At 49.6% G+C, this 143,226-nt stretch overlaps 3 protein-coding genes across 17 annotated transcripts in view; all 3 read right to left on the bottom strand.

The window, feature by feature from the left end:
• Positions 1-2,343, bottom strand: part of MAPT (microtubule associated protein tau) — a 129,745-nt gene extending 127,402 nt beyond the window's left edge. For all 15 annotated transcript variants that reach the window (XM_049861625.1, XM_049861628.1, XM_049861630.1 and 12 more), the window contains exon 1: positions 2,221-2,343. The gene's annotated coding sequence lies outside the window, so the exon portion shown is untranslated. The remainder of the gene's footprint in view (positions 1-2,220) is intronic.
• A 36,926-nt stretch (positions 2,344-39,269) lies between these two features.
• SPPL2C (signal peptide peptidase like 2C) lies at positions 39,270-41,336 on the bottom strand. The gene has a single exon (XM_049861423.1). The coding sequence runs from the start codon at positions 41,334-41,336 to the stop codon at positions 39,270-39,272; it is 2,067 nt and encodes a 688-aa protein (XP_049717380.1).
• Positions 41,337-57,650: 16,314 nt separating this feature from the next.
• CRHR1 (corticotropin releasing hormone receptor 1) lies at positions 57,651-103,930 on the bottom strand. The gene is made up of 13 exons (XM_049859869.1): positions 103,858-103,930; positions 83,632-83,719; positions 75,258-75,377; positions 70,152-70,237; positions 64,405-64,511; positions 62,983-63,103; positions 62,586-62,739; positions 62,329-62,389; positions 59,123-59,195; positions 58,765-58,850; positions 58,468-58,603; positions 58,254-58,295; positions 57,651-57,791 (listed from the first exon to the last, which is right to left on the bottom strand). The coding sequence occupies exons 1-13, from the start codon at positions 103,888-103,890 to the stop codon at positions 57,651-57,653; spliced, it is 1,248 nt and encodes a 415-aa protein (XP_049715826.1). The 5' UTR covers positions 103,891-103,930.
• Positions 103,931-143,226: the final 39,296 nt, after the last annotated feature.

Below are 143,226 nucleotides of genomic sequence, written 5' to 3'. Positions count from 1 at the left end.
CTGTGCCCCAGGCCAGTTTGCAGAGACAGAACCAACCAGAAACCGGGCAGGCCCGCCTCATCGCACGTGTAATCACTACGAGGGCGAGGCTGGGACTTGCTCGCAAGGGGTCCCCCGTCCCTGGTTTCAAGGGCACCAGTGAACCAGGGCTTTTATGCGAAAATCCCGCACGTTTCTAAAACGATAGTCACCAGAACGGCCATAATAATAATAAAAAGACTACAGGGACGCCTCTCTGGGTGGCTGAGGCCGCCAGTGGCCAATAAGGAAGAGCCGTGGACCCCACCGCGCCATCAAAGGGATGGGGGGCGTGGCCCCGGCCTCCCCAGATCCTCAATCTTCGCGGGTAAGGGGCGGAGAACGCCCCATGGCCCCTTCCCGGGTCGCGTGTGGTTTCCATGGCAACCCCCACGTAGCTCCCCACAGTCCACTCGGAAAAGATGGATGTGGCCGCAGCACCCCAGAGAACCTCAAGCTCCCCCCCCCACACACATCTGCTCCGGGAGAAGCAACAGGGAGTAGAGTGGAGACAGCCCCTGCCTGCGAGCCCCTGCATCCCGGGGGATGGGGTCGCCCGCACCTCTCACTGTGCAGCCTTTTGGGGAGCGAGCCCCGGGACGCTCCGGGTCTGGGGAGCGTGGTCCCCCTGTGGCCACTGGCGGGGTGCGCCAACACCTCGAATTCCACCTCCTCAGCTCAGCGGATGCCTCTGGGGCTTGGCTGGGCTCCGGGAGGGGGCCGCGCGAGGACATGCCCGTTTCATGCGTGCCCCTGAGGCTGTGACTCGGGTTCACCGATCCCGGCAGACACCGAGATTCAACAAATGGCTCTGAAATGCAGGGGCGAAAAAAAAAGAGGCAGGGAGGCCAGGGGACTTGGCGAAACACCCCCCATAAACTAAAAGTCTAAAATCCAGGGCTGGGAGCGCAGATCACGTAATCCCTCCAAACAAAGCAGCGAGACCCCGAGAAAGGTCCTGGGTGATCGCCCCCAGTGCTCACGCCCGCAGCGGATAAATGCCAAAATGTCAGCGCCGACTGCCTGCCCCCCCTTTAAATAGCAGTCTCCGCCCTGCTCCTCCGAGGCCCAGCCACCCAGCCTGGCTTGGTACCGTACGTGGTACGCCGCAAAAAGATGGCACCTCGCGTTCTGAGGGGAAAAAAGCGGGGGGTGGGTAGGAGGAGGCACAACCCACCCTCCTCCTCCTCTCCCACCCGGATCCACACCCTCTGCCGCAGTGAGGGGCGAACCCTGCGCGCCAGCCCAGCGCCTCCGGCAGGGAGCGCACACGCCAGCCGCCCCGCGCAGAGCGCAGAGAAAGGGGCCCGCCCCGAAATGCACCTGCAGCCCCCGCGCCCGGCTGCGCGCGGCTGCGGCTGTGCGCGCCCGCGGCTGCGCGCGCCCAGGAGCAGGGACCCGAGGCCGCCGAGTTTGTCCAATCGCAAAGCCGGGTGACCCCTGCCTTTCCGAGCCTCCACACTGAGATCCGCGAAGCTGCTCTTGTGTCGGTGCCAGGAGTGCACAGGGGGAAGGGCAGCTAAAGTGACAGCTCCTGGACCCCTCCCCATCTCTCCGATTCCACTCCCAGCCCCCAAATGTCCCCTGCGGTTTCTGAAGGAAGAAAAGGGGGAGGGGGCGGGCCTCCGCCTTAAATCAGGGGCAGAGAAACCCCATTGGAATCGCTTCTGGGGAGACGCAGGGAGGGGTAGTCAGGGAGTCATCTTTTCTAGAACCAGACCTGTACCTTCCTTAGGGCTGCTGGCAAACGGGAGCAGAGAAATCAGATTACAGGTTCGGTTTCGGGGGTCGTCATTGGATCCCCACCTCCACATACACAGACATACGCCCATTGCGGCAAAAGGTGGCGTTCAAGAGTGTAGAGCAGCCCCCTCCCCAGGCCACCGCCATCCGCGCCCCACCCTGCGGGCACAGCCTCGGCCCCCGCCCGCGTGAAGCCGGACGTGCGGACCCCTCCCTCCTCAGCGCACACACACACACACACACGCAGTCACACGCGCGCGTGCATCCTTTGCACGAGTTCCTTTCCAAGCCGCCCTAGCCCCAGCTCCAGAGCGCAGAGGGCTCAGGGAGGGGCCCCACCTCTGTCAACCACTGGTGCCCAGTGCACGAAGCCCATCTCTGCAGCGGAGGGCGAGGGGCGGCCGCGGGGGGATGCTGCGGGGCCGAGGGGTAGGCAGATTTCGGAGCCTCGGCGCTTACCTGCTGGTCGACAGAGGTCGAGGACCGGAGAGAAGGAGAAGGTGGCTGTGGTGGTGCTGCTGGTGCGGGAGTCAGTGGGTGGCGGTGACTGCGAGTGCGCGCGCGCGCCGGCGAGAGGGCGCGCTCCCGAGGCCGGCGGGCAGCGCAGGCGCGAGCAGCGGGAACGCGAGCTTCCCCAGGGGAGGGGCGGGCAGCTAGGCCTCTGCCGGCGTCTTTTCCTCCGGCCACTAGCGGGCGCGCGCCAGCGCCCCACCGCTCGGTCTTTCCCGGCCTCCTTGCTCAATCCTTAGGCGGCTTCCTTCCCCGGTCCTCGCCGTCGGCATGCCTAGGGCCGCGGCACTGACAGCCACGCGCACGCGCGCTCGGTGGCGCACGCGCACTCCCGGCCTCCCGCCGCTGGAGCCTTTGTCTTTTCTGACGGGTCTCGTCCCTCGGGCAGGAGGCTCGGCGACCCTTTTCGGTCGCTGCAAGGCGGGCTGCTGCGGGCCCAGACCTACTGCCGCCTTTCTTCCCGTCATCCCGGGGCGGTGTCCCATCTCAGTGGATGTCCCCATGGCTGGCTCCCCATTGAGTCCACTCCGGACCCCTCTCCAAGGCTTCCTCCAGGCTCGCCCTACTTGTCCCTGACCTGGTGATCCCGACCCTTCTTCCCGGGGTCTCCCGAAATGATCCCCTTGTCGGAGCTCAGTTTCCCTGGGCCCGTTTCCTCTCTGCTTGCTTTCCACCTTTTTTCTTATTGACCAAGTGAATATTTTCCCTTAACAAATCTTACTGGCTAATTCAGCATTACAGTTTTTTTTTTTTTAAATAATGAATTTATTGTGTATAAATTGACCCTAGAAAAAAATCTTAATTTAGACGACATTCGAATGGTGCTTATAACATTGCAGAGCCTTTTTTTATTTGTTGAAACACCCGTGTACTGTAAGTAGAGTTGAGATCTGAATTTCTAAGTACCTGTTGGAGATTCTCACCTGGATACACACATTCTCCCGGTAACCCAGGCCCCAGGCCCTAGCCTCTGACCTTACTTGGATTCCTTATCCCCTAAAATGTAATTAAGCCCTGGCAGTGAGAGACTTTCTATGTAGGGGGTCAGGGACAGCCATCTCCTCCTAGGGGGGTGGGAACTTATCTTGAAACTTTATTTGCATAGCTTACATTCTTTAAAAAAAAAAAAAATGTGTATCATAGATTAATATAAAAAGCAAGTCACTGAAAATGCTTTATTAACTCGGATTTAATTTTTCCAGTTGCTGTCGAGTCGATTCTTACTCATGGCAACTCCGTGTTTGTTAGAATAGAACTGTGGTCCTCAGGGTTTTCAATAGCTTATTTTTCAGAAGTAAATCACCAGGCCTTTCTTCCGTGGACTCTAACCTCCAACATTCAGTTAGCAGCTGAGCAGTAACCTTTGGCAGCACCCAGGGGCTCCATAGGTTTGATTAACATATTATTGGCAGCAATGGGGGATGATGATAGGTACAAGAGGCTAATTCCATAAGTCTTTGTAAGTGACGTTATTGCTGTTCTCCCACCATCCGAGCTGTTCTGGACATACAATTTGTTGTTGTTGTTAGGTGCCATTGAGTCAGTTCCAACTCACAGGAACCCTATGTACAACAGGACGAAACTGCCTGACCCTGCGCCATCTTCGCAATCCTTGCTATTTTTGAGCCCATTGTTGCAACCACTGTGTCAATCCATCTCTTTGAGGGTCTGCCTCTTTTTTGCTGACCCTCTACCAAGCATGATGTCCTTCTCCAGGGACTGGTCCCTCCTCATAACATGTCCTTCAAACCCTAGCTCATAGTTTACTAAATCCATCCCTAATGACCCCAACTGGAGGGGATAGTTCCAGCTTCTGGAAGGAGTTTATCAGAGTTACTCATCTCTCTGGAAGTGTCAGGAGGGGTAAAGGGGGGTGACTAATATCTATCAGATTAAGATTTTATTATTGTCCCCAATTGTTTCTTCTTTTGTAGGGGTTATACATCCCCAGCCATGACTGCATGATCTGCCTTGCCCCAGCTCTCAGCTCCTCTGTTGATACTTGGCTTGGCCCCGAGGTGGTCTTCGGCAACTACAACTAGTAGATGTGAGATACACATGATATATACTTATCCCCTCCGTCACTACAGTGGCATGAACCCTTAGGATTACTTCTTCAGCCTAGGTTCCAGAATGAAAACACGCCAGAAAGCGCGTATTACATGAACAAGAAATAAACATTTGTTGTGTAAGCTGCTGAGATTTTAGGCAGGTCTTCAAACCAGTTTGTTCCAGTTCAAACCCCTGCTGAGAATTTACATTTCCACCCCAGATATACTGAATCAGAATCTGCATTTAACAAGATCCCTGGGTGATTCTTACGTATAATAAATTTTGAGAACCACTGCTCTACTAGTGGTTCTCAGAATCAGTCCCTAACCAGCAACATTAGCATTGCCTGGGAACTTGTTAGAAATGCAAATTTTCAGCAGGGGTTCAAACTGGAATGAACCAGTTTGAAGCTTGATTTTTAGGTTTGTTTATTACACCAGCAAAGCTGACCAACTCAGGGATTAAATGAGATAATTATAGATATCTTGTTTCTTGTGGGCTTTCATTAAATGATAAATAGTAGTTATTATTTCATCATCATTATCAATGCTTTTGCTACACATTACTTCATTTCTTTACGTAAAATAAATGGTAGCAGCCAAATATTCCTCCCCATTCAAATTTCTCATTTTCTTTCCTCTAAAATTTAGTATAATTGAAAACTGACAGAGACCTGTGACATTGTGGTCCCCTGATACTGAATGATCACATTTGCCTAATACTAAATTGAGATAATGGATGCTAGAAACAATCTTAAGCAGATCTGTCATCTGTTTGTAATGTGGAGTTGAGTGTTGCTTGCAGATAATTTAATCACTGTTGGTAGCTAATGCTTCACTAATTCAGGCCAAGAAAACGCATCCATACTCTCAACCCTCTCCCTTGCTGAAATAGAAATCTCCTGGCCACATGGAGCACACCCTGCCCGCATATAGAGAGCCATGGAAGGCAGAATGGCGTAGAGGAAAGAGAACTGGATTAGGTCTCAGGAGAGTTGGATCCTAATCTTAGCCATTTTGTCTGACCTTCGACAAATTCATTAACTTTTCTGGGCTTCAGTGTTTTATGTAATGGTGTCCTAGGTGGGGTTAGATCTGAGATACAGATACCTGTAGAATTAGGAAACTCTGCCATCAGATCTAATCGCATACTACATTAGTCACAGTAAACTAAGCTATTGTAACAAATAGACTCCAGAATGTAATGGCTCACTCAGGTAACAGATATCACTGGGCTAAAATCAACTGGGATTGTTAAGGGACAGGTACGTCAATCCTAGCCTGAGAATGTATATTAGTTTTATCACTGATATGAAAAATTACCACAAACTTTATGGCTTAAAACAATGCAAATGTACAGTTCTGGAGACCAGAGGTCCAAAATGAGTCTTATGGGACTAAAACATGGCATGTTGACAGAACTTTATTCTTTCTAGAGGCTCCAGGGGAGAATCCATGTCCTTGCCTTTTCCAGCCTCTAGGGGCTACCTGTATTCCTTGGTGTGCGGCTTCCAGCCAGCAATCGAATTATTCAGACCTCAGCTTCTGTCCTCAAATCTCTTTCTTGGACTCTCTTCTCTCCTTTCACCCATAGGGACTCTCGTGATTACATTGGACCCACCTGGATAATCCAGGGTAATCACTCCATCTCAAGATCCTGAATTTAATCACTTTGGCAAAGTCCGTTTGCCATGTAAAATAGCATATGCATAGGTTCCACGGATTGGGATGTGTGGACATCTTGGTGGGGAGGGCATTATTCTGCCTACCACAGAAGGACATGGTGATCATAACCAGAACTGAGATCCCCCAGAGAAGATGGCCTGGGTCATGCTGTCAGGTAAGCCCTTAGACCAGTAGAGGTGAAAGCTGAGGGTGAGAAGAACCTGGAATGGATAATAGGGGAGAGAGATGATGAGTATCAGTGATGGTCCCAAGACCTGTTACAGCTGTGGGGGTCAAAGGTTAATAAGGAGAACAAATTGTCCTCTTCTAAGGTTCCCCCAAGAAGAGAGGCCCACTGAAATCCTGAAAAATCTGATTCCTGAATGTGTATGCAAAAGTGGATCTGAGCAGTGCAAGGGGTGGGCTGTGATAGATATGAAGATATACCACCTAGAGGCCCCTTTAAGGAAGGACTTTTTGCCCCAGCTCCTGGTTGTGCCTTCAGCTGTCATAGCCTTCAAAAATTGCCTCAGCTGCAGAGTACCCCACATCTAGTGACTGACCTGGTGGGGTTATACAGGCTTAATATGGGACAACTCTGATGGCCCATTTTGGCTCCAGAGAATCCTGTGGGGTCAACAGAGGCTGCTGTTGGGCCTGAGTCCAGCTTGACTTCTCCTTCTTCCCAATTCTGCCTTTTTTCCCCCTCCACGTGTATTGATCCCAAGGGCACTCCCTAATAAATATCCTACAAGCTAAACTCTGTCCCAAAATCTGCTTCCCAGAGAACCCAGACTGCTCTTTCATTAATGCATTAAATAACAAAATCTAAAAGCGGGTTAATAACGTTTTTACTTTCAAAGTGGCAGGAATCATAGCTGATATTTTGAGATATCTGTAACACATGTACTATGATATGAAAATATGTATTGATGACAAAGTCACAGGTATGTACTGTTACTATTACATTCATCACTGAAATACTAAATTCTAATAGAGGTTGTAAAGATAAAGATGAGTGTTTTCCTCTCTAAGTTCGTGGACCCTCAACCTTAGAACCCTTAGGTTTTGTTTTCCCTGTATGATGGGGGCTTCGTAAATCTATTTAAGCGAACTAAATAAAGGCTACAATGACTCGAAATGAGCATTTCCTTAATGACTGGATCAATTCATCTTTGCTTGACCAAAAAAAAAAAAGCAATCCAGTACTGGTTTAAACAAGACAAAATTTTATTTCTCTCTCAAGGGCTATTATGGAAACTCCAAGACCATCAGGGAGTCTTTCTCTGTTTGTTTTTTCTACCATCCTTAACAAGCTGCATCATAGTCCAAAATGGCTGCTTGAGCTCCAGACATCACATCTGCATTTATCCCCAGAAAAGAGGAAGAGATGAAGAAGGGAGCATCCTTGCCCTTGAGGGACACTTCCTGGAAATCATATGTGACATTCTTGCTAACATCATATTGGTCTGAAATTACACAGAGAGGCTGGGACATGTAGTTTTTATTACAGATGGCCTCGTGACCAGCTAAATACCAACAAGAGGGGAAAAGAGAGAGTTGGGAAACAGCCACAACAATGCTAAGAAATTATCTCACTTGGTAATTCCTCCTAGCTATGAATACAAAAAAACCCAAAACAAAACACACTGCTATTGAGTCGATTCTGACTCATAGCTGCCCCATAGGGTTTCTGAGGCTGTAAATCTCCCTGAAAGCAGACTGCCCCATCTTTCTCCTGCAGAGCCGCTTGGTGGTTTTGAACTGCTGACCTCTCAGTTCAGTTAGCAGTTGGTAGCTTTAACCATTGTACCACCAGAGCTCCTTTAGCTGAATAGCCACCCATTATTCTGCATTGAAGTAGTTTCCTGAAAATATTTTTCATAAAAAGACATTTTCTTCTTCGACAGTTGACAGCCTTCAATACCAGCATTCCTTTATTTTCAGCTGTAAATTCAGAGATCCAAATTCAGGGCATATTTAGACAACTTAAAATATATATTTCTTCTGCCTAATTGTCTGCTAGGTAGGGTGCTTCAATAAGATGCCTAAATATCCTTTCTTAAAAAGTCAACATAGGAAAATATTGATATAAAATACAGCTCAGTTGTTGTTAGTTGTCATCGAGTTGGTTCTGACTCATGGCGACTCCATGCAGGCAAAGTAGGATCACTTCACAGGGTTTCTGAGGCTGAGTTTTGGAAGTGGATTGCCAAGACTTTCTTCCAAGGCACCTCTGGGTGGGTTTGAACTGCCAACTTTCCGACTTGTAGTTGAGCACTAAACTACTTGTGCCACCTACAGCTGAATTAAATCTTGTTGCAATCGAGTTGATTCCGACTCATAGTGATCCTATAGGACGGAGCAGAACTGCCCCACAGGGTTTCCAAGGCTGTAATCTTTATGGAGGAGCCCTGGTCACACAGTGGTTAACAGCCCAGCCGCTAACCAAAAGGTCACCAGTTTGAATCCATCAGCTGCTCTTTGGAAACCCTATGGGACAGTTCTACTCGTCCTGTAGGTTCCCTACGAATCGGAATCAACTTGACGGACTCTTTACAGAAGCTGACCACCACATTGTTCTCTGGTGGAGCTGCTGGTGGTGGGTTTGAACCGCTGACCTTTTGGCTAGCAGTAGAGCTTTTAACCACTTTGCCAGCAGGTCTCTTTACAGCTAAATTAAAACAAAAAACAAAAACACCCCACTGCTGTCGAGTTCATTCCGACTCATAGCGACCCAATAAGACATAGTAGAACTGCCCCATAGGGTTTTCAAGGAGCACCTGGTGGACTTGAACTGCTGAGCTTTTGGTTAGCAGCCAAACTCTTAACCACTATACCACCAGGGTTTCATAGCTAAATTAGAATGTGATTATTAACTTTACAAACAAATGATTCACTATACAAAAAGAACCATTAACAGATTCCTCTAAATGTCAGTTTTCCTGTTGCAATTGAAATCTGAATGGATTTACCTGCAAATTTATAAACACCTCGATTATATAAAGTGAGGCAGAGCCACGCTTTAACTTCCCTGGACTCACCTCTCACTGATTATTGGTTAAGCTCTTTTTTTTTTTTTCCTGTCTGTCCATTTCCTAAATGCTTCTTACCACCCCCATCCGCCTCTCCTCCATTGCCCTCCCAAAGCCATTGCCCCTTCTCTGGATTTCCCAGGTTCCTGGCAAGAAGCAGACTGAACTGCAGACGAGAGTTTAGGTTACGAATGATTCAGCAGCATAGCTCTATTGTCAAAAAAGCAAGCATGATTCTAGGTACCAGAAATAGGGACCAGGCATAACATATCCATGAGGTCACCCTCTAGTTATATTCAGCTTTGCCCAGGCACTGTATAATCCCAGCCTTGGGGAAGTTCAGACAATCTGGGGAGTGCTCAGACAGGAGTCCCACATACAAAACTTAGAAAAGATGAGCATATCCCCTTTTCACTTAAAGCATGTTAAACCAAAAAAATCCAAACCCGCTGCTGTGGAGTAGATTCGGACTCATATTGACCCTATAGGACAGGGTAGAACTGCCCCGTAGAGTTTCCAAGGAGCACCTGGTGGATTTCAACTGCTGACATTTTGGTTAGCAGCTGCAGCACTTAACCACTACGCCACCAGCGTTTCCTAAGGCATGTTACCCCACGCCGTCGAGTCGATTCCGACTCATAGCGACTCTTTAGGAGAGAGTAGAACTGCCCCATAGAGTTTCCGAGGAGCACCTGGCGGATGCGAACTGCCGACCCTTTGATTAGCGGCTGTAGCACTTCACCACTAGGCCACCAGGGTTTCCAAATTTCAAAATGTAAAATTTCAGTTCACATGAAGGCATGTTAGCAGCTGCAAAATCCCACTCTATGGAAGATGAAGTCGGAATTCTAAACGTTACCAAAATCTTAAGACGTGAATCAAATCTCATGACTACATTCTGTCACGTACACTTCATTTTTCCCAAACTGTCCTTTATTCAGGACAAAAACAATTAGTATCTCTTTTTCTAAGTAATATTAAGTTCTAAGTACTATCACTGACTGTTAGAGATTAGTGTTCTGAGTTTGTTTTTGTTGTTTGCTTTTTGTTTTTTAATCCAAGAAGCAGGTTATTCACCCCGTTTGTCCTTTCAACAAACCTTTCTTTATTCTTTCCTCTGTGTGTGTGTGTGTGTGCGCGCGCACTGGTGGGGAGTGCAATGAGTAAGACCTCAAGTTACTTACACTGCAGTGATTAGCAGGTGACCTGTTAGTATGAATCGACCTTAAAAATTTGAAGTTAGCCGTTACCTAAGCAGCTCCACGTGATCGGTTTCAAACTATTGCGTGTAGCGTCCATTCTTTAAAAATCAAATTCCAAGTAGTGAATTATACGCTTCAATGATAAAAAAAAGTCTCTGCTGAATTCAGTGGTTCAGCGAGGAGATTATACTCTAAGAGAATTTTGTTCTATAACATTTTTTTTCTGCATAACAGATTATGTGTGTTTTTAAATATTAACAAAAACTTATTGGTCCCATGTCTAGCAACTCAAATAAATACAATGAAACCTGTGAGAGGTGGAACGCAATGGGACTGCCTCCGTTTTCCGGGTCTTGCAAGTTTTCCACCTTTGACAGGGTGCAGGCAACATTTTTCTATTGCTCGTTTTAGTGATAAATATTTGAGTTTTTGTTTCCGGCTTTTGCAAGTTTTACCATAATTGCCCTGGAAGGGTCCCTAGGATTTAGCAGCTCAGGGAGTTTGTCACTGAATCCTAGGCAGTTTTGAAGCCCTAGGCTACCTAGACCCTTCTTTTACCATATTGCTGCGTGAAGTGAGCTGCGTTTCTGTCAGCTACTGCCCAAGACACAGTGATTTTCTGATGCTCTGCGACAGACGAATACAGACAGTGTTGATGCCGACAGGCCTGCAGAGCAGAGAAACCCTCCGGGGCCCTGAGGCTTTTCCTTTGCTGCAGTTGGAAATCGTTCCCTCAGTTGAGTCTGGCTTCTATCGCATCAGGGAATGAGCTGGAAGCCATCTTCTGGCAGGCCATTCTTAGAAGGACACAGGATCCTAAACACTGCGTTGGTGTAATATGGCTTTACACGGGCCCCCTATCTTTAGTCGTAAATTAATAACCCAGTTGCCATGGAGCTGACTCCAACTTATGGCGACCCCGTGTGTGTCAGAGTAGAACTGTGCTCCATAGGGTTTTCAATGGCTGAATTTTTAGACGTATATCACCAGGCCCTCCTTCTGAGACACCTATGGGTGGACTTAAACTTCCAATCTTTCAGTTAGCAGCCAAGTGCACCACCCACAGTATCCCTTAAATTAATTAAAAACAAAAAACCAAATCCATTGCCATTGAGTCGATTTCAATTCATGGCGACCCCATGTGTTTCAGAGTAGAACTGCACTCTATAAGGTTTTCAATGACTGTAATCTTACAGTAGATCACCAGGCCTTTCTTCTGCAGTACTACTGGGTGGATTAGAACTACCAACCTTACAGTTAATAGTTAAGCACAAACTATTTAGATACCTCTAAATTCACTCATGCCTTTATTACAGAAAACCAGTATGATAGAATCAAAATATTCTAGTGAACATAGTGGTCACCGGCAGCCCTGAGAATTTAGGGATTTATATCTGTGTTTAAAATAGTTCAGAATTAAAGTCCCAGCACGGAGATCCTTGGCTCAGCAGATGAAGCCTTGGTCAGCCAGCCTGGGCTTATTCCTTACCATCTTGCCATCGCATACCATTATCCTAGCCACTTTGTGCTCCTTCAATTCAACAACTGATCAAACATTCTCTTGCTTTTTGCCTTTTGCAGGCCGAAATCATTCTTTCATCGCTGTCTGATTAACTTCTATTTGTCCTTCAATATTCAGCTCTGGCACCTCCTTCTCAGGGGCCTGTCCTGACCTTGTAGGGCCAGGTGTCACTCCCTGGGTGTCCCACTACCGCACTGGGGTGTGTACGCGCATCTGAGTGTGACAACCCCAGAAGACCTGGACTGTACTCACCTTTGTCTCCTTGGCCCATGACACAGTATTTGACACATAGTAGGTACTTCACATACAGCTGCTGAATGACTGGTGGACTCAATGGATAAAAAAACAACTAGATGAAAGATTTCTGGGCAACAGGTACTGACTGTGGAACCTAGCATGGCCTGGGAAAGCAGGCTATTAGCAACCCAGGAAAATGTTAATGTGGCTGGAAAAAATGAAACAAAACAAAGACAAAGAAAAGATATACATAAACCCTTTTTTAGGGGACCTAGAGCTTGGCTGCTAACCAAAAAGTCAGCAGTTTGAATCCACCAGCCACTCCTTGGAAACCCTATGGGGCAGTCTATTCTGTCCTATAGGTTTGCTCTGAGTCGGAATCCACTCGATGGCAACAAGTTTTTTGGTAGTATGGAAAGAAGGAGCCCTGGTGGGGCAATGGTTTAGCATTCGGCTGCTAACTGAAAGGTCACCATTTCGAACCCACCCCAACTCCACTGGAAAAGACCTGGCTATCGGCTCCCCTAAAGATTACAGCTCTAAGAAACCCTACGGGGCAGTTCTACTCTGTCCTGTAGGGTCACTATGAGTTGGAATCGACTTGATGACACATGACAATAACAGAGTGGAAAGGACCCTTCCAGCTGTCTGTTCGGGCTTTCAAAAAGTCCTCAATCATTGTTTAGACTGAATGGTCTTTTATTAAATACCACTCAATCCGTTTCAAGTTCACTGTCAAGCTTTACTGGATTCTGAGATGGACCAGGAGGAAATGTGGATGATGGGGGACAGGGAGCATCTCTTTCTTTCCTCTTTGAGCCCCTATCTTTTGACTACAGTGAAACAAGAGCCCAGCGGCCAATAAGAGATGAGAAAATCTAATAATCCATGGTAATGATTTTTTTTTTTTTAATTTTTAAGTTTACAGGCTGATTCAAGCTGAACTGAAGCAGTTCAATCCCTCTTGCCGACAGCAAGGATATAGCAGAGCCTCACACATAAAATGATGCCCACCTTTCTTGGGTCCATTGCTCTTTTTTTCTCTGTGTACATTGTTTGCTGTTTATTCTCTTAACTTCTGTTCAAACCCTTTACCAACTCCCTGTCTGTCTCTTCTTATTCCTTAGGTCACTTGATGGCTTTGTAGCAGTCCCTGGTTGGTTCAGATGGTTAAGCTCTCAGCTGATAATTGAAAGGTTGGTGGTTTGAGTCCACCCAGAGGCACCTCTGAAGAAATGCCCGATGAGCTATTTCACAAAAAACCAGCCATTGAAAACCCTGTGGAGCACAGTTCTATTCTGACACACATGGGTTGCTGGGAGTCTGAATTAACTTCACAGCAACTGGTTTGGTTTTTTCGGTATGTTGGTTTTATAGTAGGGAGGCACCAGGTCAGCCCAGAAATGCCTGTCGTGCGTCCATGCGTGACCTCGCTGCCAGTGCCTTTCCCTGCTCCTCTTCACCTGCCGCCCGCCCTCGGTGCTCTGTGATCCCCTCACCACCCCCTTCTGTCATCTGGGCTGTCTTCTGTGCGGCTGAAATCCTCTGTCATTTTTCCCCCCAGGGGCTGTGAATGAAGTGGTGTCAGAATTAAAGATTGGAGAACCTGAGCCGTAGAGCCTTAGAAGCTCCGAGACAAGCGACTGTAGGAATTGTCCTGTCCTAGCCTCTCATTTTACAGATAGGGAAACTGACACCCAAGGAAGGGGGCAATGAGTGAATTAGCGGCAGAGCAGGGATTTAAACTCAGGCCTCGTAGTTCCCGGGAGTCCCTGGGTGGTGCAAATGGCTAAGCACTCAACTACTAACTGAAAGGTCGGCAGTTCGAACCCCCCCAGAGGCGCCTCAGAAGAAAGGCCTAGCGATCTGCTTCTGAAAGGCTACAGCCTTGAAAACCTTACGGAGCACTTCTACGGTGACACACGCGGGGCCGCCATGAGTTGGAATCGACTCAACAGCACAGGTTTTATAGTCCCCAGTCTGTTCCTCGGCTGCACCACTGAAATATGCTCTTGGCAAACTTGAAGGTTCTGTTAGAGCAGGGCTCTCAACTCGGGGAGACTTTGGCCCCCGGGGAGATTGGGTAATCTCTAGAGACGTTATTGGTTGTCACAGGGGGCTTGGGGTGCTACCACCATTTGGAGAATAAAGGCCACTTGTAGCTAGTTATCAGAGGTGGTTCCTGGTTATTCACCCTATCCAGGGCCTAGCAATAGCTCAGCACTTGGGCACTCCTGTATGATATTTACGACTGGAGCTGCAACCTAACTGCTGACCTGCGTGCAGCTGTGGCGCTCAAGGCAGCATTTTTGTTTGGTTTGGTTTGGAGACTTGTTTTCTTAATGTGCAGCTTGTATTACTCTAATAGGGGTTTTCTTAATCTTGGCACTATCGACATTCAGGACCAGATAAGTTTTTGATATGGGGCTGTCCTGTGCATTGTAGGATATGTAGCAACATCACTGGCCTGTACCCACCAGATGCCACCAGCATGACTCTGATTTTGGTTACATGCCTACATTTGCTGTTGTTGCTAGCTGCCAGTAAGTCGGCCCCAACTCATGGGGACCCCATGCACAATGGAACTTAATGCTGCCCAGTCCTGCGCCATTCCCACGCTGGGTTGTAGATCGAACCATTGTGATCCACAGGGTTTTCACTGGCTGATTTTTGGAAGTAGATTGCCAGGCCTTTCTTCCTAGGCCATCTTAGTCTGGATGCTCCGCTGAAACCTGTTCAGCATCCTGGCAACACACAAGCTTCTATAGGCACACAGGCTTGACGACAGATGGCGGCTATGCGTGAGGTGAATGGGCTGGGTACGGAACCCAGGGCTCTTGTGTGGATGGCAAGAGTTCTACCACTGGACCACTACTGCCCTCTCTTATCCCTTTTTCTTCAGTCCTGTCCAGGGCCTTGCACGTAATTGGTACTTAAACCTTCGAGTAATTGGCTCCCCTCAGAGATGCTTTTACTTAGACTCATTATGACGAGGGGATTCTTGCAAGCAGTGATGTGTATGTGCTCAGGCCTGTACTGGTCAGTAGGGCTGGCCTCCTTCTCTGCCGAGCACAGGGAACACCGAACTTCCTGGCCTCTTGTGGTGAGTTGGGGTCACGTGACTAGTTCAGGCCAATGAGCTGTGAAAGGGAATGACAGGAGTCACTTCCGGCCTGGAGCACTTAATTGCTTGTGCGCGTCCCTGGCGAGTCCTCGCCGTTGGCTGAGGTGATTGTGGAAGTAAACTTTGAGACGCAGCCTCCTTCAGCCAGGGTCCCTGAGGGATTACACGAAGCACCACACTCCCTACTGACCCTCACAGGACACATTATTGTTGTTAGGTGCTCTCAAGTTGATTTCAACTCATCGTGACCCCAAGTGACAGAGTAGAACTACCACATAGGATTTTCTTGGCTGTAACCTTTACAGAAGCAGGCCAACAGGTCATTCTCCCATGGAGCTGCCAGGCGGATTCAAACCATTTAGCAGACCAGTGCTTAACTATTTTGTCACCAGAGCTCCTTATGGGACAGGTAGCATGAGCGAAAAACCAACTTGTATTTTGTCAAGCCGTTGAGACTTGGGTGTTGTTTTTTACTGCGCCATCATCTAGCCCATCCTGATTATTATAAGGCACATACACAGAAATTGGCCCACGTTCAAAGAAACCAGCCAATCACAAACCAGTGCGTGGAGTCTATTCAAATGCAGAGATAATATGGGGTTAAAAAACAAAAACAAACTCATGAAGTTAATTAATATTTTATTGAGTTAAGAACATGAGGGAGCTAAGAAAAAAACAACTTGTTTGTGTTATGTTTCAGTTGTTTACAAATTCAAGGGGTGAGCGAGAACATGAGTACAGTGTGTGCCATTTTCCTTGTGCTGAATGATGTGGGAGGGCCCACTCTCACAGAGTCACAAAGGGGCTTTGTTTCCAACAAGAGCATCTCAGGACCCGCGTGCCTTGCTTGTTCACCCACAACAATATCTTCCTCTTGAAAGTCAGTGCCAGTGACTTTGGAAACAAAATTATGAACAGATCAAAGGAGAAAAAAAAGTACCAAACAATTATAAATTGTTGTTGTTGTTGGGTGCTGTCGAGTCAACTTCAACTCATAGCAACCCCATGTGATAGAGTAGAACTACCTCATGGGGTTTTCTAGGCTGTCATCTTTATGGGATCAGATGGACGGGTCTTTCTCCTGCAGAGCCACTGGTGGGTTTGAACTGCCGACCTTTCAGTCAGCAGCTGAGCCCTTAACTGTTGTGCCAGTTATAAGGGTGTATTTCTCTTTAAGGAAGGCAAGTGTGAAAATCCAAACTCGAAAAGCCAGGGAGAGTGACCCTTGGAATTACTAAAGTAACTCTTTTAGAACGAATTCCTCTGGTGCCATGAAGTGTTGGCTTACCCGGCCCTGAACGCCTGACATATGGCTGAAGGTCAGAAAAACATAAAGCTAAGAGTCATTGCTTTCTGAACATCAGTGACTTGTAAAGATAAAGTATTTTGTATAAAAACCAAAAAAACCCAACCCATTGCTGTCGAGTTGATTCTGACTTATAGCGACCCTATAGGACAGAGTAGAACTGCCCCATAGGGTTTCCAAGGAGTGCCTGGTGAATTCGAACTGCCGACCTTTTGGTTAGCAGTTGTAGCTCTTCACCACTATGCCGCCAGGGATTAGATTTAATTTTCATGAGTTAAAAAAAAAAATCTACGTCAAAAAATGTTGCTATGAGTCGGAATCGACTTGACGGCACTAGGTTGTTTTTTTTATGTCAAAAAATGTGTGGCACACTTGTCCAGGATAATTTTTCTTCACCACATTTTTCTTAAAAAGTTTGCAAATATCAGATGGAAACCCCAAGTGCAGATGATTTTTAGGATTCTCTTATGCCAATGCTACTAACCAGCTGGTAAAATTGGGCAAAATGCTCAACCTCTCTGTGCCTATTTTCTTGTTTGTAAAATAAGAGGGCTAGAAGAGAAAACCTCTAGGGCATCTCTGGAGTCCCTGGATGGTACAACAGTTAACGCATTTGACTACTAAATAAAAGGTTGGCGGTTCGAGTCCACCCAGAAGCACCTCCGAAGAAAAGCCTAGCAAGCTACAAAAAGTAGCCAATGAAAACTCTATGGAATCGCAACAGTATACTTTCTGATATAACACTGGAAGATGAGCCCAAACATACCAATGGTCATGAAGATGGCACAGGACTGGGCAACACTTTATTCTGTTGTACCTAAAGTTGCTATGAGTCAGAATCAACTCAATGGCAACTATCCGCAACAGACGTGGATCTCTTCTTCTCTAGGAGAAGAACCCCTTTTGTCCATTTAAACTGTATGATTGTTGGGGTCCCCTATTATGGGGTCTGCCTCTTTGCCCGTGCACGTGAACACATGATCCAAGCTGTGCCACCCCCTAGGATTTTTCTGGTTGGAACTAGAGGAAGAGGCTTCCTTCCTGTATGGTGGCCAAGCTGGGAAGATATGAGTCCTCACCTCACTGGAGGCCCAGGTTTTAGCCTTGTGGAGAAAGCTCAGCAGACAGAAAGAGAAACAAGAGGAAGACAGGCCAGACAGCCTTTTGTCCCTGGATGAAGTTTTCCCCGCCCTCCCTGCAGCCTGTTCTCACCAACAACTTCCCCTCTCTACCCAAGTGAGTTGCAGTTGACATTTGCAGCCAGTGGCTATTAAGCCTATGGCTGGATTATGGAAAGGAAGGAAGAGGGAAGAAGTTCTGGAAACTTTTCTGGGAGTCCAGCCTTAAAAAGGTGAGCAGACGCAACATGATGAAGTCGTGGCCAGGAATAGAGGCCACTCAAGAGAGGTGAAAACAAACTTCTCCTAGAAAGGGGATTTAGAAAAGGGGTCAAAATCTTAGGGAAAAGAAGGTGACGGGGAAAAAAAAAAAAGGTTGAAAGAGATAGAGAGGCAAAAAGGGTAAAAGAGGGATGGAATGATGTGCTGTTGTGTTGAGAGACATTTTTGAGAATAAATTTGGGTTTCAATGATAATAAAATCCTTGACAACTTCAACCTTTTCTCTGTTTATCGTGTTGTTGCTTATTGATCCCGTTGTGAGGATTTTTGTTTTCTTTATGTTGAGGTGCAATCTGTACTGAAGGCTGTTGTCTTTGATATTCATCAGTTACTGCTCCAAGCCCTCTTCACTTTCAGCAAGCAAGGTTGTGTCATCTGCATACGGCAGGTTGTTAACGAATCCTTCTCCAATCCTGATGCCGCCTTCTTCTTGATATAGTCCAGCTTCTCGGAGCGTACAGATTGAAGAGGTATGGTGAAAGGATGCAACGCTTAGGTGCACCTTTCCGGATTTCAAGCCACGCAGGATCCCCTTGTCCTGTTTGAACAACTGCCTCTTGATCTATGCACAGGTTCCTCATGAGCATAATTGAGTGTTCCGGAATTCCCATTCTTCGCAATGTTATCCATAATTTGTTATAATCCACACAAATACCTTTGCATAGTCAATAAGACACAGGTAAAAACCTTTCTGATATTCTCTGCTTTCAGCCAAGATCCATCTGACATCAGCAGTGATATCCCTCGTTCCACATCCTCTTCTGAATCCGCCTTGAACTTCTGGCAGTTCCCTTTGGATGTAAAGCTAGAGCCACTTTGGAATGATCTTGAGCAAAATTTTACTTGTGTGTGATATTAATGATATTGTTTGATAATCTCCATGTTCTATTGGATCACCTTTCTTTGGAACGGGCACAAAAAAGGATCTCTTCCAGTTAGCTGGCCAGGAAACTGTCTTCTAAATTTCTTGGCATAGATGAGCGAGCACCTGCAGCGCTGCATCCATTTATTGAAACATCTCAATTGGTATTCTGTCAATTCCTGGAGCCTTGTTTTTTGCCATTCCCTTCAGTGCAGCTTGGACCTCTTCAACGCCATTGGTTCTCGATTGTATGCTACCTCTTGAAATGGTTGAATGTAGATCCATTCTTTTTGGTACAGTGACTCTATGTATTCCTTCTATCTTCTCTTGATGCTTCCTGCATCATTCAGTATTTTCCCTGTAGATTCCTTCAATGTTGCAACTTGAGTCTGAATTTTTTCTTCATTTCCTTCAGCTTGAGAAATGCCAAGCGTGTTCTTCCCTTTTGGTTTTCTATCTCCAGGTATTTGCACATATCATTGTAATAGTTTATTTGTCTTCTCGAGCTGCCCTTTGAAATCTTCTGTTCAGCTCTTTTACTTTATCATTTCTTTCATTCGCTTTAGCTACTCTACATTCAAGTGCAAGTTTCAGAGTCTTTTCTGACATCTATTTTTTTTTTCTTTTCTGTCTCTTTAATGAGCTTTTGCTTTCTTCGTGTATGATGTCCTTGATGTCATTCCACAACTCGTCTGGCCTTTTGTCATTAGTGTTCAACACGTCAAATCTATTCTTGAGATGGTTTCTAAATTCAGGTGGGATAAACTGAAGGTCATATTTTGGCTCTCCCCTGGCCTTGTTCTGACTGATGATACTGAGCTTTTCCATCGTCTCTTTCCACAGATGTAGTTGATTTGATTCCTGTGTGTATATAGTTGCCATGTATGCTGTTGAAAAAAAGGCTTTTGCAATGAAAATGCCAGTCTTGCAAAATTCTGTCGTGCGATATCTGGCTTCTTTCTACACCCAGTGTCATATTTTCCAACGACCAATCCTTCTTTGCTTCCTACTTTTGCATTCCAATCACCAGTACTTATCAATGCTTCTTGTTTGCATGTTTGATCAATTTGAGACTGCAGAAGTTGGTAAAAATCTTCAATTTCTTTATCTTTGGCCTTAGTGGTTGGCGCATAAATTTGAATAATAGTATTAACTAGCCTTCCTTGTAGGCATGTTGACATTATCCTATCACTGACAGCATTGTACTTCAGGATAGATCTTGAAATGTTCTTTTTGATGATGAGTGCAACACCATTCCTCTTCAATTTGTGATTCCTGGTATAGAAGACCATATGATTGTTCGATTCAAAATGACCAATACCAGTCCATTTCAGCTCACTAATGCCTAGGATATCAATGTTTATACATTTTGTTTTTGACGACTTCCAATTTTCCTGGACTCATGCTTTGTACATTCCATGCTTCGATTATTAATGGATGTTTGCAGCTGTTTCTTATTATTTTGAGTTGGGTCACATCAGCAAATGAAGGTCCTGAAAGCTTTACTCCATCCATGTCATTAAGGTCAACTCTACTTTGAGGAGGCATCTCTTCCCCAGCCATCTTTTGAGTGCCTTCCAAACTGAGGGGCTCGTCTTCCAGCACTATACCAGACAATATTCTGCAGCTATTAATAAAGTTTTCGCTGGCCAATTTTTCCAGAAGTAGACTGCCAGGCCCTTCTTCCTAGTTTGTCTTATCTTAAAGACAGGAAACTGAAGGTTAGAGAAGGTTAGCACTTATAAAATTTTTTTTTAAATATATTTTATCATATTTAAAATTTTATTTATTTGTTTATTTGGCATTAACAAACAGAAATTTATTTTCTCACAGTTTAGGAGGCTAGAAGTCCAAATTCAGGGTGCCAACTCTACGGGCAGGCTTTCTCTCTCTGTTGTGTCTGGGGGAAGGTCTTTGTCTCTTTTCAGCTTCTATTCCTTGGCTCATTGGTGACCTTCATGTGGCATGGCATCTATCTTCCCCCACCTGTGTTCAATTGCTTGTTTAATCTCTTTTATATCTCAAAAGCAATTGATTTAAGACATACCCTACGCGGTCTCATTAACACAACAATGAAAACCCATTGCCAAATGGGATTATAGCCACAGGTATGGGGTTAGGATTTACAACAAGTATTTTTAGGAGGCACAATCCAATCCATAACAGTAGAAGTGCTTGCAAAGACCCCGTGGAGAAAGGATACTACTCCTAACCTTACTCCACCGCCTTTCCATGCCTTCCAGGAAAACCAATACATATATGTAGCTGATTGAGATATTTTGAACAATTGTAAGGTTGTGTAGAACTAAAACCCAAAACCTGTTGCCGTCCAGCCCATTCCAACTCATGGCAACCCCTTATGTTACAGAATAGAACTGAGCTCGATAGGTTTTTCTTGACTGTGATCTTTAAGGAATTAGATTGCCAGGTCTCTCTTTCATGGCACCACTGGGTGGGTTCCAACTGCCAACTTTTAGGTTTGTACCACCTGGGGACTGTGTAGAACTGTTGTTGCTATTGTTGTCATCACTGTCAGTCAGCTCCGACTCATGGTGACCTCATGTGTACAGAGCAGACCTGCTCCATAGGATTTTCGAGGCTGTGAACTTTTAGAAGATCGGCAGGCCTCTCTTCCAAGGTAGTCTGGGAGGGTTTGAACTGACAACCTTTAGGCTAGAAGTCGAGTGCTTAGCCACTTGTACCACCAGGTATCATTCTGTTGTTGATGGTGGTACTGATGGGTCTTGTAAACACATTGCAAGGTAAGTGGACCAAGTAGATCTGTGCATTGGAAATTCAAACATTGCTTTGATTTCATTGTTGCTCAATTTTTGTGAAAAGGAAGAAACCATTTATTTGTTTTTCAGTAATTTGAACCACAAACCCGTTAGTCACTTATACCCACTGCTGAAGCCACTGCCGTCAAGTCGATTCCAACTCATAGCAACCCCACAGGTTTCCAAGGCTGTAATAAATCTTTTTTTTTTTTTTTAACCTTATTGTGCTTTAGGTGAAAGTTTACTGCTCACGTTAGTTTCTCATTCAAAAATTTATACACATATTGTTTTGTGACATTGGTTGCAATCCCCACAATGTGACAGCACTCTCCCCTTTCCACCCTGGGTTCCCAGTGTGTCCATTTGTCCAGTTCTTGTCCATTACTGCTTTCTCGTCTTGCTTTGGGGCAGCAGTTGCCCATTTGGTCTCGTATATTTGATAGAACTAAGAAGTGCATTTCTAACATGTGTTATTATTTGTTTTATAGGCTTGTCTAATCTTTGGGTGAAAGGTGGACTTTGGGAGTTGTTTCAGTTCTGAGTTAGCGGGGTGTCTGGGGGCCACAGTCTCGGGGGTTCCTCCAGTTTCTGTCAGACCAGTAAGTTTGTTTTTTTTTAATTTGAATTTTTTCTACATTTTTCTCCCACTCTTTCTGGAATCCTCTATCGTGATCCCTGTCAGAGCAGTTGGTGATGATAACCAGGCACCATCTATTTGTTCTGGGCTCAGGCTGGTGGAGCTGTGGTACTTGTGATACATTAGTCCTTTGAACTAATATTCCCCTTGCGTCTTCGGTTTTCTTCATTCTCCTTTGCTCTGAACGTGATGTGACCAATAGATGTATTTTAGATGGCTGCTCAAAAGCTTTTAAGACCCAGGTACTACTCAACAAAGTAGGATGTAGAACGTTTTCTTTTTGAACTATGTTATGCCAATTGACCTAGATGTCCCCCGAGACCATGTTCCCCAGCCTTCAGTCCCATTAGTTCAGTCCCTCAGAGTGTTTGGATATGTCTAGGAAGCTTCTATGGCTTTGCCTTGGTCAAGTTGTGTTGATCTCCCCTATATTGGGTGCTGTCTTTCTTCTCACCAAAGTTAAATCAAAACCAAACCAAACCCATTGCCATCGAGTCTATCCTAACTCACAGCGATCCTATATGACAGAGTAGAGCTGCCCCATAGGGTTTTCAAGGAGCAGCTGGTGGATTCGAACTGCCAACCTTTTGGTAGGCAGCCAAGGTCTTCACCACTGCACCACCAGGGCTCCTCACCAAAGTTAGCGCTTGTCTTTTATCTAGTTAGTGATTTTTCCCTCCCTACCCCTCCCCTCCCTCGTAATTTTCTGAGTGTAAACCTTTTCTTGGGTTCTTATAATAGTGGTCTCATACAATATTTGTTCTTTTGTGATTGACTTATTTCACTCAGCATAATGCCCTCCAGATTCATCCATGTTGTGAGATGTTTCACAGATTCTTGTTCTTTATCATTGTATAATATTCCATTGTATGTACCACAATTTGTCCATTCTTCTGTTAATGGGTGCTTAGGTTGTTTCTATCTTTTTGCTATTGTGAATAATGCCGCAATGAACATGGGTGTGCTTATGTCTATTCGTATGATGGCCTTTATTTCCCTAGGATATATATCAAGGTGTGCGTCAAGGTTGTATTCTTTTGCCATACCTACTCAATCTGTATGCTAAGCAAATAATGTGAGAAGCTGGACTATATGAAGAAGAACAGGGCATCAGGATTGGAGGAAGACGACACAACCTTGCTTGCTGAAAGTGTTATGCAGACGACACAACCTTGCTTGCTGAAAGTGAAAAGGACTTGAAGCACTTACTAATGAAGGTCAAGGACCACAGCTTTCAGTATGGATTGCATCTTAACATAGAGAAAACAAAAACCCTCGCAACTGGACCAATGAGCAACATCATGATAAATGGAGAAAAGACTGAAGTTGTCAAGGATTTCATTTTACTTGGATCCACAATCATCACCCATGGAAGCACCAGTTAAAAAATCAAAAGATGCATTGCATTGGGTAAATCTGCTGCAAAGGACCTCTGTAAAATGTTGAAGAGCAAAGATATCACCTTGAAGATTAAGGTGCACCTGACCCAAGCCATGGTATTTTCAATCACATCATATGCATGTGAAAGCTGGACAATGAATAAGGAGACCAAAGAAGAATTGATGCCTTTGAATTGTGGTGTTGGCGAAGAATATTGAATATACCGTGGACTGCCAAAAGAATGAACAAATCTGTCTTAGAAGAAGTACAACCAGAATGCTCCTTAGAAGCAAGGATGGTGAGGCTGTGTCTTACATACTTTGGACATGTTGTCAGGAGGAATCAGTCCCTGGAGAAGGACATCATGCTTGGCAGAGTACAGGGTCAGTGGAAAAGAGGAAGACCCTCAATGAGGTGGATTGACACAGTGGCTGCAACAATGAACTCAAGCGTAACAACGATTGTAAGGATGGCGCAGGACCGGGTGGTGTTTTGTTCTGTTGTGCATAGGGTCACTATGATTCGGAACTGACTCGACGGCACCTGACAACAACAACAATAGTCCTCGGAGTAGGATTGCTGGATCATATGGTATTTATATTTCTAACTTTTTAAGGAGGAGCCATATCATTTTCCATAGTGGTTGTACCATTTTACCTTCCTACCAGCAGTGCATAAGAGTTCCAACGGTGAAAATATACACAGCAGGTCATACACCCATTAACAATTTCTACACGTACAGTTCAATGACATTGGTAACATTCTTCATGTTGTGTCGTCATTCTTGTATCTCTTCCCATATTGTTTCACCACCACTGATCCAGGCTCACTGCCCTATAAACTACTCATCTATGTTTTACAGTTACTGTTATTAATTTTATCTGATATATATGATTCTTTAAAAGAATGCAAAACTCAAGACGAACATTCTTTACTACTTCAGCTAAACTGTTGTTTAGTTTGAAAATGACTTCATGTTATAGTTTTGGTTCAGGGCTCAAAAGTTTTCTCAGGGCAACAGATTTGGTGGTTCCTCCAGCCTCAATGAGTCTAATAAGTCTGAATTCTATATGAAATTTGAAATTCCATTTCACATTTTCCCCTTTTGGTCAGGATTCATCTATTGAGTCCCTGGTCAAAACATTCAGTAATGGTAGGTATGCACCATCCAGTTCTTTTGGTCTCATGGAAAAGGAGGAAGTAGTTCATGGAGGCAACTAGACCTTCAGTCTAGTTCCTTCTCCAATTCCTAGATCTCATTCTTCCTCTGCTGCTCCAGGTGAATAGAGACCAATTATTGTATTTCTGACAAAGTTTTATTTTTAAAACCTGCTCAAGTAATACATGAAAGCCTCAATGACAAAAATTCAAAGAACATAGAAATAGTGAAAGTCCCCCATGTCACCACCCAGCCTCACCCTTCCCCACTCCAATCCCACATCACTCTCCAGACGGGACTGTGGTTAGTCCAGAGGGTATCTTTCCCAACATTTGGTCTGTGTCTTATGCTGGGTTCTCTAGAGAAGCAAAACCAGTGAAGTGTATAAATATACATATAGAGAGATTTATATCAAGGAAATGGCTCACATGGTTGTAGAGGCTGAATGTCCCAAGTCTGAGGGTCAGACTGAAGGCTCTCCTGATTCATGTAGCTTCAGGGGCTGACAAACCCAAGATGGACAAGTCAGACAGCAGGGCTGTGGCCCACAGGCTGCAAAGACCAACGAGTCCCAAGATCAGCAGGCAAGATGGCAGGTGAGCTGCTAGCTCAAGTCTCAAGAAATGGAGGCCAGACAAACAGAAGCCAGCTACAGGATCCAGAGCAAGCAAAAGCCAGCAAGCCTTGCCAGAAAGCCCACCTATATTAGATGCAGGCCACACCCCCAAGAAAGCTCCCTTTCAACTGATTGGCTATTCACAGCAAATCCCATCATGAATTTCATTGTGGAGGTGATTACATCATTACATAGCTGCCAAACTACGTACTGCCAGACCACTGAGAATTTCACCACCCAGCCAAGTTGACACACAACCTTAACCACCATGGCCTGCATATACATTTGTATATGTGTATACATTTATAAAAGCAATTTTTTTTGTGTGCTTTTACATAAATAATATACCATACATATTGTTTTGCACCTTGCTTTTTTGTTTTGGAAATCTTACCATTTTTGTTCATGTGGGTATATTGCATTTTCTTTACCTGCTGCATCATATCTTGTGGCTAGATACACTATATCATTTAGCCTTTCCTCTGTTGACGGTCCTTTAGGTTGCCCCTGGTCTTATATTACTACAAACAGAGCTATGGTGAACACCTTTGGGCATGCCTGTTTGATTGCAAGTACCAGGATTTTAGAAAATACCAAGCAATGGAATTCCTGGGTCAAAAGGCATGTACAGTTAAATTGCAATCGATATTGCCAAAGTACTCTCCAAAAAAGCAGCATGAAATTACTATCCCACCAACAATGTAGGAGACTGCCAGTCTTCCTTCACAATACTGGATTTTATTGATCTTCATAATTTTTGCCACTCTCCTGGGTAAACAGTGATAGCTCATTGTTGCTCTTTGTTATCATTGTTATAGTAGTTGTTCATATTTTTATTTGGAAATAATTTTAGACGTGCAGAAAAGTTGTGAAAACACAGAGTTCTCATATACCCTGCACGCAGCTTCTCCTGATGTTAAATCTTACTGAACCATAATACCAAACTCAAACCTCTTGCTGTCAAGTTGATTCTGACTCATAGAGACCCTGTAGGACAGAGTAGAGCTGCCCCATAGGGTTTCCAAGGCTGTAATCTTGGAAACCTTGGGGTGCTACATCTTTCTCCCATGGAGCAGCTGGTGGGTTCACAGCACCAATCTTTCAGTTAGCAGCTGAGTGCTTAACCGCTGCACCATCAGGGCTCATTACATAACCATAATGCAATGATCAAAATAAGAAATAACTTTGGTATGATACTATTAACTAAACTACAGGCTTTTATTTGGATGTCACCAATTCTTCCATTAATGTTCTGGCTCTTTTAAATTTCATTTCCCTGACTACTAAAGAGGTTGATCATCTTTTCATATGGCTTTGGCCATCTGTATTTCTTCTATAAAATACCTGTTCCAATTCTTCGCCCATTTTTTTCCCTTTCTTGGATTGTTTGTCTTTCCCTAATGATGTGTAGGCGTTCTTTCTTTATGAACTCTTCCAAGTTCACACAGCTCATCAGTGGCGGGCTGGGAAGAGAATCCTCATCTAACCTAACTGCCTATTTCCGCTACAAAGGCCCTGCCCTCAGTTCTCCTTTCTCTTGGTGGCTTCCCCTCTCCCTTCATCCTTGTGCAGTAGTCCCAGCTGACAGAGATGGTGTCCTCATCAGCACTCCGAGGGCCAGGGCTGCTCATTGATCGTTTTACCCATCATCACTGGGCTAATGCCATTAGAGGAGTACGTTTAGGGTGCAAATGTTTAACATGTTCGCTAACCGAAAGGTCAGCTGTTTAAACCCACAAGTCCTTCACAGGAGAAAAGACCTGGAGATCTACTCCCAGAAAGATTATTGTTGTGTGCCATCCAGTTGATTCTGACTCATAGTGACCCCACGTGACAGAGTAGAACTGCCCCATAGGGTTTCCTAGGCTGTAATCTTTACCGGAGCAGATCACCAGGTCTTTTCTCCTGTGAAGGACTTTTAGGTTTGAACCGCCAACCTTTCAGTTAGCAGCCACGAGCTTAACCATTGTGCCATCAGGGCTCCTTCCGTAACGATCACAGCCTAGTAAACCCATAGGGCAGTTCTACTCTGTCACGTAGGGTCGCTATGAGTTGGAATAGACTCCACAGTGCACAACAACAACAAATTGGTGGTGCGAATGGTTAACTTGCTCGGCTTCTAACCAAAAGGTTGGAGGCTTCAGTCTACCCAGGAGCACCTTGGAAGAAAGGCCTGGCAATCTACTTCAGAAAAATCAGCCACTGAAATTCCTATGGTGCACAGCTCTACTCTGACACACATGGGTCACCATGAGTCAGAATCAACTCCACGGCAACAGGTTTGGTAGTTTTTTAGGCTGGCCTTGTCTGGGCACCAGCTCATTTTCTGGTAAGTCTCATCTTCTTTGGCTCTGAGACAGGCCACACAAAACACATCATTTGGCTGATGGTCCTCGCCTTAATTGCCGTCCTGGCAGCTCTTAAAATCTCCTGACTGGCAGACCGGAAGCTGCCGAAAGGAAGGCATGCTCATCTCAGGAGCTCTAGGAGCCCAGAAATTCCCAGAACACCATCTAAGAGGCTCCAACTCCTCACTTGGGCATTATCACTCTCTGGCCACAGTTCCGGAATGGACGGGAGATGGTGGGCAGCAGTGAGTGCTGCCCCACACATGCCCGTGCACGAAGGTACCACGCTCGGCTGCCCTGGTCACACTCAGCTGTCAGCTCCTTGAGACAGCAGCCATGCCTTAACTCCTTGATATTCTTCTCCCTCTAGCTCTATTGCTGAGTAACAAATTATTATAAGCCTAAAGAGCTCTGGTGGTGCAAAGATTAAGTGCCAGGCTACTAATCAAAAGGTTGGCGCTTCGAACACACCCCGTAGCTCCTCAGGAGAAAGATGTGGCAGTCTGCTTCCATTAAGATTACAGCCAAGAACCCTATGAGCAGTTTGACTCTGTAACACATGAGGTCGCTATGAGTAGGAATCAATTCGACAGCACCCAACAGCAAGAAGTGGCTTAAAACAACTCACACATTTATCTCAAGGTTCCATGGATCAGGAGTCTGGGGTGGGGAGGGCCTTACTGGGTTCTCTGCTCAGGGTCTCACCAGGCTGCAATCAGGGTGTTGCCTGCGGCTGCCCCCTCATCTGAGGCTTCTAGAGGAGGCTTCCATCTTCCAAACTCATTTGGGTTTTTGGATGAATTCTGTTCCTTGTGGCTGTTGATCCTCATTTGCTTGCTGGCTGTTGGATAGGGTCACTCTCAGCTCCTGAAGTCATTTCAACTGGCTCCCTCCAACAACAACAAAACAACAGTTGCAGTCAAGTCAACCCTGACTCGTGGTGACCTTACGGGAGTCAGAGTAAAACTGTGCTCCATACAGTTTTCAGTGGCTGATTTTTTGGAAATAGATTGCCAGCCCTTTCTTCCGAGGCATTTCTGGATGGACTCCAACCTCCAACCTTTTGGTTAGCAACCCAAAATGTTAATCATTTGCACCACCCAGGGACACCACAGGCCCATATAGGGTGACATCCACCGGTTCCAGGGAGTAGGATGTGGATATCTTCTGAGGGACCATTATTCAATTTACCACAGCTGACTTTAAGGCTTAAGTAATGTAGGCTGAGGCCAGACTTGCCCTTGGCTCACACTCTCGTGCCTCTGCAGGGTCGGGGGTATGCTCTGACGGGGGGACCACCTGGTCTGTGATGGGTAGGGATTCTCAGACCCCAGCCTCACCTGCTCAGTTTACTTCAGTGTCTGGGTCAGAAAGCGCAGGCAGTGGAAGGCTCCACTCAGGGTGTCACGAGGGCCTCAGGACCCAGGGGTCTCCTGCTTTAAGAGGACCAAGTATGAGGGGGCAACTGGGACCTCATGAAACAATCCCTGAAAAGCAACTACTGGCATTCTAGAAAGGGTCTCCCGTTTACAAGTTCTTGGTTGCCTTGTCACTGGCTTGCTGTGTGACCTTGGGCAGGTTGCTTTCCTTCTCTGACCTCAGTTCTGGAGGGCTGTAGAGGCCCTGCCAACACCATCATTCAGACCTCACACACTGCACCCCTCATCTTTTCTTCTCCGCCATTCACGTCATTAAGAGGTTGGTGGGAGCTGCTTAAATGCATTTCTCAGAACAAATCCAAATTCTGGCAGCCGAGGGCTCTCCCAGCAGACATCTCAGCTGCCCTGCTTCCCTTTCCAGCCATCCCTTCTCCAGCGTCTTTCTGAGATCATTTCCCATCATCTCAGGCGGGCGCAGAGCGTGAGGTGTGAGACCTGGATTCAGACTTACTTACCTGGAGGAGCTCTAGATGCATGTCCTAGAATCTGAACACTGGATTTTGGGAAGAGCTATAGTTATAGGCAGTCCCCAGGTTACCAACCAGATCTGTTCCTGAATCTGTCTTTAAGTCGAATTTGTAAGTAAGTCGGAGCAGGTACATATGGTTCTTATTTAGCATCAGTTAGTCAAATATTTATCTTAGTAAATAGCATATATTTCACCTTTCTATGCATATAAAACAGTTAAGAAACACTCCTAAACCACACAATGTTTTCATGAGCATCACAGAGTAGTGCACACACTCTTTATTGCAAACCATTGTGTTTAACTCCAGTTTTTAATATAATAGGCTTTATGGCAGTCTGGTCTTAAGTAGTTGTCCTTAAATTGAATGTTCTTAATCAGGGACTGCCTGAACTCTCAAAGGTAAAACTAAGCATTTGAAATGTAAACCAGTGGGTGGACAGGATTTTGTTTACAAACAGAAAGAATTAATCACTGCTGTGTTTGTAGGACCTATTTGGTAGGTACCTGGGTGGCCCAAATGGTTTACCCTTGACTTTTTTTCTTTTTTTTCTAACTGAAAAAGAGGTCCTGGAGACACAGTGGTTAAGAGGTTGGCTGATATCCGAAAGGTTGGTGGTTCGAAACCACCAGCCCCTCCATAAGAGAACAATGTGGCAATCTGCTTTCGTAAAGATTCCCGCCTTGGAAGCCCCATGTGGCGGTTCTTCTCTGTCCAGTAGGGTTGCTAAGAGTCAGAACTGACCCGATGTCAACAGATACTAACTGAAATGTCGGTAGAACCCACCCTGTGGCACTGTGGAAGAAAGGTCTGGAGACCTGCTTCCATTAAGGTTACAGCCGAGGACCGTGGTCTCAGGGGACGTCTAGATCAACTGGCATAACATAGTTCATAAAAAGAATGTTACGCATTCTACTTCGGTGAGTAGCGTCTGAGGTCTTAAAAGCTTGCCAGTGGCCATCTAAGATACATCTATTGGACTCATCATGTTCAGAACAAAGGAGAATGAAGAAAACTAAAGACACAAGGAAAATATTACTCCAAAGGACTAATGGACAACAAGTACCACAGTCTCCACCAGCCTGAACTCAGAAGAACTAGATGGTGCCTGTCTACCTACCACTCTGATGGGGATCACAATAGAGGGTCCCAGACAGAGCTGGAGAAAAACGTAGAATGAAATTCTAACTCACAAAAAAAGACCAGACTTACTGGCTTGACAGACTGGAGAAACTCTGAGAGTATGGCCCCAGACACCCTTTTAGCTTGGTAATGAAGTCACTCCAGAGATTTACACTTCATCCAAGGATTAGACAGGCCCATAAAACAAAACGAGACTAAAAGGGCACACCAGCCCAGGGGCAAGGACTAGAAGGCAGGAGGGGACAGGAAAGATGGTAATAAGGAACTCAAGGTCGAGAAGGGAGTGTTGACATGTCATGGGGTTGTTAACCAATGTCATAAAACAATACGTGTAGTAACTGTTTAGTGAGAAGAGCTGTTTGTAAACCATCATCTAAAGAAGAAAAGAAACAAAATGTTCCACACCTGACTTTGGTGAGTAGCATCTAGGGTCTTGAAAGTTTGCGAGTGGCATCTAAGGTGCATCTACTAGTCCCATCCCACCCGGAGCAAAAGAGAATGAAGAAAACCAGAGACTCATGGGAAATGTTAGTCCAAAGGACTAACGGACCACAAGTACCACAGTTTTCACCAGCCTGAGCCCAGAACAACCAAATGGTTCCTGGCTACCACTTCTGACCACTCTGAAAGGGATCACAATAGAGGGTCCCAGACAGAATGGGGAAAAAAATGTAGAACAAAATTCAAATTCACACACACAAAAAAAGACCAATCTTACTGGTCTGACAGAGACTGGAGGAAGCCCTGAGACTATGGACCCCAAACACTCTTTTAACTCAGAACTGAAGTCACTCCTGCAGTTCACCCTGCAGTCAAAGATTAGACAGTTCTATAAAACAAACAACAACCCATGTGAGGAACGTGCTTCTTAGTTTAATTAAGTATATGAGACCAAATGGGCAACACCTGCTCGAAAGTAAAGCCGAGAAGGCAGAAAGGGACAGGAAAGCTGGACAAATGGACATGGAGAACCCAGGGTGGAGAAGGGGAGAGTGTTGATACATCGTGTGGATTGCAACTGCTATCACAAAATAATTTGTGTATAAATCGTTGAACGATAAACTAATTTGCTCTGTAAAGTTTCACTTAAAGCACACACACACACACACACACACACACACACACAAATCCAGACATACTGGACCCACTGAGACTAGAGGAATCTCTGAGGCTATTGCCTGGGATACTCTTTAAACATTGAACAGAAACTATTCCCTGAAGTAACCTTTTAACTAAATAGCAGGTTAGCTCAAAAAGTAAAGAATGTCACCCTTGAGTACTGGACTCTTTTGAACAATTATCTACATGAGACCTAACAGGCAACACCATCCATCCAAAGCATAAATGAGAAGAGTGGGGGGCAGTGAGATTAAGTTAATGGGAACAAACAACTAGAAAGAAAATGATGAGAATACTGACACAATGTGAAGGATGTAATAATGTCACTGGACAATACGTGTAGAGATTGCTGAATGGAAACCTGTTTTTTGCTGTGTATATTTTCACCCAAAACACAATAAAATATTTTTTTTAATTAAAAAAAAAAGTAAACTAGCATGGAGTTTTAGCCTTAAAATCCTCACAACTGGACCAATAAGCAACATCATGATAAATGGAGAAGAGACGGAAGTTGTCAAGGATTTCATTTTACTCGGATCCACAATCCCATGGAGGCAGCAGTCAAGAAATCAAACAACACATCGCATTGGGCAAATCTGCTGCAAAAGACTTCTTAAAGTGTTAAAAAAGGAAAGATGTCACTTTAAGGACTCACTCAAGTCATGGTGTTTTCAATCGCCTCATATGCATGTGAAAGCTGGACAATGAATAAGGAGACCGAAGAAGAATTGAAACCTTTGAATTATGGTGTTAGTGAAGAATATCGAATATACCATAAACTGCCAAAAGAATGAACAAATCCGTCTTGGAAGAAATATGCCGGAATGCTCCTTAGAAGCAAGGATGGTGAGACTTCATCTCACATATTTTGGACATATTATCAGGAGGGATCAGTCCCTGGAGAAGGACAACATGCTTGGTAGAAGGTCATCGAAAATGGGGGAAGACCCTCAACAAGATGGGCTCTAACGTAACGATTGTAAGGATGGTGCAGGACTGGGCAGTGTTTTATTCCGTTGTACATAGGGTCACTATGAGCCACAACCAACTTCATGCCACCTAACAACAACAGGTATATTGATACATGTAAGCTGGGCTTAGGAAAAAGTTTTTGTTGTTATAACTAACTACAGGGATATTTTTACGAAAAATAATAAATCTCTGCTGAAATGCTACAATAAATAAACAAAAGAGTACAGCCAAGAAAATCCAGTGGAGCTCAGTTCTGCGCTGTAACACGTGTGGTTGCCATGAACTGGAGTCAACGCCATGGCAACAGATTTGTTTTTTAAATTATTTGGTGTATGCGAAAGTGCACCTGCAGAAGGAAGGTACTGGGCCTGGGCCTGGGCCTTGGGGTGGGAGGAGGGGCATGAGAATTCTCCCTGTTTCAGGAATTGACCAGGTGCTGGGGGGCTCTGAGACCACTTATTCAGGAAGCCTGATTCTCAGGGATAGGGTAAGCATCGGGGACAGGGTCACTTTCAGGCATTAAGGATATTCAGATGCCCTGTGGTGCTATTTCATTTCATAAAATTTCAAAATTCTTTCAGACCCTCCTCCAGGACACCTCCACCTCCTCAGAACCCAGCTTCTAAAGGGTTAATCCTAGGCCTAGTGAAGCCTCCACAAGCCCCCTCATTGATTTTTTTTTCCTTTAGGCTATTTTAAATATCACGCCTGATTACCATTAGTTAAGTTTTGCGGGCCCTGGTGGCGCGGTGGTTAAAGTGCTTGGGTGCTAACCAAAAGGGCGGCGGTTAGAACTCACCAGACACTCCGGGGGAGACAGATGTGGCAGTCTGCTCCCGTAAAGATTTACAACCTTGGAAGCCCTATGGGACAGTTCTACTCTGTCCTATAGGGTCGCTGTGAGTGGGAATTCAACTCCAGAGCAGTGGGTTTGTGGGTTTGCCTGCTCTTATTGTACTGACCAGCAGGTGGCAGCATAGGAGCACTCAAAGCTCTGCGTTGTGGAACCAGCACAACACCTTCAGCCTTTCAGTCAACTGCAGAGCGACGCGTCACCTGGCTGTGTTGTGGCAGTGTGCCTGCTCACCGCTAGGCACCCACCCCTACGCATCACACCGCACTGGACATGGACAAGGGAGACCAAAAGAGAATGATTCCACCTCCGGGAGCTCCACCCCGAGGAATTGGAAGCTGATTTGGGAAAGATGGCTTTGGGGGGCTTACCGTACTTGTCCTGGGTGCTTTGACTCTCAGACCTGGGAGTCATGTAATGAGAAAATGTGCATACCTGATATGACGTAGTTAGGGCTCAGCAAATGTTAGCTGTTTATTCACATACTTCACCTCATTTGGTCCTTACAACAAACCCACAAGGTAAGTCTTCTTAGCAGCCTCATCTTATAGAAGAGGACATTGAGACGCAGAGGGTGGCCTCACTTGTCCAGGTCACATGGCAAGTGAATAGCAATGCTAGGCTTTGAACCCAGGTCTGAGTGACTCAGAGTCCAGCCTGTCTGCCCTGGGAGGTGCTCAATGCTGAATCACGAATGCTTCTTTACCAAGCAACACACACCCATACTTCTCCATGAAGAAGGAGGGCTGAACCTACAGAGGGGCACAGAGCAAAGGAGTGGGTAGACCCCGAGTGTTCCTGGGAGAGGCATGCTTTCAGCTAGCTCTTAAATGGATTCAGAGGAGCGTGGTTTGGAGACGAGAGTGTGGAGCGGAAGGGGGTTTAGGACGGGAGCTTGCCCCTGCAACTGGGCTGGGAGGTGGGAGACCAGAGCTTTGTTCTATTCCTGCTACGCACTCGCTGTGTGACCTTTGTAGGTCTTGCACCTCTCTGGGTCTTCCTCACCTCATCTGTGGATTAAACAGCCTCAAAGGTCCTTGCTGGTTCTCACCGTGCAGGGAATCCAGAAAACCCCGTTCCAAGCCCTTTCATTAACTGTGCTGTGATAATCTAGCTCATGGGTTTCTTGCCAGGATTAAATGAGGCCACAAAGAAATGCTGGGTAGCTGGAGTGAAGCACAGCCCCAGTGCTGAGCTGGGCCCACTGGGGAGGGGACTGGCAGAGTGGGGAAAGGCCCGCAGCTGAGACGGGACCCTGGCTCTGGTTTGAGGGCAGGAGCAGAAGATACTGGACCATGGAAGAACAGCAGCAGCGGCACTGCGGTTCCTGGACCCTGACTCTGCACCAGGCAGTAGGCTCCGCTCCTGACCTGGATGGTTTGTTTAATACTGACCACAGCCCTGAGGTAGGTGGTATCATTATCCCAGTTTTATAGATAGGGAGGAAACCCTTGGTGGTGAAGAGCTATGGCTGCTAACCAAAAAGTCAGCAGTTCAAATCCACCAGGCGCTCCTTGGAAACTCTACGGGGCAGTTCTACTCTGTCCTATAGGGTCGCTGTGAGTTGGAATCAACTCGATGGCAATGGGTTTGGTTTTCTTGGTTTATAAATAGGGAAACTGTGGCTCAGCAGCATCAAGTTTCTTCTTCAAGGCCACACAGCTAGTAAGGAGGACGTTCACCTATCCGTTAATTCGACAGATTGAGCCCCTACTATGTGCTGGGAATACAGTGATGAACAAAACAAGACAGAGTCATTCTAGAGTGGGCAGAGTTGTTTCCTCCTGCCCCAGGCCAGGAGCCGCCTGGGGAGCGGGCTGGAGGCTAAGCCTCCAGGTGCTGTCAGGTGGGGGCCTAGGGCCTGCGGAGAGGAACTGGTCAGGGCCCGGGGCTGAATGTGTGTCTGGGTGGAGGGAGGAGCTGCTCTGGATTCCAATTTAAGTCCAGGTGTCTCTCCTTCTCCTCACACTCCTCCTGGCCTAGTAGAGACAGGAGACTGCAGGTTAGACTCTAGAGGTGTTCAGCCTGGGGCAGGGCGGCAGGGGGTGGGGAAGGATAAGGGTTCCTAAAACTCCAGACACTGGCTGTACTTAGACCTACTGAATCAGAATACCTGGGGCCGGGGGCCCAGGAATCTGTATTGTCAGCAGGTGCCCTGTGATCCTGACACACAGCCATGCCTGGTACCATTGCCTCGACACCTGCTTCAGGGAGGTCTTGGAAGGGAAAGACAGTCCTGGCTCCTCTCCTGCCCTCCAGCTCTCTCCCTGCACTCCTTTCCCTGAGTAGGGTACCTCTGTGGGGAGTATGGGAGTACGGGTAGGAGCCAGGGACTCCGGACACCTTCCCCAAGTCCCTGAGTCTTAGCTTGGGCTCTGGGGGCGGGGCGGGGGGGGGGTGCTGGGCCAGTGTTCTTGGGGAAACACCTGTGAGGGAATGAGGGGTGACGATCATTTGTGGGAGACACTGCCCACAGGGTGGTTACCTGAGGCCTCAGTAACCCATGTACTGCTCTGGAGCTGGGGTGCCCTTCAGAATTGTTCCCCACGTTAGCCAGCCCTGGGCACAGACCACCCTGTGAGGGAGTAACCTTGGGCAGCAGGTGATTTCTCAGTGAGGAGCACAGCTGAGGCCATGTGTGTGGGGAGGTACAGGGAGGGCACCCAGTATTCACCACACCTGGGCAGCCGTCCGCCCCAGGCCTGGTCTCAGGACCCCCATGGGTACTCTGTTCCTGTTGCCCAAACACCATAGGCCCAATTGTGGGGGACAGCAAGGGCGGGGGCTTCAAGGCAGCAAATCTGGGTCCTCTCAGCACCTCCCTCCCCATCAGGAGAACAGGCGCCTGGATGGATCGGGACAGGGAGGCTTCCCTTGAGCCTTCCTCCTCAGATCCTCCCTCAAGAAGGCAGATGCCCTTGGACGCAGGCACCGCCCCCATCACAAGGAGCTCAGCTCCAGCATCCTCAGAGCCAGCCTGACCACAATTCCTCAGAGAGAGGCATTCCCTTGTCCTGACCTCCTAATCTGGGGGGCGAGGGGGCCCTGCCCAGCCCTCCCCCTTGGGCATGGCTGAGGGATATAACCGCCCCTGGCAGGCCTAGTGACGCAGGTCAGCAGTGGGAAGGCCTCCTGGGCTGGGGGCGAGCCAAGGCCAGCAGAGGCCCCTCTGTCCAGGCCAGATGGCTGCTGGCTCTGGTGGGAGGGCTGCCAGTGTCCGGCTGGGCTCTTTACTGCCTTTGTCCAGCCTGAGCTTTCAGAGCTGTTTACTGAGGGGGCTGCGCTTCTTCCCCAGCGAGTGGGAGTTTGAGATGCTCCTTACGTGCACCCACCCCCTCCAGCCCCCTTATCCCTCACCCCTGGGGCCTCACCAAACCCCTCAGAGTCTGGTGTCCACACTGATCGAAGCCCTGCAGGAACTCAGTAAGGTGGCCTGGACAGCGGGCCTTCCCTCATGGTATCCCCTTTTCTTCTGAAGCTCACTCTGGACCAACCCTTCGTTTATTCATTCTTACACTTACCAGCAAACATAACTCAAACACCTACAACAGACCGGGTCCTGTTCTCAGCCCTGGAACTGCACTGATAAACAAGATAGACAAGGGCCCTGCCCTCCTGAAGCTGACACTCCACTCAGGCGGACAAGAACACTGACCAGAGGGGAGTATGGAGATTTGATTGAGGCTGAGGCACCTCAGAAAGTGCTCTGAAGGAAAGCCTCCCTGAGGAGGGGACATCTGAGCTGAGTCTGGAAAGTTAAGGAGCCAGCCAGGCGAATTCCAGGGGGAACATGGGAAGGGCAGACGGAAAGTTCTAAGGGGAGGAACCAGCAAGTGGGAGGGCCCTGTGGTGGGGAAAATGGGGTGTGGCGGGGCCTGGTGTGTTCTTCCGGTGATGGGAGACAAAAGGGCTGGCTGTGGAGGAGAGGAAGAGGAGTGGTTGGGGCCAGACCATGAAGGCCTCGTAGAAGCCAGATTTGCCTCTGAAAGGCTTTCGAGAAGGGGAGTAATATAAAAACGGTCAATATTCACATAGCGCTTCCTTCCTTGTTTGCTGCTGTGGGGTCAGTTCCAACTCATGGCAACTCCACGTGTGCAGAGGAGAACACTGACCATTTGGAAGCAGATGCAGCTCGCCAGGCCTGTCTTTTGTGGCACCTTGGCATAGGTTCAAACCGCCAACCTTTCAGCAAGTAGTCGAGTGCCTAACTGTTTGCGCCACCCAGAGACTCTAGCTCTTCTTTACATAAACCAATTCATTCAAATCTCTCAATAACACCATGGCAGGTCCTATTATCCCATTTTGCAGTTGAGGAAACTGAGGTACTTAAGTCACTTGCTTAATGACACACTACAGGTCAGCGTTAGAGCCAATTTCCTGGAGGGCAGCCTGGCTCTAGAGCTCTAACCACTGTACCACACTAACTCTCAGGTACAGTTCCCTTGCCTGCAACATAGCCTCCTCTAGGAAGAGTTTGTTTGCTTTGCTTGAACACTGTAAAACACACCATATGGCCTAAAAAACTGTGGGGTCCTCAAGAGGTCATCTTGTTCATGCCCCTGGCTCTAGGTGGTTGTGGTATTATGAGTCCCATTTTGCAGATGAGACTACAGAGGCCCAAAGAGGCTAAGAGGCTTGTCTGTTATCCAGAATTGGTGAGGCAAGCATGAGAACTAGAGCTGGGTGTCCTGAATTCTTCTGCCCTGGCCCCAATCTCTCCAGCCCGTTTGGAGAAAATTCTTGGATTTTTTCTTGTCAGTTCTCTACTCCTGACCTTCCCCTAGCTAGACAACAGCCTCCCATGGTGCCCACCACAGGGTGGTGCACACAGCAGGTGCACACTCACTGTCTGTAGATGGAACACACTGGGCTGGGTGCTGGTGTCTGAGAAGCCTTGAGCACAGATGTTTAGTAGAAAGAATGTGAGCTGAGGCTTCAAGGATGCTTAGGAATTTTCTAGTGAGCCAGGGAGCCAGCTATTTCTGTCTGGGATGGGAAGGGCATTACAGCCAAAGGGAACAGCATGTACAAAGAGAAGGGAGACCACATGGCATATTCAAGGAACAGCAGTGGTTCCGTTGGACCCAAGCATTGGTGAAAGATGGGCCCTGAGGCTGGGGTGCGGTGGCAGGGACATGATGGAGGCTGTCTGCCAGGCTAAGGAGCTGAGACTCTGGCTTGGGAAGGGAGAGTAGGCTGGCAGGGAAGAGGGGAAGCAGCTTCTCAGTGTACCCTGGGGGCAAGCCCTGATCTTGCTGAGTGCCTTCATGCAAGTCATATGCCCTCAGTTTCCCCCTCTGTACAGCCTAGGGGTGGTTGTTGCCGTTGAATCAATTCCTACTCATAGGATTTTCAAGGCTGCGACCTTTCAGCAGATCACCAGCCCTGTCTTCTAGAGGTACCACTGGGTGGGTTTGAATCACCAACCTTTTTGCTAGTAGTCGAGCAATTAACTGTTTGCACCACCCAGGGACTCCAATTTGGAGATGGTACTAGCCAATTCCTAATGAATATCCAGGCCCTGTGTGGACATATTCCCTGGTCACTGCTTCCTTACAGCCCTAACAAAGGACTTGGCTCCATTGGGTAGATATGGAATCTCTTTAATGCCCTGATTTCTTGTTGCCATACGTGGCTTTCTTTGCTCTGCGATATTCTGCCAACACATGCCTCGGTGGCTCGGGTTCACAAGGAGGCCTGGGTCGATACGCTCTTCTTCACCTTGAAGCCCTTCCTCTTGTGCAGTCCTGTCCAGGGCAGACTGGCCTCATGGGCCTGGGCCTGGGCGTGGGAATGGCCCAGCTCTGAGGGGGGCGGCATCAGCGGGACTAGCGGGATCAGCATGGCCACAGGCATCAACGGCATCAGCTCCTCCGAGGCCCCAGGGGAGATGGGGGGAAGCTCATCAGGGTCCAAGTTGGCATCGCTCCAGCCCTCGGAGCTGTCACTGTGGCCATCCGCCCCCATGATTTCATCCTCAGATATGGTGACCTCGGCTGTGTCCTCTCCAGGGCTGCTGTCTAAGTCCACTGCCCTTTGGCCAGTGGCCTCTTCAAACTTGTTAGCTGTCTGGACATCAGCCCTGTCCTCCTGCTTCTGCTCAGAGCCAGCAGCCGGGGCTTCATGGAGCCCTGCCTTGGCCCGGGCAGGTGTCTTTGCTCTGCCCTGGCCAATCCAGAAAAGGCTGAGCTCTTGGCGGCAGGTGGCCACAGCCAGGCTGGTGAGCAAGGTGCTGGACACTAGGTAGAGCAGGGCAGGCTGGCCCATCTGCATGAGGACCATGGCAATAAAAGTGACCAGCAGGCCCACAGCATAGGCCAAGGTACAGGCCACAAAGTAGACCTGGTGTGAGCTGACTAGGACATCAAAACGGTGACAGTAGGCCACCAGGAAGCCGGGGACCACGATGTCACCAAAGCCAAGGATGGAGAAGGGTTGGTCACACAGAGTCAAAGCTGAGAAGCTTATCTTGGGCACTTTAAACACCATGGGCAGCCTCTCATGGCTTGAGGAATCCGCTGGGCCCGTGGCCACTTCCACCATCATGCTCTTGCCAGTCCTGGTGAAGAAGGGTGTGATGAAGACAAAGAAGACGTCGAAGGCCAGCAGGACCAGCAGAAAGGAGGTACAGTTCTTGAGTGTGGGTAGCCGCACACGCTGAAGGACAAAGAGACAGTAGGCCACACCCAGCGTGTCCTGCAGGAGCCACGCCCAGCTGTCCTCGTTGCGGTAGGCCACCCAGAGGATGGTCATCACCATGCACAGGCCAGCCAGCAGCAGCAGGGGCAGCTGCAGACAGGCCCGATGGCCAGGCAGGGGCTGCTGGCGTTGCTGCAGGGGCAGGTGGCGCACCAGTGGGGACAGGCAGCTGTAGAGGCCAGTGCCAGCGCCCAGGCCAAAGATTCCGATCATGACATAGACAAAGCAGTCATAGAAGAAGTAAAGCAGCAGCACGATGGAGCAGGACATGGTGACCACTGCACCTGTCATGGCTGGTGTGAAGTCCACTGGTGCATCCTTGTCATCTTCCACCTGCCCCCGCTCGGCTGCCACCACTTCCAGCTGATGGTGACCGCCAGGCCCCCCTCCTCCTCGAGCCCGGCGCCGCTGCAGCTGGTCAGCCTCGGTCAGGCCAGCCCAGTAGCCACCCACGGCCACGGTGCCTACAGCCAGGATGAAGATGACCACCATGTTGTAGTCGAGAATGGGCTCTGGGGGTGCGTACATGGCCACACGGACGATAGAGCTGCCGTGAGTGTGGCTGAGGATGTCCAGCATGTCAGTGTAATGGAGCACAGCCACAGGGATGGTGAGGTGTGGCAGGGGCTTGTGGGGGTCCTGGGATGCTGGCGTGGTGTCTGAGCACTGCTGCCTGCTGGCCCGGCTCACAATGAGCAGCCCGTGGGCGCCTTGGCCCTGAGCCAGCCAGCCCTTGGCATGGAAGCTGCAGTTGCCCCTCATGACCATGGCGGTGGTGTGGCGGAGTGGCTGCTGGCTGGGGGAGCTGGGTGGGGCCTGGTGGAAGGTGTCCTCGCCCAGGCACCAGGGTGCCATGGTGCCATCGTGCAAGGGCAGGAGTGGGGCGTGATGCAGGTCCCGTGGCAAGGTGACATACTCGGAGCTGAACAGGACACAGTAGTCCTTGCTCCAATTCTCCGACACCACGTGGACCACGGCGTACTCTCCCTGGGCCACGGTGCTGGTTAGGAGGAGGAGGAAGCCCACGGGGAGGAGGAAACCCAGGCACGCCATCCTCCTCAGCCACCTACTGTTGTGTCCTGCCGACTATGGCCACTTGACCCCAGTTCCCACTCCCAGCGGGTGGGTGTGGCTCCTTGTCACAGAGCAGCTTTACCTCCTGACCTAGAAACCAGGGCCACACCTACCCAGTCATAAAGCTGTGTCCTCCCTGGGCCCAGGGCACTGGCCTCGACCTAGGATCCTGTCCCCCACCCTGATTTCTGGGCAGAAAAGACATCTAGGTCCCCGCTCTTTACCTGGGACCAGGTAGTTTGAAACAAGGGGTGGGAAGATGGAATTGAATTCTGGCCCTGGCTTTGCTCCTTACCCAGTAGGGACCTGGGCAGACGCTTCTCCTCCCTGGGCCTATTTCTTTATCCGCAAAGAAATGAGGACATTGGACCAGAAGAGTTTCTAAGGCCCCTTGGAGCTCTGACCTCAATGATATTGAGCACTTTTATTGAGCACTTAACTGCATGCCAAGTGCTTTACCTGCCTTGCAAGAAGTACTACTCTACCCACTGAGCCAGAGCTGCCAGCTGTCCTCCAGAATCGGTCCCTGTTTCTACCGGCATATGGCAGGAATTCTTTTCCCAGCATCCCTTGCAGTTAGGCATGGCCATCTGACCAAGTTCTAGCCAATAGAAATTGACGAGAAATGATGTTAGTCCCTCAGGGCTGAGGCTGAAAGACTTGGGGCTCCTTGTCCTCTCTGTCTTATGAGTGAAAACATGGACTGGCCTGTGACCCAGTGTTGACCATGCAGAGGAGGACAACGCCCTTGGGGATGGGAGACACAAAGTGAAAGGAACCCAGGTCCCGGGGTGTTTGCAAGGAGCAGTAGCATGGGATGCTGTTAAAAAGAGATATGATATCCTCCTTCAGCCCTGAATTGCTGTAGGTCTCTTTGCTACAGCAGCCTAGCTAGCCTTACCCTAATACACCCACTTCATGGATGAATAAGCCTGAGGCCCGGGAAAGCCCAATTGGACCCAGCTAAGAAGGTTTTTTTTTTTTTTTTAAGAAGGTTAGAGGCTCTTGTGTTGGTGACATTGCTGGTTCTCAGCATCTCTCAGATGTCTTGAGTTGGATTCTGGCCACATTCCCCATCTTTCCCCTGAAACTGGACAGATTTCCACCTGGAAAGACAGAGCTCATACAGTGGCAAGAGTTGGATTTGGAGTCAGGAGCCCCGGCTCTAGTCCTGCGGCCTTCTGCTGCTGCTCTGTGGCTGACGTCTTCTCATAGGTCACTGAAGACCTCCTATCCATGCTTCTCCAGGCCACCCTTAGACAGGGCAGTGTTGAGGAACGGGGTTGTCAAGGCAGTTAGTGTGTGTGGGAAGCACCTTGAGACTCCCGGAACCAGAAAGGAGGGATTTGGGGGCTGATGCTGGTGACTTCCCCCACGTGTCTGTCAGTTTGTCGTACTGTGTGGGCTTGCATGTTGCTGCGATGCTGGAAGCTATGCCACTGGTATTCAGATACCAGCAGGGTCACCCATGGAGGACAGGTTTCAGCTGACCTTCCAGACTAAGACAGACTAGGAAGAAGGACCCAGCAGTCTACTTCTGAAAAGCATTAGCCAGTGAAAACCTTATGAATAGCAGCAGAACATTGTCTGATATAGTGCTGGAAGATGAGCCCCCCCAGGTTGGAAGGCACTCAAAAGATGACTGGAGAAGAGCTGCCTCCTCAAAGTAGAGTCGGCCTTAATGACGTGGATGGAGTAAAGCATTCGGGACCTTCATTCACTGATGTGGCATGACTCAAAATGAGAAGAAACACCTGCAAACATCCATTAATAATAGGAGCCTGGAATGTATGAAGTATGAATCTTGGAAAATTACAAATCATCAAAAATGAAATGGAATGCATAAACATCGATATCCTAGGCATTAGTGAACTCCAACAGACGGGTACTGGCCATTTTGACTTGGACAATCATATAGTCTACTATGCTGGGAATGACAACTTGAAGAGGAATGGTGTTGCATTAATAGTCAAAAAGAACATTTCAAGATCTATCCTGAAGTACAATGCTGTCAGTGATAGGATAATATCCATAGAAGATCAGTTAATATGACTATTATTCAAATACATGCACCAACCACTAGGGCCAAATATGAAGAAATAGAAGATTTTTATCAGCTGCTGCAGTCTGAAATTGATCAAACATGCAATCAAGATGCATTGATAATTACTGGTGATTTTAATGTGAAAGTTGGAAACAAAGAAGGATGATCAGTAGTTGGAAAATATGGCCTTGGTGATAGAAACAATGCCGGAGATCGAATGATAGAATTTTGCAAGACCAACGATTTCTTCATTGCAAATACCTTCTTTCACCAACATAAACAGCAACTATACACATGGACCTCGCCAGATGGAACACACAGAAGTCAAATTGACTACATCTGTGGAAAGAGATGATGGAAAAGCTCAATATCGTCAGTCAGAACAAGGCCAGGGGCCGACTGTGGAACAGACCATCAATTGCTCATATGCAAGTTCAAGTTGAAACTGAAGAAAATCAGAGCAAGTCCACAAGAGCCAAAATATGACCTTGAGTATATCCCACCTGAATTTAGAGATCATCTCAAGAATAGATCTGACGCATTGAACACTGGTGACCGAAGACAAGACAAGTTGTGGAAGGACATCATCCATGAAGAAACCAAGAGGTCGTTGAAAAGACAGGAAAGAAAGAAAAGACCAAGGTGGATGTCGGAGGAGACTCTGAAACTTTCTCTTGAGCATTGAGCAGCTAAAGCAAAAGGAAGAATTGATGAAGTAAAAGAACTGAACAGAAGATTTCAAAGGTTGGCTCGAGAAGACAAAGTAAAGTATTATAATGGCACATACAAAGAGCTGGAAATGGAAAACCAAAAGGGAAGAACATGCTCGGTGTTTCTCAAGCTGAAAGAACTGAAGAAAAAATTCCAGCCTCGAGTTGCAATAGTGAAGCATTCTATGGGGAAAATATTAAATGACACAGGAAGCATCAAAAGAAGATGGAAGGAATACACAGACTCATTATACCAAAAAGAATTAGTCGATGTTCAACCATTTCAAGAGGTGGCATATGATCAGGAACCGATGGTACTGAAGGAAGAAGTCCAAGCTGCTCTGAAGGCATTGGTGAAAAACAAGGCTTCAGGAATTGATGGAATATCAACTGAGATGTTTCAACAAGCGGATGCAGCGCTGGAGGTGCTCACTCGTCTACGCCACGAAATATGGAAGACAGCTTCCTGGCCAACTGACTGGAAGAGATCCATATTTATGCCTATTCCCAAGAAAGGTGATCCAACCAAATGTGGAAATTATAGAACAATATCATTAATATCACACACAAGCAAAATTTTGCTGAAGATCATTCAAAAAAGGCTGCAGCAGTATATCGATTGACAGGGAGCTGCCAGAAATTCAGGCCAGTTTCAGAAGAGGATGTGGAACCAGGGATATCACTGCTGATGTCAGATGGATCCTGGCTGAAGGCAGAGAATACCAGAAGGATGTTTTCCTGTGTTTTATTGACTATGCAAAAGGCATTCGACTGTGTGGATCATAACAAATTATGGATAACATTGCAAAGAATGGGAATTCCAGAACACTTAATTGTGCTCATGAGGAGTCTGTACATAGATCAAGGGGCAGTTGTTCAGACAGAACAAAGGGATACTGATTGGTTTAAAGTCAGGAAAGGTGTGCGCCAGGCTTGTATTCTTTCACCATACCTATTCAGTTTGTATGCTGAGCAAATAATCCGAGAAGCTGGACTATATGAAGAAGAACGGGGCAACAGGATTGAAGGAAGACTCACTAACAACCTGTGTTATGCAGATGACACAACCTTGCTTGCTGAAAGGGAAGAGGACTTGAAGTACTTACTAATGAAGATCAAAGACCACAGCCTTCAGTATGGGTTGCACCTCAACATAAAGAAAATAAAAATCCTCACAACTGGCCCAATGAGCAACATCATGATAAACGGAGAAAAGATTGAAGCTGTCAAGGATTTCATTTTACTTGGGTCCACAATCAACACCCATGGAAGCCACAGTCAAGAAATCAAAAGACGCATTGCATTGGGTAAATCTGCTGCAAAGGACCTCTTCAAAGTGTTGAAGAGCAAAGATGTTACCTTGAAGACTAAAATGCGCCTGACCCAAGCCATGGTATTTTCAATCACATCATATGCATGTGAAAGCTGGACAATGAATAAGGAAGACAGAAGAATTGATGCCTTTGAATTGCGGTGCTGGCGAAGAATATTGAATATACCATGGACTGCCAGAAGAACAAATAAATCTGTCTTGGAAGAAGTACAACCAGAATGCTCCTTAGAAGCAAGGATGGCGAGACTGCTTCTTACATATTTTGGACATGTTGTCAGGAAGGATCAGTCTCTACAGAAGGACATCATGCTTGGCAGAGTACAAGGTCAGCGGAAAAGAGGAAGACCCTCAAGGAGGCAGATTGACACAGTGGCTGCAACAATGGGCTCAAGCATAACGATGATTATAAGGATGGCACAAGACCGGGCAGTGTTTCGTTCTGTTGTGTATGGGGTTGCTATGAGTCAGAACTGACTCGATGGCACCTAACAACAACAAAGCTGATGACTTGTGTTCCAGGCTGCCCAGTGCTTCCGCCCACGTACTGCCGCCCATGAGCTCCCTGCCCACGTGCTCCCACCCTCATTCTCCCTGCTCAGTCCTCTCTACTCAATGCTACCTTGTGCTCCTTGCCTATGTGCTCCTGCCCACATGATCCCTGCCCACTGCTCCCTGCTTAGTGTTCCCTGCCCACGTGCTCCTGCCTGCATACTCCCCATTCAATGACTCTCCCATGTGCTCCCTGCCCATGAGCTGTCCTCCTCCACCTCCCTGGCTGGCACTCAGCTGCTTCTCTCCGATGCTGTGACAACCCCCACCCAAGATGAGCCAGTGACCACCACCAGTAGATCAGCCTGGTGTTCTATTTCCCAGGCAAGCTGCCTCTCTGATGTAACTGTTGTTTCAAGACAGGCCTCCTCTCCCTGAGGCCCTGACCCAGGTCTCTGGGGCTGGGGAGCGGGGGGTGGACAGGCACAGAATCTCAGCTGCAGGTTCGTGCCCCACCCCAAGTCCCCCACCCGAGTCCCCAGATCCAGCTCTTGCACCTGGACACCTGGTTCCCTGACTGCCAGGGTCTCCTGGCCTTACAGCTGTGCTCTCTGCCCAGAGCCTCCTGTTGGAGTGGCCCAGGTCCCTCACTGTTTGTTCATCCTTGTCATTCAGGCCTCAGCTCCAACAGATCTTTCACTGTTACCCACCCCCCCAAAAAAAGCCCCCTTCTTAGAACGTTGTTATCACAGTCAAGTTTTATTTTCTTCATTGCACTTATCACCCTCTTAGGTTTTTTGTTTGTTGATGTGATTACTTGTTTATTTTCTGTCTCCCACTGGTCAAACATAAGCTCCATGAGGACAGGACCTTGTCTGTCCTATTCACTGCTCTTGGATTCTAGAACAGAAGTTGTTGTTGCCGATGGGTGTTGTTGAGTCAATTCCAACGCATACTGACTGCATGTGACAGAGTAGAACTGCCCTATAGAGTTTTCTAGGCTGGAATCTTTAGGGGAGCAGATCACCACGTCTTTCTCCCGAGGAACCACTGGGTGGATTTGAACCGCCAGCTTTCCATTAGCAGCCAGTTAATGCTCAGGAAATATGTGTGAGATGATGATCGTGTGCACCCTGTTTTACAGTAGAACGAACAAAGACTGAGGGCAGTCAAGGAGCTTTTCCAAGTGGTAGAGACTGGATTCAGATCCCAGCTGCTAGGTGGTGGCACTTCTGGCTAACCCTGTATGGCTCTGCATGATGTGTCAGGGGACATGCTGTCGACCTACTTGCCTGAGATGGTTGGGACTGGGTAGGAGACTGGTGCGTTGAAAAAGTCAATGAATCCTCCAGAAAACTAATGAAACTAATAGAAGAGTTCAGCAGAGTATCAAGATACAAGACAAACATACAAAAATCAGTTGGATTCCTCTACACCAACAAGAACATTGAAGAGGAAATCACCAAATCAATGCCATTTACAGTAGCCCCCAAGAAGATAAAATACTTAGGAATAAATCTTACCAGAGATGTAAAAGACTTATACAAAGAAAACTACAGTACACTACTGCAAGAAACCAAAAGAGACTTACATAAGTGGAAAAACATACCTTGCTCATGGATAGGAAGACTTAACATTATAAAAATGTGTATTCTATCAAAATCGATCTATACATTTAATGCAATTCCGATCCAAATCCCAACAACATTCTTTAGTAATATGGAGAAACAAATCACCAACTTCATATGGAAGGGAAAGAAGCCCTGGATAAATAAGGCATTACTGAAAAAGAAGAACAAAGTGGGAGGCCTTACTTTACCTGATTTTAGAACCTATTATACCGCCACAGTAGTCAAAACAGCCCAGTACTGGTACAATAACAGATACACAGACCAATGGAACAGAATTGAGAATCCAGACATAAATCCATCCACATATGAGCAGTTGATATTTGACAAAGGCCCCAAAACAGTTAAATGGGGAAAAGACAGTCTTTTTAACAAATGCTGCTGGCATAACTGGATATCCATCTGCAAAAAATGAAACAAGACCCATACCTCACTCCATGCACAAAAACAAGCTCAAAATGGATCAAAGACCTAAATATAAAATAAAAAACGATAAAGATCATGGAAGGAAAAATAGGGACAACGTTAGGAGCCCTAGTACATGGCATAAGCAGTATACAAAACATTATTAAGAATGCAGAAGAAAAACTAGATAACTGGGAGCTCCTAAAAATCAAACACCTATGCTTATCCAAAGACTTCACCAAAAGAGTAAAAAGACTACCTACAGACTGGGAAAAAGTTTTTAGCTATGACATTTCTGATCAGCTCCTGATCTCTAAAATTTACATGATACTGCAAAAACTCAACTACAAAAAGATAAATAACCCTATGAAAAAATGGGCAAAAGGTATGAATAGACACTTCACTAAAGAAGACATTCAGGTAGCTAACAGATACATGAGGAAATGCTCACGATCATTTGCCATTAGAGAAATGCAGGTCAAAACTACGATGAGATTTCATCTCACTCCAACAAGGCTGGCATTAATCCAAAAAACACAAAATAATAAATGTTGGAGAGGTTGTGGAGAGATTGGAACACTTATACACTGCTGGTGGGAATGTAAAATGGTACAACCACTTTGGAAATGGATTTGGTGCTTCCTTAAAAAGCTAGAAATAGAACTACCATACAATCCAGCAGTCCCACTCCTTGGAATATATCCTAGAGAAATAAGAGCCTTTACACGAACAGATATATGCACACCCATGTTTACTGCAGCACTGTTTACAATAGCAAAAAGTTGGAAGCAACCAAGGTGCCCATCAACAGATGAATGGATAAATAAATTATAGTATATTCACACAGTGGAATACTACGCATCGATAAAGAACAGTGAGGAATTCGTGAAACATTTTATAACATGGAGGAACCTGGAAGGCATTATGCTGAGTGAAATTAGTCAGTTGCAAAAGGACAAATATTGTATAAGACCACTATTATAAGAACTTGAGAAATAGTTTAAACTGAGAAGAAAACATTCTTTTGTGGTTACGAGAGGAGAGAGGGTGGGGGGGTATTCACTAATTAGATAGTAGATAAGAACTACTTTAGGTGAAGGGAAAGACAGCACACAATACAGGGGAGGTCAGCACAATTGGACTAAACCAAAAGCAAAGAAGTTTCCTGAATAAACTGAATGCTCGAAGGCCAGCGTAGCAGGGGCAGGGGTCTGGGGACCATGGTTTCAGGGGACATCTAAGTCAATTGGCATAATAAAATCTATTAACAAAACATTCTGCATCCCGCCTTGGAGAGTAGCGTCTGGGGTCTTAAACGCTAGCAAGCGGCCATCTAAGATGCATCAGTTGGTCTCAACCCACCTGGATCAAAGGAGAATGAAGGACACCAAGGACTCAAGGTAATTATGAGCCCAAGAGACAGAAAGGGCCACATGAACCAGTGACTACATCATCCTGAGACCAGAAGAACTAGATGGTGCCTGGCTACAACCGAGGACTGCCCTGACAGGTAACACAACAGAGAACCCCTGAGGGAGCAGGAGAGTAATGAGATGCAGACCCCAAATTCTCATAAAAAGACCAGACTTAATGGTCTGACTGAGACTAGAAGGACCCCGGTGGTCATGGCCCCCAGACTTTCGGTTGGCCCAAGACAGGAACCATTCCCGAAGCCAACTCTTCAGACATGGATTGGACTGGACAATGGGTTGTAGAGGGATGCTGGTGAGGAGTGAGCTTCTTGGATCAGGTGGACACTTGAGACTATGTTGGCATCTCCTGCCTGGAGGGGAAATGAGAGGGTAGAGGGGGTTAGAAGCTGGCGAAATGGACATGAAAAGAGAGAGTGGAGGGAGAGAGCGGGCTGTCTCATTAGGGGGAGAGTAATTGGGAGTAGATAGCAAGGTGTATGTAAGTTTTTATGTGAGAGACTGACTTGATTTGTAAACTTTCACTTAAAGCACAATAAAAATTATTTTAAAAAAAGAAAAGTCAGTGAAAGAGGGACTCATTAACACTACATGATGTGATACGGCAACATTAAGGGGAACTGGGTGAGGGGTATGCAGGAATTCTCTGTTATCTTGGTGACTTTTCTGTCAATCTAGAATTATTCCAAAATTTAAAAGTTTATTTTTAAAAAGACACCAACATACTTTATCCATTTTATTTTAATTCCAACAAATAGGTGTATAGTCACTGACCCTCCTGTGGTGGTTAAGGTTGTGTGTCAACTTGGCTGGGCCATGATTCTCAGGGGTGTGGCATTTACGTAATGATGTAGTTTGGCAGTTATGTAATGATGCAGATATCCTCCATTTTGTGATATAACGTAATTACCTCCATGATGTGACCAGCCACTTAGTTGTAAGGGGAGTTTCCTCAAGGGTATGGCCTGCATCCAATATATATGGATGTTCTGACAAAGCTTGCTGGCTTTTGCTTACTCTGGACCCTGCATCTAGCTTGTCATCATCTGACCTCTGGTTCTTGGGACTTGAGCCAGCAGCCTGCTGTCTTACCTGCTGATCTTGGGCTCATCAGCCCCTGCAGCTACATGCATAGGAGAAATCTCCAGCCTGACGCCTGACCCACACACAGACTTGGGACCTGCCAACCTCTACAACTGTGTGAGCCATTCCTTGAGATAAATCTCTCTCTCTGTCTCTCTATACATGTATATGTGTATGTACACATATATGGAGCCCTGGTGGCCCAGTGGTTAAGTGCTACAACTGCTAACCAAAAGGTTAGCAGTTCGAATTCACCAGTTGCTCCTTGGAAATCCTATGGGACAATTCTACTCTGTCTTATATGGTCACTATGAGTCGGAATTGACTCAATGGCAATGGGTTTGGTTTGGTATACATATATGTATGGCACTGGGATATATATATACACACACACACACATGCTTTGCTGATTTTGCTTCCCTGGAGAACCCAGCCTAAGACTGGCCTCTCATTTGATTATGGGTCTGTCCCTTGGAGTTCCGAGCTGTCTTCCTTATGAAATTCAACCCAAGAAACCCCATCTCCAATTCCCAGCGTGGGATTCTTTAAAGTGAGGGGAGAGCTTAAAGGCACTTGCCAAGTGGTCCACAAACAGAATTCATCTAGATTTCGACAGTCTCCTTCTGCCCAACTATTTATATTCATCTCACCCACACCTAATTTGACAGCTAACATTTTTGTGTGACTCATGTGTTTCGTGTCTTTCAATTCGTTCATCTGAGTGTTCATAAGAAACAACTGTCTTTGTTCTCTTCTGTTTCACCCATTAATATAACATTTAATTAGATTACAAACAGTGATTACAATGACAAGTGAACTGTCAGAAACGCTCTTGGGAACAAACACAACTGATGGTGGGGAGTGAACCACTCAGCTGTTGCGGGGAGAGATGGGCAGGGCCAGGGGATGGGCTGCTTGCTGCCCTTCTGGCAGGTTCTGGTGCTTCGGGAGGGGGATGGTTAGGGAAAGGAGGCTCAGCTTATAAACTTCTTACGTAGCAGTGCCCATGCTGGGTGCCCCTCTTTAAATCTCAGCGCCTAGATGTCAACCAGGCAGAAGCCCCTTGTGGAGGCCACCAGAGTAAGACTCCTTCTGGCCCCCCAGCTACTACGTGCAGCCTTGGCCCGTACCTGGCTCCTCTCCAGACAGGGAGTCTCAGGCCCCCACTGGCACTGTCCTCAGGACAGCTCTCACATGAGCTACTCTGAACCTGCCAGACCAGCATGGGCCCAAACTGGGGTCCATGCACCCCAAACACAGCTTGCTCCTGCCCTCCCTTCCTGATCTACCTTGATGATCCTGGGGCTACCGGGCTCCAAGAATTCTTTGGAGGCTTATTTGCTCTGAGGCTCTTCCTGGAGTCCAGCTCACTGAAGGCATCTGGGTGTCTGTTCAATCACTGCTTCCCCAGTCCCCCACCCCTTCTCACCTTAGCTCCAGTCCCATCAGCCCTGGCGTTGCTCCTCTCTGTGGGCAGTTGGTGCCCCTGGCAGTGCCCAGCACAATGCTTTACTGGGTATGAGTCACACGAGGGGTGATGCCATCTGGGCCCACCCCCCAAGCTGTTCCTGCTCCCAGACTCTGCAGCTCCCCTCCCCAGGTTCCACAGAGGACCCCTGTCCTGAGGGCATCCCTCAGTCTGCAGCTCTTGCTCCCTCCCCACTGTGGCCTGGGCTCTCAGGGTTGCTGCCCAAGGCAGGCCAGAGCAGTGTCTCTGCCATCCATCTGGGGTCCTAGATGGTGCCTGAAACATTTGTCTTCATTCACTCTGGGCAGCTGAGGGTGCAGACCTTGGGCAACGGGTCTCAGCCCCATGCAGCTGCTCAGAAAGGATGGGGATGGTCTCTAGCTCACCTTGCAGACACACACCCTTGCTCCCTGGCCCAGTGTTTCCCAGCTGCATGTTCCAGAGATGGTACACAGAGGAGGGCCTGGACCGCCGTCTCCTCTCTCCTCCACTACCCCAGCAAGGGAGGCAAAAGAGGCAGGAGCTCACTGTCCTCCACCCCTCCAGGTCCCCGGCTGGTGCTCACCAAGTCTCCTCTTAGGTGTGCTGTGCACAGCCCCCACTGCTGCTCTCTGCCTCCTCCCCTCATTCCTTGGTCCAATGGGCAGATGAGGCTGGGCAGAGGCATCTGCTCAGGACCCCTTGGGAGCAAAAGGGGGTGGAGTGGCACTCTGGTGGCTAAAGGTAGCTTCTGGAGTTATCTCCAAATGATCTCACTGGTTTTTCCAACATACTGGGAACTTTGACATTGGACCTAGCCCAGCCCTCCCTTGCTGAAAAGAAGAGGACTTGAAGCACTTACTTGAGGATCAAAGACCACAGACTTCAGTATGGATTATAACTCAACATAACGAAAACAAAAATTCTCACAACTGGACCAATAAGTAACATATGATAAATGGAGAAAAGATTGAAGTTATCAAGGATTTCATTTTACTTGGATCCACAATCAACACCCATGGAAGCTGCAGTCAAGAGATCAAAGGACATATTGCATCGGGTAAATCTGCTGCAAAAGACCTCTTTAAAATGTTAAAAAAGCAAAGATGTCACCTTGAGGACTAAGGTGCACCTGACCCAAGCCATGGTATTTTCAATCACTTCGTATGCATGTGAAAGCTACACAATGAACAAGGAAGACTGAAGAAGAGTTGATGCCTTTGAATTATGGTGTTGGCAAAGAATATTGAATATACCACGGACTGCCAGAAGAATGAACAAATCTGTCTTGGAAATACAGCCAGAATGCTCCTTAGAAGCAAGGATGGTGAGACTTTGTCTCACATACCTTGGATGTGTTATCAGGAGGGGCCAGTCCTGGAGAAGGACATCATGCTTGGTAAAGTAGAGGGTCAGCAAAAAAGAGGAAGACCCTCAACAAGATGGATTGACACAGTGGTTGCAGCAATGGGCTCAAACATAACAACGATTGTGAGGATGGTGCAGGACCGGGCAGTGTTTCGTTCTGTTGTACAAGAGGTTGCTGAGTTGCAACTGAGTCAACAGCACCTAACAACAACAACAGCCCTCTTTTGACCCTCCCCTAGCCTGCTCAGCAGGATCTGCAGGAGTTGTGGGACTTGTGGGGAGGGAGGAGAGGAAGACAGCAATGTTTCTAGACGAAGCAGGAACAAGCTTGGGGCCGATGGGTGGTTGGCAGCCTGTGGCTGGACTGGTGGCTGGGCTGGGTGAAGGGAGAGGGCCAGGCAGGTCTGAGACCCGCACTCCACACACATTAACTCTTTCATCCACCTCAGCTTTGAATGATGTTTGTCCACAAACTGGGAAGCTGACAAATAGGGGGTGGGGAGGGGCTTGGAGGGTGCAGTGGGGCCGGGAGGGAACCTTACACCGAGCTCCTGTTGCACAATGTCTAAACATGTGGAGGTGGGGTCAGACTGACCTCGGTCCTCATCTAGCTATGCCACCTGCTGGGTGCCCTCAGGCAGGTGCCCAGGCTCTCTGGGCTTCATTTTCCCCATCCGTCCAATGGGCACAACAGCCCCTGCCTCATAGGTGGTATGAAGATTAGATGGGATTAACATGTTAGGGGCTCAGCAGTGCCTGGTCCCTAGTAAACCCTCAGTCAGTTGATAGATAGCATTGGTGTACCTAAGATGCAGAAAGCAACCTCGTCAGGGGATTAGATGAGAGGGCCCTGAGAGACTCCCTCAGCTAGAGGCCAGCAGCGCTTCACAGGGCTAGGCGGAGGCTGGATGGGCTGTGGGGAGGCCCGCACAGGCTTCTGGTGGTCTGGGCCACACTGTTTGAAGTTAAGAATCATTTCGACTAGTGGAGGGCGTGGGGAGGGATGGTTGAAAGCCAGGGTGGAAGTGCAGAATCCTCATTGCTCCCACCCAGCTCAACACCTTTGGGCCAGTCCTGTCATCACCATGCACATGTCCTCAACCAGATACTCTGAAACCCTGAGGCCTCCTTGTCACCCCTCCCCTCAAGCTGTTTCCTCAGTCTTGTCCTCCCGAATCCTGAGCCCCGAAGACTTTAGTCAACAGAGGGTGCTGGAGAGAGCCCTGAACTTGGAACTGGAAGTACTGAGTTCTAGTTCCGCCTCTTCAGCCTCAGTCTTCTCAGCTGTAAAATGGGCTGGTTTCTATCTGGTGAGCTGGTTAAGGATTAGATAATGTTCAAAGTGTTGCGTGGCTTGCAAAACAACATACAGATACACACAAGTAAGATATTATTGTCTGTAGTCCAAAACCTCCCTTCTTCCCAAGGCCTGGTCTGCCCAGATCTGCTTCCCTCCTCAGTCCTGGTCCCAGGGTGTTTGACCCATCAGCAGCAGAGGCCTGAGGAGGAAGCCTGGAGGGGATGCCAAGTATGCCAGAGCTGGGGCTATGCTGTCACAATCGGGGGAGGGAAACCACCCACATTTTGGTTCTTCCCACGAAGCTGCTCTGTGCCCATCATCTGGTGGGGCAGGGGGTGAGGGAAGGTCTCAAGAAGAAAGAGGCTCAGGTGGGTGGACTTTCAGGGGACTGCAACCTCTGGGCATGGCGTGGAGAATTCTTCCAGGCATGACCCCCACCCTGCAGCTGTGCAGCCCCTCCCCAGTGCAGTGATATGTGTCTGCTGGTCCATCACCCCCACCCACCCCAGCAGGGCCTCTCTCCCTACCTCACCCACAAGCTGAACCTCAGAACAGGACCCTGAGAAACCGGTCTGTGAGACAGAAGCCTAGGAAACATGTGTGACATGGAAGGGTTGGTTCTTTGGGACCCAGATGTCCCCAGTTGTGCCCCAAAGCACCCCTCATCTCTTAGAGTCTCTGGATTGGGAGGGTCCTGAAGCACACCTGGACTGGCCCCTGCCTGCCCACAGACCCCCGCCCCCAGCTTCTCTGAAGACCACCAGCCTTGGAATCATCCTCGGATGGAAAGAAGCACCTTCATTCCAGAGCCAGCAGCTCGGAGCTTCAAAGTCGGTTCCTGGCTACGTCCTGACGGTGGCTGATCGCCTCTCCCACCTCACCCGGGGCTGGCCATGCTGAGCTGGGCTGGTCTGGGCCGGGCCGGGCCGGGCTGGGCTGAGCTCACAGTAGATGCTCAGAGGGTGCCTGTCAGCAAAGCAACCAAGAGGCACAAGCCGGAAAGAGGAGGCTGCGGCCCCAGCTTGGCCTTTCCAAGGCCCCGTGTCTATGCTCGCACTCACGGAGGTCCCCCAGCCCCACAGGCACCTCCATCCTTGGGATGCCAGCCCTAGCCCCCTGCCACACGCACACACACACCCCACCAGTGTCCAGGGAGAAGCTTGCATTCTCACTTCCTCCATGGGTGAAAGGCAGAGTTTAGGAAGATGTCTCAACCATGGCAGCACAGGGCTCACCGGTCACTTCCGGTCCCTCCTGTCAGGCAGAACCCTTTATTGGATCCTTCTCCCTGCGCACCCCCCCCCACCCCCCGCCGTGGCTCTGGAAGTTGTCAGCCAATCTCTGTTCCGGTGCCCCCTCGGGATACTCTTCCTCCGCTCCAGCTGCCACAGTGGGGTCTTCTAACGCACCCACCCTTCACTGCCACCTCATTTCCCACCTCACTGCCCCACCTGCTCCCTGAGCCCATCTTCCCTGAGTTTGTACTTGAAATCTTGTTTCAAGGTCCATCCTGGGGAACCTGAAATAAGACACATTCAAGGTTGCCCCCCTCCCCAACCCCTGACTTTACTTCCTGGCCCCAGCTGACTCCTCCCTGGCTGGGAAGCACCTTGTCTGGCCCACTGCCACACCTCAACTCAGGCTGTGTCCTTCCCTCTCGTCACTAGTCCACGGCCCTTCTCTGCTACGGCTTACCTCCTTACAAAGAACTAAATGGACCCGGGCCAGAATCCTAGGTCCATTCCACACTTGCCCCCTCTACTGTCCCTCAGGGGCTCAGCTAGCATCCTGTCCTTGATGGGGTGTGTCAGCGGTATCAGGTTTCCCAGCCACACAGAGAGCAGCTGGAGGAGGAAAATGGCCTGCACCTCTCTGAGGCCCCCTCTCCACTCAGCCCCAGTCAGTCCTTCACAAATGCTGGTTGAAAAGATAAATATTGTATTTATTTACATGAGCCATCTTCCTCACAGTCGGTACCCCGATATCCCAGGCCCCTGCAGAAACCCCGACTCTGGCTGTCCAGAGCCCTGGATGTAGGGGCCTGTGGGGCTGGGCCAGTCCACACTGTGGAGCATCAGCAATCGCTGGCTGGGCTACTGCCACCAGAGAGCTATGTGTCTGGCTCCAGGCACTTGGGCAGGGAGGGCCAAGGACCCACCCTGTCTCCTGTCTTTGCTAAGCAAACGATCCTGCTCCAGAGGTGCCTAAGCTTGCTGTGCCCAGCAGTGTCACCCTGAAGCCAGTGGGAATGTGTCCAAGTATCCTCTGCCTGCCTCAGAGGGAGGCTGGCTTTGTTGGGAGTGCATCTTGGGCCACCCCACCCACCCCCATCTTCTCACAAAGGGGGAAACACCTAGGAGGGGGAGGTGACAGGGATGGGTTAAGGGTACTGCCCAGTGGGTTAGTGAGGGAGAGCTGGGGTGGCCTGCAGGGTAGCACAGGTCCAAGGGTGTGAGGCAGTGAGGCAGAGCGCTTCTGGTGGCAGGGCCGCCATTCCAGATGAAGTCTTGGTGGCTTGGGAGTGCTGATTTCTAGTGATGTTGCTTGATGTCTGATGATGTTGCCTGATATTTGATGATGTCACCAGGGTTTGTGACCATGTGGCCTCAGTTCCCGGAAGCCTCATCATGGTGGTTCACATGCTGTCACGAGAATTTCCCATCATGCCACTGAGGGGCTGAGGACAGCCCCTGGTCTCTGGTGGGCAGGCCATTTTGTGCTCTGGGAAAAGATCTTTCTTGGAGGGGCCCATGTGCTGCTTTGGGTTTTCCAGCTGGTTCTCCAGGGAGGGCTGGAACAAGGGGGAAACAGAGGCCCTGGGCCCATCCCAGTCCTGTTGGTTATTTTCCACTTATCCCTGGCCCAGACGCCATCCAGTCTTATTAGCCCAGAACTTCCAGCTCAGCTGGAGGGGTGCACAAAAGGGGCCCCCCAGGCTCTCAGTGGCAGCTGCTCCTGGGGGGCGGAAGGTGGAAAAGGCAAACGGGGCAGCCAGTTGAGCCTAGCAATCACCTTTCCCAAACACAAGTCTTGAGGGCTGCTCCAGGCCCTCCAGCTCAGAGGGCGGTACTCTGCTTGATGCTGTGGAAGCTGACCCGGGTGGGGGAGGTGGGGATGGACATGGCACGAGCCACCCGTGCACGGATCGAGTGCTTGTCTTGCCATCGGTGCCATCTTTTCCGGATGGCCGAGCGGACCTGTAGGCACAGGACAGAGCAGGACGTCTGAGCCAGGTCTGCAGGACCCCCTCCCCCACGAGCAGCTGCACAGGTGAGCAGTGCACAGGGGCCACCCAGAAGGTGGATTGGTGATACCATTGACATCGTCTATTTGCATATTTGCTAGGACAATTCTCTCAGTGTCCTGAGGAAGGGAGCCTTTTTCTAATCCACACACAGGCCAGCAGAGTTCCCATATGGATGCAGTGCCCCAGGGCTTGGCCCTTCCTAATACGCAACCCATTCCAGACTCATGGATGAGACTGAACCCCCTGCTTCTGGCCACCACCCCAACTGCCTGTGAGAGCAAACAATTGGGTTGTCACTGCAGGAGCAGATCAGGGAGGTGACAGGGACCCTCTAGAGGTAACCCCCTAGGGACTTCAGAGCAGACGGGCCTCCTACCACCCTGGGCCACCCCTGGGCCCTGGGGGTCCTTACCTCACTGTTGAGGAAACAGTAGAACACAGACACGAAGAAGCCCTGGGGTAGAGGGAGAAGGCCGTCAAGGGATGAGGGCACCCACTGCCTTCGGCACCCACTGCCTCTCCCCAGCCTCCCGCTCCTCCAGGCCTTGGCCTGGGAGAATTCCCACCCAAGAGGCCCCTCAGGAGCTGGAGGCAGCCTGGGCCAGGGCAAAGGGTGGCAGCTGTACCTGGAAGGACTCTAGGAAGGAGTTGAAGTAGATGAAGACAACCCGGGAGACCTCGTCCTCCCCAGGGTTCACAAAGAACAGCATGTACGTGATGCCCAGGAGGGGGAGCAGCACCAGAGTGGCTTTCACCGCCTTCCTGGGGGTGGGGGATGGGAGGCCGAGAGTCATAGCCCACCCAGGAGGGGCTGGGTCTGAGACTGGGGGAGCTGGGGTTTTAGGAGGGATTGCCAGGCCTGGGGTGAAGACCCTGGGTCAGAGGCTGGGGTGGGTGGGAACTTGAGAGAGGGAACCTGTTACCTGTACTGAATGGTCTCTGACGTGGTGGATGCCCGGAGTTTGGTCATGAGGATGCGGACGATATTGAAAAGGAAGATAAAATTGATCTGAAATTTGAACATACCAGTAAGGATGGTGTGGGCATGTATGTGAGCAACACGTTGGGGTCGGAGCAGGTCCGGGCCTCGGCTTTCCCAGTCTGGACTCTGTCCCTCCCAGACTTCTGCCTCTACCTGCCATAGTACTTGCACAGTCCAGGCCGGGCCCCTTGTTGGGCGGCTCCCACCTCTAGACAGAGGGCTGTTTCAGGTCCACAGCAGGCACTGACTCCCCCTCCCCACTGTGCCCCTCACTTCCCCCCCCCTTCCCAGGTTCTTACCAGCAGGACCAAGATCATGGGGCCCTGGTAGATGTAGTCGGTGTACACCCCAGGCCTTTTGCCAAACCAGCACCTAGAAGGCCACAGAGGTGAGGTGAGAGAAGGGCGACCATCTGGGTTCAGTTTAGTGGCAAGGGTCGGGGGTAGGTTGGGCCATGGCAGGACTGGGGCCAGAAGCCAGGATCTGGGTGCTCCAATTCTAACCCTGGCACACAGCCAAGCCACCTGATTCCACTACTGTGCCTCAGTTATCCCATCTGCAAAATGGGCAGCATCCTATATTATGAGAGATAAAGTTGTGGCAGGGAGGGGAGTTGTGGGAAAGACCAGAGTGGCCTCGGAACAGGTTGTGTGAACCGTCCTCATCCTCAGGTGTGGACCCAACACACCACTGCTTCCCCCAGTTCCCCCTCAGGGTCCTTGAGCCCCTGCTTGGGCTCAGCATGCCTGCTGGTGAGGAGCAGTGTTGGTGCACTCGTCAAGTGCTGGGCACCCAACACTTAGCAATCTCTACCTGAATCTGTCTAATTGCAGCCTCAACAAGCTCAAGGTAAAGACTTCTACAGGTGCTACCCACCGGAAGGCAAAACTGCTTTGCATTTTCCTGAGTTTCCTACCAGTAAGCTCCAGGGAGGTCTGGGGAGTGGGCAGGGAGAGGGCAAACCGGAAGACCCATGTCCTCCTGCCCAGAAGTGGTTGGTGGGCGTACGTGCTGAATGACCCTCAAGGGCTGGATCTTATGATGCTTCCATAAACCCAAAACTGAGATTTCTATGTGAAACTTACTGATTTTTTAGGTTAGCAACATATTCAAGTCTTTAAAAAACACAGCTCAGACCAAATGGAGCCTGTCTGTGGGCCCGGTCCAGGCAGCCTCAGGGGTTTCTAGTTGTAACCTCTGGTCTACAAGTTCTGAGGACCCACCTGGGTCCCTCCTGCTGTAGTGCCAGCACTTTACCACTATTCGTTGTTGTTCGGTGCCATCGAGTCGGTTCTGACTCAGCGACCCTATCTACCACAGAGTGAAATACTGCCCAGTCCTGCGCCATCCTCACAACTGTTGCTATATTTGAACCCACTGTTGCAGCCACTGTGTCAATCCATCTCATTGAGAGTCTTCCTCTTTTTCACTGACCCTCTACCTTACCAAGCATGATGTCCTCCTCCAGGAACTGTTCCCTCCTCATAACATGTTCAAAGTACGTGAGACGAAGCCTCACCAACCTCGCTTCCAAGGAGCAGTCGGGCTGTACTTCTTCTAAGACAGACTTGTTCATTCTTTTGGCAGCTCATAGTATATTCAATATCCTTCACCAACACCATAATTCAAAGCCATCAACTCTTCTTTGGTCTTCCTTGTTCATTGCCCAGCTTTCCCATGCACGTGAGGCGATTGAAAACACCATGGCTTGGGTCAGGTGCACCTTAGTCCTCAAAGTGACATCTTCGTTTTTCAACATTTTAAGAAGGTCTTTTGCAGCAGATTTGCCCAATGCAATATGTCTTTTGATTTCTTGACTGCTGCTTCCATGGACGTTGATTGTGGAATCAAGTAAAATGAAATCCTTGACAACTTCGATATTTTCTCCATTTATCATGATGTTGCTTATTGGCCCAATTGTGAGGACTTTTGTTTTCTTCATGTTGAGGTGTAATCCAAACTGAAGGCTGTTGTCTTTGATCTTCATCAGTGCCTCAAGTCCTTTTTGCGTTCAGCAAGCAAGGTTGTATCATTTGCATATTGCAGGTTGTTAATGAGTCGTCCTCCAATCCTGATGCTGCGTTCTCGAAGTAGTCCAGCTTACTTTACCACTAGGTGGGGCTTTAAAGCTGCTTGGACCAACTTTTTTCTGCGGCCCCTGAATCATTTTCCCTCCTAGACAGACATATACACACGTGCACGTGCATGTGCGCGGGTGTGGGCGCGCGCACACATGGGACTTTCTCCAAACTTGATCTTCCACCCTTCCCCCTTCCCCTGCACTCACGCACATCTGCACACCTGAGGAACAGGAGCTATTGCCCAGGGCTCCTGTTCTAGGACCCCAGGCACCGCCAGGTCCCCAGTCCGCTACAGTCTTATCTCTCAGCGGTCCCCCTCAACCCCGGCCCCCACTCTGCAGCTGTGCAAGTGAAGTGAGAGCAGCCAGGCCTGAGTCAGGAAGGAGTCACCAGATAAATAAAGAATATAATTTTCCGGGCTCCTGGTTGCTCCCAGTTCGGCTGTGGAGACCCTGTCTCCCCACAGCTCTGCAAGGGAGGAGGAGGGGTGAGCGCTGTGAGGGAGGCCACCTGGAACCCCAGCCAAACAGTGGGCTCCTGGGAACACTTCTTCGGCAAAGAAGATCCTGGTGCCTCCCCTGGCAGTCAAAAGACTGTCTACGCCCACCTCCTATCCCTTTCTCTCAGTGGCTCTCCATCTCAGCTGCACATTGAAATCACCTGAACTATTTCTTAAAATCCTGGTGCCCAGGCCATACCCTAGACCAATTACACCCAACTGTGTGTGTGGAGGCCAGGCATCAGTAGTTTTGAAGGCTTCCCAGGTGAGTCTGCTGTACAGTTAAGGTCGTAAATGACTGCAGCAGAAGTCTTATTTCAGGGGTGATGGGAACACCTGAGTCCATTTTATCAGCATCCACAGGACTCCAGAGCCGGAAGGAGCCTCTGAGCTCATCTGGAGGTTTTCAATTTGTATTAAACCCACAGAATCATTTGTTAAGTGTTTATATTCATAGACAACATTATCTAGAGTTTACTATGTGCCAGGTACTATCTAAATGTTTAATACATTCGTGTATAATAACTCATGTTACCCGCGCAGCAACCCTTTGAGGTAGGCACTATTATTAGGATGCTCATTTTACATATGAGGAAACTGAGGCATGCCGCTGTAACCAGCTCAAGGTCACATAGCTAGTTAATGATGGAGCCACGATTCAGAACCAGGGCAGTCTGGCTCCAGAGATAGGCTGTAACCCTTATGCTGTTCTGCTTCTCATGAAAGCCCAATACCTAAGGCAGAGTAAAGAGGCCTGGAGCCTGCCTGCCCAGTACCCCTCAGGTACTGTTAGGGAGCCCCTGATTGAGTCCAGCCCCTCTCTTTACAGATGCAGAAACCGTGGCACCGAGAGGGACAGTTATGTGGCCCAAGGCCATTAGAGAGTGTCAAGCACAGGGCGGTGAAGAACAAGGAGGTGACTTACTTCTCATTGTCGTAGTACAGCTTCCCAATGGCCCAGGCCACGATGATGGGGAAAGGCACCCCTGGAGGAGAGACGGGGCTGTCACAGAGGACCTAGGGGACACCAATACAGCCCAACATGCCTCCTTCGAGATGCTCCCAAGTAGGGGCAAAGGGCTGTGGGGCACACCCCAGCATCCCGACCTGGCCACGGTCTGGCAGCGCCACAGCCGGTTGGCCTGGGCCTGGGTGAGGAGCGGACAGTGTGGGGCCACTCACCCCAGCCAATGCAGATGAACATCCACTTATGTAGCCGGCTGGTGGAGTAGGTGAGTACGATGGCCGTGTGCAGGTAGCAGCCCTCGCCGAACATCCAGAAGAAGTTGGTCACATGGAAGTAGTTGTAGGCAGCTGTCACCAACCTGCACCATGCCTACCACCCTCACCCCCACCGGAGACAACGATGAGCCAAGGCAGGGGGAGGGGGCAAGAGGCAGGGGCAGCATCCTACCCCGGGGCCTCCTCTCGGCAGGCTGGGGAATCCTCCAAAGTGCCCCTCCTGCTCTATGGGCCCCAAGGCCTGTCCCCAGCCCCTCCTCCGCCAGGGTGAGCCTGCCTGGGCCCTTCCTCTGACCCTGGGTTTGGCCCTGTCCCACCTCCCCCAGCCAGGACACACCACGTTGCTCTGATGGACCTCAGGGCTCATGGTGAGCTGGACCACGAACCACGTGGCATTGCGTAGGATGAAGGCCGAGATGAGGTTCCAGTGGATGATGTTTCTCAGGCACCGGATGCTCCTGGGGGCAGCAGGGACGGGTGGGTGACAGGAACAGGGGAGGGGAGAGAGGGTGAGGAGCAGGCCCCCAGCCTCCCTCCAGCCCAGATGTGCAGATAAGGACACTGAGGCTCAGAGCAGCACTGACTGGCCAAGCCACGCAGAGAGGTGGCAGCAGAGGGGGCCCTTCCTACCTGCAGTCCCCCACGGACCAAGGGCTGCTCGCCCTTTGGGGTCCCCCCTTGCTCTCTTGGGTACCCCTACTGTTCCTGTAGTTCCAGGATTGAGGTCAGAACCCCATCAAGGCTTGGGTAGTCTCTGAAGACATACGAACCACAACTGTCTGATCAAATAATAGTCATTGCTGCCACGTATTCAATACTGACTGTGCAGTGTGTTTTGTGTATTTTCTCTCCAGTCCTTACAACACCATGCAAGATGGCCGTTATTCTCCCTAGCTATGGAGGAGGAAGCCGAGGCTCAGAGAGATTGAATAACCTGCCGAAGGATGCCCAGCTGGGACGTGTCTATCAGGATTTGGACCAGCTGTGCTCCACCCCACACCTTGGAACACTGGCATGTGGACAGCACGCAGGAATCAGAGTCACCCCTCAAGGCCCAGGGAGGGGACAAGTTGTTCTCAAAGTCTCTGCACTGAGTTCCTCCCTCTTCAGTGGGGACTTAGGCTCCCTGGAGAGAGGTCCAGCAGTGAAAGGAGCTGTGAGCCCTGCTTGTCTCCCCATCACTATCCCTAGGGGTATAACCTCCATGGCAGTCCCTCTTGGAGTGTCCTGAGCTGGCCCTGCCAATCCCGCTCCTGCCCAGCCTGGGGGTCCAGCCTGGGGCCCTTTGGTGGGAAGTCTCTGTCCCAGCTTCCAGCCTTGATGCTCAGCTCTGCCCCCACCCTCTTCATTCCTGGCACGGACCTACCTGGCACTGCCAACTACATCCCTGGCAGTAGTGCTGGGGCCCCAGGCAAGTCCAAAACCCCAAATGGGGCACTCCATAGAGCCCTCATCCCTGGGGCTCCACCCTCCCAGTCACCCCAAATGGGTACAGCCTGCCTGGTGTGGATGGCACAAGGCAAACCTGGGCTTTGTCCCCCCTACCCCTCCAACCCCAGCAATTCCTGGGACGGGGGCAGAAGTACCCTGCCAGATAATCCAGAAGACCCAAGACTCCTATCTATCCCTCCCACTGAGGTGAGGGGCCAGGACTCCCCCTCCCCAGGAGTCCCACCCCAGAGCCACCCCTCCCCAGAGCTCCTTTTCCACCCTACCCAAGGGCCCAGGTGCAGGAGGAGGCAGCCCGGAGCCCTCTCACCTGAGCCGCAGAAAGAGGACAAAGGCCACCAGAAGGGCCACCAGGGAGATGCAGTGGCCCAGGTAGTTGATGATGACAGCAATGTGGTAGTGCACCTTGCTCTTCTTCTGAGGCAGGAGACAGGGACAGAGGTCCTGTGAGGCTCCCTTCCACCCACTGGATGGTACAGCTCTGTTAGGATAGCTCCCCCAATCGGTGGCCAAGACAGAGTGGGCAATTCCAGCAATACTTAATTCCCTGCCCCCAGCCCCTACTGTGCGCCAAGCACTGCCCTAGAGCGGCGCTGCCCAGTTTGAGGCTGTGGCTCTGAATGTCAGGCTCTGTCTACGACTCCATGTTTTTGGTCAAAGTACCGGTTGAGTTGAGTCTCTCCACCACACAGGCTTCCCGCTCCACATGCTCACACGCCTGTGTGCGGCTCACAGATGTGCTCCCACGCCCACATCTGCCCATGTTCCCGTTGAGTCCAACACCATGCAGCCCTACCAGGCGCAGAGATGCCAATCCTCTAGGAATGCTTTCCTCTACCCATTTCCCAGTTGAGCACCCATTTCCTTGGTTGCCCCTAAAGCCCTCTGGCTGCCATTGACGCTGCTGCCATTCCCACAGCAGGATTAGAAACCATTAAAGAAATCTCCCTAGGCTCCATAACTCACTTCCCAGGTCCTTCCCTACCCCTAGCCCAGAAGGTCTGCTGGAAGAGAGCGGGATCCATTCCCAGGACTGTAACAAATATTCTAATTTTACTTCCTAGTCTATTGAATACACTGATGGAGGCTGGAAAATGCCATGGTTTTCCTCTTTCCAATAAATTTGAGCCTCAGGAGTGATGGAGTCTTTCTCATTTACAGATATTTTCGTTTCTGTTTTCTTCTTCAACTCTCAAGGCAACTCTGTGGCAAGAGCTGGAACAGTTAGTTTGCAGAAAAACAGGCCCAGAGGGATGTTGACTTGCCCGTGGTCACCCAACCTCAAGACTGCCTCTTACCTGCACAGCTGAGGCTGCGAGGTGATGCCCATGTCGTAAATGGGGGCTGGGTGGCCCCCAGTGCCCAGCTCTTTGCAGACTCCTGCCCTAGAGCAAAGCCTCCATCACCGCCTTTTCTAGGTCCCAAGAGAACAGGGCCCAGGAAACCCAGGCCTGGCACTCAGCAGGGATCAACAGGTGGAGGAAGCAACTGGCTTTGAAAATGGGGTCCCTGTTAGCACTTCCATCCCTTACCCTTTCCCACGTTGTGGGGTGGGGCCAGGGGCTGGTGACATATAAAACCTGGGAAAGTGTAAGTCAAGAAAAGGATGAGTTTTCAAAGGCCTGTTTACCCTTTCAGAGTCACAGAAGCACTCCCGGCTCCCCCGTGGACCTTCTGTGGTAGTTACAGAATCCACAGGAGTCAGAGCTGGGTCCTAAGGGATCAAATTCAGTTCTACCCATCTTCTGGATGAGGAAACTGAGGTCCAGGCAAGTAAGTGATTTTCCCAGACTCATCTACTGGAGAGCAAGTGGTACACTTTAGATACTGGATGCCCAGCAGCTATCCCAGAAAGGGTCTCAGAGGTTTGGGCCCCAAACCAAAACTAAAACCAAACCTACTGCCGTCGAGTCAGTTCCATAGCAATCCTACAGGACAGAGTAGAACTGCCCCATAGGGTTTCAAAGGCTGTAAAATCTTTACAGAAACAGACTGCCCCATCTTTTTGCCATGGAGCAGCTGGTGGGTTCGAGTAGTTGACCTTTCGGTTAGCAGCTGACCATTTACCCAATGCACCAGCGGGGCTCCTTGGTTGGGCCCCAGGGAGGTGTAAATGGAGGGAGAGAGAGACAAGAGAAAGGAGGGAATGGAAGGAAAAGGAACAGGAGGGAAAGGGAGGAGAAGAACAGGGAAGGAAGGAGAGAGGAGCTGCCGCCCCCATGCAAATGAGGAGGGTCTCCGAGAGCCTGGTAGCAGATGCTAAAATCCAGAACTCCAGAAGATGCACACATCACAGCCTGTCTGGAGCTGGCACTTAATTTCCTTTTATTAAATTTTCCACAAGCCCACGCTGAGAAGCCTCTGGGTAATAACAACATCTGCGGAGTCCAGAATGGCATGATGCCCCAGCTTCCTTGCAGGGCCCAGGTTGGCCCAAATCAGCAGTGTGGGGGGAGGCTTCACTGCCATCTGCCGCCCCTGCAGGGCCCCCACCAGACTGTGCCCATGTGGTTGGGTCCAGGGTGGGGAGGAGTCACTTAATGAGTACCTACTGTGTGCTGGACCAGGCACTGTATAGATACCATTGCTTTTCATCCTCACAACTGCCCTCTGAGACTGGTTCTTTCATCCCTGTTTTTCCATTTGAAGAGGCTGAATAATTGGCCCCAGACACCCTAGTCTGCCTGGTTGGTCTGGCTGGCTTTAAAGTCCCTCCTTTCCCTGTCCCAGCATGCATTTCTTGAGGGACAAGCAGGATTGAAAACAGAGGCCTTTTCTGGGGAGAGTGGTTGCAGCGGAGGGAGACAGGGTATAGGGGGCTGGGGGTCAGCACACAACCTAGGCTTGCTGGTTTGGGGCTTGTCTCCTGGTGGTGACAGCAGCGAGCAGGTCTCACCAGGTCTGGGACCTCCAGGGTGGCCTGCCAAGTCCCATTTCACATGCAGCCATTTCTGCGAATCCAATATCTGCAGCACCCCAAGGCGCTGGTGTTAATTAGGACATAGCCCAGGCCTGTGAGCAGAGAAACTGCTGCTCAATTAATTGGGTACTTTCCTCTTTGCAGTTTCAGGAGGGGACCAGGGAGCTTGAGGGTGGGGAGGGGTCTGGCGAGGCTGTGGGGTGGAAGAAGGGGATGGATTTTCATTAATTAAATTAACATTATCCAATTGTGCCAGCAGAGGCTGCCGAGAAGCGGGTGGCAAAGCCAGGCCGAGGTGGGCCAGGTGGGTGTGGTTCTGGGCATCTGGTCACTGCAAGTGGCAGCAGTCCCACTGAGTCAGAAACCAGAGGAAGGGGGTGCATGAGTTACCTGCGGTCTCCTCATCAATGCCCCCATCCTCCAGGTGTACGTGACAACCTTCCCTGACGTCACAGGTGAGAGAGACAGAGGGTGGCCCATCCAGCAGGTAGGAGATGTTTGTATTGGGATTTAGTGAGGTTGCGCTACCTGCCCAATGTCACACGGCACGTAAGTGCCGGAACCAGAATCCAAGCCCCAAACCGTCTGTCGCCATGATACTGCCAAAGAGAGGGGACATTGAGAAGCTGAGGCTCCCAGTCTTCTTTCTCACCCTAACCCAACTGGTGGAGAAGGGAGAGATCTCTGTCTCAGAAGGGGAGGATGAAGATAGCTGACCTATAGTTTTTGAGTGTTTGGAGGGTATATGTGAGAGAGGAGGAGCTGCTGTGCCCCCCACAGTCGCCTAGAAGGAAAGGGGACTTAAATTAGAGCAGGAGAGAGAGAGTAGGGTGAACTATGAAGAAATTTCCCCGACAGTTAGAGGAGCAAATCCAGGGAGGGAGGCTGGGAACGAAGGTGGCGTCTCCTGTTTCTCCAATTTCCAAGAAGAAGAGAGACCTCCAGGCTTAGCTACATCGCTGGCCTCAGGCTCCACAGGCTCAGTAGGCCCATCAAAGCAGATAGTGGGAGCCATGGAGGACTGAGACTCCTTGTCGAGCTCTTCCTCCCCTGTTACCATCCTGCTCTGGGCACAACTGTGGTCTTGAGTCGCTGACAGAACTAACCTGCTTTCTTGAGCACAAATCCTACTTCCCTTCCTCCCAACTTCTCTCTTATGTGTCAAGTATGAGTGGTCTTCTTGTCACCCCTACCCAAGCCCATCTCCTCTGGCCCAACTGTGGTTGCTAATGTGGAATTCCCACTCCCCGTCCCCCATTCAAGGGGACACATCTCGTCCCCAACCCCAAGACCTAACAGGCTGACTCACTGGGGAGGGGGGAGGTGGTGAGGGGTTGGTACTTAGGAACTTTTGCTCAAGTCAGGTCCTCAGGGAGCTGGGTCAACCCATGCCAGCCTTGGGTGAACCCCATAGTTCTGGCCTGGGTGATCTGGGACGCTAGGAAGCCTCTCGCCCACATCCTGAGTAATGCTTCCACCCTGCCAGAAGCACCACCAGCAGGAAGCTTTAGGCTAAGCATTGGCCTATCTTTGCAGCTTCCGGATGGGGCCAGCAGAGCCCATTGGCTCATGGCCAGGGCGGGGTGCTATGGATGGGGGAAAGCTGTTCTTCCTCCATTATCCTCGCCTCCCAGGGTTCCTGGTAAAGGGGGGCCTGGACTTGGAGGCCCCCAGTTCCAGGCTCTGACTCACTCTGCCCATGTGACCTTATATCAGTTGCTCCTCCTTTCCAGGCCTCAGTCTTCCCAGCTGTAAAATGAATGGGTTGCTCTAGATCAGAGTTTCTCACTTTTGCCCCATCAGAAGGCTCCCCAGGGCACTTGTTAAACATACAGATTCCCAGGCCCTCCTTAGCAATCTTGATTCATTGGAGCCTTGGTGGTGCAGTGGTTAAGAACTATGGCTGCTAACCAAAAGATCAGCAGTGTAAATCCACCAGCTGCTCCTTGGAAACTCTATCTTATAGGGTCGCTATGGGTCGGAATCGACTTGATGGCAATGGGTCTTGGTTTTGGGGTCTTAGGTGCAGTCCTGGAACCTGTATTTGAACACATGTTCTCGGTGATTCTTACTACCAAGCAGGTCTGGGAAACTCAAGACAGGATGGAGGATCTCTAAGGTTCCTTCCAACTCAGATCCTTTAGGCATTGGAATTCTTGGGACCGCCGGGACCAGTCCTCTGCCCCACTGCTCAGAAGCCTGGGGCGGGCCCTTGGACAGTCCAGGGGCTGGCCTCCCTTCTGCCTTTTGCTTTCTGCTCACCCATTCTTCCAGCTTCATGGCCCCCATCTTCCTCAGCAACCACTGAAGGGTGGGTGGGGTGTAGGGGAGAGGACACAGGGAGCAGCAGGTAGCAGCAACAACAGGCAGATAGATATATTCACGCATCTGCCAAATGTCATCCTTAAAAAGATTATTCACTGCAGCATTGTTTGCAGTCACTGAAGACTAGGAATAAAGATTGGTGAAATAAATTATGGTACATCCATGAAACGTGATATTATGCAAATGTAAAAAAGAACAAAGATGCTCTTTATGCACCGAGATGGAACAATCTCCAAGATAGATGGTTATATGAAAAAAAGTATGGTGCCAAACAGTGGGCATAATATGCAACATTTGGGTAAAAACAAAAAAGAATACTCACACATGATTTCTTGTATATGCAGAGAATAGCTATACAAGGACACTCACGAAACTGGCAAAATGGCGGCCTCTGGGGAGGGAACCCAGTGGCTGGTGACCGGGGTAAGAAGGAGACTTTTCACTCTATTCCCATCTGTACCTTTTGAATTTTGTATATTGTCTACGTTGTTTTGACTCAAAAAAACATTTAAATTTTTAAAAGGACCTCCAAGGGCTTTGTCAAACTGTATGGCTACCTCCACCCCCACCCCTGATTCTGACACAACCCGATGGTTGGACTTCGATGTATTTCTCAGGAAAGGTGGGGTAAAAAAATGGGCAAGAATCCCGTGACTACATCTTGTGTGACCCCAGCTCAGTACCACGCCCAGCACACACGGCCACCCAGTGAGCACGGGGGAAGGAAGGAAGGAGCAAGGACCCAGCTCATGCCAGTGCTGGGGCCCCTGAGCCAGCTGGCAATACAGGCATCTTCGCTTGCTCAGCCTCACCTCCTCATTGAGAATCTCCTGACACTCGGAGTAGTTCACGCGGGCGGCCCAGCTGCCATTGGCCAGGCACTCCCGGTAGCCGTTGTCTGGACAAAGAAGAGAGAGTCAGAGTGAGCCACAGGCTCTTCTCCTGAAGACCAACCTAGGTGTCTGTCCCCTCCACTGTCCATCTTGCCATCCATCCTGGGCCAGCAGAGGGGCCTGCCTTGTTGATGGGCTCTGGCATGAAGCTCAGGAGAGGGGTTTCCCTACAGCTCCCATCTCCTGCGTCTTTCTGCCTGCTGCCCCCCAACAGGGGTATGGTGGCTACAGTAGCACCTGCCTGTGGCTCTCCCCACCCAAGCCTGGCACAGTCATGCCCATAGGATGGGTCCATGGACAGGCTTGGCAGATGACCTGATGGGCTCTCTTCTGAGAAGCCTCCCACGTGGTGGTCTCACGTGGCAGCCAAAATGAATGGTGAGCTCTCATGAGTCAGTTCTCACATGGCTGGGCATGGTACGGAGGGAGTGGATGTGGTGACAGCTGGAGTGGCAAATTTAAATGACAGGGTTTCATATGGTGGGACTATCCGTGGTAGAGGCTTCCTGTGGGCGGTCCTTATGCGGGTCTTACATGGCAGGGTTTCATGTGGACAGGGGCTCACAGGGCAGGCATTGGGGAAGGTCCCCATGGGGGTATTTTCCCAAGGCAGGCCTGATGTGGGAGGGACTGTGGTGGGAACAACCACGGTAGAAGCCTCTTGGGACAAAAACTGACAGGAATGTGCTAAGGGTGTCACTCAGGGTGGCTCTCCCATGGCAGGTGTCTCTTTCCTGGAATCTGCTACAACTGCCTTCCAGCCTGGCATGTGGCACAAGTGGGATCAGGGTAGTGGCCCAGGGAGTGGCAGAGTCTCCTTCAGCCCAGAACCTGTCACCTGTTAGGGAGATGGGAGGGGCCCTGGCTTCAGGGCTCCAGCAGAGCTGCACCAAGAGTCCCTCTCACTCTCTGTCCTTTCCCCTGTTTGGGTGGCAGGTCCCCAAAATCTGGTAGGGAAGGAACTGAGGGAGTTTCAAATTCTGAGGCTTTCCTCCTGTGCTGGCCAAGGTAATCCCACCCCACCCTACCCCACACTGCTCCTCAGCATCTGTACGTCTGAACAGGTCTCCTTGAGCTAATTCTGGCCCTGGCTCCAGGCGGCTCTGGCTGGAAGAGAAACTGAGCCCTGAGCCATTTTCACAGCATCCCTCCCCAGCTGCAGGACTTTCAGTGGCTTCTGCTGACCCTCGCAATGCATCCATACCCCCATGAGGCTATAGGAGGGCCGGGGAAGCTGTCAGAGCCCTGGTCCCAGCCCGAAGAGATACAGCAGCAGAGCACTGGGCAGGGAGTCAGAAATGGGGGCACTTGGCTGGCTGAGCTACGGTGGTGCTGGGTGGGTGACCTCAGCCCTCGGCCCTTTGTCCCCCCTACTCATTTATTAAAGGAGGGGCACACCTCCTGGTCCCCCTGGTTGTGCAGCTGGAGCTACTCCTCTGCAGGCATCACTGGAATAAGGAGATGAAGGAAGCGCCCCGCCCCCAGGGAGCCCCAACTGACCTCGGAGGTCGAGGGGAGGGGGCCTGGAAGGCTGACACAGTGGCCTCGTTAACTGCTCCTGGCCCCTCTGCCGAGAAGCTGCTCCTGTCACAGCATACCAGCGGGGGAATCAGGCTAAATGGATTTTTAAAGCTCTGCCCAGTTTCCCTGTCATGGCCTTGAGACTTGGGCAGAGTTGAGCCCTTTGGCAGAAATGCTGCCGATTCTCTCCTAATTGCTAAATGAGGGATAAGCTAGCAGTGGGCTACAGGCTGGGGGTGGGGGGAGAATGGTAGGGAGTGCAGAGGTGGAACCAGGGAATCCTGTATCTGCGCCATGGGCACAAGTGACTGCAACCAGGGGCTGCTCCAGAAAGTCTGCATGAAAAGGAGCTCAAGGCAGAGACTGGCTGGAAGAGGCGCTAGACAGGGTGGGGTGGGGTGGGGTCTTGCCTTAAGAAAGGCAGCACAGAGTAGTGGTTAAGAGCTTGGTCCCTAGACCCAGAGAGCCTGGGTTCAAATTCTGACACCACTCCTTACTAGCTACATGACTTTGGGCAAGTCACTCAACCTCTCTGTTTCCTTATCTGTAAGAGAAAATCCCTTCCCATTAAGTTGATTCTGACTCATGGAGACCCCATGTGTTACAGAGTAGAACTTCTCCATAGGGTTTTCTTGGCTGTAATCTTTACGTAAGGAGCCCTGGTGGGATAGTGGTTAAAGCGTTCTGCTGCTAACCAAAAGGCTAGTAGTTCGAACCAACCAGCTGCTCTTTGGGAGAAAGGTGTGGCAGTCTGCTTCCAGCCTTGGAAATCCTACAGGGTGGTTCTACTCTGCCCTATAGGGTCACTAGGAGTCAGAATCCACTCAATGGCAATGGGTTTGGTTTTTTGTTTGTTTTTAAACATAAGATTCAGAGCGCGTCAATTGTTCCTATCAAAGGGGGTACAGATGGAGGTTATATGAGCAGCCTCCTTTGCTCTAGGCTCTCCTTGGCATCCCACATATGGGGCAGGGAGCCTGGGTCCCCCCGCCCCATGCTGGGGTCATTCAGAGGGACCAGGCTTTGAAGGGGAGGGAGGAGGTGATCTTGAAAGCAAACAGGTCCTGACAAGCAGTGAGTCATTGGCAGGGAGGATTGACCTCCTTGTCTTTAATTGCTGAGCTGAGCAGTCATTCCTCTCAAAGAATCATGGGAAAAGGGATATTTTTGGAAATGCTTCCCATCCCTTTGAAGATCGGATGCAGCAGGAGGGAGGGCATGAAGGAGAGGCCTCAAAGTCCTGGCAGTGCTTCACCAGTAAATGAATTAATTAGTGCCTAATGATTTTTTTTTTAATGATTAGGTACATCGCTGGATTCCCACTTCGACTGATTACAGGGCACCCTGCTCAGCATGCCTGGCTGGGGCACCTGGAAAGGTGAGCACCAGCCCTGTCCAGAAACACCAGCCCTTGTCAATGGGACCGGCACCCCAGCTCCTCTCCAGGGATACCAGAGGGGACAGAGAGGGAGCCCAGAGAGTACCTCCCCCAAGCTTCCCACATATTGTACAGGCGGAGAAACTGAAGCCCAGAGAGGGCCAGTGCTGAGGGTTTCTTAACAGGTTATAGCTGGGGCTAGAACCCGGGAGTCCTGCTTCCATTTAAGGCAGGGCTGGCAAACCAAGAAGCACATGTCCAGGTACTAGGGCTTCAAAAGCTTATTTGGGGCATCTCAAGTAACCCTTTGGGATAAGAAGGAAAGGAACTCATGGGGAGTGGCCAGGGTTGGCTGCAAAGGCAGGCAGGGCCCTGATCACAGACAGCCTGGCAGGCCCCACTCAGAGTGCAGACTTGGCAGGAGACAATGGAGAGCCACCCAGGGGTTGACTCTAAGCAAGGGTGTGACAGGGTCAGATCCCAGATCAGAGTTAGAGACCAGGGTGGGGGTGGGAGGATAGCCTGGACTGGGGCATTGAGCATAGAGAGCAGGAAGGGTCAGATGTGAAAATTACTTTGGAAGTGGGATCACAGAACCTGGTGCCCTTGGGGGCGGGCAGCTCCTTCCAGAAGCCTCCTCCGATATGCCAGCCCTAGTGCTGCCTCCTTCCTGGGAGCTCCAGAAGCACTTGCACAGGGAATGGGGGAGCAGGAGGCATGATTCCTGGGCTTCTGACCCAGCCACCATGGAAGGCTTTGTAACCTTGGGCAGCTGCTCTGCACCTCAATTTCCTCATTGTAAAGTGAGCCTGGCATAACTGTGTTCCCACAAACTCTCCTCTTTGAGTTATTCGGCCCTCTTAGGCCCTTCTCTTCTTCCTTCCTTCCTCTCCTTAGTCCCCACTTCCCTCCCAGTCTTTCTCCTCTTCCCTGGGCCCCTCCCATGGCCAGAACAGGGGTTACACACCCTCACAAGCTGCGTGGTGCTGCTTTCCCATCCTTTAGCCTGACCCTAATGGTTCCCCAGGGAAGCTCATAGTCACCCTCCTGTTTTGGCCCTCCCACCCCTTGGCTCTAGCCCCCAGTCCTACCCCCTTAATTTGTCCGATAAAGGAGAGATCGACACAAGAATGGATGTGGGAGTTTTGAGCTGGAAGAAATCTTGAAGCCATGTCATCTAACCCCCGGGACCATCAGATATGGGGCGGGAGGGCCATAGAGGGGAAAACAGTGTACCAAAGTTGGTGAGTCTCAAATTAAATGGCCTAGTGTCCATGTTCACCCAGGGTCCTTCTCAGGGCTCTGGGCTCAGGTACCCCGCAACCAGAGCGTCCGCACAAGGGACCCTGACCCCAGGGATCTGAACCCCCACCCTCCCTGGGATAGCACATGCAGCTGTTGCTCTGTTGATAACCAGGGGCCATGAGTCATTGACAGGGGACAGCAAATTAATTCTGAGGGTGGCAGGAGGTGTAGCAAGGAGCTGCAAAGCCCAGAGGCGTGGGGGCCTCAGGGGAGCAAGGTGTTTACTTGGGGATCGAGTATCAGAACAGATGGGGTCAATCCTTCCCTACCTCTTCCACCCACGGGCCTGGGCTGTAAGGCCAAGCCCCTGCCTGTGCCTCTAAAACTCTGGGCCCCTCACTTCCTGGTTGGCGGGCCCATGTAGGCCCCACAACCTCTCTGAGCTCAGGGTTCTCAACTGCAAAGTCAGGGCCATTCCAATGATCCCTGCCCTATCTCATGGGGTAGTCCTATAGTTCAAGCAGACCAAAGTTTCTCAACTGCAAAGGAAACCGTCAGACAGACCTGGATGCTAATTCCAGCTTCACTATTTCCCAGCTGGGTGACTTTGGGCAAGTTCCCTACCCATGCTGAGCCTCAGAGGCCTGGTTATGTAAGAACTGATAGTGTCTTCCAGGGGCACTGCGAGAATCAGCAGCAATGAGCACAGAGCGCCCAGAAGAGCAGAGAGTGGGCCTTTGGTAAATGGTGGTTGTACCCACGACAGGTATTACCATCATCAACATCATCATCATCACTTTCCCAACCCCCAACAAGTCTCAAGTTCTCCCCATCCTACCCCATCTCCGAGCAGATGGTCGGCCTTCCACCCCATTCCTTACTTGTGGTATTGTAGCGGACACCGTAGAAATAGGCAGGGCAGGGCCGAGCCACCAGCTGCCCCACGGGGCTCCGGGGCCAGCAGGTACCAATGAGGTCCACGGACGCATTGCACTGCAGTCCTGGGGACAGAGACGACCAGTGAGGCAGAGTGAGGTCCCCACCCCAGAGAGACAGAGGACACCACAATGACCTGCCCACTTCCCCACTGCCCCACACTCACACACCAAGTGGGGACAGGACAAGAGCAATGACCCCAGTGCAGAAATGAGCTTGTCCTATGCAGGGGAGGCCAAGGAGGCACCAGGGAAGGAATCTGAATTTGATGCTATGGCACTAGGGAGCCAGTGTGGGTTCCAGAGCACAGGACGAACAGAGGTGGCTTGAGATGGTATTAAAAGCTAAGGCCCTGGTTGGAATTTAGAGGAAAGGTAGACACACTTTAAGCCCCCTGCTCTGTAGCCTGAGGACACTTCTCTCAGCCCCTCGCTTGGTGACAGACTGGAGCTCTGAGACTTCACAGGGACTAGTCTTCCCTGGGACAGGCCTAGCTTACCCCTGTCTCAGCACCGTCACATGTCTCTGGAACCAAACCACATCTGCACTGCCCCTTCAGCTAAATCAAGTGGATCAACTTTCAGTTAGCCTGATAGCCACATTTATTGAGCACCCACTGTTTGCATTCGGGTCTGTGCTGGGCCCTGAGAGAGGGCTGACTAAGAAGGAGACCATGAAAGAAAGGGAGGGAGACATCATCTGGGCGGACTGGAAAGGGTACTTAACTGGGGGTCTGGACCCCTGGCTTCAGACTGGGCTCTGCTACTAATTTGCTCTGACCTTAGTCAAGTCACTTCCCTCTCCGGGCCTCAGTTTCTTTATAAAATGAAATGGTTGGAATAGATCAGAAATGTTCTATCTTAGTCCACAGGAGACTTCAAGGCATTCGTAGAGACCCTAATATTAAATGAAAAATTTGGTGCGTACATGCATTTAAATGAGGCGTGGGGGCCACGGCTTTCGGCTTTCATTAAATTCTCAAAGGGGTCTCTGACTCAAAAAAAAAAAAAAAACAGCTGCCATTGAGTTGATTCTGACTTGTGGCGACCCACGTGTGCCAGAGACGAACTGTGCTCCACAAAGTTTTTAATTCTGAAGTAGCTTGCAAGGCCTCTCTTCCAAGGCACCTCCAGGTGGACTTGAACCTTCAACCTTTCAATAGCGGCTGAGTATATTAATCACTTGTATCACCCAGGGACTCCTTGTGACTCAAAGAGGATGTAAACCGGGGAACTAGGTACCAAAAAGGAAAACAGTGGCCACCCAGTCAATTCCAGCTAGTGGTGACCCCATGGAAGATGTCAAAGGCCTCATCCAGATATTTGCCCTTAATTAAAGAGCTTTTGGGGGTGGTGTATGTGCATGTGTTGGGACAGGGTTGAGGCCACAGTAACACCTTGGGAGGGTGGGAGGGATGTGGGCTCAAAGGGGGGAGGACTGAGCTGAAGGCAGAGCTATCGCCCCTCCCGTGTCCGCCTCGTGACGTTTCTCTTCTGTGCGGGGCAGGTGTGCCCACCGTGACACAAGAAGGCTAATAACCAGGCACTGGCATGAGGATGCACAGCCAGCTAGGGAGAGCCATGAGCCGGCAGGGTGAGGGGAGTGCTGGAAGCTCTTCAGGGTTGGGCATTAGCAGCTGCCAAGCCCTGACTGGGGCCGCCTGCCATGTCCTCCCCAAATTAGCCTGCCCCCAATCTCTCTGGAAACAGCACCGGTTTAAGTTGGCTTCCTTTCTCTGGTGGACTCAGGGCGGTACTGAGAAGGCCTTGTACCAAATGCTGATTTTTCTTTCTAATCTAATCTATTCATAGGGTGTGTGTGTAAATCAGGGCTCAAGGGGCTGAGCCCTCAAGGCCAAGTGGTTTAATTGAAAGAGAAAGAAAGCTGGACTGGGGCTTAGTGGACCTGAGGAGCCGGCGGCCAGGCGGCTGGGTGGGCCAGCCTTGAGCCCCACCACAGCAAAGCCCCAGTGAATGGTGTCAGGAGGGAGGATGGGGGGCGTGAGGAGAGCAGGGCCATATGTGACCAGGGCATTCCAGGCTGGGATTTTAATCTGTCAGGACCATGCTGAGAGTGCTGAGCCTGGGGGGAGGGGTAGGCATGTGGTAGTAAGCGGGGGAGGGTTATAATATTATAAGGAGCCCAGGTGGCATAAATGATTAAGCACTCAGCTGCTAACCGAAAGGTTGGAGGTTCAAGCCCACTCAGCTGCTCCGTGGGAGAAAAGACCTGGCAATCTGCTTCTGTAAAGATCACAGCCTAGAAAACCCTGTGAGGCCGTTCTACTCCGTCACATGGGGTCGATATGAGTCGGAATTGACTTGACAGTACTTAACGACAACAATCATATTATGGACCACGCTCTGCTTTTCCAAAATGCTTCCTCGTATATTTCACTTGATCTTCACCCACCCTGCAATGTCATTATTCCCTTTTTACAGATGAGGAAACTGAGGCCCAGGGAAGTTAACCCCAAGATCGTGAGCTAATGAGTGAAAGGACAAGACTCATAGCCAGGAGTTACTGATTCTAAATCAGGCTCTCACTATCACAATATGCTGTGTGTCAGTGAGCCGTGGGCAGTCACGGAAGGGGGCAGCATTCACAATATTGACTGCTATCTGCCAGGTTAAGTGCTCAGCTGCTAAACAAAAGGTCGGCAGTTCAAACCTACCCAGTGGCTCTGCAGGTGTAAGACCTGGCAATCTGCTCCAGTAAGGACTGCAGCCCAGAAAACCCTATGGGGCAGTTCCACTCTGTCATACGGAGTTGCTGTGAATCCAGATTGACTCAATAACACCTGACAGCAACAATCGGCCAGGCAGGTGCCAGTTGCTACACACACGCCATTGCATTTAATAATACCATCGGACCTTCCTAGGTAGGTTGTTCGTTCATTCATTCACAGATTTCTACAGAGCCAGGCACGGGGTGGGGGATTAAATGGGATGTCATGTGTGGCGGGGTCTGGAAAGGTGCCTAGCACTCTGTCAGCGGAGTGTCTGCCTGCCCTCCCTCCCTTCTCTCTCCTCCCCTGGACAGTTCCTCAGATCCTCTTCCGTAAAGAACAGGGGAGAGGGCAGGACTGGGCACCAGCCTAGCCAGGATCAGGCTAGAGCCAAGGCAGGGACCGGCTGCAGAGCTATGGGCCTGCTGGTCTTGGAGACCTGGCACTGGCCAGTGCCCAGAGCCCCAGGGCTGCTGAGCCCTGACCCCACTCATAGCTGTCGGGGTTGGGGGAAGAGGGGCAGAACAGAATGCAATTCTAGTCTGTGGTTAGGATGGGAGCCTGCACTGGTGTGCCTGTACACGCTGTACCACCTACTGTGGGTCTCACGCCCCCTGCCGACGTGGGTGCTGTTGTTGTATGCCATTGAGTCAATTCCAACTCATAGCAGCCCCATGTGACAGAGTAGAACTGCCCCATAGGGTTTGCTAGGCTGAAATCTTTATGGGAGCAGATCCCCAGGTCTTTCTCCTGAGCAGCAGCTGGGTTCAAACCATCAACCTTTCAATTAGCAGCCAAGTGTTTAACCATTGCACCACCAGGGCTCCTTTGACGTGGTTGCTACCACCCCCATATTACAGAAGAGAAAACTGAGGCCCCAGCAGTCAAACAGCTTATCCAAAGTCACACAGATACTAAGGCAGAAGTGAGTTTTGAATGCTGGTCTTTTACCGCAGGCAGCCCAGGGCTCTTCCCAACGCACCACAGCTGTCCCCAGTCTGGCTTGCGGCCCCTCCCAGCATTCACTTCCACCCATCTCCGCACCCCAGGTTCCTCTGCACAGCACGGTGGTGCCTCCCTCCTGCTCCGAAGCTCACAAAAGGCTGCCTGGTGGCACAGAGAAACATGCAGCCGACACTGTGCTTGTGACCTTTACATGAAGAGCCCAGAACATCCTGGAGGGAATGAAAGTCTGTGTGAAAGACCAGGGAAAGGGAGGGCGAGGCTGCAAGAACAGAGAAGCAAAGCCAATAAAACCAGGCAGGTGACAAGTCCACTCTCCCTCCCCGATAAAGCTTACATTCTAGTGGGAAAAACAGTAAAGAAACACGTGGATCTGTTAACCAGTGGGAAATACTACGAAGAAAAAATAAACAAGGCAGGGAGATAAAGACTGACAGAGTGCTATTTTAATTTGATGGTCACTAAAGACTGATGAAGGAGTCCTGGTGGCACAACGGTTAAGCACTCAGCTGCTATCTGAAAGGTTGGCGGTTCAAACCCACCCCGTGGCTCCATGGGAAAAAAGATCTGGTGATCTATTTCCACAGAGGAAACCCTATGGGGCAGTTCTACTCTGTCCTATAGGGTCTCTATGAGTCGAAAATCAGCTTGATGGTATACAACAACCACAAAAAAGCACTGCCCTTTAATCAGACACTTAAATGAAGGGGGGTGGGGCACGTGCACAGCTGAAGGAGGAGTGTTCTAGGCACTGAGAACTGCCAGTACAAAGGCCCTGAGGTAGGTGTGTGCTTGGCATGTCTAAGGTGTGAACATCCTGTCACTCAGAGGTTCAGCCTCTCGTTCGAAGGGCAGCTAGGTTCCTCAAGGTCTTTCCTCAGTGGGAGTAGGGGTGAAATCAACCCCCTCACCAGGCCTGGTCACTGGAGACCTTCATGGGGGAGGGGCAAGAGGGAGAAAGCAATGCATTTGCACAGAGCAAATGCCACAGATGCCCGGGGCCCACACTCTTAACTGCGTGTGGAGGATGGTAGTCAGGCTCCCCCGAGTCACTGCAAACGAGGGAAAGGAGAAGAGGGGAGCAGTGTGGACGGCTTCGGCCACCTCAGAAAAAGCCCTGCTGAGTCAGGGGCCTGGGGGCTGCTTTAATAAACAGAGAGGAACCCTTTGAAGGTGGCCTATTTCACGTGTGGGCACTGGTTTCTTCCCCCAAGTAGGTTACTCAGTTCCCTTCCCATCATGCATAGGGTGCAAACGTGCTCAGTAGATCCCCCCATGGTAGGTAACTTGGAGGGAAATTGGAACCTGGCTCCTGTCCCACCTATGATGGGTCTCCCATCAAGACCTTCTGAATGAACCACAAGGTGGGTGGGCACTGGATGGCCGCCCTGTGGCTGGGAGCCCAGCCCCCTGTCTGGTTTGAACCCAGGAGAAGGACTCAGCCAAGGCTGCTCAGAGGGCAACAGCCAGGAGGCCAAGGGGCAGCGCCTGAAACACACCTATCTATCCATTCAGGGGACTGTGCTGCTGGGGCGAATGGGCAGGGGCTCTGTCATGTCACCTGGCACAGAGAGGGTGGCAGAGGATAGGAAGGTACCCTGCTCTTTTCCCAGCCAGCTGTGGTTGAGCTGCTTCTCTTTGGCTGGGCAGAGAAGAAAGACGCCTCTGTAGGGTGTGTAACACATCAGGACACGCAGGTGGACCCTGCCGTCCTGAAGGCCTGTTGGCGCTTCATTTCTGTGTTCCCAACACCCAGGACAGTACAAGGCACACAGTAGATGCTCAGGAAATATTTGAGGGTGGCGGACAAACCAAATATGGGTATAAGAAACTTCAGGGGGGAGACACTGCACTCCCAATGGCTGACCACACTTCTTCCTGGGCACCACGGCTATCTGGGGGACCACATAACATGGCAGTGGTAAAGTCATAGGCTCCAGAATCAGGCCCACTTGGTTCAAGTCCTGGGCCATTGCTTAGTAACTGTGTGTGCTTGGGCAAGTTACTTAGCCTCTCTGAGCCTCAAGTTTCCTCATCTGTAAAATGGGGATAAAAATATTTCTCAACCATTTGTTGTGATAATTGAACGAGACTAAAGCACTTAGATTGGTGTCCAATATACACCACAACGCCATTGCCATTGAGTCAATTCTGACTCATAGCAACCCTATATAACTGCTCTATAAGGTTTCCAAGGAGCAGCTGGTGAATTTGAACTGTTGACCTTTTGGTTAGCAGCTGTAGCTCTTAAACCACTGTGCTACCAGGGCTCTGGTATCCAATACAGAGAGCACTAAATGAGTATTAGCTATAATTAATTAAAGGAGCCCTGGTGGTGCAGTGGTTAAAGTGATCAACTGTTAACTGAAAGGTCACTGGTTTGAAACCACCAGTGGCTTCGCAGGAGAAAGATGTGGCAGTCTGCTTCTGTAGAGGTTTACAGCTTCGGAAACCCTTTGTGGTTGCTATGAGTTGGAATGAACTCAACGGCAATGGGTTTATTATTATCATTCACTGCCTTAAGTCGAGGGGTGGGAACTGATGACCCCAGATCCTTGTCAACCCTATATTTCCATTTATCTGTGACACCCTCGGTTAGTAATTCTACTACTTTATGGGACCATTATGCTCATGCCATAAGTTTATGAGTTGCCAAGTCTGTGACCTGCCACATGATGGGATCTCGGCCCTGGGAACCTACCCTCTTCCTCCTCCTGGCATGAGGAAGGTGAGAAGCCCCCTAAAGACCCCAATTCAGTGTCGGCCAGATGCCCATCCATCTGTCCAGGCCCCTCCATCCCACCTTCTCCATCTGTCTCAGTGTTGGAAGATAAATGGCCCGTTATCCGAGGCCACTGTGGAGGGTGATGGATCAAGTGCCATAAAGTCAGGCAGGTTAGGATGGGATGGGGGCACGTGGTACAAATCACTGGGGAAGGAACACCTGCTGCCTCCAAGGACAGGTGACCTCTGCATGGATTCAGGGATGTCACTCTTCCAGGAGCACAACAAGCAAGTTAATGGAGCCTGACCTGGCCCTGATGCACAGGGGCAGGAGGCAGGGCCTTTCCTGTCAGGCCAGCCTCGGATCAGCTCTTCTTCCTCCCAGGCCCTCCCACTATGCAGCTGGCTGGCCGCCAGGATGATTTTACCAGCACTCCAAAATGTCTTGGTCAAGAACTTTCCCATGTTCCCCATGGTCCAGCTTAACCATCTTTGCAGCCAGATACTCCAGGCTCCCAGCACCTCCTCAGGCTTATTGCTCTTCCCTCTTCAGCCCTCCCCTGTTCTTCCACCAAACCCACCTGCCAGTCCTCAGGCAACCCTTGCTCAGAGCACTGGCTTCTCTCTGTCAGTCTGTGCTCAGAGTTTAAGAGTCACCTTGAAACCTCCTCCTTCAGGAAGCCTTCCTGGGTTTTCACCACTCCCGTTCTAACCTCCCTGCCTCCTCCACTATAGTGAGCAATTTGTGGCAAGTGCCTCCTCCTCATCCCAGCTATACAATAAGCATTTTAACAAGCCTGCTGATGTCACCAACAGTAATACCCAGCAGTGGTATAACACTCTACAGTTTGTGGAACGCTGCCATAAAACTTAGTGCATTTAATCTCATAACAGATCCTTGAGTCAGGTATCACCCCCTCCCACTTTATAGGTGGGCAAAGTGAGGCTCAAAGGGGTTAAGGGCACGCTCATCCCTGGGACCACCAGTCCCCACCCCCAGCTCCACAATCAGGAAATACGACTGAGCCTGCACAGAAATCCAGTCTGTGCTATGAGCCCGCACAGAGACCCAGTCTGCCTTCTCAAGCCCAGTGCTCATTTCTCTACTCCCAGACCCTCCTAGTGAAGGAGCAGCAGGCTAGAGGCAGCTGCTCTGAGTTGTGGAAGGCCCCCCTCCCCACAGACCCAGTCTCAGGAATCAACGCCTTCCATTCCCCTGCTGACACACCTGTTTCTCAACTAGCATGCTTCTGGTACTCTGCTCTATAGTATGTACATGTGTGAACTCGAGTCCTGGACCAGACAGGGAGCCTCTCTCTTCCCCCAGTGCCTTGCATGGGGCCTGCCACATAGTAGGTGCTCAATTAATGAGTTGGAATGAATCAAGGAGAGGTTTAAAGAGGAAAACAAATCACCAAGGGGCAATACGCCTCCCAAAGACCCTCAGGTGTGAGCCCACCCAACCTTACACCCAACTTCAGGTTCTTTCTCAACACAGCCCTCCCTGAAGGCATCACCAATTGCATGAAGCCCTAGAGAGGAAATCTCTCTGCTATTCCTGCTTTAAGGAGCCCTGGTGGCACAACAGTTAAGCACTCAGTTGCTAACAGGAAGGTTGGTAGTTTGAGCCCACACAACCACTCTTCGGGAGAAAGACCTGGTGATCTGCTCCTGTAAAGATCACAGCCTAGAAAACTCTGTGGGGCAGTTCTTTTCTGTCACATGGGGTCGCTACGTGCCAAAAATCGATTCCACAGCACCTAACAACATTCCTCCTTTAAGGCGATGCTCCGTGTGCTGGTCCTGGGTGGCGGGGAAGGAGGTGGGAGGTGAGGGTGGAGAATGGAAGGGTGGAAGGGCACTGTGGTCGGCCAGAATCTGGCAGGAGGGAGTGGAGTGCTCACCAGAGATGTTGCCGGCCAGGGACAGGCTCTCGCAGTGCTGGGCCTGGAGGGAGGCAGAGACGGGGTTCAGTCCCAGAAGGAGGAGGGCCTGTGGGCACAAGGAAGCAAGGGCGTGGTTAGGCTGGTGCTATGGGCAGTCTGGCCAGCAGCTTCCTGCCCTCCCTCTCCCTGCCACTAGCACACACATCCAGTCTCTTCCCAGACCCTCTGTCCCCTGGCGCCCCCCCTGACCCCCGTCCCAGCCTCCTTGCCCTCCTTCCTTCGTCCTCTCTGCCTGGGAGGTCTGAGCTACCTTCTGGCTGGTAACAGAGGTGGATTTTAGCTCTGGGGGGGCCAGGACACCCAGGGAGGCATGACGGATGGTTAACCAGGAGGCCTGAGGAGCCTCACAGGAAGTTGCTTTTCATCCTCACCACCGCTGTGCCCTTACTTTTTCTTCCCAGGGTCCCCTCTCTCTGACTCACTCCTGGGTCCCCCGACCCTGCATCCCCATCCTGGCGCCCATTAGGGATGCTCAGCAGACGGTGCTGGGGGTAGCTACCTGGCTCCTGGAGCTCAGGAGTTATTATAAGAAACCCATTCATCCCTCTGGCCCCAAGGAACCTCCAACACTTCGTTAATCAGTAATTAAACCTCACCGTCCGCAGAGAGATAGAGAAGTAGCTTTACCCTCATTTTCCAAATGAAAACGTAGGAGCAGAGAGAGGAGGAAGCCACCAGGCCAACGAGTGGCTTTGCTAGCTAAGCAGGGAGCCAAGTGTCCTCCACGACAAAGCTGCTCTGCTCACTTCCACGGCCAGCATGGGCCCAGGTGCTGCGTTCTGTCCGAGACAGGGGCAGCTCTGCTGGTATGGCCAGGCCCCCTTCTAGAGGGAACTAGGAATGCCTGCCCCCAGCTTCTCACCCCACCCCTGCTTCTGCCCCCTCCCAGCAGCTGCCCGCGCATGCACACGGGAGCATACACACAAAGAATCAATTTGGGCTCCCAGGGCCAGCTCAGCCACAGGCAAATTAAAGAAACCAGAAACACCCTATTCCAAAATATCAGCCCTGCTGCCCAGCAGTCTACCGTTATCCATCTAATCCTTAAGCTGCGCTTTGTGCTTTGGTCTTCCAGATCCCCCTTAAACACACATCATGTCTATTCACACTGATACGCTTAGCGTTTCCCCAACACCCTGGATCCTTCTTGTGTTTCTCCACCTTTGCTCATGAAGTTCTCTGCCCCCTCCTCCGCCCTGCCCACTCCTCACTTGGCGAGCTCTGCAGTCCTCAGGAGCCAGTTCCAGGGGCTCTACCTTGGCAGTACCTTCCCCCAACCCTCCAGAGCAAAGTAACTGAGTTTCCCCTTCAACATGTTCCCTGTCCCCAGCGTGCACTGTACATGGGCTGGACCCTGGGTGTTCATGAGGCTCACAAATGGAGGCCATGGGCTATTCGTAAATGCATGAACACCATCTAAGTACAAAGTATTTACAACCCAAGGTTCTAATTAGATGGCAAATATCCCAGGCCAGGAGTTCTTATTCGTACACCTTAATGTCCTGGGCTGCACAGAGGAGCAGAGCAAATCAAGCTTCATCAGGAAACCAAACCGCAGGCCATGGGGGTGGAGGGCATGTCTGCCCTTGGCTGCCCAGCCCTGACGCTTACATCTCTTTCTTGGATCTGATGGTTCACTAAGTCATTTTCTACCAATATGAAACCGGTTTTGCGTTACACAAGAAAAATGCTTCTTAAAATTCTTGAACCAACCTTTCCTCTCAGAAAAGGTCAGCTCTGTGGCAGAATTCTGTGGCAGAATTTGTGCCTTCACCACCTCTTGCTCTGTGGAAATGTTTGTAAATTCTGGCTTATTCCTGAATCACAATCCCATGAGAAGTCCAGGGTTTTCCTGTGCATTTCCTTTCTTCCTAGTATGTATTAATCAGGAGGTCCCTGGGCGGCACAAACGGTTTGCACTCAATGACTCACCTAAAGATTGGCAGTTCAAGCCCAGCCAGCGGGGCTGTGGAAGAAAGGCCTGGTGATCTGGATAAAGATTACAGCAAGAAAATCTATGGAGCAGTTCTGCTCTGTAACACACGGGTCTCCATGAGTCAGAATCAGCTTGACAGCAACATGCTTGCCTTTTTTTTTTTTACCATATTAATCACCTTTTCAATGTTCACCATGTATAGTTTTCTATCTAGTCAACAGATAACTATTGCCCATGGTTGTTGTTTGCTTTCTCCTAAAGCTGAGAATTCTTAATCTGGGTCCACAAACAGACAAAGTGTGTGGGAGGGATCCACGACTCTTTGCCGTCGAGTTGATCCCAACTCATAACGGCCCTATGGGACAGAACAGAAATGCCCCATCGGGCTTCCTAGGCTGTAAGTCTTTACAGAGCAGACTGTCACATCTTTCTCCCGAGGAGTAGCTGGTGGGTTTGAGGCTAGTGGATTTGAACCACCGACCTTTCAGTTAGCAGCCGAGCACTTAAGCATTGCACCACCAGGACTCCTTGGAATACATGAAGACCCCGTAATTAAGTGCAAAATGTTGCAATGAAAACCGTTTTCTTAGGGGAAGGCCCACAGCTTTCTCTGCTTCTTAGAAGATCTGGCACCCAAAAAAGGGTGGGGACAATGGGCCAGAACACATGGGAAACAGGATCATATCAGAAGCCTGAGCCCCCTCCAAACTGGATCTTAAATCAAACCAAAAGTGGTTTTGGACCAAGAACCACTTGGACCCGTCCGTTTGCTTCTCCCTCCATCACCAGCCCTAGCTGCCAGTCTGCTTTCAGGATCATTTTTCACAAACCTAGTTTTCAAGACTTCATGAAATTTAGCACTTTCCAACAGCTAGTAGAGAAAAGTGGTCCCTGGGTGGTACAAACGGTTAATAAAGCACTCAACCACTAACCAAAAGGTTGATGGTTCGAACCCACCCGGAGGCTCCTCTGAAGACAGGCCTGGCAGTCTGTTCCCAAAACGTCACAGCCTTGAAAACCCTATGGAGCGGTTCTACTCTGTCCACACGGGGTCGCCATGAGTTGGAATCCACGCAACAGCAGTGAACAGCAGCAGTTGAGGAAAAATGGCATTGAGATCTGAAGCTGGCAGAGCACTAGGCTCACTCACTAGCTAATGCCTCACTTCTATACGCCAACAAGTGCAGCCCCAAGACCCCAAATCAAATCTGCGCCTCAGCTACAAGTCTCCCCACTCATTCAAGAGCCAAATCTGAAAAGGAAAGGGTGTGCGTTGGCCCAATTACAGCATCACTTAAAATGACTCCAGTGACCAACTGGGTCCCTGACATGGAAGGGCGATTCCTAGTGACCCAATAGGACAGAGTAGAACTGCCCCATAGGGTTTCCAAGGAGCAGCTATCGGATTCAAACTGCCGAACTGTTAGTGAGCAGCCAAGCTCTTAACCACTGTGCCACCAGTTGGGACAGGTCTTATTCTCCCCAGTTTACAACTGGGGTAGTTGAGGTGCAGAAAAAGACTGTTTTTAGAATCCCTGCGTGGTGCAAATGGTTATGCACTTGGCTGCTAACCAAAAGATTGGAGGTCAAGTCTACCCAGAGGCACCTGACACACATAGGGTAGCTTGAGGGCAACTGGTAGGATTCAGGACCATGTTAGTTTCCTAAGGCTGCTGTAACAACTTGCCACAACCTGGGTAACTTAAAACAACAGAAATGTATTCTTTCATAGTTCTACAGGCTGGAAGTCCAAAATCAAGGTGTTGGCTGGGCCAAGCTCTCTCTGAAGGCTGGAAGGGAGGATCTTTCCCCATCTCTTCCAGCTTCTGGTGGTTGCCAGCAATCCTTGGCATTTCTTGGCTTATAGATGCATCAGTCCTATCTCTGCCTCCATCATCATAAGGCATTCACTCTGTACGTCTCTGTGTCTCTTTTCCTCTTCTTAAAAGGACACCAGTCATATTGGAGTACAGCCCACTCTACTCCAGTATGGCCCTATCTTAGCCTGATCGCATCTGCAAAGACCCTACTTCCAAAGAAAGCTGCATTCACAGATACCAGGGTTTAGGACTTCAACACATCTTTTAGGGGGACACAATTCAACTCATCACAAGCTGGTAGGCTATTTGTGTCTGTCTTATGAGTAGAAGAATGGAGAAGGATGAGCAGAACAAGGGGAAGCCCTGTTCTAGGCCTCTGCAGTGCAGAAGCCTTCAGAGAGGGTGGGGTGTGGGGGCAGAGTGTGACAGCCGCCTGTTCCAGCTGCTGCCCATGCTCTACCCCCCAGGCCAGCTAAGAGTGAGCTGGAATTGAAGCTGCCATCCCAAATCCCAGTGTGACTCTGGCATAAAGGTTAATCACAGCCAGAAAATGCTTATTAGAGACCATAAATAACCATGTAGCTGAAGCTCAGTTTGGTCTTTCAGGCACAAAAAGTGCAATTACCTTTGATGGGATGATTTGGTAATTAGCCTTTTGGGGAGGGTCCTAAAGGGCCCTTAGAGGAAGGGAGGGAGCGGTGGCAGAGAGGCATCCAGGGCTGCCCCCACCTCCTAAAAGTTCATGAAGAGCAAGGACAGGGTGGCTACCTTCCCCCTTCTTTCACAACTCTGGTCCCGAGCCTGGGCAGCACCAGAGCCCCTCAGAACAAGCGAGGGTCAGGGACCGAGCAGGGCTTCTGCCAGAGCCATGGCCACAGCATTTGGGAGTGAGCCCTCACCAAGAATCATCGCCTCCCTCTGAGTTCTCAACCCAGACCTGCCCCTACTGTGCAACTCCAGGTGAGTCACCTGGCCCATCTGAGCCCCAACTTCGTCATCTGTGAAGCCGGGGAAATGAGGTCTTTCTTATCTGCATCACAGACATGTGAACCATCTGGGGAAAAACAAGACAAGAGATGCTTTCTGAAATTTAAAGCCCCCTACAAGCATCAGTGGGATCAACATTGCAACTTGGCCACGCTGGGCCCCAGAATCCTCCTCGGTTACACGGAGGGTTGAACTAAAGCTGAGCTTCCTCATGGTGCTCTTCTCAGGCCCCTGGGTTAGGGGCTGCAGCCAAGACCCCCGCCCTCCCCCCACCTCCCCCAATGGGGTGCTTCTGCCTTCTCTAAAAGCTTTCTTTTGGGAAGGGTTTTTCAGCTTAAAGAAATGTTTTGTTTTGTTTTGTTTTGTTTTAACCAACAGATTTAGTGATTTCACCAAGCCCCTTTGCTGGGCTGGATTCTACACTCAGAGCCCAGGACTAGGGACTAGGTACAAAGTTTGGGAGAAAGGAAAGGAATTCAGATGAAAAGGAAATGGCAAGGCAAGGCACCTGCCCAAGTACAGAGGGACCTAGGGGTTTCAGGAGCAGTAGGTACAAGGTACCAGGGAGGGCAGGCTTCCTGGGGGAGGTGAGTTAGAGGATGGGTAGGGTGGACATGGACTGTAGGAAGGAAAGAAAGGGCCTTCTGGGCAAAGGGAGGACCCTGAGCTTGGGGTGGAGGAGACAGGGAGATTAGGAGGGGCCACCTGTGGAGGGGCTCGAACACTGGGTTGAGATGGACCCAATGGGCCTGGAACACCAGGTGGGTTCCTGAGAAGCTGACTATTATGGCTTGTCAATGTTGTCAATGTCACCATTTATGGGTGGGGAAACTGAGGCTCAGAGAGGGAAAGTGAGCACCTACAGCAGCCAACTCTGTGGAGGCAGTGCTGGGTCTGGGGCCCAGCCCTCCTGCCCCCAGCTCAACAGAACTAGGATATAACTGGGCCTTGTTGCTAACTTCCTTCTCTAGAGGCTGTGGCAAACCCTGAGAGACCCCAGATTCCCCGTGTGGCCAAAATCGCAGCCTTCCTTCCCTGGTGACCCCCAGAGGCAAGGCCCCAGCAACACTGCCACCTGCTCGCCAAGGCAGGAGGACTCCTGGGTCCCCAGGTCAGCTGACTCCACAACCCCTATAGTGCCTATATTTGACCACCTGCCTCAGCTTTAAGGTCCCTGAGTGGCTTAAAAGGTTTGCCCTTGGCTACCCCATGAGTCAGAATCGATTGGACAACAACTAATAACACTAACCTAAAGGGTGGCAGTTTGAACCCACCCAGTGGCACCACAGAAGAAAGACCTGGAAATCTGCTCCCATAAAGACTACAGCCAAGAAAACCCTATGGAGCAGTTCTACTCTAACAAATGGGGCTGCCGTGAGTCAGACTCGACAGCAGTGGGTTTGGTTTTGGACCCAGCTTTGCTCTGCACTGTGCTCAGGTATAGCCTGTTTGAAGCAAATCCAAGAGAAGAAAATATAAATGTGAAAATGTGGAGGAGGGTCATAAATCAAGATTTCTTTAAAAACCTGGCTCTCCCGTTGCATTTAAAAACAAGGTTCTGGTTTGCAGAAATCAGACATACGTGCAATCAGCTCTTCAGAAACACGCCTGTACCTACAAGGGATATGTCTACAGTTACCAAGTGACTGAAAACGGGGCAGCACAGGAACCCACACGCACGGGTGTGGTTTCTGCACAGAGACGCCAATGGGAGGGGTCAGTGGGGGTTGGAATTGTAAGCTGTGCACTGCCAAAAAGAGGCCCCCCAGGGGACATCTTTTTCTAATCTACGCAGAGGTGCCCCCAAAGAATATAAAAATAGCAGTTACCAGAGCTGATTCCAACTCATGAGACCCCATGGGTGTCAGAGTATAACTGTGCTTCATACGGTTTTCAAAGGCTGGTTTTTCAGAGATAGATTGCCAAGTCTTTTTTCCTAGGTTTTTCTGGGTGGACTTGAACCTTCGACCTTTCAGTTAGCAGCTGAGTGTGTTAACCATTTGCACAACCCAGGGACTCCCTCCAAAAGGACAGGGTAAAGCTAGACTTAGAACACAGGGCAGAGAAGCGCCTTCAGCTGTCCTTCCTTAGCCCTTTTGGCTGCCCCATGAGCAGTGTCCCCCCCATTCTGCCCCAGGCCAGCCCCTCCCCTCACCACCTCTCTCTGGGACAGCCACAACCTCCCTCCACTTCATGGCAAAGAGCCTGTGCTTCCCCCCAAAAGAGGGTGAGCAGTGAAAAATTATTCTAGGTAAATGGGAAATAATTTATTGTTGCAGTTAATTAACTTAAATTGTTGTACAGAAAGAATAAATGGAAAGGAAAACCTGTCCCCAGTTGTGGGGGGGGCATGCCTGGGTATTCTCCACCCCCAGGCCTTCTTCTTGGGGCCCTGGGCTCTGCCCCCACAGTGGTCCCTGCCCCCCTCCCTGCTATTTCCTTCCTCTACTCCCCTAGTAAGGCCAGAAGCAGGGCTTAAACCAAGGCCCCAGATACACTGTGCCATTGGGTTGTAAGCTCCCTGAGGGCAGGATCTGTGTCTGGCTATTTCTAGACCCTCAGTGGGGCCTGGCACAGAATTTGTTGAACATGTTTGTTGAATGAATAAACAAATGAATGAATGGATGGGTTTGACCGTGGGGTCCCCTGACGATTCTTCCCAGGGCATTTTGATGGGCTCACTTCCTTTTCCCCGTTTTTCTGAATCCCTTTCCCTCTCACCCATCTCTACCCTGTGCCAGCAGGAGCTTCCTCCTTCAATAGGTCTTCTCTTCTGCAGCAGCTCCCCACCTTGGAGTCCAGAAGTGGGTGGTGAAGGAAAAAGCACTTCGGGTGGGAAGTTCAGGGCTGGGATCCTGCTCTGACAAACTTGTTCTGTGACCATGGACAAGTCACACCCTGTTGGCCTAGCCTACCACCTTCCTCTCTTCCTGTCTTAGCTTCTCCACCTCTCTTGGTCTTCTCTAGCCTCTGTTTTTCTCTTCTTTTTTAAAATTCTGGCTTTGACTGAAGGCTTGCACAGGGCTGGGCTCTGTGCATTTTCTCTGAGAAGTGGGAGCCTTTACTGTCTCCCACTGTGCAGATGACAAAACTGACCCATATGGAGATGGTACTTGCCTAAGCAGCTTACTATAGTTAAGTGGAGGGACTGGAACTGGAATTGGTTTCCCCACCCCTGGGCAGGACTATCCTACCCCTTTCTCTCCCCCTCCTCCTCCTCAAAAGCACGGATCCTCCAAAAGACACATGCACAGGCTTCCTCTCGATCTCTAGATGCCAGCCGCAGCCTTGCTGCCTCAGAGCTGGTAGTGGGAATTGGGAGGTAGACACCAGTAGGGCCTGTACTGGATTGACTAGGGGCCTCCCCAAAAGATATGTCCATGTTCTAATCCCCAGAACCTGTGGTTGGTGTTAGTTGCAGTTGACTTGATTCTGACTCATGGCGACCCCATGTGTGCGGAGTAGAACTGCTCCACAGGGTTTTCCTTTCGGGAGCAGATTGCCAGGGCTATCTTCCAAGGTGCCTCTGGGTGGGCTCGAACCGCCAACTATTTGGTTAGTAGTTGAGCGCTTAAGGCTTTGTGCCATCCAGGGACTCCAGGAACCTGTGGAATGTGACCTTATTTGGAAAAAAGGTCTTTGCAGATGTAATTAAATTGAGAACCTTGAGATGAGACCACCCTGGTTAACCAGGTGCGCCCTAAATCCAGTGGTAAGTGTCGCAATAAGAAAAGGCAGGGGGAGATTTGAGACAGACAAGGAGGAGAAGACACACAGACAGGGGAGAAAGGCTGAGTGAAGGCCAAGGCAAAGACAGGTGCAAGAAATGCCTAGAACCACCCAAAGCTGGAAGAGGAAGGAAATGAATTCTTCCCTAAAGCCCCTGGAAGGACCTTGGCCCAGCAGACCTTGGACTTGAAGCCTCCAGGCCTGTGAGAGAATAAGCGTCTGTTGTTTTAAGCCACTCAGTTTGTGGTCACTTACAGCTCTAGGAAACCAATGGGCTCTGTCGGACAGGACTCAAGGGCTGAGTCTGGCTCTTGCAGGCGTGGAGCCGGGCCCTGGGAGCAGCTCCCTGGGGGAGCTGTGGGTATGTGGATGGCCCCCAGACACTGGGAAGCCGTCCCGGGTGGGGGCGGGGAACATCTGCTACTCTAGGACACAGGGCGAGGTGCCGGATAAAGCCGAGGAGACACCAGCTACGCAGGTGACACTATCAGCCGTGCGCTCTGCTCACTCAGCCTGCTCTCTGGCAAGCATAAAGGGAGGAGGGCTTCAGCACAGGAGAAAAAAGGATGTCCTTTCAGGAGCTGTGTTTGAAAAGGGAAGGCAGGGTGAGACCCTCTGGTGGCTGCAAACAAGGGTCTGTTAGAATGGGATAAGAGGTTGGAGCTGTTTTTCCTGGAGAAGCGGCTGCCTTTCCAGGCCATGAGGGTGATTTTAAAGGGGGCCACTGGACCACCAAACCCCACTGAGCAGAAAGATTAGGGCAGAGATTGGGGGTAACCACAGACTCTTCCATAAAATAGCTAATGTCCTCGCCCTCTGTTTCTCTGTCTGCAAAAGAAGTGAATTAGATGAGATCAGAAGTTTCCAGATAGTGCTTAGCATCTGGGAAATAGAAAATTCCATTTCCCAGGCCTTACCTCAGAGATTTGGGTTCAGGAGGTCTGAGGGGGAAAGCGTGGGAGTCTTCAGATTTTAAATGCTCTCCAGGTGAGGCTAGGTGTCACCAGAATTGAAGAAAACCGAGCTAACCCAGTGGTTCTCAAATGGAGATGATTTATATATATATATATAATTTTTATTGTGCTTGAACTGGGTTTCTGGGTTTTAAGCGAAAGTTTACAAATCAAGTCAGTCTCTCACATAAAAACTTATGTACATCTTGCTACATACTCCCAGTTACTCTCCCCCTAATGAGACAGCTCGCTCTCTCCACTCTCTTTTCGTGTCCATTTCGCCAGCTTCTATCCCCTTCTACACTCTCATCTCCCCTTCAAATGGAGATGATTTTGATCCCCATGGACATTTGACAACGTCTGAAGACATTTTCGGTTGTCACAATTATAGGGGATGCTATTGGCCTCTAGTGGGTAGAAGCCAGGGATGCTGCTAAACACCCTACAATACCCAGGACAGCCCCCTATAACAAAGAATGACCTGGCCCCATATGCCAATAGTGATGAGGTTGAGAAATCCTGGACTAGAGGGTTGTGAGGCTCCCTTCCAGCTTGAAAGACGTTCGCCTGTCTGCCCACCATGGAGTGGGAGGGTGGAGCAAACCCTGGAAAGAATGAGAGAAAAAGAGGGAAGGACTTCAAGACAGGAAGAGGCCTATCAGTTCACTCAGCCTGACAAGTAACCCAGGGTGACCCTGGATGAGTTGTTTCTCCTCCTTCTGGCCTCAGTCTGGAGGCAGGGGACTGGTGAGAATGACCTCTCCTGGCTACTGGGCAGACAGCAGGTCCTCTCCCTCGCTGCCGTGGTGTTCCTGCCTGGCCAGCATCCTCTAGGCCTCCTCCTGGGGGCTTCACAGGAGCTGCAAGTGCACCCAGCCAGCCCCGCAGGAGATGCCTGGTGCTGACTCAGCCAACGGGGGGAACCCAGGTGGCACAGGGACAGCCACACACGCACACAGGCCTATTTTCCAGAGTCAGTGAGCTGGGCCTTACCCAGCCTGTCCCCAGAGCCAGTACCTCGGAAGCAGGGGCAGAGCTGGAGCTTGGAGCACTGGAGAAGTCAGGCTCCTTTATATTGGACAGAACAAGGGGTTGAACTGACGTGGGACTGGCGCCTGCAGTCCTGCGAGCTTTGGGGTGAGCCCCCAACAGAGGAAGGGCTTCCCTTGCCTCTAGAGAGCCCTGCAGCCGCTGGATGTCTTGAGTGCTAAGGAGGTACTGGCTGAGAAAGCCAAAGGGCCTCTTTCCCTCCTGGCCGTGGGTTCTTCCCACTTCAGTCAGCCCAGCCTCAGCATCCAGAAAGAGCCCATTACGTCATCAACGCATGCCCTTACAATGGAAGATACACTGGGGCAGAGAGCGGCGCAGGGCAGCCAGACGTGTAAAAAAAGTGAATTGTTGTTGTTGGGTGCCATCAAGTCGATTCAGACTCCTAGCGACCCTGTGAGGGAGTTGGACTGCTCCATAGGATTTTCTAGTCTATAATCTTTACAGGAGGGGATTGCCAGGTCTTTCTCCCACTTAGCGACAGGTGGGTTCAAACCACCAATCTTTCAGTTAGCAGCCAAGCGCTTAACATTGCACCTCTGAGGTCCCTTAAAAAGTGAATTAGGACCCAGCGATTCCAGTCCTTGCTGATGTGAGGAGTGGAGGGGCCCCACCAATGAAAGCAGCGGGTCCCAGGTACTGAGCTTTGGTGGGCAGGCCCCCCACCTCACAGACATTTTCTCTTGATTATCCATCACACTTCCAGGGAAGGTACTGTTATCTCTCCATGCTCCACATGAGGACACAGAAGCCCAGAGAGGTTGTGTGGCTTGCCCAAGGTCATCCAGCAAAGTTAGGTTCCAATCCCAGGCTTCCTTGGGGTACTCTGTTCTCGGGGGTGTATTCTCACCCTGCCACTCCAGAAACACCCCTGTTTCACAGCCTGGCAGCAGTGAGGCCATTGGGGCCCAGCAATCTGGACAGAAAGGACCCCAAAGGCTGCCCCCTGCCTGCCTGTAGGGAACTGGAGAGTTAGGATGTGGCTTGAGAGACAGGAATGGGCCCCAGCCCTTTCCCAGTGGTGCCTCTGCTCACCTCTGGTGGGCCTGGTTACTCCAGCCTGAGAGCCCAGAGAACCAGGACAGCAGTGGGGAGGGGGCCCCAGGCTTCCAACAAGGCCCCCCCAACCTCACTTGAGGACCAAAGTGCCCCAGCCTGCTTTCTAAGACCCCGGCTTCTGAGAAGGCTCTTGCGCCTTTGTCCTCAGCCTAGCTCCAACCTCCCCATGGTGACGTCTCCCATCAGCCCTGCCCAGAGCCCCTCATGAAGCAAAATGCCACTCTTGCATGCACGTGGACAAACGCCCCCAGCACTGAGGGAACCGGGGGTGGAACATGGGGCAGGCTTGGAATCTCTGAATGTTACTAAGCGGCGCCGACAGCATGGCACTAGGTAAGCCGTTGAGTCATAAATCCAAATGCAGAGGCAGAGAGGAATCTGTCTGTCTAGCTTGTCATTTCTGGGCCTTCTGTCGCCATAGCACCTCCAGGCGCACCTCCTGGACATGCATCAGGGGAGCAGGGGCAACGGGAAGCCCTCCATCAAGTTCAGCAACTATTGTGTGCCTACTGTGTGCAGAGTACTGAACCAGGTGCTGGGGAAACAGTTGTGTGTGTGTGTGTGCGTGTGCGTGCATGTGCGTGTGTGCGTATGCGTGTGCGTGTGTGTGTGTGTGTGTGTGTGTGTATTTAAGGAATCCTGGCCCAGGCAGAGCTCAGAACCCATGGTGGGAACACAGGCTTTGGTTCGATGAAAATGACTGGGGGTCCAGTTAGTAAGTGGTTTCTAGAGCCCTGTGTGGGGATTTTCCAAAGAGCTAAAGACCCCCACATGGCTGGAGAGTCCAGGCTCCATCATGAGCTCTGGGTTCGAACCAGGAGAGGAGACATGGAGTGACCGATGGGTTTAGACTGGGAAGGCTTCCTGGAGGAGGGGTTGGGGATGGTTCAGGAAGACTTTGGTGGACAGGACAGGTAAGGATTGGTGTGGAGAGACTGGGGGCAGCAGCCCTGGCCGGAGGAATGGTGTGGCCAAAGGCAGGGTAGCTGACAGGAAGGAATAGTCTGTTGGGGGGGGTGGTGGGGAGGGAGGTTAGGAGGAGGACAGTTTGAGGCAGAGGGTGAGGGGTGAGGAACAGGAGATGGAGGGAGTGTCTGGTCCTTTCAACTCTAAAGTGGGATGGGGAGGACTCAATGGAGTGATGCACGTAGGCCTGGTGCATGGGAGCAGTTCAGGGGCTGATGCATCTGGCTGGCTGGGAGAAGCTAGGCTGAGTGGAAGGAAAGGGTACCAGAGTGAAGGAAAGCCAGGGCTCGAGCCCAGGTGGCAGCCCTACTTCCCGGGACCAGCCTCACCCTGCAAGGCTGGGAAGACCACAGAATGCCAAGGCTCTCAGGCTCCCAACCAGGCATGTGTGGCTGGGGGGTGGCCATGGAGGCTGCCCAACCAGCCACCCACTCTCCAGCTCTGGGTGCCCAGCTGCCCCTCTAGGAGTCTGCCCTCTAGTCCTGGCCTCAAACTGGTGACCACTGCATACCTGCCTCGCCTGTGTGTGCTTACAGGAAAGGTGAGAACTGGGTCAGTGGCCTCCGAGGGAGAAGCAAGTGGGGGGTGCTATTACAGCCCTGAGGGTCCCAGCACGTGTGTATGTGTGTGTGTGTGTGTGTGAACGTGTGCGAGAGAGAGAGACAGACAGACCGACACAGAGAGACTGCACACTGGAGACTGTTAGGACCACAAAGGCAGCAGGCTATCTTTCTTCTGTACTGGGCTGCTGGGGGGGTAGGGTGAGATGGGGGGGTTCCTTCTACTGACACGCATCTGCAACCTCCACACTGGCAGTTCTCGGCTCCCTGGGGCTCTCCTGACAGCTGAGGAAGGCTTTAGGCATTGGGTTAAGAATGGGGGGGAGGGGGTGGGGGAGCTTCCAGAAAGCTCTATCTCTGTCCCAGAAGCAGGGCAAACGCTGTCTTGTGTGCTGGGAGAAAATAAGAACCAAAGAAGACAATGGGGTCTTTTTTTTTTTTAATCATTTCTCTCATCTCTGTGTCTGTCTGTCTGTCTCTTCTTCCCCAGGCTTTTCTGTCCTTCTGTCCTGTCTGTTCTTTCTCATGCCAACTTTAGCCAGTGTTGTCCATGTGTGTATCCCCTTTAGTCTCTCTCTTTCTCCCTCTCTCTGTCCCTTTCACTGTCTATCTGTCTATGGCTGTGTCTGTGTGTCATGGAGCAGGGCAAAAGCTGTGTCTCTGCTTATTTCTGACAGTGGGTCAGGGCCCCAGGTGCAGGGGGGCCTGGATCTGTGAGGATGGCCCCTCAGACAGCCCTGGACTTCCCCTAAATCCTCCCACATGGCAGCCAACACCTGATCCCATTTCCATTTCCAGCTTGCACAGCCCAGCCACTCATTTCTGGGCCTCCCTCTCTCTCCCTGTCTTTGCTCAGAGACTTTTCATCAAGCTGTATCCCCACAGTGGAATTACCTCTAGACCCCGCAAAGCTGGGAGGGATCTTCCAGAAACCACTGAGCCTTTCACAAATGCCCCAGAGAGACTGGGAAATCAGTTGCCCTCCAAGTCAATCCAACTCCCGGTGACTGCAGGTGTGTCCGAGTATAACTGTGCTCCCTAGGGTTTTCAGTGACTAATTTTTCAAAAGTAGATTGCCAGGCCTTTCTTCTGAGGCATCTCTGGGTGGACTTGAACCTCCAACCTTTTGGTTAGCAGCCAAGGGCATTAACTGTTTGCACCACCTAGCAACTCCTAACAGATCAAAGGGTGAGAAAAATCCCTGATATCAGTGGAAAAAAATGCAGCCATCTCGTAACCCCAGCCCTCCCCCTTGGGCAGGCTGCCTTCCAGCTCTTCAGCTCTGTGTATCTGCTGCGGATACCCATTGCCGTAGAGTAGATTCCAACTCATAGTGACCCTGTAGGAGCCCCGGAGGGATTCCAAGGCTGTAATCTTTATGGAAGCAGACTATCACATCTGTATCCCTGGCGCGGCTGGTGGGTTCGAACTGCTGACCTTTTGGAAAGCAGCTGAGCACGTAATCACTGTGCCACCAGGGCTCCTTCCTGCTAGGGATACTAACCAATGAGTTGTCCCAACTCTCCTGGGGGCCTTGACCTTCCAGTGCTTAAAGGTTCAACTGAGACTCCCACTGTGCCTCGCGATGCCCCCACCACCTCCTACAACCTGGGTGATGGATAGACTCTACATTGCAGTCATTCTGCCTACCGATCCCCACCTTCCTGGCTCTTCGACCACAGAAGCAGCTGGACCAGTCTGGCCAGTTTCTCTTTTGCTCTGACCTAGGCGCCCTGGCTCGCTACCAGATTGGCTGGTGGCTGGGACACAGGTGACAGGTGAAGAGGGGCAGGTGCTGGTGCCCCACAAACCCCACCAATAAGTGTCTCCCTGAGGTAGCTCCCTGGGGTCGAGCAGGGCTGGGGGTAGGATTAAGAAATTGTCTATGTTTATATAACTAAAACTTAGCAGTTCGAACCCACCCAGTGGTTCCTCGGGAGAAAGACCTGGCAATCCGCTTCCATAAAGATTACAGCCAAGAAAATGCTATAGGGCAGTTCTACTCTGTCACATGAGGTCATGCTGTGAGTCGAAATCAACTCAAAGGCACCCAACAGTAACAACAACAACATCGGGCAGAAAGAGCAACCACAAACATCTTCCTTTGTCCCAGAAACGGGTTGATGGCTGCTGGGAGGACAGTTGCCAAAAGAACGTGTTTGGCTAAAGCATTGGAAACAGTGGATCTGTGTGCACAGGACCTGGCCTCCTGAGCTGCACCCTAGTATGGGTGCCTGTTTCACAGAAAAGGAAGGAGGGGTCGACACTCAAAAGGCTTCCTTCCTCCCTGCCTATCTTCCCTCCTTCCTTTCAATTTTGTTAAATGAAGCAAACACGAGTTACTCTGAAAATAAATGGTTAATAATCTGTTGCTTAATAGGATCCAGCTAGTTGTTTTCAAAACAATTGCTCGCATCAGTGAGTTAATCATTTTGCTTTATCCTCCCTACATGTCTCTACTTCTGTTGACAAATGTTTCCACATGTAAGCTGTTCAGAAGGTCAACTGCAGGCACCTCTGTCCTTTGACCTCTGAGCTCCCACTTTTCCCTGGGGACTGTGGAAAGCACCCTGGGGCAGAAGAAGAGTCTATACTGTCAGGCACCCCTTCCTCCATCCCTCACCCCTCACCACTCCTCCCTTCTAGCAAGTTCCTCGGAGGAGGGTCTTGCTATTGCTACCAGAGATGGCTTTTCTGCTACGGGTGGTGAGACCCTTCCTCTGTTTCGACATGACGTCTGCGTCCCACAGGAACAACAATGGATCCACTCAAACCGTGCAACACTAAACTGGAGGAATCAGCAATACAACTTTCCAGCTATTCAATCAACAATTGCTGAACACCTACTATGTGCAACATACTATTAGGCTCAATGCTGTGAAGGGTAAAAACTGCAAGAATGCTACATATTGACTGTCCAGATTCTTCTGCTTGTTGCTTTTCTTGCATTATCTCGTTTCCTCTGAAGAGCTGCCACCTTGCAACTTGTCCTGAATGTCAGGTCTGGGCCAGGCACTGGGCCAGGCACTTTCCATGCATTAACTCATTTTGTCCCTCCCTCCGTCTTATGAGTTATGTGCTGCCCCCATTTCAGAGTGGGGACACTGAAGCCCAGAGAGGTTAAGCACCTTGCCCAAGGTCCCACTGCTAGGAAAGAGCAGAGCTGGGAGCTGACTGCTGCCCCGCGCTCTGCCCGTGTGAGGTCACCGCCCTAAGGAGTGTTCCGAATATAGGCCTTTCACAGAGGTAGGAGAGGTAACAGGGGATCTGGTCCAATACTCCCGTTTCACAGCCAGAGAAACTGGCTCCGAGAGGGAAGGCAATCTACCTGAAGTCACATAGCCAACTGGAGGCAGAACTAGGACCAAAGTCAGGTTCATCGACCACCAGGATGATGGTAGCTGAGGCCATCAGCCCTGCGCCTAATGCCGTCCTCTGGCCACTCCATGGCCACGGCCAGAGCTCAGGCCCATGGGCTTGGCAAGCATCCTGGCAAGCAGGGTGGTGCCAAGGGGCACCTCTGACCCTCAAACCCCTTCTTCTGTAGAACTGAATGCCATGGGCTGGCAATGCTCTCTGGGGAGCCAAGTGTTAGAGAGGGTGTGAAATGGAGTTTCCACTTAAGGTTGTCCTCACCCTCTCCAGGTCAGCGTCCTGCTTCTCCATAAACCTATAAACTCCTTGAGAACTGCGCTGACCCAAATCTTGCCACCTCCCTATGGCTGGCCATATCGACCCTCCCTGTGGCTGGTTATATTGAATCTAAAAGGCCAGGCCTGCCTTCTAGGCCCCCTCTCCAACTTTTGTTTTGCTTCTGGTTGTGGCTCGGCCAGTGTCCCCAACCCCCAGCAGCCCATGGCCCCAGTCTCTGCTCACTTTTTTTTGCCCTCCTCTTCCTTCCTGCCAATGTCCCACTTGAAAAGCTGGCTCCCCATTATTTATCAAAGAAACAACTTGGAGATGGTCTGAATGTGCAGGGATATAAAGATGGCAAAGCAAAGGCACTCACAGGCAATAGGCAATAGCCTCTGGAAGGCTCGGGAATAACACCCAAGAGACTTGGGCTATAACAGAGTAAAGGGGAGGGCAGGTGCCCACCACAGGGCCTGCAGGAATTATTGTCTTTAATGTAACAGTCGTATTAGGGCAAGGTTTTAATCATTTTCCCCTCTGGTCTCTAAACTTTGTGTAACGCTGTGAGATGGCTTCTACAATAACAAAAGCAATGCAACCAGTTCCCTCAGAATTCACGCTCCCTAACCCACATAGCTGTGCCTTCTCTGCCCCTCACAATCACTGGAACCACAATTTTGAGCCATACTTGGGTCTCCCTGTGGGGAGCTGCAGCTGGTGGGTAGATGACCCCAACCCTCCCCTGGGGGTCGAGAAAATATCTCACCTCTCTCTTCCCCCTCACTGACACTCATCTCTCTCAGCTCTTTCTCATCAAGCACACTCCAACACACACACACCTCTTCTTCACGCACACATATGCACTCATGCACATTCACAGCACTTCTTGCTCCCGCATTCACACACATGTACCCTCAGTACACACTCATACGCAGCTCTTCCCATACACACTCCCACTCACACATCTTTCACTCAGGTACACTCACACACACGCACACTGTCACTCATGCGTACACGCTCACACACACTCTCCCGCAGTACACTGTAACCGGTACAGTGTTTTTTAAAAAAAACAGGTGCTACTGGGTCGTTCCCATGTGTGTCAGAGTAGACCTGGTCTCCATTGGGTTTTCGACGGCTGATTTTTAGGAGGAAGGTCACCAGGTCTTTCTTCCAAAACACGTTCGGGTGGATGCGAGCCTCCAGGGACTCCGGTAAGGAGCTAGGCCCAGAGTGGATCCTTTCCCAAAACTGGCCGACAGAGCCAGACTTTGTTGGGGACAGAGCCGGATTCTGGATTTTCCATAACTTCCCTAGATTCACACTCACAAAGCAAACTGAGCTCTCATCTGGTGCAGGTCTAAAGTGAGACAGAAGTGGTTTAGAATGTTTTCTGGCAAAAGCTAACAAAACAAAGTCTTAGGGCTGGAGTTTGAGTTCTGACTCCATCAATTACTAGCTGTGTGGCTTCGGAGAGGTTACTTAGCCTCTCTTTACTTCAGTTTCTTCCTCTATAAAAATGGGGTTTTACTCCCTACCTCCTAGGGCTGTTATGCGGATAAAATGATAATATTTGCAATGCAGGTAGAACGTTGTCCTGCAACTTGCACATGCTACATAAATAAAAGAAAAAAAAAACCAAGCAAGTATTGAATTGAAGCCAGCATTAACCCTCCATTCACTCACTGCCCTGCATTGGGTCAGCATTGATTGAGCACCTACTGAGTTCATTAGACCAGACACAAAGGGCACAGACCCCGTTATCTGGTAAAAAAATAAAAAAAGAAAGAAGTACAACCTGATAATTATAAATAGAGATTTGAATACAGTTCTAAGAAAAGCCAGAGAAAGAACATTTACCTATTACCAAGTAAACTTGGGGCGGGGGGGGGGGGGGTCACAAAACAAAACCACTGGCTTTTGTTCCATCCCTTGAATCCATGTAAAAGATTGAATTCAGTCTGATTTGTGAATTTAGACCAAGGTTTGGTACACAGGAGCTTTTTGGAAAATGTTCCCATCGAATGCCATCCATTCATCCTCTCTGGTATTTTTCTTTCTACCTGTCTTGCCAGGTCTGGGTGATCACGCAGAAAATATTCCCTGGGTTCACCCCAGCCCTCAGCTAAAGGCGGGGGGGAGGGAAGGTATGGGTTCCATCTGACCAACCTTGTGTCATTTTTTTTAAACAACCACTGATAAAATATTTGGGCTGGGAAGAGGAAAGGAAAACCCTTAATAACTGGGAACGTCTCAGCTGCTGAGCCACAGCAATTTGTTTTAAAAGCTTGGTGGTTTAACTCAATGAAACCACTTTGTGAGCCGGTATACGCACAGTTGGTTTAATAACGGATGGAAAAATAAAATTCAATCAATCCGCACCCCTCCCCCAAATCCATTCCATTCTTTTGAATGAAATCGCTTTTAAATGCACCAAGCCTGGTTAACTGGTGTTGGCGGCTCAGAGGGTCCACACCGACCCTGCGGAGTCCCGAGATCCGCGGCAACGCGGTGAGCTGGCGAGCGCAGCGCTGGGCTCCCCGGCGATGGCCCGAGGCCCACCCATTCTCCAGCCCGCTGCTGCAGACGTGCCTGCACCCAGGGAGCCGAAACGCTTTGGGAAGCGCCCCGCGCGGGGAAGCGGCGGCTGTCACTAGTGGCGGGCCTGTCTGTCCCCCAGCCCATCGTCGGCTCCCACCGCCCGCGGGCAGGGCTCCGCCGCCCCGGAACTTCAGCCGGCAGACGCTAGGCGTGCGACCTGGCCACTTTCCTAAACTCCGGGGCCCGAAATCGCGTCGCCAGGCCCGGGGCAGGAACGAGCAGACGCGGCCGGCGGAGCAGCGCCGGGACCTGCCGGTGCAAAGGCTCGGAGAACAAGCGCTGCGCTCCCGGGTTGCCGCTCCCGGCCGGCCAGCAGCGGCGGAGGAGCTCGCCCCACCATTGGAGACACCGTCCCCTCCCCGGAGGCTGCGATATCCATCAAGGGCTCGGCGGAGGCGCGAGGGACATTAATCTCCTTGGGTTTGCCGCTTTCCGCAGAGCCGAAGGGGCAGGGAGGAGGTCCCAGGACTGGAGGCTGGGGCGTGCAGAGTAGGGGAGCCGATAAAAGGGTGCTAGGAACAGGGTGGGGACCCACCTCCAGAGCCTCCTATCCCATGGCCGCGCTCCGCATGGGCGGGATGGGACGTAGAAACGAGCTTCAGCCCCCACAGCTTGGAGCGAGTCTCCGCACCCAGCCATTCCCGCCGGTGGGCGGGCAACCTCCTCCGCCAGCATCCCGGCAGTGTCGCCACACGGTTTCTTTTTTCACCTGAGCTCCCCCACCCACCCAGCCCCGGCTCCGGTCCCGGGAGTTCGGTTGCTCCTCAGACCTCCGCTGCCCCGGACCCGGGCACCTCTCTGCCCCGCGCTCCCCGCATCCACCCCTGCCAGCCGCCCCGCGCCAGCCGGCGGCCGGGGGCGCCAGGCTCGAGGGCTGCCCTGCGCGCTCCTACCTTGACAAGCAGGAGCTGCGGGCGCCGTCCCATCCTCGGGCTCGCTCAGTCACGGTCCTGGATGCCTAGGTCCCTCGAACATCACAGAGGGGCCGGCGGGCGGTTGCTAGCTAGGGTGGCGCAGAGTGGGCGGCGGGGCTCCCAGGTCGCTGCCCCGCGCGGAGGTGCTTGTCGCCGCACTCCTCGGCCCCGCAGCTCGGCCCGGCCTGGCGGGCTCTGGCTGGGTCCTTCGCGGGGAAGTCCCGCGGCGGTTCCCCGACTCAGCCCCAGTCTGCAGCAGCTTATCGCCAGCTCCGAGCGCGCCTCGCCCCTGCCGCCTCCCCCTCGGTCCGCGCGGCTTCTCGCCTGGCTCCCCGCCCCCAGCCTCGCGCTTCCCCTCCCCTCTCTGTCCCCTCCCTTCCTCTTGGTCCCTCCTCCGCGCCTCGCCCCTCCGTTCCCGCCCCCTCCCTCCACCTCTGTCCACTGCCTTCCCTCGGCCTCCTCCTCGCGCCCTCCCTCGCTGACCCCTTTCCCTGGGCCCGGGTTTGCGGCAGTCCGCGGGACGCGCTGGCGGCGGTGGCGGCCACCGCAGCCCAGGGAGAAGCCGAGGATGGGGGGCGGGGGAAGTAGCAGCCTCCCGCCGCCCGTCTTATCTGAAATCGGGCCCGGGAAGTCCAACGGAATTTGGGAAGGGTTAGGGGGCTCCGAAGGGTCTATGAGAGTGAGGCTATTGGAAGCTGGAGAATCGGACGGCCCAGCAGAGTCGAGCCGCCGCGGAGATGGGGTGAAGCTGGGAACTGCGTTTGGGCAGTTCTCGCTTGCGCTGGCAAGGAGAGGGTCCCCGCCGCCCCCACTCCAGCCAGCGCCTGACGCCAGGGCCCGACCCCCAGAGCCTTTGATACTGACACGCCCGGTGCGCGCTGAGACGCGAAAGCTCGGCTAGAGAGCCCTTCCCATTCATTCATTCATCTATTTTCATTTATTCATTTTACAAGCTAGGTGCCTGCTCAGTTTTGCCTGGGAAAGGGCTGGGCCTGGGGACCCCAAAATGAAGGGGGAGACGTCAGTGCCCTTCAGGGCTAGCCTGCAGCTAAGAAAAGAAAAAAGAGGAAAAGCTGTGCGCGCATTGCGCTACAGCGCTGGGAACACAGCTGGAACCTCGCGCGCACGGCGTGGAGGAGGCCGCAGCGCCCCCTCTAGGCCGAGCTCGCAGGGTAGGGGTGAGCGGCTCCGCCAGACCTTGGAGTCTTCATTTGGGTTTACCCCGCAGCTCGCCATCCTATCGCCAGCTCTGGGATGCAGCTCTCTCTTTCTCCATTTCCTTAAGTTTTTCCCTACAGCCCTTCCAGATGGACAGCACTTTTGACTTCCTCCTCCCCCCTTCTCCTTCTGCCAGAACTGAGAAGGAGTCACCTGAGGGAGAGAAACCTTCACTCCACCCCGCAGAGCCTTCGCCCCAAATGCCGCGGATGGCAGCCCCTCTGTAGGTAGCAGAAACACTGTGGGCAGAGCATTGTCCCATAAAGGCCATGAGCTGGCTTTGAAATCAAACTCTGAACCTGGCTGCCCTGGGTTCTGTGCTCTGTTGCTCACCCCCTTCCATCCACTTCTCAGCACATTGGGCAAGAACCAGCACATTCACGGGTTCAATCGACTCTTCATTTGGAACTGGACTTACTGTAAGAGTCCATGTGATCCAACACATGGGAAACTGAGGCACACAAAGGGATGGGGACTTGTCTAAAGTACCATAGCTGGTGAGCCTAGGGCTCAGCCTCCTGATTCCCAGTTCACTGACTTTCCCAGCATGTTCTGCTGCCTTCTCCCATGTTGCTTACCACCCAGGAGCACCCAGATTCTAAGTGCCGGGAGGGTTGGCCTTTGACGTGGTTTAGGATACTGAAGTGGGGAGGGCCATTCATTGCCCAGGAAGCAAGCCGGTTATATTGGCTGAGCCACACAGGGTGGCACTTTCTAGGTGAAGCCACAGTCCAGAGCCTCACAAAATTCCCACTAATTAGTGCCCCAGAGCTGGTCATGCTGAGCCAGAAGCTGACTCACCCTGGCCATTCCCAGAAGACAGGGATGGATGTAACAACCAGATTGCCAATGTTGGTCTCAACAAAAAGTAACTTTAGAGGAGTCTAGTGTAGTGCTGATTCTGGAGTCAGACAGCCTGGGTTTGAGTCTTGATTCTTTGCTTTCAAGCTGTATAAAACTGGAAAATCATGTAACTGTCCCTCACTTTTCTTGTCTGTAAGATGGAGGAAAGGAATACCTACCTGGTAGAGTTGTTGATTGGATTAAATGAGTTAATATTTGCAAAGGGCTTGGAACATTACCTGGTACTTAATGAGGGTTAGCATCACCATCATCACTCGTCTGTCTTTTGTCATACTGTGGTGGTTTGTGTGTTGCTGTGATGCTGGAAGCTATGCCACCAGTATTTCAAATACCAGCAGGGTCACCTACGGTGGACAGGTTTCAGCAGAGCTTCCAGACTGACGGACTAGGAAGAAGGACCTGGCGTTCTACTTCTAAAAAAAATTAACCAGTGAAAACCTTACGAATAGCAGTGGAATATATCTGATATAGTGCCGGAAGATGAGCCCCTCAGGTTGGAAGGCACTCAAAAGACGACTGGGGAAGAGCTGCCTCTTCAAAGTGGAGTCGACCCTAATGATGTGGATGGAGTAAAGCTTTTGGAAACTTCATTTGCTGATGTGGCATGACTCAAAATGAGAAGAAACAGCTGCAAATATCCATTAATAATTGTGGAATGTCCAAAGTATGAATCTAGGAAATTGGAAGTCATCAAAAATGAAATGGAACACATAAGCATCAATATCCTAGACATTAGTGAGCTGAAATGGACAGGTATTGGTCATTTTGAATTGAAAAATCATATGATCTACTATGCTGGGAATGACAAATTGAAGGGGACTGGTGTCACATTCATAGTCAAAAAGAGTATTTCAAGATCTATCCTGAAGTACAACGCTGTCAGTGATAGGGTAATATCCATATGTCTACAAGCAAGACCAGTTAATCCAAATATTATTCAAATTTATACACCAACCACTAAAGCCAAAGATGAAGAAATTGAAGATTTTTACCAACTTCTGCAGTCTGAAATTGATCAAATATTCAGTCGAGACACATTGATAATTACTGGTGATTGGAATGCAAAAGTTGGAAGCAAAGAAGGATCAGTAGTTGGAAAATATGGTCTTGGTGATAAAAACAATGCTGGAAATTGCATGATAGAATTTGCAAGAGCAAAGACTTATTCATTGTAAATACCTTTTTTTGACAAGGTCAACAGTGCCTATGCACATGGACCTTGCTGGTTGGAATACACAGGAATCAAACTGATTTAAAAAAGATGATGGAGAAGCTCAATATCATCAGTCAGAACAAGACCAGGGGCCGACTCTGGAACAGACCATCAATTGTTCATATGCAAGTTCAAGTTGAAGCTAAAGAAAAAAAATTAAAACCAGTCTGCAAGAGCCAAAGTATGATTTTAAGTATATCCCACATGGATTTAGAAACATCTCAAGAATAGATTTGATGCTCTGAACACTAATGACCGAAGACCAGAGGAGTTGTAGAATGACATCAAGGACATCATACATAAAGAAAGCATAAGGTCATTAAAAAGACAGGAAAGAAAGAAAAGACCAAAATGGTTGCCAGAAGAGACTCTGAGATTTGCTCTTGAATGTAGAACGTGGAAGAAATGATGAAGTAAATGAGCTGAACAGAATGTTTTCTAAATGTGATTAGAGAAGACAAAGTATTATAATGAAATGTGCCAAGACCTAGTGATAGAAAACCAGAAGGGATGACTATGCTTGGCATTTATCAAGCTGAAAGAACTGAAGAAAAAATCCAAGACTTGAGTTGCAGTATTGAAGGATTCTATGGGGAAAATATTGAATGACAAAGGAAGCATAAAAAAAAGACAGAAGGAATACACAGAGTCACTGTACCAAAAAGAATTGGTCGATGTTCAACCATTTCAGGAGGTAGCATATATGATCAAGAGCCGATGGTATTGAAGGAAGAAGTCCAAGCTGCACTGAAGACATTGCCGAAAAACAAGGCTCCAGGAACTCATGGAATACCAATTGAGATATTTCAACAAATGGATGCAGCGCTGGATGTGCTCTTTCATTTGTGCCGAGAAATTTGGAAGATAGCTACTTTGTCAGCTGACTATAAAAGATATGTATCTGTACCCATTCCAAACAAAGGTGATCCAACAGAATGTGGAAATTATCGAACAATAACATTAATATCACATGCAAATAAAAGTTTGCTGAAGATAATTCAAAAACAGTTGCAAGGGCACATCAACAGAGAACTGCCAGAAATTCAAGCCAAATTGAGACAAGGACATGGAAAGAGGGATACCATTGCTGATGTCAGATGGATCTTGGCTGAAAGCAGAGAATACCAGAAAGATGTTTACCTGTGTTTTATTGACTATGCAAAGGTATGTATTTGACTGTGTGGATCATAATAAATTATGGATAACATTGTAAAGAATGGAAATTCTAGAACGCTCAATTGTGTTCTTGTGGAACATGTACATAGACCAAGAGACAGTCTTTTTTTTTTTTATTAACTTTTATTAAGCTTCAAGTGAACGTTTACAAATCCAATCAGTCTGTCACATATAAGTTTACATACATCTTACTCCCTACTCCCACTTGCTCTCCCCCTATTGAATCAGCCCTTCCAGTCTCTCCTTTCGTGACAATTTTGCCAGCTTCCCTCTCTCTCTATCCTCCCATCCCCCCTCCAGACAAGAGATGCCAACACAATCTCAAGTGTCCACCTGATATAATTAGCTCACTCTTCATCAGCATCTCTCTCCCACCCACTGACCAGTCCCTTTCATGTCTGATGAGTTGTCTTCGGGGATGGTTCCTGTCCTGTGCCAACAGAAGGTCCGGGGAGCATTGCCGCCGGGATTCCTCTAGTCTCAGTCAGACCATTAAGTATGGTCTTTTTATGAGAATTTGGGGTCTGCATCCCACTGATCCCCTGTTCCCTCAGGAGATCTCTGTTGTGCTCCCTGTCAGGGCAGTCATCGATTGTGGCCGGGCACCAACTAGTTCTTCTGGTCTCAGGATGATGTAGGTCTCTGGTTCATGTGGCCCTTTCTGTCTCTTGGGCTCTTAGTTGTCATGTGACCTTGGTGTTCTTCATTTTCCTTTGCTCCAGGTGGGTTGAGACCAATTGATGCATCTTAGATGGCCACTTGTTAGCATTTAAGACCCCAGACGCCACATTTCAAAGTGGGATGCAGAATGTTTTCATAATAGAATTATTTTGCCAATTGACTTAGAAGTCCCCTCAAACCATGGTCCCCAGACCCCCGCCCTTGCTCCACTGACCTTTGAAGCATTCATTTTATCCCAGAAACTCCTTTGCTTTTGGTCCAGTCCAATTGAGCTGACCTTCCATGTATTGAGTGTTGTCTTTCCCTTCACCTAAAGCAGTTCTTATCTACTGATTAATCAATAAAAAACCCTCTCCCTCCCTCCCCCCTTCGTAACCACAAAAGTATGTGTTCTTCTCAGTTTTTACTATTTCTCAAGATCTTATAATAGTGGTCTTATACAATATTTGTCCTTTTGCCTCTGACTAATTTCGCTCAGCATAATGCCTTCCAGGTTCCTCCATGTTATGAAATGTTTCAGAGATTCGTCACTGTTCTTTATCGATGCGTAGTATTCCATTGTGTGAATATACCACAATTTATTTACCCATTCATCCGTTGATGGACACCTTGGTTGCTTCCAGCCTTTTGCTATTGTAAACAGAGCTGCAATAAACATGGGTGTGCATATATCTGTTTGTGTGAAGGCTCTTGTATCTCTAGGGTATATTCCGAGGAGTGGGATTTCTGGGTTATATGGTAGTTCTGTTTCTAACTGTTTAAGATAACGCCAGATGGATTTCCAAAGTGGTTGTACCATTTTACATTCCCACCAGCAGTGTATAAGAGTTCCAATCTCTCCGCAGCCTCTCCAACATTTATTATTTTGTGTTTTTTGGAGTAATGCCAGCCTTGTTGGTGTGAGATGGAATCTCATGGTAGTTTTAATTTGCATTTCTCTAATGGCTAATGATCAAGAGCATTTTCTCATGTATCTGTTGGCTGCCTGAATATCTTCTTTAGTGAAATGTGTGTTCATATCCTTTGCCCACTTCTTGATTGGGTTGTTTGTCTTTTTGTGGTTGAGTTTTGACAGAATCATGTAGATTTTAGAGATCAGGCGCTGGTCAGAGATGTCATAGCTGAAAATTCTTTCCCAGTCTGTAGGTGATCTTTTTACTCTTTTGGTGAAGTCTTTAGATGAGCATAGGTGTTTGATTTTTAGGAGCTCCCAGTTATCTGGTTTCTCTTCATCATTTTTGGTAATGTTTTGTATTCTGTTTATGCCTTGTATTAGGGCTCCTAGGGTTGTCCCTATTTTTTCTTCCATGATCTTTATCGTTTTAGTCTTTATGTTTAGGTCTGTGATCCACTTGGAGTTAGTTTTTGTGCATGGTGTGAGGTATGGGTCCTGTTTCATTTTTTTGCAAATGGATATCCAGTTATGCCAGCACCATTTGTTAAAAAGACTATCTTTTCCCCAATTAACTGACACTGGTCCTCTGTCAAATATCAGCTGCTCATATGTGGATGGATTTATATCTGGGTTCTCAATTCTGTTCCATTGGTCTATGTGCCTGTTGTTGTTCCAGTACCAGGCTGTTTTGACTACTGTGGCTGTATAATAGCTTCTGAAATCAGGTAGAGTGAGGCCTCCCACTTTCTTCTTCTTTTTCAGTAATGCTTTGCTTATCCGGGGCTTCTTTCCCTTCCATATGAAATTGGTGATGAGACAGTTGTTTGAATAGAACAAGGGTACACTGAATAGTTTAAAATCAGGATAGGTATGCATCAAGGTTGTATCCTTTCACCATACTTATTTAGTCTGTATGCTGAGTAAATAATTCAAGAAGCTGGACTAGATAAAGAAGAACAAGGCATCAGGATTGGAGGAAGACTCATTAACAACCTGTGATACACAGATGACACAACTTTGCTTGATAAATGTGAAGAGGACTGGAAGCACATACTGATGAAGATCAAAGACCACAGCCTTCAGTATGGATTATACCTCAGCATAAAGAAAACAAAAATCCTCCCAACTGAGCCAATAAGCAAAAACATGGAGAAAATATTGAAATTGTCAAGGATTTCATTTTACTTGGATCCATAATCAATGCCCATGGAAGCAGCAGTCAAGAAATCAAAGGAAGTATTGCATTGGGCAAATCCACTGCACAAGACCACTTTGAAGTGTTGAAAAAGCAAAGATGTCATTTTGAGAACTAAGGTGCACCTGATCCAAGCTATGGTATTTTCAGTAGCCTCATATGCATGTAAAAGCTGGACACTGAATAAGGAAAATTGAAGAAGAATTGATGTCTTTGAATATGATGCTGGCAAAGAATATTGAATATACCATGGACTGCCAGAAGAACAAACAAGTTTATAGTGGAAGAAATACAAAACCGTAATCCTCCATAGAAGCGAGGATGGCAAGACTTCGTCTCATATATTTTGGACATGTTATCAGAAGGGACTAGTCCCTGGAAAGGGGCATCATGATTGGCAAATTATAGGGTCAGCAAGAAAGAGGAAGACCCTCAGTGAGATGGGTTGACACAGTGGCTGCAACAACAGGCTCAAATGTAGCAACCACAGTAAGGATGTCACAGGGCAGGGCAGTATTTCCTTCTGTTGTACATAACATAGGGTCACTATGAGTCAGACTCTACTCAAAGGCACCTGACAACCACCACCACCACCACCACCGTCATCATCATCGAGCAGACCAGGTGGTCAAATGCGTGGGCCAGCTCCGTTCCTTCCTCTAGGCAGTTCTTTGTTGGAAGCCAAATTCTTGATTACAAAGTCACTGGCATCGATCCTGGAATCAGAGGAGAGAAGCTGCCGGATCTTCAGGGAGGTTTGGCCAGGCTCCCCTGCCTGCTCCCCAGCCCTACCTCCCCCCCCGCCTTGGAGCACACTCTCCAGGGACTAGACAGCTCCAGGTTTCCAGATTCTGTGTTTCTCTCTGCTTAATAAACACCATCAAAATTTGCCTTCCTGAGCCCCACTGCCTTCCTCTTGACATGATCTTTAAATATGCTAATGATATCGATTGGCTATAACCAAGTCTTGCTCTTCCTGCCTTTCTGGCCTGGGAGTCGGATCTTCTCTCCATCTGAAAAGCATCTGTGTTGATTTCGCCAACTTAACCCTTGGAGGTGGGGACGGAGACCTTCTCCATAATTCCATGGCCTCCCTATGTGTAGTGTTGACCTACACAGCCTCAGGGGGTTATGAAAGCCTCATATTAACACCCCCTCTGTAAAAGGTTGAGAATCTCTTTTCATTTGTCCCCAAATTGCTTCCTTCTACCTCCAAGGGTCCAGCCCTCATCTGCCCAGCTCAATGAAGACTCCTGTGTCTACTCTGTGTTCTTCCAGAATTCTCTGTCCTTCCTCTCCTCTCAGCCCCAGGTCTTCCAGCCAGAGCAGCCTGATTCCACCCCAGATGCTCTCCATGCCTTGGTAGTTTGAGCCGCCCTCCTCAGGACAGGGGAGGTTTTGGTGCCCTCTACCAGGCCATTTTCCAGAACTCCTACTTTAGAAGTGTTGTAGACCAGTGCTACCCCAACCATGATCTATGGACTGGCACCCATCCAAAAATTTTTGCTACTAGCCTGTGATAAGTGCAGAAATTGAAAGTAAGAGTTTAGAACTTTTAAGCAAGTTGACAGTGTAACTTTACGTCCATTGAATCTAATAGTTTTTAAAATTGGGCTTTTATTTTGTATTATCCATTGGAGCATTCTGTTCCCAGCCTGACCCTTCTCAAAGTCTCTTCTGATTCTTCCTCTGCCCTCTCCTCTTCTAGTTCATGCCCAGACCAGAGTCAACTTTCATTCATGAAACCAGCCAGATTTGGAACAAAGAAGAAATATAAGGGGCCAAAATAGGGTCCCTGCTATTTGCCCTTCCAAATAGTAAGAGAGACAGATATAAGAACAAGTATTGCCGGGGTGGGACCCAGGCACCTTTTGCCCGTGGGGTTCATATAGGCCACCATGTTTGGCTTTAACCAGTGTATCCTAATAAGGATTGATAGTCTGGGACCATAACTCTCAGACTATCTGTGGTGAAGAGCCGGGGGTTCTTGTTGGTTTGTGACTTTGGAGAGACCGCCTCTGTTACAGGGTAGAACTGCTTCCTCGGGTTTTCTGGGCTGTGATCTTTATGGAAGCAGATCACCAGGGCTGTTTCTTCTGAGGTGCTGCTGGTTGGGTTTGAATCACCAACCTTTTGGTTAGCACCAGCTGAGTGCAAATCATTTGTACTACCCATGGACCTTAAGAACCAGAGTTTCTTTGTTTTTATTTTTAACTTCTGATACTCTTGTGAAATACAGTGAAAATAAAATATTAGAAAAATGAAATAAAAATAAAGACATACAAAATAAAAGCCCAATTTAAAAAACTATTAGATTCAATGGATGTAAAGTTACACTGTCAACTTGCTTAAAAGTTCTAAACTCTTACTTTCAATTTCTGCACTTATCTCATCACAGGCTAGTAGCAAAAATTTTTGGATGGATGCCAGTCCATAGATCACGGTTGGGGTAGCACTGGTCTACAACACTTCTAAAGCAGGAGTTCTGGAAAATGGCCTGGGTAGAGGGCACCAAAACCAAAAACCAAACCCATTGTCGTTGAGTTGATAGCGACCCCATCGGACAGGGTAGAACTGCCCCACAGAGTTTCGAAGGAGCACCTGGTGGATTTGAACTGCCAACCTTTTGGTTAGCAGCCATAGCACTTAACCACCAGGGTTTCCAGTAGAGGCACAGCTCTTAAAATTCCATGAAATTGGAGGGAAAAAAAAACCCAAACCCATCGCCATTGAGTCGATTCTGACTCATAGCGACCCCATAGGACAGAGTAGAACTGCCCCACAGAGTTTCCAAGGAGTGCCGGTAGATTTGACTGTTGACCTTGTGGTTAGCAGCCATAGCACATAACCATTATGCCAGAAATTGGAGGTAAAAATTGGAGGAGATTGTGTTAAATACTCCATTCATCTGTGCATTCATTGAACAAACATTTAATGACCAACATCTATGTGCCAGTCACTGTTGGATGCAGAGGCTAATAAAGATTAATGTAACAGGACCTTAGCCCTCAAGACATTCACAGGCTGGGAGGGGAGACAGCCACTTTGATAAATAATTAAAAGCTGGTGAAATTAGGTCAACAACAGACCAGGCACAGTAGGCACAGAGGCAGGAATATTAATTCTGCTTGGGGCCAACAGGGAAGGTGTTACCAAGAAGGAGATGCTTGCGCTGGGGTCTAAAAGCAGAAAGGCAGGTATTCGATTCAATTCAGCCAGCGCTCAATGCTGTTGTTGTTAGGTGCCATCGAGTCAGTTCCGACTCATAGCAACCCTATGTACCACAGAACGAAACACTGCCTGGCCCTGCGTCATCCTTACAATCTTTGTTATGCTTGAGCCCATTGATACAGTCCATTTCATTGAGGGTCTTCCTCGTTTTTGCTGACCCTCTACTTTACAAAGCATGATGTTCTCCTCCAGGGCCTGATCCCTCCTGACAACACGTCCAAAGTATGTGAGACGAAGTTACGCCATCCTTGCTTCTAAGGAGCATTCTGGTTGTACTTCTTCCAAGACAGATTTGTTTTTTCTTTTGGCAGTCCATGGTATATTCAATATGCTTCACCAACACCACAATTCAAAGGCATCAATTCTTTCTCGGTCTTCCTTATTCATTGTCTAGCTTTCACATGCATAGGAGGCAATTGAAAATACCATGGCTTGGGTCAAGCACACCATAGTTTTCAAGGTGACATCTTTGCTTTCCAACACTTTAAAGAGGTCCTTTGCAGCAGATTCCCCCCCGCCCCCAAAAATATATTATTATTATTTTTAGTCTTAGTCTGGAAGCTCAGCTGAAACCTGTCCTCCACGGGTGACCCATGGCATAGCTTCCAGCATCACAGCAACATGCAAGCCCCCACAGTAAGACAAACTGACAGACACGTGGGGGTATTGTAGTCCTCAATAAATGAGTTAATATGTGTAAAACCCTTAGTGAAATGCCTGACACATAGTGTTTTGAAGCTGTTAGTGATTTTAATTGCTAAACCTTATAATTATCATCAGTATCATATTTATCCACCTAGACCTACCCACCACTGTGCTTGACTTTGGCTTGGGGCCATGGGTGTCACAATTTGTTGGGGAAAGGGAGCAAATTGGCCTTGACCCACCCCCTTTGTCAGATGAAAGATTTAGAGAAGGTGGGTTGGGAGTTGGGTCTCGAAGGAAGTGGTTGTAGACAGATGGAAATGAAAGGAGAAAGGCCTTCAAGGCAGGAGGGTCCCTTAGATACATACATAGCCTGAGAAGCAAGTACAAGGTCAAGGGAGGAGACTAGTCTGATGGGGAACAGATGAGGATGGAGGGACTGGGTGAGGCTTGGTAGAGTTGGGGGCGGGGGTCGGGCTGAGGATTTTCTGGTCCATTGCACTAAGAAGCTTGATATTATTCATTCTCATTCTGAACAACGGATTATAGTAATTGGGATTTGTGCGCAGTCGGCACTCCATAAAGCTCTTTCATAAACATTTTCTCTTTTAATCCTTGTAACAACCCTATGTAGAAGGTATTAGCTAAGCCTCACTTTGCAGATGACGAGGCTGAGCTTAGAGGTTGATACCTTGCCCAAGGTCACTCAGCTGGCCTTGGCACAGGCCGGATTTGAGCCCTAGGTCCCTGACTCCTGCTCTAGATTTTTTTTTCCAGTGTGCCGTGGAGGGGTGACCTGAGCCAAGACCCTCAGGGAGCTGTGATAGCACCTTTAGGAGGCCTTAGCTCTGGGAAAATGATGCCCTAGAAGCAGCTGTTCCTTTTTTCTTCTCCTTTGTTTATTCCCAGGGGATGAGCAAAAGGGGCGAGCAAAGGCAAGTCATAGGACAGAGCCTCGTAGTGGCAGCACGACAAGGGCAGGCCACTGCGTCACAGAGGACGTCTTAAGGCGACCTACCCGTACCTCCTCTACCCACCCCCCCCCCCGAGTCTGTGTTGTATCAATCAAGGGCAAATGCACTTAGCCTGGGCACAATTACCATAACTTTGCATTTATTAACTGCAGCAAAGATGGCCATTTAAATTTTTTGTTTTTTTGAAAAAAAGTAACTCTTAAAAGGAGCACTGAAGTAAAAAGGTGGAGTGAATGGAAAGGTACCTTGGGAACATTCTGGAAATGAAAACAGGCCAGAGGTGCCAGCCGGAAGTACAGAGTTGAAAGGAAGGGCACACATACACACACATCTTTACAAAATCAACAGCCTCTAGCCTAGGCTAGGGGTTCTCCACCATGGGCAATTTTGCCTCTGAGGTGCATTTAGCAATATCTAGAGACGATGTTTTTGGTTACCACAGCTGGGCGAGGGTGCCACTGGGCTCTAGGGCATAGAGGGCAGGGATGCTGCTCAACATCCCACGATGCACGGGACAGCGACCACATCCAAAACGTACCATATCTGTCTCAAAATATCCATAGCACTGAGGCCGAGAACCACTAGCCTAAACGATAGTTTGGTGCCACAGGCAGCAGAAACCTGGGCTTTCTGTGGGCTGTGATTCAAACCTAGACATTCAGTTCTGGAAAATTCAATCACAGAAAGGCAAGTGTTCCCTGCTCTACATTTCCTGAGCTCCATCATTTCCCAAACACTGGCGCTCCGGGGACAGGCACTTGGGCGACAGCAACGGCAGGTCGTCCTGCTCAAGGCCACATGGTTGTTAGTTGGTAGAGCCAGGACTTGGGAACTCTCTGCCTTCTGTGAACGTCCTTAGCCCTCCTCCAAGTCAGCACTCAGCCTCCCCTTCCACTTCTTTCACAGGTATAGTTTGCCCCTTTTTTTTCTAGTCAGAAAATCCCATGTTAGAGCTATAAGGGCTCTCATTCCTGGGTGCCGTGCTCAGATTTTTTGGTTTAATAGGTTAACCAGCTGCCGCTGAGTTGACTCTGATTCATGGTGACCCACATGTGGCAGAGTAGAACTGTGCTCCATAGGGTTTTCAGCAGCTAATTTTTTGGAAGTAGATCATCAGGCCTTTCTTCCAAGAAATCTCTGGGTGAACTTGAACCTCCAACCTTTCAGTTAGCACCTGAGCATGTTAACCATTTTCACCACCCAGGGGCTCCAGGTCTAATAAGTAAGGTGCTATTATTTCCATTTTAAAGATTGGCACATTGAAATCTAGAGGTTAAAGATGCAACATGCCCATCTGTTTCCCTGAAGAGCTGTGAGCTCCTGGAGGGCAGAGGCTGCCTCCCACTCACCCTGGGAGTCCGAGCCTCAGGCAAAGTCCAGTGCGTCAGCGGATGCCTGATGAAATGTCTTCTAGTTAATGGCTAGTCTTACCAGCAGATTAGACCCCAGGCTCCTGCCTTCAGTGTGAAGTACTCTCCAGGCACCCCGTTCCTTCTCACCACTGCTGAAGCACCATCTCTTCTACAGTTTGACCCCACCCCAGCCCTGGGTGTAACTCCCCAAGGCAGGCAGTTAAGGCTTCTTGCTGAAAGTCACAGCACCAAGCCTCAGCCCAGCCCAGCCTTTTCCCTCCTTTCCTCCCCTTCCCTCAAGCCTTAAAATGGGCTCAGAGATGACAGGCTTCTTCTCCAGACCCTCGTGAGTGTCTTCCCTGCCCCCAGAGAAGCCCATGCAAACTGGCCACCCTGACCTTCACTGGTCACTGATGGTTCACCAGACAAGAGAAAGAGAGACCGAAGGGACATGTCAAGCACTGCATGGACCTCGTTTAGAGACTGATTCCAACAAACAAGTTTAAAAAAAAAAAAATGACCTATATATGGGCAATCAGAAATATGAACACTGATTAGACAGTCGGTGATTTAAGGAATGGCTGTTAATTATTAAAAGTATGGTAATGGCATTGTGGTTATGTTTTTAAAAATGAGTCCTTATCTTTTAGAGATACAAACTGAAATATTTACAGATGAAATGACATGTCTGGGTTTTACTTTGGAATAACCGTGATGGGAGGAAGTGGCGGGAGTACTGATGAAACAAGGTTGGCCATGAGTTGTTAATTGTTGTACCTGACTGGTGGGTACGTGTGAGTTTATAATGACATTTCATCTATTTTTGTAATTAAAAAAAAAAAAAAAACCAAATCTGTTGCCATTGAGTCGATTCCAGCTCCTAGCGACCCTACAGGACAGGGTAGAACGGCTGCAATAGGATTTCCAAGGAGTGGCTGGTGGATTCGAACTGCCAACCTTTTGGTTAGCATCCGTAGCTCTTAACCACTGCCTGGGACCGTTCAGGGAACATATAGACCAGGGTTTCCAAACTCTTTTTGGTAGAACCCCAGGATTCCAAAGAGATGCTTCAGAGACTGATGTTGGAGGTAGAGTGGGGGGAGAAAGAGGTGAGGGTGAGGCCGAGAAGGGGCTCTGAGGCCCCACTTTTGTTTCACCAGTTTTATACATTGAAGTTCTCTCTGGAAGGTCTCATTTTGGGAAAAGGGTTCTGCCCAGAAGATGAAGGAATTTTCCCAAGACCAGGCATGTTGGGGGCAGAGCTGTGCAGAGTGCAGTTTGCTGACTCTCAGCCCCATCCTCCCACTGCCTTCCTCAAACATAGCTGCCGCCCCACAGACCCTACAAGACTCAGTGGGCCTGAGGCCTAAGTCCAGAAAGACATAGCCAGGATGGGGGCTGTGCAGTCCACCATGTCATGAGGTAGCTGTAGGTGTGGTGCCTCCCTTGGGTCATCTATTCTCTATTTCTAAAGCAAGTCCTGTGGTGCAAAACCAGCCTTGGCTTTGCTGGCTGGCCACCATCTGGCCAGTCACCAGTGGCTCAGCTGGATGGGGGCCAGCCCCTCTTAGGCACGCCTGCTGACCAAGGCTCAGCCACTGGCCACACAGCAGAGCTCATTCCAAGAGGAAGGCCTCATTCTTACCTATTCCTAAGACCAGGGCTGGTCAAATGTTCCCATGCCCAAGTGGTCAGGGCAAAGGGCAGTAAAGGCTGAAGTTATTGGGTCCCACCTACAAGCCAGGTGGAAAGGACCACAGAGGGCTACCGAGTCATGGGGCAGAGCAAGGAGGGAAGAAGGGATATTCCCTGTGAGACTGAGGTGGGAAGTCCATTAGCTGGAAATAGAGCCTGGTAGGACTCTGTGAGGGCACAAGGGAGAATGGTCAGCAGTCAGTGACAAAGGTCAAGGTGGCTGAGGGCTTCTTCCATTTGTCCCTCCAAATCCACCCTCTACCCTTCCCCACCTGCTGTGTGCTCCAGAGCCAACCTGTATGAGCTACATCAATGGGCTTCCTCACCTTCCGACTTCCAGTTAGGTTCAGCCAGTAGGAAGCCCCAGCAGTAGATCATGGGGAGGGAGGAGAGAGAGGTCGGGTATTTATTTCACAAGCTTTCTCCCTGTGGGGTGGTCATGGACTGGCTGTGTCCTTTGACTGAAGGCCCCCGCTGCTCTTGTGGCAGTGTCTCTCCACAACTGTCTCCTCCAGGGTGCTAATAACCTCTTCCTCCCTTTGGACCGAAGGATGGTAACAGCTGGTTCCGCACAAGCCTCAGGATGCAGCAAGGTCCCTGTGGTTTTCCCACCCAGTGCATGTCATTATAAACAGTCCCTTTAATAAACCCTCCTTAATTATACAGATTCAAGTGGCCATCCATCTCCTGCAAAGACCAGGCTGCTTGGGAGCATAGTTTGCAAACATGAGTGCACAGTGAGGCTTTCTTGAACATGACTCCGGTGAGCTGGAGGACTGGGGAGGCCTCTCCATGGGGCCTGACCAGACTGAAAGGGCAAGAGGTGAAGGCAGGAAGTGAGTCAACCCCAAAAAAGTGGACACAATCCCCTGTGGAGGGAATCCAGCTAGAGGTGTGGCTGGTGGGTATCACGGAGGAGACCTGAGGGTCTCCCCAAACCTCACTGGAAGGATGTTGTTAGGGGGCAAAGGTAGGCAGGAGGTGGAAGAGTCCAGAAAGAAAAGCAGCCAAGGCAAGGCTCTGCTGTGTCTGTATAGCTGTGTCTGCACAGCTCCAGGAGGTACGTCAACACAGGCTCCATGGGGAAGGGGCTCTCTGAAGTTAGGTGTCACTGGTGCCCTGGGCCTCTGGCTGCTGAACTCCCTAGGGGGAACCCCACTGGCTGGTCACAAATATCCTCCCCAACCTACCTTCCCAGTCTGGCTTCTGGGCCCTCTCCTGCAAACACTCCGGCCTGAGCCAGAAGAAATCCTGGACAACCCCCATCTCCCTGCCTTGGTGCTTTTCCTCCAGTTCCGCTGTTTGTTCACTGTTTGTTCAGAGTGTTTGTCCCTGTCTCTAGGACAGGCAGACTCTCTCTCCTGGACCACCTTGGCACTCCAGGTCACCCTCTCTTGAGCATCAGTTCCCACCTTTAGATTAGAATTGTGCCCTGAAACCTATCTTCTAGCATGCCCCAGCCATTCCCTTGCTGTGTGACCTTGGCCAAGTCACGTCTTCTCTATGGATCTCAGCTTCCTGTTCTGCAAAATGGTAGTAGTTGTGAATGGTAAGTTAGGGGATCTCTCATGTCCCTTCCAGAGTTAAACTTGGCTAATCCATGGATCTGAGTCCTTGTCTCACATGCACATGATGCAAGAGAAGAGAGTGTGCCTCGCTTGTTCATCTTTGTATTCCCAGCAGCACCTAGCAGAGGGCCTGGTCAGTAAGGCCTGGCTGGATGGGTGGGTGGATGATAAACTTCCCTGGAGTGAAGAAAGGCAATTCATTCCATGGCTCCACCTTGATAGAAATGTCTCCTGAGAACTTCTCACTGCCTCTGCCCACTTCCTGACAGATTCTACATGTTCTCATTTGTAACCTGGCCTCCTGAGCAGACCCTCCCCTGAAAGGTGCCTCTGGAATCAGCAAGAACAATTATTCTTTAAAGGAACAGGGGAGACTATTGACCACAGTTACCTCGGGGGCATGGATTTGGGAGACTAAGGAGGAAGAAATACAGAGTGTCCATTGTATTCTTTTTAGCTCTCTTTTGAGTTTTAAAAACAGCAATTACTGCTCATCCAAAGACTTCACCAAAAGAGTAAAAAGATTACCTACGGACTGAGAAAAAGTTTTTAGCTATGACATTTCCGATCAGCACCTGATCTCTAAAATCTATATGAAACTGCAAAAAGACAAATAATCTAATTAAAAAATGGGCAAAAGACATGAACAGACACTTCACTAAAGAAGACATTCAGGTAGCTAAGAGGAAGTGCTCACGATCAATAGGCATTAGGGAAATGCAAATCAAAACTAAAAAGATTCCATCTCACTCCAACAAGGCTGGCGTTAATCCAAAAAACACAAAACAATAAATGTTGGAGAGGCTGTGGAGAGATTGGAACACTTATACACTGCTGGTGGGAATGTAAAATGGTACAACCACTTTGGAAATCGATTTGGCACTTCCTTAAAAAGCTAGAAATAGAACTACCATACGATCCAGTAATCCCACTCCTTGGAATATATCCTAGAAAAATAAGAGCCTTTACACGAACAGATATATGACACCCATGTTCATTGTGGCACTGTTTACAATAGCAAAAAGATGGAAGCAACCAAGGTGTCCATCAACGGATGAATGGATAAATAAATTATGGTATATTCACACAATGGAATACTACTCATCTATAAAGAACAGTGAGGAATCTGTGGAACATTTCACAACATGGAGGAATCTGGAAGGCATTATGCTGAGTGAAATTAGTCAGATGCAAAAGGACAACTATTGTATAAGACAACTATTATAAGAACTCAACAAACAGTTTAAACAGAGAAGAAAATACTCTTTGATGGTTACAAGAGGGGGGAGGGAGGAAGGGTGGGAGACGGATATTCACTAAAAAAAAAAAATAGTAGATAAGAACTACTTTAGGTGATGGGAAAGACAACACACAAGACAGGCGAGGTCAGCACAATTGGACTAAACCAAAAGCCAAGAAGTTTCCTGAATAAACTGAATGTTTTGAAGGCCAACGTAGCAGGGGCAGGAGTTTGGGGACCACGGTTTCAGGGTACATCTTAGTCAATTGGCATAATAAAATCTATTAAGAAAACATTCTGCATCCCACCTTGGAGAGGGGCGCTTGGGGTCTTAAACGTTAGCAAGCGGCCATCTAAGATGCATTAATTGGTCTCAACCCACCTGGATCAAAGGAGAATGAAGGACACCAAGGACACAAGGTAATTATGAGCCCAAGAGACAGAAAGGGCCACATAAACCAGAGACTACATCAGCCTGAGACCAGAAGAGCTAGATGGTGCCCGGCTACAACAGATGACTGCCCTGACAGGGAACACAAAACAGAGAACCCCTGAGGGAGCAGGAGAGCAGTAGGATGCAGACCCTGAATTCTTGTAAAAAGACCAGACTTAATGGTCTGACTGAGACTAGCAGGACCTGGGTGGTCACGGCCCCCAGACTTTCGGTTGGCCCAGGACAGGAACCATTCCCAAAGCCAACTCTTCAGACAGGGATTGGACTGGACAATGGGTTGGAGAGGGATACTGCTGAGGAGTGAGCTTTTTGGATCAGGTGGACACTAGAGACTATGTTGGTATCTCCTCCCTGGAGGGGAAATGAGAGGGTAGAGGAGCTTAGAAGCTGGGGAAATGGACATGAAAAGAGAGAGTGGAGGGAGGGAGCAGACTGTCTCATTAAGGGGAGAGTAATTGGGAGTAAGTAGCAAGGTGTATATAAGTTTTTGTGTGAGAGACTGACTTGATTTGTAATCTTTCACTTAAAGCACAATAAAAATTAAAACAATGTATATGCAAGCTCAAGAAGACAAAGTATTATACTGAAATGTGCAAAGACCTGGAGTTAGAAAACCAAAAAAAAAAAAACCACCAATTACTTTTTATAATATAAAATAACCCTTTTTTGGGGAGAGGGGGGAGTCCTACACAAGAATTTGAAAATGGTGAGTGCCTCCAAGGAGAGGAATTGGGAAGCCAGTGCACGGGGTGGGGAGTGGAAAGAAGGCTCACTTGTCATCTTAGATCCATTCGTACCTTGGGAATTTTATACCATGTACATTTATTGCCTATTAAAAAAATAAATACAAATTTAAGAAACGACTTACTTGCGTAGTTCTGATAGAAAAACAAAGCACTTTCACAAGCAACAGCTCATTTAATCCTTCGCACAACCCTGTGAAGTAGCCATATTATCCCTGTTTTTAGATGTGGAAACCGAAACTCACGGGGGATTAAAGATTTGCTCAGAGTTTCTTAACTAGTGTAATGTGGCATTGAGACTCACACCCTGGTTTTTCAGTCCTAAATCAAACTGCCTAGGAGGCTTAGCTTGCCAAATATACTCCTATTACAGAAAAGCAAATTGGCATTTTGATGTATGACTCAGTCTCTGGGAGGTTTGTTTATTATGAGTCAGCCCCACTGAGCTAGAGCCCATTGGAGGCAGCTGAAACAACAGAGCTCCCAATGATGCAAAGCCGAGACCCACACACAAGGCAGAGGAGACCCCACCAAACCTTAGACACGAGGGGCTCACCAGGATATCCATCATATCCCAACTCCTTACCTGGATTCTAGACCCCTCCACTTAATCTTTGGAAATCTCACCTTAACCAGGCTAGGTTAGCTCTGTGGACTTCTTTACCACTCAAAATACCCTTGTCCAAAGTCTGCTGTCTCTGCTGCATATTATACCCCGTGTCTTGTTCATAGCAACACTCCGGCACCCAGCCCTGGACCCATCACATGGTGGGACCTCAGTAGATACCGTATTTTTGCGAACGTGCCCACGTAAATAATGCGCCCATGTATATAACGTGCATAGGGAGCCTAGGAAAACAGTGCACAAAGGGGTTGCACAGTTGGCAAAAAATGTATAACGTTCGCATTATTTGCGTAAAAACACGGTACTTGTGGAATGAATGATTAACTTAACCAGCGGTCAGCCCTCTGCCCCCACCAGGCCACCTTGTCCTCTTTTGTACACACTGCATATGTGCCAACCCCCAGGCCCCCCAACACACGGGGTGCAGAGGAGACAGTAGTAGCTGCTTGTCTTACCTTGTTAATTAATGAGCACTTGTCCATTGCAGGCTGTCCAGCCCTGTAGGTCTAATTTCCCACAAACCCAGGAACTTAGGATGGGGGGTCCCCCCGTGGGTAGACAAGCCATTGGCCCCCTCCCTGAGATATGGCTTAGCCAGGCCAGGTTCCCTGAGCTCTAGGGGGTGGAGTGGGAGTGGGAGTGGCAGTGGTGGGGAGGGGTCTGCCAGAGGCCTCAAGTGGCTCCATGGTGGCCCCTAAGCAGTGCCACTTCCAATATTAACTCCACAGAGCTGTGTCGAAATTGCTCGTTTCTGCGCCTCTGCCGTCTCTCATATCTCCCTCAGAACATCAGTGCCTCCCCTCTCCGACCTCCCCTGCCACTTCTCAGAGAAAGACAGGAGGAGATGGAAGGAGACTGTTTACCTCCTCTTTGGAGCTTGTTTGGATTTTCATTGAGCCTCAGCCCCTGCTTGCACCTGACACCCACCCTCATCACTGCACCCCCTGCTCACCTTCCCTCCCAACATCCCCTCCACCCCTGGGGGTTTCCTACCTTTCTCTCATCTTCCCCTCTCCTTGCCTCCTGTCTCCCTCCCCCTCCACCAGCAACAGGATTTCTGCTCCACAGGCGAGAATTTCAGAATTTCTCAGCCCTGGGAAAACCCAGCCCCACTAATGAGTCAAAACTGATCTGTCTCCAGGCTGGCAGCCTCATTTATCGAATCCCTCACTTGCAGGGCAGTCACTGACTCCAGACACTTTCTCATTATTATTCACTCATTGCCAGGGAGCCATTTTTTCTTGGGCTTCTACTGTGGTAAAGGCACTCACCTGGGGACCTGGAGACACGGGAGCTAGGGACAAGCCCTCTCCTTCAGGAAGCAATAACCTAGCAGAAGCAGCCGAGGTGTAGACAGCTCTGTGTAAGAGAGGGGAGGCCACCGCTGTGGAGCTAACAGAACTAAAGTCTGGTCTGGGTCTTGCCACCAGCCAGCTGCGTGACCTTGGGCCAGTCCTTTCCTCTCTCTGAGTCTTGGTACTTGCATGAGTAAAATAAGGGGTTGAACTAAATCAGTATTTTCCAAACTGCAGGTTACAACCAATTGGAAGATGGTGAAATCAATTGAGTGAGTTGGAGCCAGCACACACACACAAAAAAGGAAAGAAAAAGCAGTGACCCTATCAGAGCATTGCACACAGTAACGGTAAGTATTACATTAAGAAACTTTCTTTCAGTTGTGGGTATGTGTGTATATTCGCACATGTATTGCATAACCCACCCAGTGTCTTCAAGTCGATGTATGTGTATATGTGCTTGTGTATTTGAGCATGTACACATATGTGCATGTATGTATTGCGTATTCATGTGTTTGTGTCCATGTGTGTACTATGTATCTCTGTGTATATTTGCATGCATGTGTATATGTGTGTTCCAAGCATGTATATGTGTGTTTGAGTGTGTACAGTATTGTCTTAGTCATCTAGTGCTGGTATAACAGAAATAACGCAAGTGGATGGCTTTAACAAAGAGAAACTTATTTTCTCACAGAAGTCCAAATTCAAAGCATTGCCTCTAGGGGAAGGCTTTCTCTCTCTGTCAGCTCTGAAGGAAGGTTCTTCTCATCAGTCTTCCCCTGGACTAGAAGCTTCTTCGCACAGGGACTCTGGGTCCAAAGGATGAGCTCTGCTCCTCGTGCTGCTTTCTTGGTAGTACATGGTACCCCCCTCACTGCTTGCTTCCCTTCCCTTTAATCTCTTGTAAGGTAAAAGGTGGTACAGGCCACCTCCCAGGGAAACTCCCTTTACATTGGATCGGGGATGTGACCTTAGTAAGGGTATTACAATCCCACCCCAATCCTACTTAACATAAAATTATAATCACAAAATGGAGGACAACAACACAGTACTGAGAATCACAGCCTAACCAAGTTAACACACATTTTGGGGGGACACAGTTCAATCTATGACAAGTACGTACCTGTGTATATGTGTGTATGCATGTGCAAGCACATGCATGTGTTCGTGTGTGTGTACATGTGCTGGGTCACAATATGTATTTCTTATCATGGGTCACAGTCAAAATTTTGGGGGGAACAACTGATGTAGATGGTCCCTAAGGGCTCTTCTGGCTCTAACATGACGTGGCTCCAAATGTTGTTAGAAGGGGACCCTGAGGGACTCATTAGGGCCATGGAGGTAGGAGATGCCTTCAACAAAGAGACGATGGCATTTGTACCATTAAAGATGAGTAGGTACCAGCCTGAGCCCAGAAGAACTAGATGGTGCCCGGCTACCACTATCCAGGGCTCTGACAGGGATTACAGAGTGGGAAAAAAATGTAGAACAAAATTCAAAGTCATAAAAAAAGACAAGGCTTACCGGCCTGACAGAGACTAGAGGAACTCCTGAGGCTATGGCCCCCGGACACTCTGCGAACTCAGAACTGAACCACTCCTGAAGTTCACATTTCAGCCGAAGATTACACAGGCCTATAAAACAAAATGGAAACCCTGGTGGCGTAGTGGCTGCTAACCAAAAAAGTTGGCAGTTCGAATCCACCAGCTGCTCCTTGGAAACTCTATGGGGCGGTTCTACTCTGTCCTATATGGTCGGAATTGACTTGATGGCAATGGGTTTTGGTTTTTGGTTTATAAAACAAACACTAATACACGTGAGGAACATGCTTCTTAGTTCAATTAAGTAATGAGACCAGATGGGCAACACCTGCCCCAAAGCAAAGACAAGAAGGCAGAAAGGGACAGGAAAACTGGACAAATGGATACAGGGAACCTGAGGTGTAAAGGGAAAGGGGGAGAGTGCTGACACGTTGCTGGGATTGCAACCAATGTCACAAAACAATTTGTGTATAAATTTTTGAATGAGAAACTAATTTGCACTGTAAATTTTCACCTAAAGCACAATAAAATTTATTTTAAAAAGGAAAACAGAAAACAACAAGTAAAAAAATAAAAAAGATGAGTAGGGTTTCCACCAACAGAGAAGTATGGTGGTGAGATAGGGAAGAGATCGGACTGGCTGAATTAAATAAGGGCTACGTTTCAAGGCTCTGTGTGCTTGACCAGCTATAAATTACTGATAATTCTCCTGAGGTGTTTTTCAAGGCCTCACCAGGTATAGAGCGTAAACAGCGAAGATCAACATGGCCTATGAATGACCTTCCACATGAGACAAACATGAACAGGGACCCCTCGTCAGGGCTTGAACCAAGATCCAGAGGCATCACGCATGCACAATATCCCAGAATAAGTCTTTTTCGACATCCCGACAGCCTTTGTGACAGACTCCTTCTTGGTTCCAGCAACCTCTGTGAGGAAGTCCATCTTGAATTCTAACTGTGAGTGCATTTGATTTTCATAATCCCTCCCCTTCTCCTGGAAATCTCCACCCATCTAATGAATAAAGATAATACCTTTTTCCTGCCTAAGAACTCTTATCAAAAAGCCCTAGGAAATTGTTTGTTCGGTGAGAAACCAGAGGCTAGTGTAGGTGGAAACCCCTCTCCTTCTCTCCCTCATGAGCCTTTTTCTTTCTTTCTGTCCCTAATAAACCTTTGCTTGTGTAGAACCTCTGAGCCTCTCCTGGTCATTCTCGGTCAGAAGAAGGTGACAACCTAGGCAGGGCTTAGCCCCGAGCTGGGAAGCCTTGCCCTGTAACAGTGGCAGGAATAGAAAAACGAGAAGGGAAGAGAAGGGGATGAGACAGAGAATAACTGGGAGGCTCTGAGGATGGAAAGATGGGCTGGGGCCAGAGCTAGTGGAAGCTGTTGGTTTCCTTAAGGGGGTGGGTTTCCCATAGGGATAGTGGGGAGCAAAGGGAGGCTTTCAATCTCTTAACGACCCCATGAGGGACCCCAAGACTCCATGCTCCTCTCCCTCCCCCAGGAAAGGACTTTAAACTAAGATGTGACTGACTGATAAGACTTTGTGAACTACTGGTTTTATAGGGATGGTTGGTGTTTTACTGTTGGCAAGTGGCTCTAGGGCAGAGGAATTCTGGAATTTTTAGGGTTGGACAGGACTTTAAAGGTAACATTTAAATGACCTTTTTTCCAGAGGAAAAATTAGCACACAGAACCTGAGAATGGATTGTTGCTCTGTCTGTGCTGCCCGACAGTCTGAGGTGGTTTACACACTGACATATTGGCATTTCAGGGACATTGAAATCTGTGAGGACATTCGAGACAGAATACTTGAAAATGTGACTATTCTGAGAATCCAAGACATAAACAGATCAACCCATTGAGTCCCCCCTTTCATTGATGAGGAAATTGAAACTCAGATCCACCCAAGGTGACACAGTGGGTTAGAACCCCATCTAGTGTGTTATGCTCCCTAATGGTAGAACTTCGGGCATCTCTGTGCTGCTATTGGGTGGGCAGGGGTGTGAGTGGGTGCTGAAGAGAGGTAGTATTTTTGGAGGCAGACCTGGGAGTCCTCTAAGAAGGTGGCTACCTGTTCAAAAAGCCTCCACACTCAAAATAAAAGAGCTCAGCCTGGCTGCCCTCCCCCATTGAATGCCTTCACCCCTGCCCCTGTCCACCCTGCAGGGATAACTCCTTGGCTGCTGCAATAGTTACTGCTGGCTTAACCCTTGCAGCCTTGCCCCAGCACCAGGGCAGGACCTGGACTCTAGGTTCATTCCGTCCCTGGCACCAGCAGAGACTTGATGCTGAGGAGGGAAAGGTAAACTCACAAGCCAACTATTTTTAGTGCAAGACTCGGTTGCCAAGGACGTTTAGCTAATTCCCTGCCCTATATCAGGGAAGTGACAGCAGCGCTGTTTGCACCATCTAATTGCGGAGATTTATTGTAAAATGCAACTTGTCAGATGCTGCTGTGCCTGGGTCTCCATCTCTTTGTCGTCAGAATCTGAGCTATTTCCTGGCTCTTTGGATGGAGGGGGAGGGGCCGAGTGGAGAAGGAGCCGGAACTGTGCCCCGGGACCCTGACAATTCACTGCTGACCTTGTACCCAGAGTTCCTGAGCCCAGGAGGGAGCCCAGGGGATAATAGGGATGAAGGCTGGACTGCAGGCAGAGCAGGAGGGGCTTTGGCTGCTGGGTCACAGCTGACAAGACTCAACCCTAACTTTCTTTGAGCCTTCAGACCTAGAAAAGTTTCCTGCAGGGACCACGCTGACAGCTGTCTCTCCTGCTCATGGACAATAGCGCAGGAAGCCACAGGCTTGGGTTATGGCAGGAGGGCTTTCAGCTGGACAAAAAGAAGACCTCCCCGATAAGAGGGTGATGGAGGCGAAGAGGGGACAATTTCTGGTCTTCTGCTAAAAGGAGGAAAGGAGGATGAACACCCCACAGAGTCCACTGTAAGCCAGGCACAGTGTGAGGTACCTTGGCAGCATCTTATTTAATCCTCTGTAGAGGGGTCTCTGTGCTTATTGCATAGACGGAGAGACTGAGGCTGGAGGAAAAGATTGCCTAAGGTCACATGACCAGTAAAGAGGGCAGAGCTGGGATTTGAAGCCAAATGTGTCCAACTCCAGAGCTCTGCTCATCAATGCTCACTGACCTAGGGGCCCAGGAGCTGAAGGAGAGGTCTTCCAGGCTTGGAATTCTGGGGGAAAGATATCCAGCCAGCCAGCCAGCCAGCCAGCCACCTTCCATGATTCATCTACCCATCCAACCAATGTGCCAGGTGCTGCACCAGGCCTCTGGAATAGAGGAATCGAACCCAGTGCCCACCCACAAGTAGCTCACATGGAGAGGTCGTTTCATGTAGCCTCCTCCGTCTTCCCATTCTCTCCAAAGATGTCGTTGTTAGGTGCTGTCAAGTCGATTCCAACTCATAGTGACCCCATATCACAGAGTAAAACTGCCCCATAGGGTTTTCTTGGCTGTAATGTTTATGGAAGCAGATTTCCAGGTCTTTTCTCCCAAGAAGCCGTTGGGTGGATTCAAACTGCCAAACTTTCAGTTAGCAGCCGATCACTTAACTATTGATTGCTTAACTATTTCGCCACCAGGGCTAACAGTCTGCATTTGAAATAGCTCAATAAAGGAAGGGCTGCAGCCTCTGGGGAAACAGGTTCCTGTCAGGAAGATTTAGGAAGCTGCTGGTGTCTCAGGTAAGGGGTAGGGGAAGGACACCTTGGACTCTTAGCATCTTGGGGGAAGGCTGGACTCAGGCCTACTTTCCTTATTTAGAAACCACTTTATGGGAATGCTGAGAAAAGGAAGGTCAAACTCCAGTGGGCCACAGGTTCAACTTTCCCTGAGACAAGCTAAAATTGGATTGATCATTATAGCAAAATTCTGCTATCAAGCACCCAGGTGTATGGTTATTCCTTAAACTTGTTTTTAAGTGGTGTGTATATTTGAATAGGGAGCACAGAACTTGCACATGATGCAAAAATCAAAAGGTGCACAGACTTTGTCATGGAAATCTCCCTCCCCTCTCCTCTCCCAGCTGCCTAATTCCCCTCTCCAGAGCTCCGAGACTATCAGTCTCTCAGTACCCTCCTGGAGATGGTCTCTTTGAATAAACAAGCAATTATGGCTGCATATTCTTTCTGTTTTATGCAAACACGCTGTTCTGTGCCGGGCTTTTTTCGGCTTCATTTATCTTAGAGATTGTTCTAAATCAGTCCACAAAGAGTGCCCTTCTTCATTCTGTTTTGCCCAGCTGCATGATATTCCACGGCCTGGATGAATCGTGGTATATTGAACTTGTTCCCTCATGTGGGCATTTAGGTGTTTCCACTGTTTGGCTCTTACAAGCCCTGCTGCGGTAAATGACCTTGTACACAGCTCATTTGGAATAGATGAGGGTATATCTATAGGATCCATTCCCAGACGTGAAACCTCTGGTCAGAGAACATGTGCATTTATAATTTTGATGCTGTATGGTGGGTTTACACTGTGTCCTAGGTTGGGTTTCCCCAGAAGCAGGCCCTGGGACAAGGATTCAGGAGCAGGTAATTTATTGGGGAGGTGATCCAGGAAGCCCCATGAAAGGAGTGGAGAAGTGAGACAAAGAAGGGGAGGAAGCCAATCAAGTGTGTATTATTAAGCATGATACCACTGTGGGTGAGAGGAGCTTAGTCCCACTGGGGACTGAGGAGCCAGGATAGAGCACACACCTCCGAGTTATCACAGTGGAGGCCACAGGGGCAGGGAACCACAGCATCTGATACCTGCTCCTCCAGAAACATATGGCTGTTGTCCCACACCTTTACAACACACCTGGTCACAGAACCCTGGAAGTCCAGTCAGCCTTCCCCCTCCCGCAGCTGACGTCCATCTACCCAGGCAGGCCTTTACTAGCCCAGCAATCTCCAGCAGCAGCCAGCAGGAGGCCCGTGCGTACTGAACAGGGCTGTCCCCAGGGAGGTCCCAGAGGGGGAGAGCCAGGGGCTGGGCAGGAAAGGGAGTGAGGAGGCAAATTCACCCACCAGCAGCCAGGGTACCACTCAGGCCTGCCTGAGTCAGGACGGCCTGCCTCCGCTGCGCCTGCCCTGCACCAGATCTAGCCAGGGTGGGCATTTCTAATTCTCCTGGGCCCCACAGAGCCTCCGGAGCCAAGGGCTCTTAGCTGGAAATCCCACTTCCCACCTCCTGGGAGAGCAGAGCCGGACAGAAAGGGAAGCCCAGGCCATGGGAACACAGACTAACTCCATCTTCTTCCTTCCTTCCTCTCTCCCTTCCTCCTCCTCCTCCTTATCTTCCCTCCTTCTTATCATCCAACCATATATCCATCCACCCACCCATCCACCCACCCGTCCATCCACCCATCCATCCATCCATCCATCCATCCATCCATCCATCCATCCATCCATCCATCCATCCATCCATCCATCCATCCATCCATCCATCCATCCATCCATCCATCCATCCATCCATCCATCCATCCATCCATCCATCCATCCATCCATCCATCCATCCATCCATCCATCCATCCATCCATCCATCCATCCATCCATCCATCCATCCATCCATCCATCCATCCATCCAAAGTACTTCGAGTCCCTACTCTACCAGTCATCAAGGAATTCACAAGGTGTCTACTGCTGATAAAGGATTCTTTCCTTCCCACCCTCCTGAACTCCACTTCCTTTCTTTCTCCTCCCTTTATTCCTTATTCTCCCCATTCCCTTCCCTTCTCCCTCCCCAGTCCTCTGCCTTTCTGTCCCTACCTCCTGTTTGCGTGCGCTGAGTGCTCATTACAGACAGAATTCCCACCCTGTCGCTCCAGAGGAGACTCTAAACACACAAGGACAATCCCTGAGGCCCACCACACTGCACGCACCAAGCAGAGAGGAAAGGGTAGGCTGTTCTGTCCCAAGGACAGACTCCCTGTGCCCGGAGAAGCTGCACAAAGGAGCAGGGACAGGGTGAACAAGACAGGGCGGGGAAGGGAACCAAGTATTACTGGGCACCTACTGTGAGTTGAGAACATGCCAGGGGCTCTTACACACACTAGCTAATCTCCTTGGCCAAATAGTGCTGTGTAAGTGGGGTCGTTATCCACATTTTTACACATGAGGAACTCGAGGCTCAGAGAGGTTATGCAGTGGGCCCAAGGTCACACAAGAGGTGGTAGATACCCAAGGATGTTGACTCCAATGTGTCTGCTTCTTGGAGGAAGTGACGTTGGAGTAGGTATTGAAGGATATGGTGGGCTGGACCTCTGCAGAAGCCAGTTACCGAGGCTGAGGGGCAGAAGCGAGCCTTCAGGTGGCTGGGCAGGCAGCCAGGATGCGGAACAAAGTAAGGTCGGGTGGGGGGGAGCTGAGCAAAGCTGCTGGCCGGAGTAGCCACCCAGAAGCAGCTCCCCAAGAACCCAGGACAGAAACTCTCTGGCAGAGGCTGTGGAAGGGATGCTGGGGAATCCTTGCAATTGGGCACCGAGGCTGTGGAACACAAGCTTCTCTGATTTATCTGCTGCAGGTTATGCCATGTGCATTGATTTTTCTTTTAATAAAACTTCATTCTAATTTTTTTAAAAAGAAAAATGAGAATGGACGCATGTGGAGCCAGGGACCTCGGCAGCAAATGGCTTGGTAGGAAGGTTTCTTCTCTGGCAATCGGATGCTCTGGAGGAAGGCGGTGTGGGAGGGGCCCGGGGCGGGTGAGTGGGCTTGAGGAAGGCCCAGGGGTCAGAAAGGTAAACTGAAGTCCCCAGACTTGGTCCCTGCCACTCCCTTCCCTCCACAATCCACTCTGGTTGGAGCAAACGCTGCTTCCACCGGTCGTGCCTCAGCTTGGACATCTGCACCAGCTCCAGGTGACATTCTGTGTGTCCCACACACCCCTACCTGACTCTAAAGGTCTTCCCTGCACACTTGGCAGCTGTGTGGCTGGCGCATAGCAAGGAATCCCAAAACGTTGCTGCTAGTCTAGGATCACTGTGGATCACTGTGGTTCTAAAAGTGGTTCTAGGGGATTTTAATTCAGGGACACTTAGACTAGAGCTCACCTAACCCACCTTCTCCCAGCCTTTCATCTGTAGTCATTGACCCCAAGCCCCTTCTTCGTTCCCTGAATGCCCTTCACTCAGTCCATTCTCAACTGTGTTTCCTTGCTATTCTCCACCGCAACAGAAAGAGGAGTTCTGGAGAACGGGGGAAATCGGGGTTCAGCTTCTGGTGCTTGACTCAGGTGAGGGGGGCCAGGGAGTCAGCCTTCAGCTGAGCACTTTAGGAAGAACTCTTCTTATCCTTACCTCTTCTCTCTGCCTTCTACTTGAGATGATACCTGTGTACCTATAGGAGGTGTGTCTGAATACACCTGGCCCTATACCCAAATCCCCTGAAGAAGCCTGTTAAAATAGGAGAAAAAAAGAAAAAACAGATTCCCGGGTACCACCCTAAACCTACACAACCGGAATATTTGAGGATGAGGAACCAGAAATCTTAATTAAGAATCAATAAATTGGCGATTCCGATGTAGCCAGCTTGGAGACGGGAATCACTGGTATACAGAGGAAAGAGCTGTGGAATTCATAGTTTTCAGGTCTGATATTAGTTCCAGCACTTACTTGCTGTGCAATCTTGGCCAAGCTACTTAACCTGTCTGAGCCTCAGTTTCCTCACTTCTAAAATAGTGATACCAACACCTGCCTTATAAGGTGGTAGTGACAACTGCCTGAAATGGTACATGTGAAGTGTTTAGCACAGTGCCTGGCACACTCAGACCCCTGATAAAGGAGGAGCTGATATTACAGTTATTATTACATCAATATTATTACTCAAACAAGGTCTGGTTTAGCCCACTCTGAGGGCCGTGGTTCCAAATAGTCCTGGTGCTGTTACCAGGCAAGCCCCTGGAGAGGGTGTCTCAAGTTGAAAGCCAGCCAGATAAAAGGCAGCAGTGGGGCTATTTGCTAGATGCTGGGCTCAATGAGAGTAAAAGCTCCAGGGACACGGAGGAGATGAAAGGATGGGACCGGCCATGGTGGTGATATTACCCACCACAGCCAGAGTGACATCTGCCAAACCCGCTCACCCCAGGGAACTCCAGCTGCTACCACCCAGCAGCTTTCTGCAGCAGCAGCAGAGGCACGAGAAGCTTCTGGGCAGGGAAATCATTGTAGAGGGCAGGGGAGTCCCTCTAAGCTGGAGCCGGCTGTAGCTGGCACCACTCCAGAGCCTCTACTCCTGGCAGGGAAGTCTCCGGAGCAAGGTCCATGGTGCCAATGTTGCCTCTCCCAGGCCAAGTTCAGGGCCTCCTGCACATTCCCGCCTCTTTTACAGCATTCACCACTCTCCTCTGATTGTTCACTTGTCTGACCCCCTCCTACTGCAGGGCAGGGCTGTGTCCAGCCCCATTTGGTACTGCTGTCCCCTCAGTCCTGCAGTCCTGAGGTGCTGGTCTCTTCTTCTGTTCCTCAAGCCTGCTGAGCCCTTTCTGGCTCCAGTGCCTTTGCACTTGCTGTGCTCACTCATGGCCCCTGGCTGCTGGCTTTGTTCTCAGTCTTCAAGTCCTAGTGCTCCTGTCCAGAATAGACCCCCAACTGCTCTCTCTCACAGCACCCTACATATTTCCTTTATAGTTCTTACACTATCTGAAAGCATCTTGCCTATTTAGCTCTCATCTGCTGCTCCCCCATTAGCATATGAGAAGCATATATAGAGGCAGGAATATAGTTTGTCTTATTCCCTGCTCTCTCTCCAGAACCTAGTACAGCGCCTGGCCCAGAGTGGGAGCCCAGTGCCTGTTTTTGAAGAGATGAATTATCTGGCATGTAGTAATTGCTCAATAAATACTGCAGAGTAAATGGAATTCTAGCTCTAGGATCACTCTAAGAAGATAATAAAGCAGTTATCTGGTTCATCTCTAGCCTCAGCACCTGGAATGGTGCCAGGAGCCTGAGCAGTGCCTAATGAATGTTTGTTGAATGAATGAATGGTACCTTCTACCACTCCTGAATTGATTTAAAGCAAGAGAGCCACTTCTCCCCCTTTTTCCCCCAACATCCCATCATCATCGTGGTTTGGGTTTGGGAGTTGGGTGGAACTATTAGTTTCCTAGTGCTACCATAACAAAGTGCCACAAATTTGGTAACTTTTAAGAACAGAAATTGCTTGTCCCACAGTTCTTGAGGCTAGGAGTCCGAAGCCAGCATGTCGGCCATGTTGATTCCTTCTGAGGGCTCTGAGGAGAATCTGTTCCATCCTCTCTCCTGGTTTCTTATGACAACAGGCGATCCTTGGTGTTCAGTCTCTGCCCTATCTTCACGAGGTCGTCTTCGCTCTGTCTCTTTGTCTCTTCTTCTCTTTTATAAAGACACCATTCATATTGGATTAGGGCTCACCCCACTCCAGTATGACCTCATGTTAACTGGTTACACATTCAAAGACCCTATTTCCAAACAGGGTCACTTTCACAGGTACTGGGGGTTAGGGCTTCAACATATTTTGGGGGGATACAATTCGATCTATCACAGAGGGCTTGCTGGCAGGGGTTTGAATATTGGAGGAGGAGTCAAAAGGAAATTACTCTTGGCTGGCAAGATCAAAGCAGCCAAGCTTGGTGACAAAGCCTCTCCCCCCATTCCTGGCTCTCTGTTGTCGCCCACCTAACAATCCAGACAGTGCAATCAGGCACCTTCATTACGAAGACGGATGCTACACAGGCAGCGATGGGAGGCAGCTTTTGTTGTGTCTGACTTTCCTGGCAGGAATTTAAAGCCCTTGGTAACCGGATCATCACAACCCCATTACACTGCACCAATTAGCCAGACTGAGGCAAAAGTTCTCTAGGAAGACCTGGAATTAATCCTGGGGGCCCAGGACAGCCAGTTGGGTAAGATGCCACAACGCCCCAAGGGTAGGTTTCCCAGCCGAAGGCACTGAGAAACAGGCCCAGAAATGAGAGCAGGCCTAGGTGAAAGGGAGGCTGAGGAGGTAGAGGGAGGAGGGCAGAGTGGCAAGAGCTTATTCTGTATAAAGAGGGAGAAAAAAAAAAAGCAGTTCCCATCTAGTTGACTCCAATTCATGGCAGCCCAATGTGTGTCAGAGCAGAACTGTGCTCCATTTTCAGTGCCTCTGGGTGGACTCGAACCTCCAGCTTTTCAGATAGTAGCAGCGTGCATTAACCATTTGTACACCCAGGGACTCCATCAGGGGAGAGGAGCCCTGGAATTGCCCGAACACACATGCTGGCTGTGGAGGTGGTTAGGAAGAAGAAAGAACTTCCAGCAACCCCGCATGCCCCAGAGGCTAAGGGGCTGTAAAACACAAGACACAGCCCCCAAAATCTTAATTTCTGATTCTGTTGATGGGTCTTGTCCCCCAAAATCAAACCCAAGAATATCCATTTGAGCTGAACCCTCTATTTTTCAGGGTCACCCTATTCCTGTAAATCAAGCTCTCGGCCCATTGGAGTCAGCGGTGTCCATGAGCCTGGAGTCCTTCTGAGTTTCCCTCATCCCACTATACTGTCCACTCAAACCTTAGGGTCCAGGAGCTCCCCAAAGGGTATGATGAGAAATCCCTGCTAGGGAAATGGACCCTGAACCCTGAAGTGCCAGAGCTGAAAGGGGCCTTGAGATCTTTTAGTCCAACCCCATCATTTTACAAAGAGACACTGAGGTCCAGAGAGGGCAGAGACTTGCCCAGGAGCACATGAAGAGCTGCTGTTGGAATCACTTTCCAAACTTTTGCTCCATGGTTCTTTCCATTTTACGCACTGCCTGGGACACAGTAGGCACTCAGTACATAGCGGCTGAATAACCGAATGACTGGATGAGTGGGCTGGCTCTTACCTTTAGAAAAGGAGCAGGAACATCCTCTTGATTTCCCATGGCGTTGTTAGCTCTGCAGACCACCTACCTAGGAAATTTATGAATAAACCAATGATCAGTTAAACACCACCTAGGAGTACATAACACACTCCACAGCAGCCACCGCAGTTGCCTTGGGGAGAGCAAACTGTGCCAGACCAACCTGATTTCCTCCCCAGTGAGAGCGACGGGCCTCACCGGCAAGGGGCGAGAGGGAGCTGTCATCTGTGTTGATTTCAGGGCGGCTGTTGCTTCTGTCCTACATGACATTCTCATCAACTTGCCAAGAAAACAGTGTCTGTTCCAGCCTTCTCTGGGAGTGAACAACCGGCCTGAGGCTTCCCACCTGAGGCTCTGTCCCCATGTCAACTCCCATGGTCACTGAGCCCCCATTCAGATACCCCGCCATGCACACCCATGTATGGGGGGCCCTCACCTGTGCTCCTGCCCTGAAAACATGGAGAGGGGCTGGATGCAGACCTGCGCACCTGTGTGTGTAGGTAGATACGTGTGCACAAGACCAGATGGATACACACACGTGCTTGCAAACATGCATGTGTCACATCAGATCAGTGTACCAGATATTGGCCATAGAAGCCCATAGGGGCCTGCGATTGAGCCTGAGGATGTGGGGGAGGGGAAGGCGGGGCTGAATTATTCAAATGCTAGATCGGTAGTCAAGGGCTGTAGGTGGGACAGACGGTTTGCACTTGACTGTTAACCTAAAGGTTGGCAGTTTGAACCTACCCAGTGGTACTGAGGAAGAAAAGACCTGGTGATCTGCTTCCGTAAAGATTACAGCCAAGAAAACCCTATGGAGTAGTTCTATTCTATAACAAAGGGCATTGCCATGAGTTGGAATCGACTTAATGGGACCCAACAACAGATCAGTGGTCTAGTAAAGTGCTGGCCGATAGAAATATAATTCCACCCACATATATCATCTAAAAAAAAAAATTTTTTTTGTATCATCTAAATTTTCTAGTAAAAAACAAAAATTTTCTAGTAGCCACGTTAAAAGAGTAAAAACAGATGAAATTAATTTTAATAATTTTTTATTCAATTAAATACATCCTAAATATTACCATTTCAACATGCAATCAATAAAAAATTAATGAGATATTTTACTTTTTTTTTGTACTAAGTCTTCAAAATTCAGTGTGTATTTTTAGCACATCTCAACTTGGGTGCTAAATTTAGACACACGTATTTCCTTGGGTATACTTGATCTGTATTTAGACTCCATTAATTTTTACAGCTGAAGACGTAGATTCACGTAGCCAAATTGTTTCAAACATACTTAAAAAGTTTCCCAATAACTGAATTCAGCATCGATTTTTAAATTTAAATTAATGTGAATTGAATTAAATTACCAAATCAGCTCCCAGTGGCACTAGCCACACTTCAGATGCTCAGTAACCATCCATGGCAGCTGGCCACCATACTGGACAGCGGGCTTGAAGCCCCAGCAGGCTTAGGTTAGGCAACTTGAGAGGAAAGGTGTGGACAAAGGTGAGAGGTGGGACCACACAGAGGAGGTGCAGGGCTCTCGGGGGAGGCTGGAGTCGAGAAGCCAGGAGCCCACGCTGCGGCCACATTGGGCTGATGGGCAGTGGTCCATGGGAAGTAACTGGGGATCTTTGGGCAGGTAGATGCTGTGATGGAAAGAGGTTTTAGAAGAATAATATGGGGTGGTAGAAGACTGGGCTAGAGAGGGAGGCTGGGGCAGATGACTAGAGGGAGACCAGAGCAAGGGATGAGGGGATGACAATCTGAGCAGAGCCCTGGCAGGAAGAATGGAAAGAAGAACGTGAGGGCCCAGGGCAGGAGGAAGGTGCAGGGTGTCCTCAGAGCCGCTCCAGGAGCGACGGTGGAGGGAGAAGGGGCGGAGTGATTCAGAGACTGGAGATGATACTGTTGGCCGCCTGTGGACATCTCCCAGGCCCCAGGCCCCCAGCCTCCCCAGCAGGAATCCTCGGCCAGGTCCTGCCCAGGTCCTTAGCCACAAGTCTTCTCACCTCAGCCCCTATCCAGAGACCCCCGCCCCTACCTCGGGATCTCCAGAAATGGCCTCCAGCCGTTGGGGCAAGCTCTTGCTGGCTCCAGCTCCAGCAGTGCAGGTTATGACCCTGGAGGGTTGGCTGTTCGCACCTGGATGGGCCCTGGTGACTTCTGCAGCCCTGGTGGAAATAGGAGAGAATGGGGAATTGCCTTGGGAATGGGTTTAGAGAAGGCTCTGGTTTTGGATGTGCTGAGGGGGATTCTGGGGGTGGCTGGAAGTGTTGGATGGGAGTTCTGGGAGGGAGGCGGGGAATGAACTTCTGTTCAAGATGTCGTTTCCATAGAGAAAATCACAGCTACAGTGCACACACAGCCTCACCCACTTCCCTGTGCAGCCAGTTCCTCTCACGCCAGCCAGTTTTCTTTGATGTATCCAGAGACGGGCCACTTGGAATCTCTACCCTTCTTCCAGGATTACCCTAGTTCTTCCCTGTGTAGCAAATTAGTTCCCAAATTGGGGTCTTAGAAGGGCACTGGATGGGAATCGGGATTGGGTGGGAATCTGGGATGGGGGTTATTAGGGTTTAGGACAGACATGACAGAGGGTCAGAGCCGGGAAGAAGAAACGGTGGGTGTTGGTCTCGAAGAGGAAAGCTGGGTCAACACATGGCACTTACACACACACACACACACCCATGCTCTGGTTCTGTTTATCAATTGGTGCATGACACACAACCCAAAACAAATGGTGTTTTAAAACAACCATTTGTTGTTCTCATATCACATAATTCTGTGGGTCAGGAATTTGGACAGGGCACAGGGGAATGGCTCAGCTCTGCTCCATGATGTCTGTGGCTGCAGCTGAGATGACTCGAATGGTTGGAAGTCCACTTGGGCTTCCTCACTCTAGCATGGCAGCCTCAGGGAGGTTGGTCTTCTTACATGGTAGCTCAGGGCCCCAAGAGCAAGAGTCCCAGGAGGCCCAGGCAGAAGCTGGAAGGTTCTTAGGATCTTGCCTTAGAAATCCTGTACATCGCTTCCACTATATTTTATAGGTCAAACCAGTCACTAAGGGAAGGCCAGATTCAAGCAGAGGAAAGGAACAGATGCCACTTTTTGTTGGGGGAATAATGTGTACATAGAAAAGGAAAGAATGGACAGCAGCCATCTTGGAGACTAGCTACAGCCCCCTCTCCCCACCCTTGGGAAGCAGCTGTGCGTTTCACCAGCTCTCCCACTTTCATCAATCTGACAACTTTTCTCTTACGATGTCATTGTCTTCCATACCGAGGCCAGAGCCTCAGTGACATGTTGAGATGCTTGTCTTATCTTTTTAGCTAAAACATAAATACCATTAAGAGTTGTCAGTTTGTTGTACTGTGGTGGCTTGCATGTTGCTATGATGCTAGAAGCTATGCTACTGGTATTTTAAATACCATCAACGTCACCCCTGGTAGACAGGTTTCAGTAGAGCTTCCTGACTAAGACAGACTAGGAAGAAAGACCTGGTGACCTACTTCCGAAAATTAGCCAATAAAAACCTTATGGAACACTACAGAACATTGTCCAACTCACTTGCTTTGGACACATCATCAGGAAGGATCAGTCGGTGGAGGAGGACATCACCCGCGCTGAAGTAGAGGTCCAACGAGGGCAAGGGAGACCCTTGGTGAGATGGACTGGCACAATAGCCACAATGAGAGACTCAAACCTGCAGGCGATCGTGAGGATGACACAGGACCAGGCAGAACGCCGTTTCATTCTGTTGTACACGGGGTCTTCATGAGTCAGAGTCAACTCAGTGGCGGCTGTCTCTCTATCTAAGGGTTGAGACCATCTCTTTTATTCCTTGCTGCCCTGGCCTTGACATTTTGGGGGCTTTGCTCCCCGAAACAATGCTCCTCTCCAGGTCCCATGGGCCTTTGGCTGCCCACTGCCCACCAGCCCTAGAAACGTCTTTATTGAATATCCTGGTCCCCTGACCCCTGGGGCAGAAAGAGATCCAAACAGCTCCCCATCACAGCTCCAGCACTGGAACAGATGGAAAGACAAAGAGGAGCCGGGTGGAGAAAAGGGGGAGGAGAATGAACATGGGGGCCTGTAACTACGGCAGGTCTTATCTGGGGAATCTGTAAGTGCTGGTGGCCACCTGGATTTAAGCTCTTCTCGTGGACACAATGTCATCTCTCTGCATGGCCCCACCACTGCGTTTCAGGTGTTGTTCTGGCCTTACAAGGCAGGCTGTGCTAGACAACTACGCTGTTCCCAGGAGGGAAGAAAAAAAAGATAAACAACAAAACTGGAGGGCGGAGAGGGTGTGTGGATAGTGGTAGTACCTTGGAAGAAACTATTTGTCAAAATATTTCTAAATAACAATGACTCGCATAGATCTACAATCATGTCGGTGTAGAAATACTGAGAAGGCGATGCATTCTTCTCGCCCCGGCGGAATGCAGCACAACAATGAGATGGGGCCGTGCAAAGCAGAAACTGCCGATGGAAAAGATGATTTCTGCTCAGGAGGGCAGGGCCTCACCTCTATCTGGATCCCTTTCATTGCTCCACAAAGAGTCCTTTCTTCCTCTCAGACCGTATTAAATAATAATAGCTGGGGACTTTTTCTCGCCCCGATTTCTGAGCCACTTCAAGTGTCATCTGGTTACCGTAAAACTCATACCTGGAATAATGTCTTTGACCTTGGTGAGTCTGCACATTGCCCAAGTGCCTGGTCCTTTGGCAGGATTCTGGGGGAAACAACTTGGCTTGGAAATATGATCGAAATTTGGGGCCCCCTGAAATGTGGGTGGAGTCCCTGGGTGCTGCAAGTGTTTAATGCACTCAGCTGCTAACTGAAAGTCTGGAGGATTGAGTCTACGCAGAAGCATCTTGGAAGAAAGGCCTGGCCATCTACTTCCCCAAAATTAGCCATTGAAAACCCTATGGAACACAGTTCTACTTTGACAAATATGGGGTGGTCGTGAGTCAAAGTTACTCAGTGGCAAATGGGTGGTTGGAAATGTCTGCTGGTTATGTGTGCATGTTGGGTTTGTGTCGATTGAATAACTTTTCCTATCTACTGCTGTTAGATTGGAAAAAATGTGTTGTCCAGAGAGAATCACAGGGGCTCCCTTTCCTCCAAGCTCTCTGGCCCCCATGGACCCTGCTCCTACAGTGAGGGCTGTGTCCTGGGGTTCCTGGTTTGCTCAGGTCCCTGCCCACCTGTCTTCCATTTCTGCAGGTCTCTGGCCCCTGGGCCACTTGCCTACCCCTGCTCTTGGGTCTCTGTGTTCACCTGGTCATGACTTTCTTCTCAGGCCTGGATATTTTGGGTGCTTTGCTTCCCAAATCAGTGCTCTTCACCTGGTCCATCCACCCTCAGCCACCTGTCCTGAGTGACTTGATGTCTTACAGAATGGAGTGGGGGGAAAAAGTCCACCCCACTTAGGAACTGGAGCTGGATTTGAGTCCAGGTTCCACCACTCAGTTGCTGTGGGATCTGGAAGGGTATTTAAGAGGCCTGCACTTTGCTTTCCTCATCTCTGAAACAGAGACAACAAAACCTTCCTTGCAGGGTTGCTGTGCAGATTACAGCCCTTGCATGCAGGGGTCTGGCCTCTGAGGGTACTCAACAAGAGACAGCTTTTGTTACTACACTCACCTGTATTGCTGAGGTGAGGTGGTAGCTCCATACACCTTAGCTGTGGAGTATCTGGCCTCTGTAAACAAGCACATTTCATTGCACAACTGAGTCAAACAAGATGGGGGTGACGGGACGTGATCTAACAGTCACTGAGCTGCTTCCCTGTCCACATGGTTAGCTGGGAGCTCCAGCTGTCTAATTTAACGCTCAAAGAGCCCAGGAGGGAGGCTACTATTATGC

The sequence above is a fragment of the Elephas maximus genome, chromosome 19 (genome assembly GCF_024166365.1).
Source record: "Elephas maximus indicus isolate mEleMax1 chromosome 19, mEleMax1 primary haplotype, whole genome shotgun sequence".
In the NCBI taxonomy this organism is placed as follows: Eukaryota; Metazoa; Chordata; class Mammalia; order Proboscidea; family Elephantidae; genus Elephas; species Elephas maximus.
This window is presented reverse-complemented; position numbering and strand designations above follow the sequence as displayed.

Bases quoted from the DNA above. Each gene is read 5' to 3' on its own strand.
- SPPL2C (XM_049861423.1), bottom strand. From the start codon at position 41,336: ATGGCGTGCCTGGGTTTCCTCCTCCCCGTGGGCTTCCTCCTCCTCCTA.
- CRHR1 (XM_049859869.1), bottom strand. From the start codon at position 103,890: ATGGGACGGCGCCCGCAGCTCCTGCTTGTCAAG. The intron at 75,378-83,631 runs GTGAGCACTCCA...CTCTGTCCCCAG, and splicing joins CCTGGCCGGCAACATCTCTG to GACTGCAGTGCAATGCGTCC. The intron at 59,196-62,328 runs GTAAGTCACCTC...GTGGCCTTCTAG, and splicing joins CTGTACTACGACAATGAGAA to GTGCTGGTTTGGCAAAAGGC.